This window comes from Macaca fascicularis, chromosome 4 (assembly GCF_037993035.2).
Source record: "Macaca fascicularis isolate 582-1 chromosome 4, T2T-MFA8v1.1".
Lineage (NCBI taxonomy): Eukaryota > Metazoa > Chordata > Mammalia > Primates > Cercopithecidae > Macaca > Macaca fascicularis.
In genome coordinates, this window is record NC_088378.1 from 21,423,454 (window position 1) to 21,567,632 (window position 144,179).

Below are 144,179 nucleotides of genomic sequence, written 5' to 3' on the forward strand. Positions count from 1 at the left end.
TGACTTCTGTTCCTGTCTTTATTCTTTTCTTCTTTCTATTTGCATTAGTTTTAGTTTGCTCCTCTTTTTCTAAGTTCTTGAGATATTTCTGCTATTGATTTTTAGTTTGATTTCATGGTAACCAGAAAACACATTCTGTATGACTTCAATTATTTAAAGCTATTGAAGTTTGTTTTATGGCCCAGGATATTGTCTATGTTGGTATATGTATTGTGAGCACTTGAAAACAATATGTGTTCTGCTGTTAGTTGGTAAAGCATTCTCTAAATATTAAATAGATGCTGTTGATTGATGGTGTCATTCAGTTCTTGTATGTAATTTCTGACTTTTTGTACAGTTGTTCTATCAATTGCTGAAAGAGGGGTGTTGAAATCTCTAATTATAATTATGTATTTGTCTATTTCTTCTTTCATTTCTATCAGTTTTTGCCTCACTCTTCTTATGACTCTGTTGTTGATGTACACATATTTTGGATTGCTACATCTTCCTGTTGGACTCACTTTTTTATCATTATATATGTACAATGTCTTTTTCTCTGATAATTTTCTTTGCTCTAAAGTCACCTTATTAGATAAATGGCCACTCTTGCTTCTCATTGATTAATGTTTGCATGATATATTTTTCCATCCTTTTACCTTCAGCCTGCCCATATCATTATATTTGAGGGGAGTTTCTGGTAAACAGCATATAGTTGGGTGATGGGGTGACTTAAGTTTACCATTATATTTTTTCTTTTCTATTTGTTCTTTCTGTTTTACATTTCTCTATTTTCTTTTCCCTGACTTTCCATGCATTACTTAAGCATTTTCTAGAATTTCATTTGGATTTATCTATAATGTTTTTGAGTGTATCTCTCTACACCTTTTATTCAAGATATGGAGAGAGAGCGATCTTAATCATAATCTTCTGGTGCCATTATTTTTCCTGTTCAAGTGAAGTATAAAAGTGTTACCTCCTTTTACATCCTTTTACTTATTTCATTTATAATAAGATAGTCTTATACAGTATATTTCTTCCACATACATTTTTAAACACATCAGACTGTCTGAAATAATAATATTCTAACACTGTATTTTTGCTTTACCTTTTTAATGTTCAGATATGTTTAGATACACAAATACTTACCATTGTGTTACAATTGCTTACAGAATTCAGTGCAGTAACATTTTGTACAAGCTTGTAGCCCAGGAGCCATAAGCTGTACCATGTAGCCTAGGTGTGTAGTAGGCTATACCATCTAGGTTTGTGTAAGTACACTCTATAATTGTATTCGTTCATTTTCACACTGCTATAAAAAGCTACCTAAGATTTGTGTAAGTACACTATACAATTGTATTAGTTCATTTTCACCCTGCTATAAAGAACTACCTAAGACTGGATAATTTATGAAGGAAAGAGGTTTAATTGACTCACAGTTCCACATGACTGGGGAGGCCTCAGGAAACTTACTATCATGGCAGAAGGCAAAGGGGAAGCAGGCATCTTCTTCACAAGGTGTCAGGAGAGAGAGCAGTGGGTGGGGAACTGCCAAACATTATTACACCATCAGATCTGAGAACTTACTCACTATCATGAAAATAGCATAGAGGAAAAGAGGAAAACACCCCCATGAGCCCAGTGACCTCCCACCAGGTCCCTCCCTTGCCGTGTGGGGATTATAATTTAAGATGAGATTTGGGTGGGGACACAGAGCCAAACCATATCAAAAATGTTCAAACAATGATGAAATCACCTAACAATGCATTCCCCCAACATTAAGTAACACATGAATGAATTATGTTATGAGACCCAGGAGTTTATTTATACTTTCTCTTTTAGCTGGCTTTCTCTCTGATGCATCTCCAGCAAAAGAGTGATGTACTGACTCATGGAGCTCTCAGGTGGAGGCAGAAGTCCAGGTTCCCCACTTGACCTCCTTGACATTTGAGGTGGAGGGACATTTGTGGAGTCAGTGGAGACAAAGTGGAGGGGATGTTAGGATGCTTTGTTACGGCCTCAAGAGGGTGAAAGTCTAGGTGCCCCACTTTGCTGGTGTGAGTGACAGTAGGGCCACCTTTTGACTGTGGTGTTTGAATGGATTAGAGCGGTTACTATCTAAAAGTTTTATCTCACGCTGTGCTGACCCTTTTCTGATCCTTTGACTGGAGAGGACTGGCTTTTGTTGCTTTTTATTTTGTTGTTTTTGTTTTGTCTGTGCCTGCTGGTGTTTGCCGGTTGCAGGCTTTTCAGCTCTAAGTCTGGTGTATGTAAAGCAAAAAGAAAACCCAGGTGACTCACCACTGTGTCACTTCTCAGGTCCCAATGTCTCTAGGCAGTCTGCCTTCTCTCTTCCTTCTGAAATCTTATGTTTGTATTATATATAATATTCTGCATTTTTAGTTATACTTAGTGGAAGGAATAAGGAAAAGTGTGTCTACTCCATCTTCCCAGAAGCTGAAATCTAATAGCTTCTTTTTATATAACACATTTTTAGAACACAGCACATTGTACATTTCTAGAGCAGATTTCCCACAGAGCGAATTAAGAGGGTTATGGGATTTCTGTGATATGTGAACATACAGAAGAACAAGGGAGAAATAGGCTTCGCCATCATGAAAGACAGGAAGGCAGAAAGGAAACAGTTGTCTCTAAAATAATAATCGAGTCACTCTTGTGCACTAGCAGAAGAGAGCCAGTGACCTAGTATAGTGTGCAGAAGTATCTGGCTGAGACTCCAACAAAAGCTTCAATTCCTCAGCCTGTCATTCCCAGTGTTGTGCTTTTATTCTTTGAGCATAGAAGCTTTCTTTTAATACCTTAGTCAGACATGCATGAGAAGCATAACAGGGGCCTTACCATCCCACATGAGTAGATTTTTTTGTCCCCAAACCAGACTGTTTAGTTTGCTTGGCTCTGGAAAACCCAACCCTGATTCTACTTGCGGCCTAGTCTTGACATTTTTCTTGGTCTCAACAGTTTCCAACGTTGTGCCATTTTGTCTTTGGCAGTTCCCTGTTATGTCTCTAACTGGAGATCAGGCAGACTAGCTCCTTCCAAGGAAAAGCAAGACCCTCTTAGTCTCCCAGGGAGGGTCTGGTGACTCCAGAAACCCTAAGCTTATGCTCTGAATCCCAGTTATACTCGATAACTAGAGAAAAAAACTTAAGAATATAGGTACGAAGACGTCGTGGCTCCCAGGCCCCGAATCTGATGAACAGTACTTAATTTCAAGTCCCCTTGTTAGTGAGGAAGAATATCAAATGTGTCCCAGCACTCAGGGGAAGTCTTAGGAATAAAGCCAATTGGGTTCACCTTCAAGGAGGGACAGAAAACCTTGGCTGAGGAAATGAGACAGGATTGATATTGTTAGTTTTCAATAGCTCCTCTTAAAATATAAATCTTTGGTAAGATGCGATCAGTTACCATCTCAAAGAGATCTCTGAGCTGCAACAAGAGCGCAAAACTGTATAAAAAATGGATCATAGAATAAGCATGGAGCACCCTTTAAAACTGCAAAGAGGAGGCCGGGCGCGGGGGCTCACGCCTGTAATCCCAGCACTTTGGAAGGCCGAGGCGGGCGGATCACGAGGTCAGGAGATCCAGACCGTCTGGCTAACACGGTGAAACCCCGTCTCTACTAAAAATACAAAAAAAAAAAAAAAAAAAAAAATTAGCCGGGCGCGGTGGCGGGCGCCTGTAGTCCCAGCTACACCGGAGGCTGAGGCAGGAGAATGGCGTGAACCCGGGAGGCGGAGCTTGCAGTGAGCCGAGATCTCGCGCCACTGCACTCCAGCCTGGGCGGCAGAGCGAGACTCCGTCTCAAAAAACAAAAAAAAAAAACAAAAAACCGCATAGAGGAACAGTGTGGAAAGTAGGTGGAGGAAAAACTGTTTAGCTCATATTTTAAACACAGTCTGCTAAATTGGTCTCCTTAAGGATCTCATTTGGTGACTTTGAGAAGGCAGTAAAGAGCAGGGTGCCAAGACCCAGCAAGTGGTGGCACACACTTGTGGTCCTAGCTACTCAGGAGGCTGAGATGGGAGGATTACTTGAGCCCAGATTGAGGCTGCAGTGAGCCAGGATCGCACCACTGCCCTCCAGCCTGAGAGACAGAGCAAGAGCCTGTCTCAAAAAATAAAGAAAGACATAAAGACAGGGGGCAAGGAGAGGGGAAAAGGAAAGTGCCTGGGATCAGACTGCTTGGCTTCCAACAGGAGTTCTGCCAACCAAGTGTCAGGGCTTCTGGATCCCTTATAACCTGCCTCTCAATCTCCTAATTCTATACTCTCTATCCAAACAGAAGTTCCATTAACTAAGAGAATAGTTGTCTGACTAAAGATTTTGGAATTAAACTTCATAAAGGATTCCCTATTTACTTAGAAATCTCTGCTAAGAAAGATTATTCAACTTCTTGATTTCAAGATTTTTATCTCTCTTGTTTTTCTCTGAACTTTGATCATCTTCATTTGGTCTGGAATCAGGAAAATGTGTAAATCACATGACACAACATTAACATTTTCAGAGAAAATGGAAAAAAAAAAATCTCTTTGAAAGGCAAAGCCTCTCTGCTCTCAAACATGCTGAAATTCAATGTATTTAACTAAATGAGGACCTTTTCTCAGGATACAACTTGTAAATGTAGGAGATAAAATGCTTTAGAAAAGCGGATGATAGGTTTTTTTTAATTATTAAAATTTACTTTTAGAGCAATTTTAGATTCACAGCAAAACTGGGTGGAAAGTACAGAGTTCCCATACACTCCCTTTCCCCACACACTAACAACCCCCACATTAGCAACATCAGCACCAGAGTGACTTCTGAATGGATACTCTCATTTGTCCCATGCTTCATACCTTTCCTCTCTGTGGGCACTGCAGTGTTCGTGGATGTTCTATTCTTGCCCCATCCATGTCAGATACCTGTATTTGGGAACTCTCAGATCTCAGGTCTGAACATCTGAGAGTCACAGTGGGAGGCCAGAGGATGGGAACCACATTTTTATTGTTTCTGTTATTTTTTAAGCTTCCAGTAATACTTTCCAGAGATCCCAAGAGATTGCTTCCACTTCCTTGGAGTCTCACAGCATCCTGACAGCCAAGCAGGAGGTGATCCAGGTCATCCATGCCTCCTTCTTGTATAGATGAATGAACTGAGGCTGAAAGATGGGGACGGGTTTGCACCAGGTCATGGAGTTGTGGAACCAGGGCTAGAACCCAGTTTTCTTTGACTGCCTGTCCAGCACCTTCTCACTGTGTCATATATCACATGAGCATAGCAGTTGAGGGCAGGAGCAAGGCTGTGCTCAGGGCTCTTCAGTTCTCCTACTCCCTCCTCTCAGCCTCCCCTGCTCTGACCATATTGGTTTTAATTTCTCAGAGGTTTTAATCTCTCAGTTCAGCCTAAAGGCTGAAAGTCAGTATCGGGTTCAGTATGGGAAGACCCTCCAGCCCTCTACCAAACCAATGGTATCCTCTGCCTCCCGCTGCCCTCTCCCTGTTAACCACTTGCTCTCCAGGGTTCCTCTCCAGCTCTTCCTACTTTGGTTCCTGGCTCAGATGGAGGGGCCCAGAGCAAAAAGGGTGAGGCACTGGAGCCTATTAGCTGAGCCTCCTGAGACTCAGCTTCTGGGTCTGATTCCAATGCTCAGGTCAATAGTTTGTGGCTATTATGAGTGAAACGGAGAGTTTTCCATCTTTATCTTTGTGGGCTTTGAATGATGGTTGTACTGTTATAGATGTGCATGACTCCAGGAGAATTTTCCCAGAGTACAAGGACCCTAGCTCTGCCTGACACGTGGATGTTGAGCCTCCACGTTCCCCTCCTCTCCACATTACCCAGGTGAATGCCTCAAGGCACAGTGGAATCCTAGCCTCTGAGTAAGAAATAGAAACTCTGAAGACAGTAAAGCCTGGAACTCTCCTCCGGCTTGCTTTATCAAGCACTGCACACTTGTCTGTCCTTCAGTTTCAATTTCTTTTTCTTTTTTCCACTTATCGATTTATTATGAAGGACATTGCAGAGGATGCAGATGAAGAGACACATAGGGTGAGTTATAGGGGAAGAGATGCAGAATTTCCATGTCCTCCCTGGCATGCCACCGTCCAGGAACCTCCACATGTTCAGCTATCCAGAAGCTCACTGAACTTTCTCTTCTTGGGTTTTTATGGAAGCTTCGTGATATCAGCATTCCTTCCTCCAGAGTATAGGGGGGACCCTCTCATGGAAGGGCCTTAAGACCCACAATCAGAAAAGTGGGGGGACATTAGAGTAAAAGGAGGGCAGAAAAAGGTCAGAGGCCTGCCCCTGAAGCCTGACAAACCCAATATTATAACAAAAGATTGCAACAAGGACGATGGGAGTTGTGAGCCAGGAACCATGGATATAAACCAATACATATCATAACACCACAGCCTTCCCACACTGATTTTTTTTCAATAGTTTTTGGGGAACAGGTGGTGTTTGGTTGCATGGGAAAGTTCTTTGGTAGTGATTTCTGAGATTTTGGTGCATCCATCACCAGAGTAGTGTACACTGTACCCAATGTGTAGTCTTTTATTCTTCATCCCCCTCCCACCCTTCCCCCGACTGCCCAAAGTCCAATTTATCATTCTTATGCCTTTGCGTCCTCATGGCTTAGTTCCCACTTATACGGGAGAACATACAATGTTTGGTTTTCCATTCCTGAGTTACTTCACTTAAAATAATGGTCTCCAACTCCATCCAGGTTGCTGTGAATGCCATTATTTAGTTCCTTTTTATGGTTGAGTAGTATTCCATGGTATGTATATATACCACATTTTCTTTATCCATTCATTAGTTGATGGTCATTTGGGCCGGTTCCATATTTTTGCAACTGAAAATTGTGCTGCTGTAAACATACATGTGAAATATATATTACACACAATCATTAATAATTAATCCAGTTCATCAGATTGTATGAATGTCTCCCAGGATGAGGCCACTCAGGTTTGCAGGCTTCCTCTCAATCTTGTCAGCTTCCAAAAGCAAAAGTGATCATGCGCCCTTTCAGGCATCTGGGATAATTGAACTAAGAGACAATATCGTCTCTTGCTCTGAGACTATTTTGCCTTGTTAATATAAAATTAAATTTCTCTCAGCAACTCATTTATCCATTTCTTTACTCTCAGCTACGATTTCTCCTTCTCTCCATTATTACCCAGACTTTTGCCTTTGGAGGGGACACTAGAATCACCACTGTGCTGGTCTAGATTGTAGGGAGCAATACAAATCAATCAACTAGCTCCTCCTCAGTTCATTCCCATTCAGACAGGGTAAGGTCACATAGGTGCAGAACTAGTGAACTATTTTTACCACCAGGCAATATAGCTGCATTCACTCCTAGCCCCAATATTGCTAGAGGGAGTAAAGGCACAACCTACTCCCATTATGCCCTTAGGAATTTTGACATAAGGTTTAAAAACATAGTTACAGTTTTTTGCTTAGAAATCATCCCTGCTGTTGCAACTTGTAGTTGCAGCCCTGGTCTTAGGACCTCAGCATCAGGTAGAGGGGAAAAACTAATCTTTTTTCAAGGTGACCAGGAAGAAAGAAAAAATTAGAGTCGTTATACCAATGTACTCCTCTCTTGGCAAGAATTGCAACATCATACCAGCATCTTCCCCACCTCCTCTTCCCCAGGTCAATCAGAAAAACAGAGAAAAAAATCTTGCAGCACACTCTAGTCCCATTCATGTTGCGTGTGAGCACCCACTTGTGAAGATGTGGAAGCCAGCCCTTCATGCTTTTATTTCCCCTTGTTTTAGACAATCAATGTTTCAATTGCCCGTTCTACTTTTCTATCAAACTATTACTCCAACATGGATAACTCTCGGTTCGTTGTTAGACTTTATGGGTTGTACAGTGAGTTCATCAGTCTGAAGAAATGATGGTCAGCCATCCAAACAGCCTAGCAATATCTTCTCTTCCGGTTTTTTTTAATGGCACTCTGAGCATTTTCATTTTTCATTGAATAAGCAAAACTTACTCCAGAGGCACTGTCTATTCCTGTAAAGACCCATCTGTAGCCCCACAAGGTTACCAGGTCCAGTCTTACCTGCCTACTGTGTTCAGGGCCTTCCCACCAGAGAATGTGCCTCATAGCCATCAGCAGTCTCTGTCACTCTTGCTGAGAAACAGAATAGTTCTTCCTGGCATTTTGTGCCTGAGAGGGTGCAAAAGGAACATGACTAGACTCAGCCCATATCTGCGCTGCTGCAGTAACCACTCATTTCACGGACCCAGGTAGCTACCTCAAGGGAAAACATGGGAATATCTGCTTGTCGATTCTAGTCACCTTCTGAACCTGGAAGTTCATTATTCTTATGGACATTGATTTGTTCTACATTAGTACACCCCTCACATTTCCACAGGGCTTGTTCCATATGGGCATCCTTTTAATAGGCCAGGTTTCCATTGCCCTCTTCCATGAGTATGGCCAAGCTATCGGTAACTGCCAATGAGTCAGTAAAAACTCAAATTCGGGGGCTTTTACCACTGCTCAATTCGTCCATCACTGTTAGAAAAACAACGTGCAATTTAGCCCACCAAGCAGATCTGTTTCCACCTTTTTTGTCAAAGTGGTGACCTCTCAGACAGGATGGTGTCCATTTGCCTTTGAATTACCATCCACAAACCAAGCAGCTCTTGGTCGGTCAACTGAGAGCTGTTTATCGGGCACTGTAGAATCTAGCAGTTTCTTACACAGTTTCAGAGTCAGTCCTAGGAGAAAAGAAACTCCCTGCTGGAGAGTATCTACTCCTTGCATTCCCTAAGTAGCAAGATCCTCTACAAACCATCTCCATTTTATTATGGAACTCCTCTGGGGACTGCCATCCCCATCAGAATGTTTCTCTGACATCACTCAAGATGGCACGGATATTTCAGGTGTCATAGGGTAGCTTCAGTTAACGTTTCATAGCAAAGCAGTAAATGCTTCTCATGTGGAAATTCTCTAGTCCAGTCTCTCCATAGGTGTCGTTGGGAGGAGCTCAGAGGCTTTTGCCAAAGGCTGCAGGAAATGCTCCACAGAGGGTTATCAAGTGGAGAATTTGTCCCTACCAGCACTCTACGTTCTGCTATGCATTGTGTGTGCTTGGGCAATCTCACTGGTTCCCATTAAACAGATTATGGTGGTTTTTACCCAGTCCACCAGGCCAGCTGTTCTCTCAGGAATAACCTCCTGTGTGTCTGCATCATATATTCATCTGCAGTTGTTCAGTGGTGATCTGATCCCAGCCCAGCCACATGGGCTGCTTAAAGGGCAGATTTACATGCCTTCTGTTTCATGGTACCTGGTATGGGAAATATTCCCCAATCAGATACAGTGTTCATTCCCACAACACAATCAGGTAAAAGAGATGCAACCACTTCTCTTGAAGTGTATTAAAATATACCAACTTTTTTTTTTTTTTTAAGACGGAGTCTTGCTCTGTCACCCAGGCTGGAGTGCAGTGGTGTGATCTTGGCTCACTGCAAGTTCTGCCTTCCAGGTTCATGCCATTCTCCTGCCTCAGCCTCCCGAGTAGCTGGGACTACAGGCACCCACCATCACGCCCGGCTAATTTTTTGTATTTTTAGTAGAGACAGGGTTTCACCGTGTTAGCCAGGATGGTCTCGATCTGACCTCATGATCTGTCCGCCTTGGCTCCCCAAAGTGCTGGGATTACAGGCTTGAGCCACCGTGCCTGGCCGACTCAAATATACTAACTTTCATAATCCTGTCAACCCTTACATTTTTATATCCTAGTTTCAGGGACATCTCTTCTCCACCCCCAGACCAATTTACCCTCTCTTGTGCAAAAGGCTTTGAGTCCTCAGCTAAGGGGGACTCAAAGGGCTGAACCAAAGGACCCCGGCCCTTTTGTCCATCTTTCTTGATTAGTGGGCCTGACTATTGCTCTAGGCAGTTTCAGATGAGATTTTTCATTATAATCTCTGTCTTCCAGGTTTTAAAGTTTCTCCAAACTGGGAGAAATACACCAAGGTGGTCTGGGGCCCTTTAAAGATGGTGGACAAGACGGGGCTCCCTAGGCCGGGCGTGGTGGCTCACGCCTGTAATCCCAGCACTTTGGGAGGCCGAGGTGGGCGGATCACAAGGTCAGGAGATCGAGACCATGGTGAAACCCCGTCTCTACTAAAGATAGAAAAAATTAGCCGGGCGCAGGGGCGGGCGCCTGTAGTCCCAGCTACTCGGGAGGCTGAGGCAGGAGAATGGCGTGAACCCGGGAGGCGGAGCTTGCAGTGAGCCGTGATTGCGCCACTGCACTCCAGCCTGGGCGACAGAGCGAGACTCCGTCTCAAAAAAAAAAAAAAAAAAAAAAAAGACGGGGCTCCCTTTGGTCCACCAAACTTTCAGTGTGTTGTAAGTCCTTTGTTCTAACCCATCAATTTCCATTTTATTCATTTCATTTCTTAATAACCATCTAGAGATCTCCATCCTGCTAAGGTGAGACCCATGATTCTCCCTTTCTTTTTCTTCTTAGTTTTATCCCATCACTGCTTTCTTTATTCAGCTTATTTCTTAATAACCGTTTAAAAATTTCCACCTTCCTGAATGAGTTTTTGACTCTCCTTTTTGCCTTTCCCAATTCTCTTGTTAATTAACTTAATGTTTTTCTTAGCATTTGTAAGACTTGGCAAGCTGAGACAGTAAATTTGACAAGGCTTCTTGAACTTCTTGAACTTCTAGTCCTTCAATTCTGCAGGACTAACAACACATGCGGTACCCATAGAAGGGGCCCCCTGAACCACAGCGTTAACCATGACTTGGGTAATAGACATATTCAGCAGGTGAACATTCCCATCGTCATAAAGCCAGTCCCACATGGCTTGCATACAAAGCATATCAGCTACCTCATCTGGGGTGTTCTACTTGGCATTTTTAGGTGGTCTTGGATAATCCCTCCCTCAGGGTAAACAGACCTTAAGGTGGCTTTTACCCTGTCCACCAGGCTGGCTGTTCCCTTAGGAATAACCTCCTGTGTGTCTGCATCATATATTCTTCCGCAGTTGTTCAATGGTGAGCCATGGGTCCGGCATCAACCCAAACACAGTCTTCCACTCTGCAGCATTTAAAACCGAAAATACTGCCCCTACATTAGTCACTCTCATAATCCATTTTATTATAGCATAGGTTCCACAGGAAATTAATGATACCAATCTGCAAAACAATTCCTTCATACTGTGTCCTCTGGTTTCAATAGTTACCTGGTTTTGCCCTTCTCTCACATTGACTGCCCTCTTGGTAACCACACGTCTTAGAGGTACTTTCTGTTGTTCCTGCCTAATTCTGCCCTTGGGGGGCATCTTTGAGGCGGGTGGACTAAGCCCAGATTGAAATCCAACACAGCATTCTCTTTTAATTTCATTTTAGCTGTTATAGATAACAATAACCAAGAGATTGAAGATTTCATTTTTTCATTGTTAGTTTGTATTTCCTTATACATCTAGTGAACCAACTCCTGGGAAGTTGGACCCTCTCTAAATTCCTCTGGTAACTTACCTTTATCAACTGATCTCAACACATTGCAGCTTCATGCCACTGTTACTGGAAAGGGTCCTGGATCCAGACCCCAAGAGAGGGTTCTTGGATCTCACACAAGAAAGAAATCAAGGCGAATCCATTCCATAAAGTGAAAGCAAGTTTATTACAGAAGCAAAGAAATAAAAGAATGGCTACTCGATTGGCAGAGCAGTGGCATGGGCTTCTCAGCTAAAGATACTTATAGTTATTTCTTGATTATATGCTAAAAAAGAGGTAGATTATTGATGAGTTTTCTGGGAAAGGAATGGGCAATCCCTGGAACTGAGGGCTTCTCCTCCTTTTAAACTATATAGGGTAACTTCCTGATGTTGCCATGGCATTTGTAAGCTGCCATGGCACTGGCGGGAGTGTCTTTGGCATGCTGTCGTGTTATAACTAGTGCAAAATGGTGTAATAAGCAGTGAGGACAACCAGAGATCACTTTCATTGCTATCTTGGTTTTGGTGGGTTTTGGTGGGTTTTGGCTGGCTTCTTTACCACGACCTATTTTATCAGCAAGGTCTTTGTGACCTGTATCTTGTGCTGACCTCCTGTGTCATTCTGTGACTAAGAATGCCTAACCTCCTGGGAATACAGCCCAGTAGGTCTCAGTCTTATTTTACCAGCCTCTATACAATATGGAGTTGCTGTGGTTCAAACGCCTCTGACATATTTCTCCCTTCCCTTTTACAAGGGAACCCTTCATTCTAAGAGTTCTGGAGAGATGAAGATTCATTTTCCGTAACTTCTTCAGACTGAATGGGGCAATTATATTCCTGTCTAACTATTAGGGTCTCTTGTATTCAGGGTAGAGAGGAGATCAGTCAGAAAGCATTGGTATGTCAAGGGCCACTCATAACTCTTGAGCTCTGACAGAAAGTAATATCAGGAAGATTAATAAGTGTTTAATTTAAGAGAACATTGATTAAGCTTATCCTGCATTCCTACATATAGAGTACAATAACAATATATTCCGCAAGAGTAAGGCTAAATAAGTAATACTATCCCAAGTAAACTAAATAAGAAGGCTTTCCATGAACTGGGCAATTGCTGAAACCAAGCTAATACGGAGTCACCAGATGATTCCAGTACGTGCCCAGAATTACAATACTAATCCAGATTTTTACATTACCCATCTCTTTTGTTTCTTCTGGGCAGCCAGAGATCACTTGTTGGTTCATAAGAATAAGCAGGGTTAATCTGAATTGCAGGAAAAAAAAAAAAACTCAAAAACAACTGATGACACTAGAATCTAATAACAGGTGTACCACAGTTTTTGAAACATAATTTTTCTCTCTCCAGACTCCCATTTTTACTAAAGACAAATCATGGTAAGATCAATATACTTTGTTCTCACTAATAGGTGGGAATTGATCAATGAGAACACTTGGACACAGGGTGGGGAACATCACACACCAGGGCCTGTCGTGGGGTGGGGAGAGAAGGAGGGATAGCATTAGGAGATATACCTAATGTAAATGACGAGTTAACGGGTGCAGCACACCAACATGGCACATGTATACATATGTAACAAACCTGCACGTTGTACACATGAACCCTAGAACTTAAAGTACATATATATATTTATATATATATAAAATATATAAAATACAGTACATATTTATATATATATAAAAAAGACCAGTATGCTTTTTTACACTTGGCCTGATTATTTGTATACAGTACAGCAAGAATAATTATTTTTCACATAGGCTTTTTCAATTGACTTTGGTGGAACTCATTTCATAAGGAATCTCAGAAAATACTTTTTTTTAAAGCCAAGCCCAGCCATGGGTTTGTACCGTCAAATACCTATGAGTTGGGTAACTTCCTCTCCTCTTGAGGTCCCAAGATAACCTGAAGTTCCTGGGCCTGTCACAAAGTGATATTCTTTACCTACCACACATCAGGAATCCTGAATAGGGACTGTGTAGACAAGGTAGGGGGCCAGTCTTCCCAAGGGAGTTTTATTGACTCTGGAAGTCAAGTTAGATTCCTTAAAGGAAAACACACAATTCCAGTCAAAGCCTTGGAAAAATAATCAGTTTCTCCAATTGTGTCCTGTTGCAAAATAAAACATTCTTATTGCACTTATGCAAACAATTATATTTCCATAAGTTAAAGCTATTCACAAATAGTCTTCAAATTCTGGAAAAATCAGGTACAAAGAAATAAATATGCTCCAAATTTTGTTCATGGGAGTATACTTCATTCAATTGTTAAAAGCTGCCAATAGTTCAAAAGTTCTCTCGACTCTGAAAAACAAAACCAAGGATCTACAATATTTTAAGAAAAAGTAAAAAAAAAAACAAAAAAAACAAACTTCAGCCTTCTAATTGGTTCAGTCCATGCAGTTAACTCCTGTTCTGATGGATATTTATGAACATTCCAGCTCTCCATGAAAGTCCTGAATGATTTTCCTCTATTCTAATGTCACAATCTCCAAAATTATTAGAAACCTGCATTCAAGAGCACCTGTCAAAGTCCTACAGCTGACTATAAACTATCGTTTGAAGAGAATCTAAACAAGTTAATAACTGTCTGTGGATGACAAAAAGTCCTAGGACAGCCATTATTAAAACCACAACTGACTAGAAATTTTGGTTACTTCTGTGGCATAAGACAATTTTACATAACAATGATAATTATTAATAACATAGACTAAGTCATATCAGAATTATAGGAGTTTCCCATAATTTTGGAACACATAGTGATAACATATTTATACAATACAACCCAAAGAAAGTCAAACACCATTTCATATTTAACAATGCTTCCTGTATGATTTTTATACCAAATAAGCCAAATGTCATTTTTGGACAGGGACCCCCTAATATCTAAATGATTAATTTAGGTCAGAAAAACTCACAATTTATAATTTGATTTTGGAAAGTTTGTCAAATATCAAATCCTAGGTTACCATAAGTCATTAATTAGCCAACATGAGAGCTCAAAAATTTTTTTTCTTTTTTGAGATGGAGTTTCACTCTTGTTGCCCAGGCTGGAGTACAGTGGCAAGATCTCAGCTCACTGCAACCTCCGCCTCCCAGGTTCAAGCAATTCTGCTGCCTCAGCCTCCCGAGTAGCTGAGATTACAGGTGTCTGCCACCATGCCTGGCTAATTTTTGTATTTGTAGTAGAGATGGGTTTCACCATGTTGGCCAGAACTCCTGATGTCAGGTGATCTGCCTGCCTCTGCCTCCCAAAGTGCTGGGATTACAGGCCTGAGCCACTGCGCCAGGCCACAAAAATTTTTTAAAGACAAAACGTTTACTCATCGATAGAGGGAAGACTTAGCTTTCCAAACAATCTGTCATTTTCCTTTCTTTTTTTCTACAGTTTATTCAAAAGGGTAGGCAAAAAACTTTCATTTTTTAAAACATTACATGAAAATCTTGTTCAAGAGAGAAAGCCAAATTTTCCCTTGCCTTAGTGCATTATTGATGTCAAACCTAATTCTTGAGATCACTCGGACTCAGGAAGGGGAACATCACACACCGGGGCCTATCATGGGGAGGGGGGAGGGGGGAGGGATTGCATTGGGAGTTATACCTGATGTAAATGACGAGTTGATGGGTGCAGCACAGCAACATGGCACAAGTATACATATGTAACAAACCTGCACGTTATGCACATGTACCCTACAACTTAAAGTATAATAATAATAAATAAATTTAAAAAAATAAATAAATAAATAAAATAAATATGAAAAAAAAAAAAAAAAAAAAAAAAAAAACCTTATAGACAAATCTGTCCAATCTTAATCATTATGACCATACGCTAAGATTCTTATAAATCTTTGGTAACCCTTTACAATTTTTGTGACAGAGCAGACCAGTGTTGTAAGAAAAAGCCTGTTGTGCTTTTATTCCAATGTTCAATTTATGAAAAATACTAAATAATACTCCTTTAACTTTAGCTAATATGTTCATATACAAAATTTCTTTTACAAGATTAATTTTTCACAAACATTCCACAACTTGCCCAAACCTTCAGCTTTTTCGTATCTTACTTAAAACAATCCTTTAACCTTTTTATCTAGTCAAAAATCCACATTCCCATGATTTCTTATATAATCTTTAACAAAAACACATTTCACTTTCCTTACACAACTTGCATGTAAAACCGTTTTAATTTCCCAAAGATTACTTAAGTTATGTGAACTAAAAGGCATTACACTTCTTACTTTTCTGACAAAATGTTTGATTTAAGCACTTATTATTTTTAAGCTAATTAATTAGAACTCTTGTATATATAAACATCACATGCACAACACATATAAATAGAAGAAAATCCAGTAGTTGTAAGATTTTTAATTTGCCAGTGTTTCATAATTGAATTACTGGCTTCAGGGTTGAACAGGGACAGGAAAACAGGCAGTTTGTACAGCCTAATAAGCAGGCACAGCTGTAAGGCAAAACAAATCTCCCAAAATTATAATCCCCCAGTTATAAAAAGGGTCCCATTTTATACCAGATCCTGAATCTTTAAAAAAAGAAATGCTACGGAAAAAAGACAGTACAATGATTTTACTATGCATTTCATTGCAAAGCAATCTAAAGCCAATCATCCAATTCTGTCATTAGCCCATCCCTCATAGAAGCCTTATCGCTGGGCGTGTGGGGGCTGGGCAGACACATCTGCATACCTTCCAGGTGGCCAAGCACATACTTCTCTAATCCAAACACCAAAGAGCCAAGTATTCGCCCATAACTGCCATTAGCCTTTCCTAAAAGTATATTTCCTACCTAGTTATTATGCACAAAGTAGTTTTTGATACCCTCAAGAGTTAAAACATCAGATAACACAACGCAATGCAAAACAGAACAGAGCCTAAGATTTTGAGAGGGATCTATCCACTTTCAATTCCTAGGTTCTCTGAGGAAAACAGAGGTTTTTCTCAGCACTGGGTCTGTGGCATCTCCTCTGTTTTTCCCAAGGAGTCCCAGGCTGTCAGAACTTGAATATCCATTTTAAATTAAGCTGACTTTTCACCTTAGCGCTCTTTTTCTTTTTTTTAAGTCCTTTTAAATCTCTTACTACCACCTTTAGCCACGCCAAACTGCCAATATTTCTGGCTTTTGAACTTTACCAGAAATAACCTCACAGGTGAAACCCATAAGCCTTAACTATTAACCTACAGCATTGGGAAGTTTCCATTGCACTTTCCAGAAGGAGCCTAGAGCAGCCAATTTTGAGCTTGCAAAGGCATAAACTTTGGGAATAACTATGACATGAACCCCCAAATTCCTGTTCCCTGGATGGCAGAGACCAAGAGAAAGTACCGCCACATGGTTACAAGGTCAAGCTCCCAAGGACATTTTTCAACATGTGGTCTCTGGGCAAGATGAAAGAGTGGACAGTTAACCTAACAGAAAAGTCAGAAAACAGAAAGAAGAGAAAGAGAAACACAATTAGGAAACAGCTGTCCGGGGGTTGTCATAAGAACCAACTCAGATCAAGTATATGAAACTTCTTTAAAACCTATTTCTTGAAAGGACACAAATGTATCGCAGGTAGTACAGAGGCAACTAGAATTTTAAAATAGGGCTGGCCCTGGAAAGCTATACCATAAATCAATGAATACTGAATCAAACACAATGACGGAATAAGGGAGAAAGCCTGGATAGGAGACAGCCTGCTTGCCTCAATAGAATGCCTAAAGAAGGAATCGCAGGACAATGGTAAGTTTTATCAGAAATGGAAGTTAGAGAAAGGCTGCTTTGGGAGGGAAGTGTGGACCGTGCCCTGCTGAGCTCTGCCACAGGGAGGGAGGGGTCTGACCTTTGTAGCCTAGCTGTTTAGTGCTTGTGGCAAAAATATCCACATGGGGGTGACAAAGACTCTCTGTGACCAAACAGTCAAGCTCCCCTGAGCCTTCTTTTTATCTAGGCCTTGTCCTTGAACCCTGTCTTTGGCCTGCCTAGTCCAGCTTTAGCAAGAATTCTGCTAAGTTAGTTCAGAGAGAATCCCCCACCCTCTATATTGGATCAAGTTTCTCCTCCCTTGTCTTTGACATATAAGTCCTTGAACCGGAATTCAGCAAGAATCCCATTAAGCCACTTTATAAGAATCCCCTCTATCCCTGATGTCTCCTCCTAGTGATTTTTTGTGACGGACCCCCTCACCCTGCTTACTGGTTAGAAATCCCTGAATTCAAAGTTGAGCCTGATTGCTCCTCTATTGCCGTAATCTTGACACCTATTGCAATGCAAATCTGAACAAGTTTCTACACTTTCCCTGCTTCCCATTACCCCCAGGAACCCTCAGATTCTGCTCCTGCCTCCCACTCTGTATTCAGGCTCAAGTTCACTGATGAAGTAGGCTCAAGTTCACAGATGAACTGTTTTGTTTTGTTGTTTTTGAGGCAGAGTCTCGCTCCCGCTCTGTCGCCCAGGCTGGAGTATGATGGCATGATCTCGGCTCACTGCAACCTCTGCCTCCTGGGTTCAAGTGATTCTCCTGCCTGTCTCCTGAGTGGCTGGGATTACATGTGCCCACCACCATGTCTGGTTAATTTTTGTATTTTTAGTAGAGATGGGGTTTTGCCATGCTGGCCAGGCTGGTCTCGAACTCCTGACCTCAGGTGATCAGCCCGTCTTGGCCTCCCAAAATGCTGGGATTACAGGCATGAGCCACTGCACCTGGCCAGGTTCAATCTTTATAAGCATCCTGCGATCTCTGTTTCTGAGCTTTTAAAATAATATCTTTTCCTTGTCTAACAAACATTGTTTTCTTTCTAATTAATATCTTCACCTCTCTCAGGCCCTGCCAGACTTTTAAAATCTGGGTTATGTGCCCTTCTTCTGTGATTCCATGGTACCCTGCACCTCTTCTATCATTGTGCTTGTCAATCTATATAATTCATTTTGTCTGTGTAATTAACTTTCTCAAATTTTTATTATCAGATCATAAATGAGGAAGAGAAGGTAACTGTATTTTTATTGTACCGTCGTCATGTTGTTTCACATATGGAAAATGTCTAAAACATTGAGAATTACAATTGAACTTGAGATTTGGGTGGGGACACAGATTGAAACCATATCAGACATCTATAAGGGCTTCAGTTTTATAGCTGAGATAGTTTCCCTCATAGAGTCTCAGGCAGGGTTACTAAATGTTAAGGATAGATTGAAGTAGGTCATTGAACTGGACTACAATCTATTTTGAAGCTATCTAACTGTTTAGAATCATACTAGGTTTGCAGTTCTGTTTAAATTCTGTCTTACCTAAGCAAGACAGAGCACATAATTTATAATATAAAATAAGGCAGCTCCTGACCAGCTGTTATGTATTTTTACAGAAGAGCTGGCAAATGTAAGCATAAATTGCAGTAAGATATGCAAAATAAAGACTGGATGGCAAGGGGGGGATGGGTTAGAAGTGAAATAGCCTATGAGAGACACTTCCCTAGAGATAGTTCCCATCTCAGTATGTGAAATGTTTATAGATAGATCCTAACAAGTATAATTTTTCTTAATGGAACTTGGTTCTGGGATTCCATCATGCATCATTTAAAAAAATCAAAATGGAATCTTCTCAAGATTAAAACAAGTATGTTAATTCAACAAGGCTTATTTCATTGTATACAAAAATATACAGTAGTTCCAGCTATTCAGAAGGCTGGATTGAGCTCAGGAGTTGGAGGCTGTAGTGCACTATGATCAGGCCTGTGAATAGACACTGCACTCCAGCTGGGCAACATGGTAAGGCCCTTTCTCTAAAAACGATACATACATATATATATGTGTGTGTATACACACACACACCTCTCAGGTATATATATTTGATAATCTGTTGTATTTTTACATTTTTCCTTTATTATGATTTTCTTAACTAGAGATTTTATATTTCAAGGAAGGAATGGCATGATGAAACCAATAAGATCTGGCTGGTCTTTCTGTTTCTTGTTACCAGATTCTAAATCTTTCCCCTTATCTGGCTCAGGATTCAGGTGTACAGCAGATAATTCCATTCCCATCAGGGTATTGACTGAGATTTAAAAAAAGGGGGGGGTGACCCCTGAAACCCCACCTGCCTCACATTATGAATTCCTCACTGGCAAACAATACTCCCCATTGTCTTTGCTTCATTCATAGCTCACAGTGTCAAACCTGTTAGAGCCTGGAAGCAGCTGCCCAAACTCACTTAGATTGCAGTGAGCTGAGATCCGGCCACTGCACTCCAGCCTGGGCGACACAGCGAGACTCGTCTCGGAAAAAAAAAAAAAGAAAAAAGAAAGAAGAGAAACAAGAAAAAAGGGTAAACTGAAGTTAGGAGGAGATTCAATGTATCAAAGTATCATTTTATGTTTTTGAGTGTAAGAATACTCAATATTCTTATGGGCGTGAATTTACTTTATATTAAAAAATGATAAAACCTACCATGTATTAGGTACTTTACATACTATAACTTATTATACACATTCAGTTAGGTACTTTCTCTACATGATAGAACTTAATATATACATTCAGTATACACTTAATATATACAAATATACCCAGTTTGATTCCCTCCATTTTTAAAGCCCAAGTTCTTTCCTCTAACATATGCTGCCTCAGAGAAAGCAAAGCCCCAAAGACAATCTCATTTGAGATTTTATCAGCTTGTTTATTTAGTTAAAAAAAGAAAAGAAAGAGGAAAAAAGGAACGCATGTATGAAATGAGTCTGTCTAGGGTATCCAAAGATCACGAGGGGCCAGTATTTGCCATTGGAGGGGCTGTTTCTTCCTCTCCGCCTCCTTGCTTCCCTGCGCTGCACCTCTAGGTGAACCTTCAGCGTGCTGCGCGGTGATGCGAAGGTGAGGGCAGTGCGCAGAGGAAGTAAATGGGGACTGCAGGGGACCAGAGACGTGAGATAGTCCTTAAAATGCATATTTAATCTGTCCTTGTCACTTTCCACAGCCACCACCCTATTCAACTACTCAGTAATAACCTTGTAATTCTCCACTCTCCAGTCTGCCCTCCCCAAACCCTTCTCGGTAGGCAGCTCCTCAGAGGATCACCGGGTGGAGTCCTTGTCCCTTCTGAACCTTCCGTGGCTGCTCACTGCTCCGAGGACCAAGTTAAACATCCTTGAGGTTGTTAACTGCATGTCCTGGCCCCTGCTCTGTACAGTAGCTTCTACATCTGACCGTGTATCCACCTGTTCACCGTGCTTCAGCCACCTGGCCCTTTCCTCCAGCTTCTTTGCACAACTGGTCTGTTTTGGCTCCTGCTTTAATCTCAGCTTTGATGCCACATAGGCCTTTCCTAGCTGATTCCCGCCCTCACCCCCGTTACCCGCCATCTAATTAGAGCTCTCTAAATGTGCTTCAACAGCACCCTTCATGTCACTGATTGCAATTTGCATTGAATACTTGCCTGATTATTTTTAACGTCTGCAAGTGCCACATGGGTTTAGCCCTACTCCTGACAAGCACACTGCTGAACTGAGTAACTTTTGAATGAATGAATGAGTGAAGGTCCTACTTGGCACTGTCATCATCCTATCATCAAAATATTTCGAGTCCCTCGGTGTTGCTATCCTTGGCATGCCCATCCCCGCGGGCTGGCAAAACCCTGGAGGGGGCAGCCTTCCAAGGCACCGCCGCGGACTCAGCCCCTCCAGGAAGGACTCCCTCCGCACCATGCGGCGAGGGGCGGGTCCGGCGGCGAGGTGTCCTGCTGCCTAGCAGGTTCACGTGTACTGGTGCAGGTGGGGAGGAGGGGAAGGAAGGAGCGCAGCAGGGAGCGCCAGATACGTGGAGGGGAGCGCGGGCGGCGCCTGGCTCGCCTCCGGCCTCGCCGTCGGTTACTGCCTGGGAGCGCGACTTCCTCCTCTGGGGGCCGACGTGCGGGGCGGGGAGGGGCGGGGCGGGAGACGCCCCCGCAGGGCTGGGCTCAAAGCCGCCCCAATGGGATTCGGTGCGGGGCAGCGGCTGCGCCCGGTCCCGGCGCCGCGCTCTGCCGCGGAGGAGGCGGCGCGGCCCCGGCAGCTGAGGCGCGGGGTCCGTCGAGGGGAGGCCGAGCCTGCCAAGCTGGCGCCCAGCGGGGTCATGGTGCCCGGCGCCCGCGGCGGCGGCGCGCTGGCGCGGGCTGCCGGGCCGGGCCTCCTGGCCCTGCTGCTCACGGTCTGCGCCCCGCTCCGGCTGCAGGCGGAGGAGCTGGGTGAGTGGAGAGCGTCCGGCTGGCGGCGGGACCCGGGGCCTCGGGGGCGGGCTGCGGGCTGCGGGGCGGGCCGGGCCGGGCCTCGGGGGACGGAGCGCGGGAGGAAGTCGGGCTCGCTGCCTGCCATCCGCGGAGTCCGGCTCTGCCCGCGGGGCTGGGGGCGAAGTAGGTTACTGCATTACGTATCGCTCCCCCACCAAACTCCTTCCTTCCCCCCAAACCAGAGAATCAACCTGGCGTCTCTGCACTCTCTCTCTTCGCCGCCCCCCAGCCCATTTCACTTAGTTTCCAGACTTCCTGACTCTGCTGGCCCCGTGAGAAGTGACCTGACCCCGAGGGTCGCCTTAGGGGACAGCCGTGTTTAGGGCGGGTTCTCTCCAGCCGCCTTTTGACAAAGCCGCCCCTCTGCCGGCGCTGGGCCCGGCCCTCCCTGCCGCTGCTCCTCCCGCGCGGAGTTGGAATCCTGGCGTGTGCGTTCTGGGCTCGTGCGGAATGGCCGGGGCACGTTTGCCGAGGTTGGCCTTGGACGCGGGCGAGCAGGCGGTGCTGCCACCTCCTCCCGAGTGTCCTGCTGGCGCCGCAAGTTGGAATCCTGTGGCTTCCTGTGTATCTGAGCGGGTAGACTCTCAGCCAGGCTGCTTTTTCTCTGGAGCTGGTCTTTGACTTGGAGTTAGACCTAATTAACCCACAACCGAGTTTACACTCTGTCTGTCCAGCAGATTAAAGCAGCAACCCCGTTAACCAGCCCTGGGTGTCCCTGTTTCATTCATCCTCATTAATTAGTGTTTTTTGGTTTTTTTTTTTTCATAGCAAGGGCCAGCTTTCTGCCGAGTTGTTTCAGTGTTTCCTCTCCTCCCTTGCTCCTGGCCCTATATGCCTTTAATGGCTCTGAGTCTATCCGGAGTACTTTGACAGCTCCCCCAGCCACCGTGCTTTCTGGCGAAACAACAATCAAGACTAAAACCGGTGCTGGCATTTTTTTTTTTTCACTGAACTATGCCTCCATTCTGAAACATTGATACTCGAGATGGTGGTGGTGGTTCCTAAGTTTATGTGACATACCAGTTTGTTTAAAAAACAAAATCCCTAAAACCCTGAAGTTATTTTGTCTGGTACTGTAGCACAGTACTAGGCAGACTGTAAAATTACAACAAATACGTAAGATTTTGTTAAATGCGTAGGACTTTTATAATGGATGTTTTAAATATTTTTATTTTTTTCGCAACTCACTGTTTGAAGGTGCACCTTTAATACTATATGTCTGTGAGAATCATCCCAACAGTATGTTCCTGTACTAATCTGGCCAAAGCTGTCACTTAATCTTTCCCAATAAAGTTTTAAATTTTGTATGGTCATCCAGGCTGTTAACTGGGCACTTTGTGAGAGCAGTTCTCTAGGAACAAGTGTGATTGCTTAGATTCTTTTTAAAAAATTATTATCATTATTATTATTTTTGAGACAGGGTCTCACTCTGTCGCCCAGGCTGCAATGCAGTGGCACGAGCTCAGCTCACTGCAGCCTGAACCTCCTGGGCTCAAGCCATCCTCCGGCCTCAGCCTCCTGAGTAGCTGGGACTACAGGGGCATCACACCACACCTGGCTAATTTTTGTATATTTTATAGAGACAGGGTTTAGCTATATTACGCAGGCTGGTTTTGAACTCCTAAGCTCAAATGATCCGCCCACCCGGGCCTCCCAAAGTGCTGGGACAACAGGCATGTAGTTGCTTAGATTCTTACTGGGCTTCAAATCTGAAACTTTATTGCAGTTGACTGATGGAAGAAGATAGTATCATTGGAGTTTCCATGAAACATCCTATATATTCAGGATGTTAAAAGAACCAGTGAAGGAGCAGATATTCAATCACACACAAAGAGTAAAGCTTAGATTTGAGACATTTACTGAAACACATCTAGGAATTCCAGTGCTGATACTTCTTGAGTGAAATATCAGTTACTTTTGAATATTATTTTTGAATATTTCTCACATCTGTGATTTTCCCAACTAGCACTTGGTCACTTATTTTTTGAGTTTTCACGGAGTTAAGCATGCACACCTATTTTTAGATCTTGAGATATACTTTTGGCTATATAATTGGATGGTGGTCATAAATGATAGTAGTGCTTTCAGTGTTTAGGAGAGAGCAGCTTTGTTTTTGGCGAGAAGAAAATAGCAATTTTTGCATTTCAGTTTCATTGTTTTTGTAGTCAGCTTAGCCTGGTGCTTCTTGGTTCTCCCAAGCTTCCCAACCTATCTGATCATGCATCTCCCTAGAGATGTATAAAGTTCCCACCCCTTATTTTATTTATTTATTTTTTTTTTATTTTTTTAATTTTATTTTTTTTTTTGAGATGGAGCCTCGCTCTGCCGCCCAGGCTGGAGTGCAGTGGCCGGATCTCAGCTCACTGCAAGCTCCGCCTCCCGGGTTCATGCCATTCTCCTGCCTCAGCCTCCCGAGTAGTTGGGACTACAGGCGCCCGCCACCGCGCCCGGCTAGTTTTTTGTATTTTTTAGTAGAGACGGGGTTTCACCGTGTTAGCCAGGATGGTCTCGATCTCCTGACCTCGTGATCCGCCCGTCTCGGCCTCCCAAAGTGCTGGGATTACAGGCTTGAGCCACCGCGCCCGGCCCCCCACCCCTTATTTTGAATCAAATTGTAGTGGGTGAAGCTTGGGAATATACACTTGGAAAAAGTTACCTCAGGTAATTCTGATTCTAATCAGCTATGAGACCGTGAAAACATTTTATAATGTTAGGGTTGTGATAAAATGCTACCATCTGTGTTATAAGCAATTTCGTGTTAGACTTTTATTTATTGTGTGGTTTTAGGAAACAAATGCCATAATTTAACCTCAATGTTTATAAGCCTAATCAGTACAATTAATTAAATTTTTGTGTGTCAGAGTCTGATGACCCCGTAAAGCTATACTGGGTCCTTTGTAGGGCAACTGTTTGCCTATCTGGTGTTTCTCTTGAATTACATTTTTAAAAAAGTGTCCACCCCTCCCGTTGTTTGCAGCCAGCCAGGTCCCAGGCATTTGGGTTTAGTGGCCAGAGCTTGGGATTATTTCGGCTCCTTATGGCCCTGTTCCTCTGGATCCACTTAACTAAAGGTACATATTTACATAGACTGTTTCACATAATTTTGACCTTTGATAATAAGACATTAAGTTGATCATTAGTTTTTATTCAACTTGTATAAATTAATAGATTTGGATGTAGTCCAAATTTACCTTGACATAAATTTTTGTAGCATAAAATACCCTTCATTTGTGTAATGAATTTCTGCAACCTAAAACTCTCTGCTTCTCTGTCCACCACAAGATTTGCAAATGGTTATTAGCTAAAGTTTTCCCCCTTGTGATATAAATGAAGAATCAAAATGAGCGCTTGACCTCTGAGGAAACTTCTAAGTATAGATTCAAATCTTGCATACTTAAAAATTCTTCAAAACCCTCTGCCCAACTCTTAATTTGTTATTTAGAAGGTCTGCTGTTAAATCATCTGTCATTTACTTTGGGTTAGACATAGGATCAACTGATAGATGATGTTTTAGGTGAGTGGCTTTTTCAGAAGTCAGCACAAGTTTATTCAGTCACCTTCTGTACCAGTGTGTGCACTTACCCTTCTCTTGTCTCACCTGGACAGCCAGCCTTGTAGACTATAAGATCCTGAGGGCAGAGACTGCGACTATATAGTCTTTGTCTTCCTGGTATCTGACAAACGTGCTCAGTGTTCCTTGAGTTGAACTGAACAATCTCTTTGTGTTTAGGATATATTTTCAAATTACTTCCTAACTAGTGGAAACCAAGTAATAAAGAGCCTACTGACATTCTTTATAAAGGTGTACATCTGCTGCTTCTACTAATTAATTTTGTTTATCAAGCCCAGCTCTCTTGGCATGCTTATTTCTATATGTAAGGATGCCTTTTAAATGAAAATACAGCAGAAAAAAGGGAACAAGCCAGCAGAACAATATGTACAATATCTTTTGGCTCTGGTAGATATAATTTGTACACTCAGAAACAGTAAGTTATATATTAATATTTCAGAGAGGAAAGAGGTTATGTTAAAGAATTCGTTAAACAAATCAAATGATATGTTTAAAGCAGAATTCGAACTCTGAATAATGTCCCAAACGGCTTTTATTAACTTCTCATGTTACAATTTGAACCCTTTAGCCTTGTGGAACTGCCACAGACTTGAAAATCATATTTTAAAAAACCACAACTTGGAAACAAGTAAGGCATCTGACATTTATGAGGAATTATGTCTTATTTTTAAGACACATGGGGGCATTAATTTAATTGCAGCATTTAGCAAAGGTTTTAGTTGTGTTAAAGCAGAAAAAAAAGTTCGTTCTGGGAAATATATCCCATGGCGTTTTAGACCTATTTCTATGTGTGTCTTAAAGCATGAAGTCAACTCTGCACATATTAGAGCAATTAGTTATTTTTCTTTATTAAAATAAACAAATCAATAAATGTTAGCTATCCTAGTATTCATTACTGTTTATTACTATTGATTTGACAAATATTGAGGCCTCTTTGTTCTGTCCCCTCCACTGCCCCTCTGACCTCATTCCCTGAAATGCTCCCCCATACTCAGGCCTCTAGCCGTATTTTTTTTGTTTTTTCTTGTTTTTGTTTTTGTTTTTGTTTTTGTTTTTTTGCTATTTCTCCAAAATGACAGGCACCATTCTACATCAGAACCTTTGCTGTTCTCTCTGCCTGGAATAGTCTTATTCCACAAATATCCACAAAGCTTGCTCCTCCTCCAGTGTTTGTTTAGATGTTGCCGTCTCAGGGAGAACTTTCCTAACCACTTGAAACCCTCTCTTCATTCCCAGAACTCCATGTTCCCCTTCTTAGCTTTCAGTTTTATCTAGAGCAGGGATCCCTAAGCCCTGGGCCGCAGACTGGTACCTGTCAGTGGCCCGTTAGGAGCCGGGCCACACAGCAGGACGTGAGCAACAGGTGATGGAGCATTACCACCTGAGCTCGCCTCCTGTCAGATCAGCCAGGCATTAGATTCTCATTGGAGCTTGAACCCTGTTGTGAACTGCATGTTTGAGGCATCTAGGTTGCCATGCTCCTTATGAGAATCTAATGCCTGATGATCTGAGGTGGAGCAGTTTCATCCCCCTCCAACCCAGTCCCATAAATGGAAAAATTGTCCTTCACGAAACTGGTCTCTGTTGCCAACAAGGTTGGGGACCACTGCTCTGGAGCACTTACCCTCTTCCAACAAAGTGTATAATTTACACTTTAAATTGTCTGCCTTCCTCCTACTAGAGTATAAGGTCCATGAGGAGTTTTGTGCCTTGAACAGTGACCATACTGGGAGCTCAATAGGGGATGGGAGCTTAGTGAGGATGGGGTGAGAAGGCAGTGAAAACACAATTCCTGCCCTGTAAGACTCAAACCTCGCTCTAGTTAAGAAAGCAAAACCAGCCGGAGGCGGCTCACACCTATAATCCCAGCACTTTGGAAGGTTGAGGCAGACTTGAGCTCAGGAGTTTGAGACCAGCATGAGCAACTAGCCAGGTGTGGTGGTGTCCTGTGGTCCCAGCTACTCGGGATGCTGAGGTGGGAGGATCTCTTGAGCCCGGGAGACAGTGGTTGCAGTGAGCTGTGATTGGGCCACTGTATTCCTGCCTGGCAACAGAGCAAGACCCAGTCTCAAATGAAAAAGGAAAAGAAATTAAAACCTGGACACAGCAAAGTAATGAAATTGTATGTCTCATCTAACGTTGAATGTAAAAGTCTGAAAGTATGTATGTAAAATAGAGAAATTCATTCTGGCATATTAGAAATTTGGCATTGAGGGTGAAGGGAAAAATATAGCCAGGATTTCAGATTGTTTTTTTTCATTAGACCGAGGAGTAGTTTTGCTTTTTTGCAAACTGAGGAGTCATGTGGATGTCATCTTCCAGATGTTCATTGTCTGCTTTGTATATTAAAAAAAAATAGTTGTTTGCTTTACTGGGTGAGGGAGACTTAATTTATGGGAAAAATAAAACAAACCCATGTGATGACTTCTTACCCGATGTGGAAATAGAGTCGTGACTGTGAGCCCTGGTATGCTGAATCTAGAACCAACTGCCACACTTGCCTTTCAGTGGGAGTTGAAGAGGAGGGGTTTTCAGGGGTTGGGGGATAAACATTGCAGGATTCCCTAAGATCCATGAAAGCAGAGATGAATCTCAGCCTCTTCTTTCACCACTAGCACCCAGTACGGTGCCTGGCACATAGCTGGCTCCAGATAACTAGTTCCTGAGTCAGAGCATAAATGCTGTGGTTGAGATTTGAAAGAATTGAAAGGAGGATAATATTCACTATGTTATTTTAAACAGAAATTGTATATATGGCTATTGTGGAGCGTTAGGAAACACTGTGCATGTATTTAAGAAAATAACTAGGCCGGGCGGGGCGGCTAACTCCTGTAATCCCAGCACTTTAGGAGGCTGAGGTGGACAAATCACTTGAGTCCAGGAGTTCCAGACCAGCCTGGGAAACATGGCAAAACCGCTGTCTCTACAAAAAATACAAAAAATTGCCGGGCGTGGTGGCACACGCCTGTAGTCCCAGCTACTCCGGAAGCTGAGGTGGGAGGATCCCTTGAGCCCGGGAGGCAGCTGTTGCAGTGAGCTGTGATGGTGCCACCATACTCCAGCCTGGGCAACAGAGTGAGACCTTGTCTCAAAAAGAAAAAGGAAAAAGAAAATAACTAAATTCAATTCTGAAAAGAACCGGGAATCTCCAAGAAAGACCCTTTTACAGGCAACAGCAGGAAAACTGCCATGAGTGAGGGACTGGCAGTCTTGAGATTAGAGGGAGGAGCAAATGATCCCCTGATTTAGACCAGGGGTCCCCTATGGTCTGCTAATGCTGACACATTTAGGGCATCAGGTGCCTACTTCACCTCAAAGATCATTTGGGGACAGTGTCTAGGCATTTGTGACATCAGCACTGTGTTAAGCCATATTGTCGTGTATGACTTTACTGTTTACTGCCATTTCTACTTGATTTATTAATCTCATTCTTATTAGCTGTTTCCTTAGGAGCTACATGCTGTGTAGTAATACACCTAATATTTGCAGAAATGTCTTGTGTCTTGTATATAATTATATATGATTGCATTAGTCTGTTCTGTGTTGCTATGAGGGAATATCTGAGGCTGGGAAATTTATAAAGAAAATAGGTGTATTTGGCTCAAGTTTCTGCAGGCTGTACAGGCATAGCATAAGCATGTGGTTGGCCTCTGGTGAGGGCCTCAGGAAGCTTGCAATCATGACAGAAGGAGAAGGAGAAGCGCGTGCATCACATAGTGAGAAACAAAGCAAGAGAGATGCTCTTAACCATCTAGCTCTTGTGTGAAGTAATAGCAAGAACTCACTCATCACCAAGGGGATGGTGCCAAGCCGTTTATGAGGGATCTGTCCCTATGATCCAATACCTCTCACCAGGCTCCACCTCCAGCATTGGGGATCATATTCCAACATGAGATCTGGAGGGGACAGAACATCCAAACCGTATCAACAATAATTTTAGGCTAGGTAGATTTTTTTTGTAGGAAAAGCTGCAAAGGATAATACTGAAATAAGGTAACAGCTTAAGTAGCTCTGTGTTACCCCCATACCGCCTCCCTTTTAAAAATAGAGCTGTGCTTGAGCTTCTTTTTTAAAAAACAAAAAAGAATAAATTTCTCTTAGATTGGAGCTTTCTTCCCTACTTTCCCAATGATCTTCCCTAATGCTTACAACAGAAGCAGAGTAGTTGTGAAACAAAGTAGGGTGTCAATAAATAACATTGTACTGATATATCATAATCTTGGAAAATGTTACACATAGAACCATTGAGGACATGTTTTGGTTCTATATATTCTTGTAAATACACACACACACACACATCTATAGCAAATACATGTGTGTACATACACATTTACTAATGTTTTTATTAAATATTATGTAGACACAAAATTATAGACTATAAATAAAGGTATAAAGAACAACAATAAAACTAATACCTAGGTTCCCCCCTCTGCTACCTAGTCAGTGTATGCTTTTATATTCTGCTTTTTTAAACCTATGTTTTATTGAAAGTTTTTGTTACTTGGAAAAATTGCATCTTTATATTTATTTTAGAATTTGCCTTGAAGTAAACCAAAAACTTATTTCTAAGTCGTTTATTGCTACTGAGAAATATATAATGGGAAGGTAGAATTTTTGTCTGGGCAAACTTATAATCGATGTGTCTTGTCAATGTTTTTGTTTTATGTTATTCAAATAACTCTTTCTTACTAAGGGAGTCAGAAATAATTTGCCTATCATACTTTATTTGAGAAAAGCACATAAGTTTAAATATACTAAGTGTCAGAAAGTTAAGGTGTATTTTTTTTATCTTTCTTTGGTGAGATTCTTCATTTGTATTGAATGGATCAGGCTTGTTCATTGTTAGACTATTTGGAGTTTATCTTTGTTGAGACCCACATTACTTTTTATAGTCAGCATCTTCAAACTCAAATTATAACTGCTATTGTGGCCTTTTTATTCAGTGTTCAACATGTTTACATTTACTGAAAAAGAATAGTCTTTATTTTCTTTCATCACAAAATTAAAATCATTGAAAACTAATAATATATATAGCTCCATTTTTACATTTGAGCACATTTAGTGGCTGTGCTTAAAGGTGGTGTGTAAATGATTTTTATGAAGCACAGTATTCTTGAAAAACAAAGGAAAGAAAATCTTTATTTCACTATTTCTGACAGAAAACAAGACAAAAGGATATTAAAAGTGTGATGTCCAGTTAAATTTGAATTACCAAGGGGTAAACTTTCCTACAGGGAAAATAGATAAACATCTCTGCGTTTGTTGCCTAACTTTTAAATGGCTGAGTGGATTTAATTCGGCCTTTTTATTGCTTTTCACAAAAGAAAGTTTACCTCATATGAAAATGTGGTTGATTTCAGCCCAAAAGAGAAAACTGTAGAGACTTAATGACCCATGGGACCACTGGAACATGAGGTTCATGTATTGAATGCTCCCATTCTGAGGATTTTAGAATGGAGGCTGCTCATTTTGAGAATAAAATGAACCAAAGTTTGCCCCCACCCCGCCCACCATTTTTCTGGGATCCCTGGAAAGCTCCGGGGCTTTGCCAAGAGACTAAAATAAGAGATGGCCTATTGCAGACAGAGAAATGGCCCTGTACCTACTGTTGCTGCCAGCTCAGAACGGTCTACAAGTCTTTTGAGACTCCAAAATCTGTTAATAAACTAAAAATTTATTAAGGATTTCTTGACTTTTTTCCTATCTCATTTGAATCTCTAAATATTTTCTTGCATAGCCACAATGTTATGAGCACACCTAAGAACACTAATAGTTGTTCTTTAATATCATCTAATACTCAAGTCATATTCACATTTCCCAAGCTGTCCTAGACATGTCTTTTAACCTCTGGTTTGTACAAACAAGAATCCAAACAAGGTCTACATATTAGTTATTATGTCTCTTTAGTCACTTTTAATCTGTCACTGAGCCCCACCCACATACTTTTTCTTTTCCTGCAAGGAAACCAGGTTCAGTTGTTCTGTGACACAGCTCACATCCTACAGTGTACTCACCACTTCAGAGTAGTTTATCTTTTACTTGGTGCATTATCTGTGTATTTCTGTATAAGCCCGAAATCTGACCTAACGGCTTGATTAGATTCAGACTAAGTGTTTTTGGTAAAAGTACTCAAAGGTGCTATGTACTTCTAATTGTATCACAATAGGACACGTATATTATTATTATTGTGATTATTGCTCCACTTTTAGTGATGCTCAGAATCACCAGTGACTTTAAGAAGTGACACATTGATCTCTCCATTATAAAACTGCCATTTCTCTATGACTTACAAGTAATTTTTGGAATGTTAGTTTCTTACTCAATAAAAGTACTTCCCCATCAACAATTCACTCTATGGTTTAAGCATCCAATCACTGTTGTTGCTTGTCCAGTCTGGTTTTTCATATAGACAAATTTTAAACCTCTATCTTCATATGTATTTTGAATCATTGTATGTTTTTTACATCGAATTTAATCCAAACAATTCTGAGAGCTGTTGAGGGAACTGAGATTCAGAGAAACAATTATTTACCAAGACACATTTACTTTGTGTGTCCGAAGTGGAACCCAGGCACGTACCTTACAATTCTAAATGCCTTGAAATGGTTTCCTGCCCTTTGTCTCCAAGGATACCCATCATATGTTCCTATCCAGGGGAGAAAAAGTTAGGAAAGAAGTCATGGGGGAACACAGTTTGAGGGGGTTACTTATGCAATTAAGCCTGAAATTCACAGTCTTTGGTTTCTCTTAGAGGTGATCACATTTGCCATAGAAATACTAAGATTTTTTTAAAGTCCCAGCTGGCAGCTAACCATTGCTTTTAGAGTATTGCAATACATCCAGCAGTGCAGAATATGGAATGCGCAAAAGTAGTACAATTTTCAGGACTGGACTGTGATGTGAGTTTTATGAGATTTATTTTTTCTCTCTCATGTTTCATACCTTATTAGATGTATGATAAGATACCATCTGTCTCCCAACTGAGATTTGCTATTTTCTTGTCAGTAAACCTTGATTGCTTGTTCCCTGAATATGGTGCATAAACCTACGCTTGCACAAACCTTCTCATCCTATTTCTTTGTTTATTTTCCACAGTATGCTCAAGTAATTTCTGAATTGACACTTTTATCCAGGTTTCAGAAATGTCATTTTGGCTTAACTATAGATCCTGGAACTTGTTGTCTGTCCTAGACATATAAATGAAATCTGGAGTGAAAATAAGTATCAGATACAGATGTGTTCCAATTGTAGGAATAGATATTAAAATTAAACCATAAAAACTTTTATCTTGAGGATTTTCTTTCACTTTAAAAAATATTCATGGCAATAGAATATATCTTACAGGATCCAATAGAATAGTCACTAATAAGAGCTTTTTGGAAATGAAAAATTTTCCAGACCCTGCATTTTGACAAGATCCCCAGGTGATTCGTTTGCATACTGAAGTGTGAGAAGCAGCACTTCAATACACTGACACCTTCTTTTACAAAGCATCTTTCAGGAGCTAAGCAAAGTGAACAACCTTCGTTGGAAGTAAAATAGGCGCACCTCTCATTAGACCTTTCCCTTAACAGTCTAATAAAGAGTACTTCGATGATTAAAGAAAGGGTATGGTAGAACTTCTCATATCATCATTTTTACAAAAAAAAAAAACCCTCCTAATTAAACATGACTATTTTTCTCATGTTAATTTTGAGACAAAAAGAGTATGACTACAAAAAACTAAATGTCAGTTATGCTGCTCAGAAGTAATGTGAGGTTGGACAATGTCTTAAATATCGCTACCTCAGTTTTGTCACCACTTAGGGAATAGTGGCCTTAGAGCGTGTGATTCCATTCCATCGTCTTTGAAGTCAGACTAGTTTCAGGTTAGGATCTGATCCTAGCCCAGCCACATGGGCTGAGTTACTCTGCATCTCAGAGCCTTGACTCCTTCACACACAGAATAGAGATAATAAGAGGGATGTGTGGTGAAGAAAGGGTATTGTGGGCTTCAGTTTTGTTGTATAGGAGATGTCCTATCTTATAAGCTACTGGGTATACACTTTGATGTTTGTGAAATTACTCTTTGTATATGTATATCTGTGTATATATATGTATGTGTATATATATATGTGATAATTTGTAATCAATTTTTTAAAACTATCATCAGATATGGTTGTCATGAAGGCTAAATAAGGTAATATAAAGTCCTTAGAACACTGTATCTGCTACTTTTTACAACGAATTTCTGGTAAATGCTAGTTTTTAGTAAGGGCCCTTTCATCATTTTATTTTTTTCCTTTCCCAATAACTTTTTGGCTCTCAATTTTTAAAAAACTATTATCTGTGAAAGTGAAGACTCACGTCTATGTGCAAAGGAGAAATGTTTACAGTTTTAATTTATAAAACTCAGTTTAACTTTGTCTTTACTTGGTAATATTGGATTTTCTGGACTCCATAGAGAAAAGTCAATATCAGTATTATACTTTATCTGAATACTGGCAGTATGCATATTTAACATGAAACCAAGGTTAGAAAGATAGCGTGTTCTAGTGGCAGGAAAGATTTCTTGACTTACCTTCAGCTGAAGCAGTGGCAGCTTGGATATTACATCAACATCCTGACATTAGTAACAAAGGTCAGCAGCCTCTTTTCTCTGACTTCCTTATTCTAAGCATCTATTGAACAGAGATAAAACAGTTCTCTTAGAATTGTTTTGCTGAACAAACAAGTTTTTTTTTTCTTAAAAGTCTTCTTTGAAATTAAGAAACTTCTCTTAACCAGTGTGTCCAATTCATTGTAGATGCCCACAAAGCACTTATAACTTAACAGCAACAGTGGGAAAAGTCTTGCTTTTGAATCGAGTCACATAATATAATTTCAGTACCATTTTTAGAACTCCAGAGGCCAGAGTCCACTTCTCCACATAAGATCTTTAATCCCAGAAGCTCTATCATAGGACGTCTCTGTATGTCCCACTGGCGAGAGTCTAACCCAGGAGTTCACCAGTATGTCTCACAGAACGCTACTCCCAGGAGATGCCCCAAGAGGAAAGAGTTTTCTGGGAAATGCTGTAAACTGCAACATGCATCAGAGCTTCACTGTGCACTCTAAGGGCTTTGAGATGTTCTGTGGTAAAGAAAAAGGTGGGATTCTGCAAGCTTACTGACCTTGCAGCTCTTTTGAGGAGGGCGAGGGCATAACCTCCTGGTAAACCGCCCAGACTAGTACCACAGTGTCTACTTCAGGACATGCTGACATAGCAGTAAGTGGGCATTAGATAAATACTGGGAAATGCGTTCTAATTAGACTTTCTCAGCTGATTAAAGCACACGCACACAGCCTCATTCATCTTCCCCACACCCAGTTATGGTTGGTAATTTTACAGATGAGGAAAATTGATACACACTAGATGGGGGATTTCTTAGGATCATACAGCCAATGGGCAATGGCATTTGGACAAAGTCAGCTAATTCAAAGCAATATTTTTGATACTTTAATAATGTGTAGAATTTTAAGATAAAAGTAGTAGCAGTTAATGTATTGAACTTTTACTATATGGTTGCCTCTTTGCTTGATACTTTGCTTTTATTAGCATTCTCCCTTTTAATGCTCATGAAATTGGGCACTATTGTTGTCTTTATATTGCAGATGATGGAATTCAGTTTTACCTTAGAGAGGTAAAAAGACTCACCCAAGGCCACAAAACCAGTGTTAGGCAGGGCTGTGCCAGAATCCAGGTTGTAACCATTATGCTCTGTCACCTCCCAAGTATATGGAAATAATTTATGAATTAGGAAATGATAGGTGTGTCAACTCTCCTCCCCCACATCCACAAGCCTTCTACTAATCTTCTGCTTTTCAGCAGAAGTCTCAAGACTGGAGAGTGACCAAGAACTGCAGTGTTCACTGATTTTACATATAGCACATTAAAGAATAGCATTGGCTAGATTTGGGGATTTTTTTCCATTGGCAGCAAATTAGGAATCTTTTAAATATTTTAACATGGTAATCATCGATGTCTTTGGACACTGATGGAAGTAATCCCACATTATTTAGGGAATCAGAGAGGAATCATAGATAGGACCTCTTGAAATGATTTGGTTCATTTTCATACATTCAGATTGATTTATTTTAAGTGATACTTTTAGCTGATAGGAATGTTGAAAGTTTCCACGGAGAGACTTTTGACAGATTCCTTGTGTTTCCTTTTATTTTACTTTCAAATGTTTCATCTGCTGAGTCAACAGCATTATCAACCTCATTAGATCACTAGTCATATCATTAGCATCTATTTTATATGTGGTGAGAATAAAGTTGAAAGAGATTGTCAGTTTTATAAAACATGACCATGTGTTTCTAGTCTATAGCTGTAGCTTCTTTCAGCATAGTATTATTATCTTTATTCCTTTCAGAAAAACTAAATATTTTGAATAATTATTTGGTTTTTTCATTACAAGTTCTGTTTTGCCTTTGTTCATTCTCACATAGCAACTGAGGCCCTTTTGCCCCTGTTTTTCTTTTGCTTCTGGCAGCATGCAAGGTAAAAAGCTAAGCACAATTGAAGAAGAGCAAAATTTCTAAGGCTAAGAATGGAATTAATGATACCTTGGAAAATCTGTTTGCCCTACCATCAGACAAAACTCTGTAATAACTGCAAGCTCTCCTTTGTGGTTGAAAAGATTGTAGTCATCAAGAGCTCACTTGATCTTAGACATGGGAAGAAATTTTCTCACACCCACACATGGATGATTGTATATGTATTGAGACTTGTTGTAACTTGAATATTAGAAGAGCAAGGATACAACTAATGAAATCATGTTTCTAGAAATGGTTTTACTCTTGCGATATTTTAGAGCACTCTTGCCTAAGTTGCAGGTTGAGACCCATTAATAGGTGATGAAATCACTTCAGTGGGCACAACCAGTGTGCTTTGACGAAAACAAAAATGAAACCTAATAGAATAGGAAATAATCACAGTGCATTACATATAGTAAAATAATTGTATCACTTAATTTTTGTTCATTGTTTATGCATGTGTATGCATATGTGATTACTTGGGGTGTGATAAAAAAAATCTGTTCTAACTATAGGCCATAATAATAATTTTTTAAAAAAGCTTGAGTTTTCTGTCTTACTCTAGGGACTAGTTAATAATCAATCTAAAAAGTATATTTGCACTATTCATTTTACTCCACCCAAATCATTCTCCAAGAAGTACAATTCAGTTACAAGTTTTCTTTTAAAGTCTAATCATGCTTTCTAGTATTGCAGAACTTAGTCCATACCAGGTATATCTTACTTTTTGCTTTTCTTTTAGTGGAACATGATTTCTTATCAAAGGGAAGTCGTCTTTTAGGGAAGTTATTGTGTTCCTTTCGTAGTGGGTGGAATTAAAGTAGACTAAATAAAGGATTGGCTTGTGTATACAGGCATCTAGGATTTGTTCTAAGCTTATTTAGAAAGTAGCATGTATATCCACAATTCCTGAATAGCAGATGTTAAAGGCTAAAAGGTAGAGACCTATCCATTAATTTCAGGCATTTGGAGAATAGATATTGTCCATATCTCTGTATTTGTACATGTCAAGTTAGTCTCAATAATTTACTTGTTAATATATGTTTCTCCTCTTGACTGTGGACTTCTTGAAGTGAGAACTACAGTATACTAAGTTCCTAGTTGTTTGTTTCCTGAAATTTTAATGACAGTCTGAGACTTCTTCCTATCTGTATTATGAGGCTAATGTTGAAAGTAGCCTTTAGTGTTACAAAGAATGTTAGGTGAATTTGGTAGGTTTAATTTTATTATTTTTCTGCTTTATATGTATTCATATTATAGAAAATTTAGAAGATAAATGTATAAATAAAATGAAAATCACTTGTAAACTTATACCATAGAAGTAGACACTTTAAATATTACATATCTATGCGTGTACAATATATTCTGTTTTAAAGTATTTTTATGTTAAATATTCTTCTAAAACATGAGTAACTTCCTTAACATCACATTGCTTGGAGATATCAGTTTGGCTATTCTTTTCTAATTTAGATTGTTTCCAAATGTTCAGAATTAAAATCTGTATACTTAAATTCTATACATAGATCACTTTGGGAATTCTAAAATATTCATGAATACTTGCACCTTTTTCCAGAATCTAAGCTTCATACATCAGTTTTATTCTTGTACATTGTTTTGAGGAAGTGGTGGTCAGTGTCACAAACCAGCTGTGGCTCCAAACAGACACCAGGATTTAGGCCCATTACAGAGAGACCACCCTGGAAGTATTCTATAGTTGAGAGGAGCTTTCAGTCTAGAAGAGGAGGAAATGATACTTAGTTTAGTCATCATGTGCTTTGGCAAGAAATTACAGTCGAAAGGAAGGAACAGATAAACATTGTGTAGTAGCCACTTTGAAGAGTGGTCAGATTCCTTATGGCAAAACTTCCTCCTCCCCTTTTCATTGCCCGTTCCCCCTATTTTGATGTTAGATAGGTGGCACTTTACTGTGTCACTGCCCACAACCCTACTTGGAGTTTAGTCATAAGACTGTGGTTTTATTTTTTTCCCTTAAAGATGGATCTTTATTTCTTTTAATTTTTAATATTTTAATTTAATATTTCTTTTAATTTTTAATTTTAATATTCTTAGAACCGTGAGCCCTCATCATTCAGCTATAGCAACCGTCAACATTTCTCCATATTTTTTCATTTATTCTGCTTCTCCCCTTTTTTTCCAGGTGTTTTAAGGCAAATCCCAGACCTTATGTCATTTCAGCCCTACATATGTCAGTAGGCATCGCTCAAAAAAAATGGCATTTTCTTATGTAGCCTCAATACTACTATCTCACCTAATAAAATTAATAATTATCTGAAATTATTTAATATCCCAATTATCTATTTAAAAGATTTTATAAGGTTGGTTTTTCAAATCAGGATTCAAGCAAGTCTCACTTAATTGTTATGGCACATAAGTGTCTTTTAAATCTAAAATAAACACACTTCTTTATGTGTGCCTCTTCATTTAATTCAATCCTGAAGAAACTAGGTCAACTGTATTTCATAGAGATCTTTTTATTGCAGATCTGTTTAAATGCTTTAATTTAAAAAAATTTAGGCCAGGTGCAGTGGCACACACCTGTAATCCCAGCATTTTGGGAGGCCAAGGCGAGAGGATCGCTTGAGCCTAGGAGTTCCAGACCAGCCTGGGCAGCATAGTGTAGCCCCTGTCTCTACCAAAAAAAAAACAATCAGCTGGGTGTGGTGTGCGCCTGTAGTTCCAGCTACTTGGAAGGCTGAAGTGGGAAGATTGCTTGAGCCCCAGAGGTCGAGGGTGCAGGGAGCAGTGATTGTGCCACTGCATTCCAGCCTGGGTAACAGAATGAGACCCTGTCTCAAAAAAAAAAAAAAAAAGAAAAAAGAAAAAGCATACAGGATAACAAAATACAAAGAGTATAAAATAGGAAAAGTAAAAGCCTCCTCACTTCCATCCCCAGCCAGACAAACTTGATTTACATTCTTTTTTCAATTCTTTAATTAGCCTTTTTATTTTCAGATCATTGTAGATCCCATGCAATTGGAAGAACTAACACAGAGAGATATTGTATACCTTTTACCCAGTTTCCCTCAATTATAACATCTTTGCAAACTACAATACCATATCGCAACCAGGATACTGACATTGATACATAAGACAAAGAAGATAAACAAATAGATTTTTAAGTAACTTTTGTCATCTTTGTCAGTTATTATCAATTAGAGAGTCAGGCTATGAGAGGTAGGCTACCTAAGTGTCAGAATGAGGTCATAAGAATAATGCTTCTCCTCATCTCTACTAAAAATATAATCAGCTGGGCACGGTGCTGCGTGCCTGTAATCCCAGCTACTCAGGAGGCTGAGGCAGGAGAATCACTTGAACCCAGGAGGTGGAGGTTGCGGTGAGATGAGATTGCACCATTGCACTCCAGCCTGGGCAACAAGAGCGAAAATCCATCTCAAAAGTAAATAAATAATGCTTCTCTATTGGTTTTCATGTGTATGCATCTCCCTTCTTCAACACATGACATTGTAGGCATTTTGTCTCCCTAGCAGTTTTTCATTTTCCCCTTTGGCGTCTTTCTACCTAATCGTTTGAAATCACCCAAACTGGGAAATTCCTGATGTGGTTGATACCCATGGAATAAACTTATTATATTAGTCTTGCCACAGAAAACTCCATAGTCTACTTCATAGGTTAGAGTGATATTAGAACTTCTGATGACAGTTTGCTTTTTAATAAATTAGGACTCAGCACTTATTTTGCGATTCAGGTCTTTGGCAGAACAAAGACTCATGGGGTTTTGTTCTGATAGTTAATGGGAGAGAGACATTTTCCCAAAGAAGTACAGATCCCCAGGCAAAGTAACGATGGAAATGTTGGCGATTTGAACTTGCCTGCATTGTGCCAGCATTGCTGGGTAAAGAAGTTTCCTCTTGGGCCTTAGAGTGGAAGTGGTGGAAGAGAAATATAATTACAGGGCTGAATAAAAGTGATACCCTGGCTGGGTGCAGTGGCTCACACCTGTAATCCCAGCACTTTGGGAGGCCGAGGTGGGCGGATCACAAGGTCAGGAGATCGAGACCATCCTGGCTAACACAGTGAAACCCCGTCTCTACTAAAAATACAAAAAATTAGTCCGGCGTGGTGGCGGGCGCCTGTAATCCCAGCTACTCAGGAGGCTGAGGCAGGAGAATGGCTTGAACCCAGGAGGCAGAGGTTGCAGTGAGCTGAGATCCTGCCACTGTGCTCCAGCCTGGGCGACAGAGCGAGACTCCATCTCAAAGAAAAAAGTGACACCCTAAGATTTTCCTTTGCTGACACGTTACTTTAAAAAAATAAAATTTAGAATATGATAGTCACATGTAGGTTGATTCATATAATTGCTCCTTATTTTATTTAACTGTGTTTTCTGGGAAAAAAAGTTTTTCTCTTCTTTTATGAGCGGAGAATCTCATAGTCCTAAGAAAAGTGACATTTAAATATTTGACCAAGAGATTTCTTGGTGGCCTGGAGAGGTTGTGTTGTGTTTATATTTAGATGCATATTTGTTTGTACTAATTACCCTAGGATTGCTTTATGGGGGTGCCCAAAATACATGCTTACAAAGGTAGGGCAGGTAATAGAAGTAACAAGGACCTGGTGAAGAACTAAGGTGTTTGGCTTCTTTTAAGGGACAGCCACTGTATCACTAGCCCTGTGAGAATGCCCGATCATGTGGTTGCCACGTCTTTCAGTTTTTGTTGTTGTTGTTGAGATGGAATCCCACTCTGTCACCCAGGCTGGAGTGCAGTGGCATGATCTCAGCTCACTGCAACCTCTGCCTCCTGGGTTCAAGCGATTCTCCAGCCTCAGCTTCCCAAGTAGCTGGGAAGGCTCGCACTACCACGCCTGGCTAATTTTTGTATTTTTAGTAGACACAGGGTTTCACCACGTTGGCCAGGCTGGTTTCGAACTCCTGACTTCCGGTGATTCGCCCACCTTGGCCTCCCAAAATGCTGGGATTACAGGCATGAGCCACCACTCACAGTTTGTCCTTCAGTTTTAAAGAGAAACTATAAATTGTATTTTTTATTAAATTCCTTTAAAGCCAACAAATAATTCAAATTTTAAATCAAAGCCCTGTGCACTGTGTGCTCCTGCACAGTATGCTTCTCTCTAGTATCATTTTCATTTAATTCTTGGCAATTTTATGTTTACCAACTGCCAGGGAGCCCAAGGAATTTAGCTGTCACCTCAAACTTAACCAGACTTACAACCTTTATCCCTAAACCTGCTCCCTCTCTGGACTCTTTTTGCTGTTTATATTGGCCTCAGTGTTCCAATCATTTCTGAACTGAACAAGGCCTTGGTGTTTTTTCTTCTCTTGTCCTTCCCACTATAATTCCCCAAAACCTGAGTCTGTTGATTTTGTCTCAAGAATTTCCCTGTCTTCTGTTCCCTTCCTTCCTGTTCCAGCCACCCCCGTTGCTAGCCCGCCTACTGCTCATCCAGATTCTGTCCCCATTGTAGTTCCTGTAGCATTGTCCAGCCAGGTTGATCATCTTTTTCTAATACCTCTTTTGTTATCTTCCTACTCCAAAAATTCTATGTGTCCTTGTTGCCTACTATGTAAATTTCACTAATTCTTCCTAGATCTCAGGGCTTCATAGTAGTTTTATCTTGGCTGTCTAAATTTCCCCCCCGGCACTCCTTAACCCATTGGTCCATTAAAGCCAACTCTACTTCCCCAATTCAGCCCCCTTTCAGGGGCTGCCAGGAATCTTGTGGGAGTTTCTGGATAATGGGTAGATCCTTTCCCTAGGCCTTGGCTGTTGAGATGACGTAGATTCTGGAGTTGTTAATTTTTTTTTTTTTTTTTGATAAACCTCTATTACCATTTGGCCCCGACACCTCAAGGCAAGAAGGAAGTGGAATAAAGGAAGACTCCAGGTGAATCCAACTCTAACTGGGGAAGATGCTGAGAGGGAAGAAGGCTGCTTTGAAGTCCTCAGATTCCCAGTATACCCAAGTTGAGGCTTCTCCTTCAGAGACTTTGGGACGGAGAGGTCTTATTTTACTACCTTTGAGAGTTCCTACTTCAGCAGCTTTCTGCCTCTCTCCCTCCAGCTGAGACCAGAAATTTTTGCTTTGAAACATGAAGCTATACTAACCACAGGCATTTTGCAACCTAAATGCAGCGTATGCTCATTCTCCTTGCAGCCCATCTAGTTGTGCGTGTCCTTAGATAGTTGTGTGATCGACTTGATCACTTTAATCAACTAGAACAACTTGTAGGTTAATAGGTGAACTTCCCTATTCAGAAAAGTCTTCAGATAATTTCTTGTTTTGATGAAATGCTGGTAATTTGCTGAAACATTCTTTCTTGCCTCTCTCCTTTGCATTTTGTTTAGACCCCTGATGTATATAACACATAGCACCTAGAATTATAGTTATCTGAATGTGTGACTATTTGCCATTTTACTCTGAGTTCTATGAGGTAACAAGTGCTGCTTTTGTGTTCCCAGCTTTTAACACCATGTCTGGTTATGAAAAGCACTCAACAGAGTAGATCCTTGACATTTTCTGATTGTACATCCCAAGTCTATGAGGAACCTTAGAATCTGTGACTGTCATTAACTACGACATACATTTAAAATGATTATTAGGCCCAGCCCCCAGCTAAATAACTTGCAGCTAAACCGAATTATGTCAGCTTAAGCCTCAGATTCTGACAGGAGCATTTTCTGTACTTTATCTCATTTAATCAGCACAACCACCTTCTACAGTGAATAATATTTTTTCTCCATTGTGAATTATTATATGACATCGACTTTGGGAGTGGCTTGGCAAATGCATGCAAGGCCTGCTGAGCAAGTTTGGATGGGTGAATAGATTATTAGAAAAAAATAATGATTAAATGATTTGTTTCCTAAGGGCTTTCCATTCTAATATGTGAAACATTTTGATCAACAAGAAGATAAAACTGGAAAACAAGAGATGAAATAACAATAGATATTGTTTAATAATTCAATCTTCTTTTTTGTTTTTTGGTTTTCCTTCTCCCCCAAAACAATAAAATACGTAGCTTGGAGATTGTATTGGACTCTCAGTCCTCAGTAAGAATTAATTACCTTTTCTTCTTTTATTCCCCCCCGCCTTTTTTTCTTTACCAGGTGATGGCTGTGGACACCTAGTGACTTATCAGGATAGTGGTACAATGACATCTAAGAATTATCCCGGGACCTACCCCAATCACACTGTTTGCGAAAAGACAATTACAGTACCAAAGGGGAAAAGACTGATTCTGAGGTTGGGAGATTTGGATATCGAATCCCAGACCTGTGCTTCTGACTATCTTCTCTTCACCAGCTCTTCAGATCAATATGGTAAGAAAAGAGACCGGGGTTTCTCTGAGCATCAAAATTTTCGATATTTGCAGAGAAGGGCAAGTGGTTTGTTAATGAACAGTATATCCCGAGAAGATTAGAAGAGAAACTTGCTTGTGTAAGCTCTTGGGGGGAACTTAGAAGAATACATTTACTTCCTAAGCTGAAACAGCAAAAGACATCTAAGGAGATGTGAACCTTGTGTGTGTCTCAGAACCTTTGAGTGAGTGTCAGTGCTGCTGGGGAGAGAATTGGAGATACGTGACATTTGGTAAACCATCTACAGTTCGTTATTCATTTGACAAATATTTATTGAATAGAAGAGTGACTATGTTTCGGGTACTCTGTCAGGAACTGGAATGTAACAGTGAAAAAACAAAGTTCCTTTATGAAACTTGCATCTGCGGGGAGAGGAAGGTAGAAAATAAGCAAATATATCTGTAGTATGAAAGATGGTGAGAAAGAAAAGGAATAACGAAAACTAAGGCATCCAAAGGTGATGTAGAGCCTGCCTTTGTTTTTGTGCCACTTCCAATGGGATGGTAGGGAGGCATCATCAGTAAGTGGACATTTGAGCAGAGACCCAAAACGAGGTAAGGGAATGGACTGTTTAGGTATGACTGGGTTCAGAGTTTCTGGGGAAGAAAACGGCAAGTGCAAAGCTCAGTTTCCTGAGTAGCCTTTGAAATTTAGTGCTTTGTGCTGTGAGATGTGCTGTTAGCCCTCTGGAACCTGAAATCGCAGTCACAATGACCCTTTGATCCTAAGCCCAAGGAAATTGGGCAGTTTGAAAACGATAACAAAATCTTACATACATTCTTTTGAGTATAGAGATTTTGTGAAATTCTCTGTGCACACAACTTTAAAAATGATACACGTTTTAGGTAAAATCCTGTCTGCCTGCTAGCTCTACTGATAATTTCTCAAACACTCACAGCTTTCTCACCTGTCTTGACCTTTGCACTCAGAGTTGCTTCCTCACTCCTGCTGCCTCTTCCTACAGTTCAGAAGCCCAGACAAGCCTTGTGACGATTCAGAGATCTAAACCAGCTCCCATGGGATAAAAAGATCTAAGATCGTTTTTTAATCCCTAGGAACATTGTCTGTTTAATGATGGTTGAGTTACTCCGACAGAGTCAAGATGGTAATTTCCATATAATTGTTGGTAACTTTTTAACTGTAGTTTGACTCAAATGGGCAGGATGACACTTCCAGGGATGCTGAAGGCCCCTGGGAACACTTATTGTTCCATTACCTCTGGTAATCTAATGTGTGTTAACTTATGGAGGCATTTGTCAGGGAGTCCCTCAATAGCCAGGAGGTTTCTTTCAGATTTTGAGGAGGGGGTGAGTGTCAGAGATGCAGTGTGAAAAGTGATGCAAAGTGCTGCAGGGCCGGAAGCAGCTTTTCCACACGGGTCTCTTTGGGGAAGCATCTGCCTTGCCCGGAAGATGAGCATTTCATTCCACCTGCTGACATAACAGTGGAGGAATCATTCTGTTGCATAAGACTGTCACGTCAGAGGCTGAAGTGAGAGCAACTAAGGGAAGCAAATCCTCCCAAAGCAGGATGTGGAGAATGGATGTGGCTTTCCCACACCAGGGAGTTTCCTCCATCATCTTTGAGGTATATTCATAAATATACACAAAGGCAGAAAAGGTCAGGGGCGGTGGCTTATGCCTGTAATCCTAACACTGGGAGGCCTAGGAGGAATGATCGCTTGAGCTCAGGAGTTCAAGCAATCTAGCCTGGGCAACATGGTGAGACCCCCATCTCTCTATTATAAGAGAAAAAAGACAGAAAATAATGGAATTAACTACATATCTCAAGCTAGCTTGCAAGGTGATCATGATCTGCCTCCTCATTTCTAGATTCTTGAGCTTTCAAGCTTAGATGCGTCACTAGAAAATGAATAGTGAATTGCAATTCATTCATAGCAATAAAGCCAAGTAATTTTTCTCCTTGAATTTTTTTCTGTATAAATTGAATGTTTGTCTTTTGGAAATAAAATGTATACTCATTATAGAAATAAATATATTCAGTGCCTATTGTATGCCAGGCACCTGCTTGGCTCTTACATATATTGTCTAGAATCCCCTAATCCACCTTCCAAGGTAAATAATCAATGCCTTCCACAGATAGGGAAACTGAGGCACAGTGTGATTAGGTTAACATGCCCAAGATCCCAAGAGTGTACAACTGGGGTGAAAGAGAGATTTATATCTGTGTCTCTGTGGCTGCAAGACACCTACTCCCACTGCTGTTGTCTCCTGGTTTCACCATCACCAAAAAACCACATTGCACTATCATCCTTCCCGGGTGGACTAGCCCATTATTACACTATGCGGCAATTTCGTCTAAAACACAAGAAGTCAGTAGTATTTTTGATTGAGGATGTGCTTAAGATAAACTATGTAATGATGCTCAGAATTGCTCTCTTTTGTGGCTACTTTAAAGATTTCCGGTGACCAAAAACACTAACCCGACCTGTATTTTAACTTAGTTAAATAAACCCCTGGTCTGTTTGAACATCCTCCAGGAATGCAGAAGGAGGAGGAGACAGAAGTGCTTTGTCTTTCAGTGGCTGGCGCTCAGAGAGTGGACATTCCTGTGCAGCTGTTGCCCAGCTTCCTGGAAGCGTGGAAGGGTGGGAGGCACCTCTGCAAGCTGATGTGGCCACAGGATCTGGCATGGCTGCGGAAGCAGGGCCCTAGTGCCCTTGCAGACTCCCAAGGATCTAGAGCTATATTGCCTGAACCAGTGAGAGAGGGGAATGCCTGCTGAAATTCGGCAGGGAGAGAAGGCGTGTTATGGAATACCACCTTTAATTCCAAAATATGATGGCTTCTAATGATTATATGTGTGGCAGAAACAGCAGCATCGTTTGAGTTTATCCTGCCCGATATTTTTTATTAACCAACTAATTGTTAAAACCCACTGCCAAAGGATTTTAAAACTTAAAACTATCAGAATTTGAATGTGGAGTGTTTTGAAAAAGAATAATGTTTCCTGGCATTAATGTTTGCAAGCTCTGCCAAGAGTGGACATACTTGTGATGACACTAACCATTGTGAATATGCTAAAGTTGTATAGTGTTCATCATTATGCAGTTAATGTTTAATGGTTCCCCACCATGTCAATTTTGTTTTAAATATTTGGTTTATATACTTTGGGTATTTTGATAATTCACATTCTTGCTAGCAAAAATGCGTTGTAAACAAGTGTAAACACCCACAACAACTTTCGCAGTAATCTAGCAAAATATGCACTTGATCTCACTGTTTCCTAATACAGACAAAATGGGATTATTCTTCTTCTGTTTGTCATATGATTACGGCTGATCTTTCAGATTCAAGAATCCATTAGAAGAATGTACTTGTATGCCTATGACTGAATTAAGACACTAAGATATGTGTGCTATTAATATTATGCTGGCCAAAACAAAACAAAAAAAATCTTTAAGAAGTATCATGCTTTTCTTAGTAGACATCATTTTCACTATAGCTAGGGGAATTCTAGGTTTTTGTTTAACAGACCAAAGTAACTGAGACTCCCTTTGAAAAAATGCTAATATCCGTTTTCCAGTCTGTGGTCCAATTCAGGATCATAAAGCAGTTACTTGTCCTGACTTCTCAGTCTTCCTTTATCTTTTGAGAATACTGACCAGTTATTTTACAGAATGTCTGTCAGTTCAGTTGGTTTGATGTTTCCTCGTGATTGAATTCAGATTATGTATTCTGGGCAGACATAATACTACTACTTTTTAAAGAAATCTTTAAAAGGCTTGCTTATGACAGTTTCTAACATTAGAAATTATGAGGTCATGTGTCCCTTCAAGAATGAGAACTAAATCTGCATTAAATTTCTTTGCTTCCCTCTTGACTATTTGATTAAATGACTCTTCTTTTTTCAATCAAAACTGCATTGATTTTTAGGTTATTTCAACCTGAAGTGTCTTCCTGGAGGAGTTCTTTGTTCTTCAAAGAGGCCCATGTAATATGAAACTTTGAAAGGACTCAAATATAAGGTGTTGCCTTTTCGTAGAAGACAATTTTGGAGAAATCTGGGCACATAAGATAATAGAAAGTTGATTAAGGTAGCCTACCCAGGCTGTTCTAGGATTGAACACACTTTGAAACCTGGAATTTGAAGATTCAGACAAGTAGTTTATTAAAGAACATCTCTTTAAATTTAAACATATTGTATAAGACATTTAAGATGACTGCCTTGGTCCTGTTCTCAGTTCCCCCCTCCCTCATTTTACATATATGTGGTAAAATAACAGAAGGTTAGTTATATAAAACACTGAAATATCTTAAACTTTGAGGAAAAATAGCTGCTGATTCAGTGTCACACTAATATACACAGATTTAAAATATTAAATATATAATGTTGTATTTATTTAGAAGACTGAAGAGGGAAGGCTTTGCATTCATACTGAAGATACTACTCTTAATTTTACAGCCCTTTAGTGAGCTTGTAACCTTGACTTCCCCTCTGGGTAAATTCCATTTCTAGTCTTACTGACTAGAATGGACTTAGACTGGAATATTCGCTCAGAGGTTTGTTTTTGCCCCCACTGCCGGTAGGGACCTCAGAGGAGGTCATTTCTGTTTTCCTGATCTTTCAAGAAGGTTGAGTCTGAGTTTCCCCCTGAAAGGTGACCTCCACACTGGATGGAGTTTGGGGTGGTTCGGGGACTGCCTGAAGAGCTGTTGGAGCAGTCTTGGCAGGAACCAGACACTGGCCAGTCTTCATAGGCATCTCAGGGTCTCAAAGGAGCTTGTTCTGATGGAGACTCTAGACTTTCCCACCTGGATCAGTGTGGATCAATAAAACCAGGCTGGCCTTGAAAATGGATTGAAATTTTTGTTGCTGCCTCGATATTACACTTGTGTTTAAGAGCACAAACTCTGTAATTGGACTCCCTTGCCTCAAATTCCTGCCTACTCACAGGTGTGAGCCACCACGCCTGGCCTTTACTGCTTGTTTCTAAATTGCTTGACCTTGAGCAAATTATTTAACCTTTCTGTGTCTCTATTCCCACATATTTAAAATGAGCAGGCCAGGTGCGACGTCTCATGCCTGTAATCTCAGCACTTTGAGAGGCTGAGGCGGACGAATCACTTGAGCTTAGGAGTTTGAGGCTAGGCTGGACAACATGGCAATCCCCTGTCTCTACGAAAAATACAAAGATTAGCTAGGCATGGTGGTGCATGCCCGTAGTCCCAGCTACTTGGGAGGTTGAGGCAAGAGGATCACTTGAATTCAGGCGATCCAGGCTACAGTGAGCCATGATCGTGCCACTACACTCCAACCTGAGTGACAGACGGAGATACTGTCTCAAAATAAAATGGGCAAAATAATAGTATCTACCACACATAGTTGACTGGCATACTTATATATGACTTTAAAGAACGATACCTGGTACATAGTAAGCACTTAGTAAATGTTAGGCATTATTATTCCTCCTCCTCCTCCCCTATCCTCTGCCCCTCTACTTTACTCTTCCTCTCCCTCTTCCCAGCCCCCTCTTCTTCTTCCTCCTCCTTAGTTGTCTTGCATACTGTTTATTGTTTGTCTAAGATGCCCCTTGCTCCCCTCATAATACCCTGAGCACTCTGTTCACAAAATAGAGGCTGAGCTCCAGCAGCACACCCTACCCTACTCCTCCTGGTGGATTCCTGGTAATCCCAGAGTTTGCCCAAATCATGCCAAGCTGGTGGCAAGGGTTCACTGAGCCAGAACTAGCTCCATAAACAGATTTTCTACAGTCTCATGAGATGAACAGAGAACACATATTCTCCAAGCAACAGTATATTCAGTTTGGCTATTTTATTTACTTCACTGCCACTGCCAGTGTATGTCTTTGCATCTTTTTCTCATTGAAGGACCTCTTGATTTTTCTCCTCTCTGCTTTCACCAGTCTCAATTCCTTCTGGGCCATTTAATGTTGTGTAATTAAATACAGTTGCAATAATTTCTTTCCTTATTTCAAAAATTGTTAATTGTGCCCCACCGTCTGTAGAAACTTGCTAGCTTAGCGTTGACGCATTGTCTTGCTTTCTTCTTCACTCTCATTTCTAGCCTCATTTCTGAGTCCTTCATCTCCATGCCGTTTCCCAAATGCATCATACAGTTTCATGGCCTAGTACATTTTTACAGTCGTTGATGTTATTCCTTCCATGTCCCCCTCTTTCTTCTTTTCCTGCTTTTTCTGTCCCTTCTAATACACACACCCCCCCGCACACACACCCACACACACATGTAAAAGTAAACCCTTCAAGTTTCAAATTCAGAGCTGTCTGCCTTAGAACCTTTTCTGATGTTCATCAGTTTGTCCCTTTTCTGTGCTTATGTTCTCTTTCTAAAGTTTCAGTAGAGCATCAGTTTCGGGTTGGGATAATTATTGTAGCTTCTCTGTCAGATATAGGGTGCCCTGAGCCAGGAATTACATTTTATTCATCCTGTTTTATTCACCTATTATTTATCATAGTCTTACAATTGCAGTTGCTCAGTCAGTGTTCAAGGACTGAGATTATAAGTAGCTTGATTTTGGCAAACATATTTAAAAATCTGGGTTTTTACAAAAGATAAATTGGAGTGTCAGTATTCACACTGTAGGGAAATTTACACTAAAATTCCTCTATAAACATTCCCTCTGCATTTAAAGAAAGCTTTGGTTTACATAAAATTTTAAAACTATGCTTATTATGAGGAAAAGACCAGGTAATGATATGGAAGGTGCCTGTGAGTGAGCATTCAACTATGTGCAATGCACTGGGCTTAGTACCTTAGTGTTACTAACTCATTTAACCCTTATAACAGCCCTGTGCGACAGGTCCTGTTGCCAACCTTTACACATAAGGAAACTGAAGCTCAAAAAAGGCCAACTAACATGCTTATAAGATCACTTAGTGGGACCTGGGATTCAAGTCTGCTCAAATGCCCAGAGGCCCTGCTCTTAAGCACTGCACCATCCGATTCAGTGTTTGTGTTTTTTGGTTTTTTTTTTTTTTTTTTATTGAGACGGAGTCTCGCTCTGTCGCCCAGGCTGGAGTGTGGTGGCCGGATCTCAGCTCACTGCAAGCTCCGCCTCCTGGGTTTATGCCATTCTCCTGCCTCAGCCTCCCGAGTAGCTGGGACTACAGGCGCCCGCCACCTCGCCCGGCTGGTTTTTTGTATTTCTTTTAGTAGAGAGAGGGTTTCACCGTGTTAGCCAGGATGGTCTCGATCCCCTGACCTCATGATCCACCTGTCTCGGCCTCCCAAAGTGCTGGGATTACAGGCTTGAGCCACCGCGCCCAGCCCAGTGTTTGTGTTGAAAGCCATCCGATCTGCGGCTTGTGCCTAAGAAGACCTGAGTTGTAGTTCTTGTTCGTCACTTGCTGGAAGAAATGGAAACTTCTCCAGGCCTCCCCACAGGAGTATCCAGAGAATAAAGTGGGAGTCTGAGAAATCACTTACATAGAGTTCCAGTATAAGTTTAAAGTTCAAAAAATGTTTCTTAGTCAAAATGCTAAGAGGAGGCATGGTGGCAGTGACAGAAAGAAACTCTTTACTATAGGATCCTAATTGTAGTCAGTTAAATTGGTTGTGTTCTGCATCATGATTTGTACCAGGAAGTTCAAAAACTGTTCTCCTCCATTTTCTGTACTTCCACTTCCAATCACTATTTTTTTAAGCTTTGTCAGTGACTTACAAGTACAATGATGTGAAGTCAGCTGTTAATGTTTGTGGTACACTAGCAATGAGAGAAATAGGAATAGTTGGAAATAATACTAAGTGTTTAGACTCCTAATCACAACAGGTTTCTGCATGCCATTTTTTAGAATGATACCTATCTGACATATTGCAGTAAGATCGACTCATTACATCTTATCTGTTGAAGTTTTTTAAATCCCAAGGAGGGAAAAGCCCAAGATTGACAGTCTCGGTTTTACAAATGGTTTATATGTCTCTGAGACATATTATGAAGTAGAATGAAAAATGTTTATGGCTTTTAAAGATAAAACAAATAGACTTCAAAGAAATTTCCAGCTCACAGAGAGTTGTTTTGGGCTGCAAACACCCTAGAAGTGCGTCCTCCTCTATGGTTGAGGCTACTTTGGTGGAAATTATTGAGAGGGACTGCTTTTTCTTTGTTTTGTTTTGCCTTTTATGCCAAGATAGAATTCAGAAAGAATCTTGAACATATAAAACGTTATATCAACCAGAATGCTTTACTCTAGGTATTTTTTAACACAACCATAAGCCTCAAGGAGAAAAAACTATTGGGTTCCTCATCCTCTTTCCCCATAAATACTTCCCTGGAGACTCACTGTGATTCAGTTTCAGTAATTGCCATCTTTCATTGGGAGAGAAGTAATGGCTTAAGTGGGTAGTGAACTCCCTGCGTTGACACACTTCTTGACCTGGGTCCTGTAGCCCCAAGGAAAGCCGCACCTTTGTCTCAGAAGCCGCCTGGTTCATTTATCATCTGTCACTGATTTTTGTGTGGGAATGAGAGACCAAAATTCTCCAGGGATACCACTTACTGTTACGTGACTATGGTTTTAATGGCACAGTCCAGGAATATCCCTTTTTTATGCTAATTTCTCTCCTTTTCAAAGAAAATGGCCTTGACAATTCTGTAATTTTGTACAATGACCCTACTGCAATTAGCAAGCAAGGACAAATCTGCGATTTGACGGCATCAGAGAAACACATCGAAAATGGACACAAATCTAGTGGTGTTTGCAGCTTCAGCATTTCTGGAGACTCTTTTATCAGCACGCCTCTGAGCACAGATCTGGGCCACTAGGAATACCACTTTCCTGGCTGCCAAATATTCCATGTGGCTGGCTCCACCCACATGTACTACCAGGGAGGGTCACTTAGGTCAATCAAGCATGTTCTTATCTGTCGTAAGAAAGAATTGTGTGCGTCAGATGATGCTCCAGAATGTTAACGAGGGTTTTCTGGAGGTTTTGTGGTGGTGGTGGTGTTGATTTATGACAGATCTTTCAGGAGTAGGTTTTTATTTGCTCTCTCGGTGGTTTTTACCACTGACAGTATGTTGGTTAAAAAAAAAAAATCAGAAATAATACTACTAAGAGAAAGAGGTTTCTTTATTTCTCTAATGGCATACATACTGTTCTTTAAACATGTCTCTTCTATAGATAAAACAGTAATTTAGTTTTATCAGTTTTAAGATAAAAGCCTTATACTCATCTGAAGTGACTTGGAACAGTTTTTAACCAAACCATCATTGCCTTGTAATGTCCAGAGTTTTAGGCACACAGTCCAGGAGAATAGAGAAGTACTATACATTGTTGTACAGACTGTCCGATTGCCAGAGAATCAAGAGGATTTCAGACTTGGCTTGTAGCAGACAGTTTATTCTTCCTTGTAGGACAGCTTTCTTTTATTCACACATGGAAAGATAAAGGGTTTCCCTTGCAGCTGCTAATGAAATAGTAGCCCCAAACAGGGAATGTGCTGAGAGGAACTGGCCTACTGTGCTCAAAGAAGGCAATTCCTATAGTTCCTGGCCCTTTATTCCCTTTGTCCAAGGAATCAGCCCATTGTCTGCTGAAGTCTCATGTCCGGTGCCAAATGCCACAGGGCTGTTCCATTTGGTATCTCTGATAGTTCTTCCCACAATACAGCGCCGCCAGTTACATTCCACAAAAGATAAAAGTTTTTCTTTTTTCCTGATTTTTCTGCCTACTTGATTAACTGCTGTGCCCCAGTGTGATGGGAATTTGTGACTGCAAAGTAAGATGGAACCTGCCATGCAGACAGATAGATAGAAGTGAGAGAATGTAGGAAGTTAGATGGCAAGTCCAAGTGCTATAAAACACATAGCACTGCTGGTTCTGAAGCAAACATCCATGCAAAATTGTGCGTCCTATTTTTAGGGAGGGGTTGGATTTCAGTCTGACTGAACTGAAGTACGTTTGCCAATCTAAACACTGCCTGAGCCCAAGAATATAACCACAATCAAAGTTAGAAGTCACCGAGCTCTCATGTGGATTTCCAATGAAACTGTCTTTGTAAATATTTAAATATAGGTGTAGATCCTTTTTAAAAGTCAGGAGACCTTTGGAGAGGACCAACAGTGAAGTATATCGCGTGGGCAGGGGTGAGTGGAGAAAGATTTTCTTTTCAGAAGACGAGAGAGAATCCTTAAAGGAGTCTGGCGGAACACTGAGGACATTGCTTAGGACAGACTCCCAGGATCTTTCCGTGGTTTCCCATTAATTATTTTTCCCCTCACTGCTACCATATTTTTCCATTTTTCTCTCTTGCCTTTTAACTCTAGGAATGTAATTGTTAACTTCTAGTCTATGAAAAGGAATTTTCATCTGTCAGACCTTGAGGCAGGCAATAATTTGGATGTTTTGCCCTAGGCAATACTACAGCCAGTATTCAACTCCTGTCCCCCACCCTGAATTAAAACTCACTATTTTGATGTTTGTAATCATGATGAAATGGTCAAAATAACTCTTCAGGCCAGGCACTGTGTCCCATGTCTATACTCCCAGCACTTTGAGGAGGCTGAGACGGGAGGATTGCTTAAGGCCAGGAACTTGAGACCAGCCCGGGCAACATAGTGAGACCTCATCTCTACAAAAAATCAAAAAATTAGCTGGACGTGGTGGCACACACCTGTAATCCAACTTCTTGGAAGGCTGAGGTGGAAGGATTGTTTGAGCCCAGGAGGAGCCGTGATCACGCCACTGCACTCCAACCTGGGTGACAGGAGAAAGACCCTGTCTCAAAAAAAAAAAAAGAAAAAAGAAAAACAAATATCCTCTCGATGATATTTATACAGAGAGGGTATCTCCTACCCCCTCTAGAATGTAGTTACAATTTTGCAGCACAGTAATAAAAATATGAAAGGGATTGATGTCTGTGTGGTAAGGGTAATTAAAGGGGTATGTGTTTACATTTTCCTTCTTTGATCGGCTTCCAGAAATATTTACATGCTTATCATAACTGGGAGGATGAAACCAAATTAGAGTTCTACTATATTTATATGTTTTTGGTCTAGGAAATCATATATATTGCACAACTTAGTATGGTGGTATACACTCTTATTTGTGTAAAATATGTATACTTTTTGCAACTTTTCCTTTCAACTGTTTCCTGAAATCTAAAAAAAAAAAAAAAAAATCTAAACAAGTTCTCGCTGATAATCAATTTAGACTTGCTTACCTTACAGTTTGTGTTTTGTGGGGGTTTTTTTTTTTTTTTTGAGATGCAGTCTTGCTCTGTCACCCAAACTAGACTGCAGTGGTGGGATTGTGGCTCACTGCAACCTCCACCCCCCAGTTTCAAGCAATTCTCCTGCTTCAGCCTCCAGAGTAGCTGGGATTACAGGCACCCACCACCATGCCTGGCTAATATTTTTTTGTATTTTTAGTAAAGATGGGGTTTCACCATGTTAACCAGGCTGGTCTTGAACTCCTGACCTCCTGACTCCGCCCACCTTGGCCTCCCAGAGTGCTGGGATTACAGGCATGAGCCACCGTACCTGGCCACCTACAATTTTCATTAGAACTCATTGGAATGCTATAGAAATGTAAGGAGAGATTACTATCATCATCACCATTTGGGGAGGGGTGTATTAGTGGGTTAATATAAAAAATGTGATTTGAAAATATTGTAACTTATTAAAAGCAACAAGTTACAGTTACTTCATAATATTCATCCTTAGGTTTACAAAGCAAGTATCTTCACCCCTCATATCTGTGCAAAGAACAGAGGAATTTCAAACATATCTAAAACAAACAGAGTAAGTTGGAAAAGTCAAGTATAGCTGTCTGACTCACCTTAACTTTGCAAAAATGCTTATCATTCTACTTATTTAGTCTGAATTGCCTATCTGCTGTGCTTGTGAGCAAGACTAAAGTTTATAAAAATCCATATTATTCATTACACGAATTTTTTTTCTTGCTTCTTTACACTTCTCTTCCTGACTTCTGCATAGTATTTCAAAGTGACAAGATTAAAAATATTTTACGAATCTCTTAGTTGAATTTGGCTTTTAGAAACTGTTGTAAAAAGAGCATTTCTATTCAATTCAAACAGTTTTTGGGAGGCTGTCACCTGCCAGGTACTGTACAGTCTGTTGGAGATAAAGGGATGGATATAAAAGTTCCTTGCACTATGGAACATAGTCTAAAGAGAAAATAGGTATTACTTATTTTTTAATATATTCATTTATTTAATAAGCACTTATATAACTCTTACTATGTGCTAGGTACTATTCTGAGTAATTGGAAAGTATTAACTCATGTAAGTAATTAGATATGATGAGTGCTTCTAAAGGGAAGTGAACGTTTTTATTTAGATTTCACTATAATTTAGTAATAGGAAATGCTAGAAATTTGGCATGTGAGGTCAAGGATATAGCGTTTCTTTCTTATTCTATCACATCTTCAGAATGTGAAACTTGGAACAGAGAGAAATTGGATCCTTTATACCAGGAGGGCAATGCTTAGTTGTGTAATGATCTTCTGACTCTTTGGCAAGTGTATTAGTCCATTTTCATGCTGCTGATAAAGACATACTTGAGACTGGGCAATTTACAAAAGAAAGGTTTAATTGAACTTACAGTTCCACGTGGCTGGGGAAGCCTCAAATCATGGTGGAAGGCAAAAGGCACATCTCACCTGGTGGCAGACAAGAGAAAAGAGCTTGTGCAGAGGAACTCCTTTTTTAAAAACCATCAGATCTCATGAGACTTATTCACTATTGTGAGAACAGCACGGGAAAGACCTTCCTCCATGATTCAGTTACCTCCCGCCAAGTCCCTCCCACAACACGTGGGAATTCAAGTTGAGATTTGGGTGGGGACACCCAAACCATATCATTTTGACCCTGGCCCCTCCCAAGACTCATGTCCTCATATTTCAGAACCAATTATGCCTTCCCAACAGTCCCCCAAAGTCTTAACTCATTTCAGCATTAACTCAAAAGTCCGCAGTCCAAATCTCATCTGAGACAAGGCAAGTCCCTTCTGTCTATGAGCCTGTAAAATCAAAAGCAAGTTAGTTACTTCCTAGATACATTGGGGGAACTGGCATTAGGTAAATACAGCCATTCCAAATGGGATAAATTAGCCAAAACAAAGGGGCTGCAGGCCCCATGCAAGTCTGAAATTCAGTGGGGCAGTCAAATCTTAAAGCTCCAAAATGATCTCTTTTGACTCCATGTCTCACATGCAGGTCACGCTGAGGCAAGAGGTGTTCCCATGCTTGGGCAGCTCTGCCCTTGTGGCTTTGCAGGGTGCAGCCTCCCTCCCCAGTGCTTTCACAGGCTGGTGTTGAGTGTCTGCAGCTTTTTCCGGTGCAATAGATCTACCATTCTGGGGTCTGGTGGCCCTCTTCTCACAGCTCCACTGGATGGTGCCCCAGTAGGTACTCTGTATGGGGGCTCTGACCCCACATTTCCCTTCTGCACTACCCAAGCAGAGGTTCTCTATGAGGGCCCCTGCAGCAAACATCTGCCTGGGCATCCAGGCATTTCCATATGTCTTCTGAAATCTAGGTGGAGGTTCCCAAACCCCAAATCTTGATTTCCATGCACCCGCAGGCTCAACACCACACGGAAGCTGCCAAAGCTTGGGGCTTGCACGTGAGAGCAGCACGTGAAACACCTTCCCCCATGATTCAATTACCTCCCACCAGGTCCTTCCCACAACACATGGGAATTCAAGATGAGATTTGGGTGGGGACACAGCAAAACCATATCAAGCAGTTTTGTCCCTATTGGTTCTGGTCAATATAACCCAGGTTTTATTCATATTGACTTGGAGCTGTCTTTATCTTTTATACTTCTTCCTTGATCATGATTGTTGTTGCCGCTATTTCCATACTGTTTTGAGAGAAGTTAATAAATAATACCTCTCTTCAAAGTTTGTTTGCTAATCCCTGTTTCATAGAGATTGTCCTACATATGTTACTTTCAAAATGACAATTTAAAAGCTGAACTTTAGTTTGCGTAGTCTTAGGAAGAGTTTTTGTTATTTTAAGCTCCAAGTGTAATTTTGCCCTTTGAAAGTTCATTGAGTTCCTATTGCTTTTCAAGAAACTTATTTTAGAAACGTTATACCCTTAATTGTATAATTTGTACTATAATATTTCAAAACGCTTTAGAAGTTATTCTGCTTTTGTATACGTTTTATAAATCACAATGAATTGGGGGGGTTAACCAGAAGTTACTGTAAAGGAAATATCAATGTGTATGCTGCATGTTGATAAAATTCTTACCATGCTTTGCCAAGTCTTTTAACTTTAAAACTTCCCTGAAAAAAAATGATTTTTTTTTAGTTTATTTGAGCAAATTTAGGAGGCCCCTAAAATAACATTTTTGTAATAAAATTTTCTTTACTACCTAATGTGTTTAACCTTTGTCTTTTTACAAAAACCAAAACCTATCTCTTGGGTTGCTCACAGTTAACTAGTTCCAGCCTATTGCTTGTCTAGAGTAAGTCACTTTCCCCTTGGCTTAGTTCACAATCAGTCAGAAATTATGAGTCCGGGCGTCAAGCTAAATTTCAGTTGGTAAAGATTATAATCATACATATGTATTGTCTAGTAAATTTGGCCTTTAAAGGAAAAAAAAATGCCATATACTAATCATTTGTGCTGGTATAAATTTTGAAATGTGCCACAAGTGTGCTTTGTTTTTAGGTCCATACTGTGGAAGTATGACTGTTCCCAGAGAACTCCTGTTGAACACAAGTGAAGTCACCGTCCGCTTTGAGAGTGGATCCCACATTTCTGGCCGGGGTTTTTTGCTCACCTATGCGAGCAGCGACCATCCAGGTATAACGGAAGAATCAACACATATGTCTAAACCTTATCTGTGTAAGAATTCCTCTTGCTGCTTGTCACCATCCCTGGACATAATTGTGGTCTGGGATGCAGAATTAAGATATGAGGGAGAAGAGGAACATTGTATCTTTGTAAATGGTTAGGTCTGAACTGAATCATGTTGTAGCACAGGGGTGTCCAATCTTTTGGCTTCCCTGGGCCACATTAGAAGAAGAAGAATTGTCTTGGGACCACACATAAAATACACTAACAATAGCTGATGAGCTAAAAAAAAAATTGCAAAAAATTTTATAATTATGTTTTAAGAAACTTTAGGAATTTGTGTTGGGCTGCATCCAAGGCCATCCTGGGCTGCATGTGACCCAAGGGGCATGGATTGGACAAGCTTATTAGCATGTTTGATTGATCAGTTGACTTATATGGGATAGAATTCATCTCATTTTTCCTAAAAACCTTACGTAGCACACCTTTGTGTTCCCCTCCTGATCTTCTGTCCTCACTATTCTCTGGAGCCCTCCCCCAACCTCCTTCCTAGCTCAGAGGCAAGCCTTTTCACCAGTGAGCCCCTCCCCAACATACACCAGTACACCTGCACAGGAGGCATGCACAGTGTGTGCAGGATGAGGAAGTCAGTGTCACACAGTGTAATAACTGTAAAGCTGAAACTTGTATGGGAGAGAAGGGAAGGGAAACACGAACACTGGTGAGAGAGAGAAGCATGGGCTCCTGTCCTGGGCTCTTGTACTTCAGAGTAATTACTGTGCAGCCCATACCATGTCTGCCTGTAGTCATAGAGGTTTCTGCTGTCAGTCCTCTCTGGCAGAAGAGCTCTGGGAATGAGGTGTGCCATTCATTTTCCTCTTAGCCAATCAGCTCTGACTAATCACAGCAGATGCCTGCATGGCCAGTATTTACCATATACTGCTCCCAAAGAACTATTACAGTAAGTGTGGAATATTTTGGAAACCATACTATGTTGATCTAAATGCATCGAGATCCACTGTATCTTAGCCTCTATTGCTGAATATTTGTTTCGTTCTGTAAATTACTCCAGAGAGCACCTTCTTTTTTAAAATGCTTGGTCCTGGTTGATGAAAGCTTATATGCTATAGGTTTTCTTGGTAAAGGTCTGCTTCTCTGTCACCAGATGCCACTGGCTAAATTATTGAATTAAAATGTTTGTGGGAACCTTCTCTATGAACTATGTTGGGCTTTTGAAATTGTTTTCTTCCTGCCAGGGGACATTTTACATACGGTCTTTGTAGGCATATAGTGGGTAGCAACTAAAGAGCGTTGTTGTTTTTTTTCCTGTTGACTATAGATTCTGCTATCATTTACTAGATGATTGTGTTGGAAAACTATCATTGGTGGCAGAAAAAAGAAATGAAAGGAACTCATTAAATACTGGAGATGGTGATTCTCAGTATTTATTTTTAAAAGGAAAATTCTGATAACTATGTAGTGAATAAATGCTTTTTCAAAACTCTCTTTTATTTTAAAAGAAAGCTTTGCAGCATGAGTGTCCTAGTTTTTATTCATTCTATTGCAATTATCTTTATGACAGATTTAATAACGTGTTTGGAACGAGCTAGCCATTATTTGAAGACAGAATACAGGTAAATATAGGTATCCTAACTGTGTTGCCGTAGTTGTGTATTGCTGAACATTTTGTTTTCCTTCACATTAAACCAGATACATTTGTACTTAAAGCTCTTTTTAACCATTCATGTTGTAACTAATGAGGAATATTTGAAATAGTTTCTTATATAGCAGGAAGTCAGCAAACATTTTCTGTCAAGGGGTAGATAATAAATATTTCAGGTTTTCCAGGCCATACAATCTCTGTTGCATTTATTCATATAATCTCTGTTGCTGTTATAGCAAAAAAAAAGCAGCCATAGACAATGTATTCACTAACAGACATGCTGTGTTTCAGTAAAACTGTATTTACAAAAACATCAGTAGGGTGGATTTGGTCCACAGGCCATAGTTTGCTGACCCCTGAGTTCCACTATAGGGCCAGGGAATCATTACTGAGTCTAGACTGTATTTTTTTTTCCTGGCTGGTATTTGGGAGTGACTTTTACAATTCTTTCATTTGGGAGGAGGCGCATTTTGTCTTTACCACTAGAGAAAAACCTACTGCAAATAAGAAGATGAAAATTCTCAACCCAGCTTTAACCTGAAAAACTACTTAGCCACTTTGATGCACATTTCCTTATCTATCAAGTAAAACAGTCTAAAGCGGAATTTCTTAGCCTTGGCACTGTTGATATTTTGCGTCAGATAATTCTTTATATTGCAGGGCTGTCCTGCGCATTGTTAGATATTTAGCAGCATCCCTGGCCTCTATGTCCTAGATATTAGTTGTGATAACCAAGAATGTCTCCAGACATTGCCAAATGTCTCATGGTGGGCAGAATCGCCCCCAGTGGAGAACTACTGTCTAGAGATCATTGTCAACAACACTAACAAAAACTTTGACTTTTTTTTTTTTTTTTCCAAGACAGGGTCTTGCTCTCTTGCCCAGGCTGGAGTGCAGTGATACAATTATAGCTCCCTACAGCCTCAAACTCCAGGGCTCAAAGTATGCTTCTGCCTCAGCCTCCCAAGTGGCTGGGACAACAGGTGTGCACCATCATAGCTGGCTGATTTTTAAATTTTTTAAGAAATGGGTGTCTTTCAATATTGTCCAAGCTGATCTCTGACTTCTGGACTCAGCTTCCCAAAGTGCTGGAATTACAGGTGTGAAGCATGGCCCCCACCTGTGACTCTCTAGAGTGCTTTCCTAGTGCCCAGTATAGCTCTCTGCACTTAGCACAGAGTAAGTAGCTCTTGTGAACATTTCAACATGTCTGCAAGGAAGGTTCTGTTACATCCTAAAAAACAAAGTACAAACCAATTAAGACTTGCTGAGGGCTACATACCTCGTAAGTGTAGCCAGGAAGTCAGGCTTAAGAGCCCATAGTCCTATCTCAGACATTTGGACATTCTAATGAATGAGATTATTTTATGTGCAGAAACAACTCTAGTGTTAACTAATATTAAGTCTAATAGGGGGAATAATGAAAATGAGCAATAATTAAATGTTGCTTTTAAAGTTACTGTTCATCCAGTATACACATATGCCAATATTATCTATTCTAGCTCTACCTCTGCAGTCCCAGCTGGTGATAGGGCCTCTGGGTATCAAATGGTCATTTCCTGTTCTCCTAAAGAAAGGGAATATATCCAAGCTTACAAGGTGGCATTATGGTGCCAGACATCTCAGCTTTAGCCCAGCCATTTTGTAGTATTTAGATTAAAGAAAAGGCCTGGTGACTAATACAGGTCTACAAGCGCTCATGTGTAATTATGAAGTATAGAAAGTTTTGAAAGCCTTTTGTGACTCATTTGGTGGTGATTGTTGATTACTGTGACCTTAAATTAGTTTGACAGCCAAATTGGACTAGGTTAACATGAGACCATTTAATCTTTACATATGTTATTTAATATGACTATTAAGGCATTTGACACAGGTATTTTAATGTTTTTTATTAATGTCTGCAGACCCCACCAGCGTATTACATCATATACATCATTAGAACTGTTTCACTTTTCTAGAAGCCAAGAAATTCTGAATTCTGAAATACAGCTGATTCTAAGGGAATTGGCTCTAGGGAATTGTTACCCTATAATGGGAATTCTCACTATTTTTATTTCTTAATTCCATGAGTACTGCTGCAATGCAGGGACTCCAAGGGTCAATGGGAAAAAATTATGGGATATTTATTTGGATAGTTTTGATAATTACTTGTTACATATATAATTTGCCAAGTCAGCAAGAGGACACTGAGAGGAAATGAAATAAAAACAACTTCTGTTCTGGAATCTGTTTGGGCTGGTATACTCTTTTTAAACAAACCAAGTAAACATTATGTAAAGTGGTATATATATAGAAGTAAGGGCACATGGCATGCATCTTCAAAGCTGACAACATTCTTATAATACTTTGGCTTCCTTTTTGTGTGTTTTTTATAGATGTTTATAACTTTCTTCATATCTTGTTGATATGTTGACACTTGAAGGGACTAGAGATGAAGAAACAATCTAAGAGAGATTATATGCAGTATCAGGGTCCCACTGCTAGCTAGGTAGTGCCGGAGACTGGGCCTCTCTGCTCCTAGCACTGACACCCTTCGGCTGCACCACATGCTATGACATATTTCTGGAAAGTTTCTTGAAAAATGACTGTTAAGTAAATTGAATCCTTTTTTTTTTTTTTTTTTTTTTTTTTTTTTTTTTTTTTGAGACAGAGTTTTGCTCTTGGTCCCCAGGCTAGAGTACAGTGGTGTGATCTGGTCTCACTGCAAACTCCGCCTCCCAGGTTCAAGTGATTCTTCTGCCTCAGCCTCCCAAGCAGCTGGGATTACAAGCATCTGCCACCACACCGGCTAGTTTTTCTGTATTTTTAGTAGAAACGGGGTTTCACCATGTTGGCCAGTCTGGTCTTGAACTCCTGACCTCAGGTTATCCACCCGCCTTGGCCTCCCAAAGTGCTGAGATTACAGGCGTGGGCCAGTGCGCCAGCCTCGGAATCCTAATTTTAAAATATATACTTTTTTTCTGATTGCAAAAGTATTTCATAACTAATGTGGACCAGACCATCTAATATGGTAGCCACTAGCCACGGGTAGCTAATGAACTCTTGAACTGTGGTGAGTGCAAATTGAGGTGTGTTGTATAAAATGCACCCCAGATTTTGGAAGTTAAATCAAAAAAAGAGAAAATATCTTACTGGTGTTTATTGCTGTTTATTACATGTAGAAATGATAAAATTTGAACATGCTGGATTAAATAGAATATATTATTAATTTTGCATGTTTCTTTTTACTTTTTAAAAATATGACTACTTGAATATTTAAATTTGTATATGTGGCTCCCATTATATTTCTATCAGACTGTACTAATATAATGGCAATATTACAGTATATATAACATGGAAAGTGAAAGTTCCTCACAATCTTACTGCCAGACAGAATCTAGGGATATTCTTGTCTTTTTTATCCATAGAAAACAAAATTGTTACATATTTTAAACATTTCTTATAGAAACAAGATTATACTATATATAATGTTTAGAAATGTTTCTGTTTCTGAAAAATATTTATTGGACGTCTTAGAATCAAGTAAAATGCATTAGGGAAGCTCATTGTTTAATAGACTTTATGATGAATCCTTATATAAAACAAGAAATTATTGTGTAAAAGTTGCCTTCAGATGAACATTGTAGATCAATCTGTATTTTCACAAATCAGGTTTCTAATTTGCCATTAATGCAAGATATTATATGGAGGGCAGAAAGTACTTTAAAACTTTAAGTACAGTTTAATATTTTTTGGTTGTGTAATTTAATAAAATATAAATTATTTATTTTTCTTTTTCCAGCAAATTCTGCCCAGCTGGTTGTAGAGACGTAGCAGGAGACATTTCTGGGAATATGGTAGATGGATATAGAGATGTAAGTAATTGAGGGTAATGGCAGAGAATGAATTAAAAGGAGTAAGTGCTTTACTCTGTGTAAATTAATTACTGAGTAAAGTCAAAAACAAACTCTAGATAGATGCATGAGTCTCTCTTCTCTGAGAATAAATGAAATAAGTATAAAAACCAAGGTTACCCATGCATTCATTCCTATTTCCAGCATTTCCAGCTAAGCTTATTATAAATGAAATGAAAAACAAACCTTTACCATCTGAGAGTATTATCCCATCCACTTTTTGTAAGAGGTTATGGATTTGCATCTTTTTTGTTATGGTTTATTTCTTTAACATTCCAACTGGTTCCTGTAATAGAGCAAAGGACATGAATATTCACATCATAGAATAGTGACATTGTGTCTGAGGCCAATGAAGCCATCCACCCTGCTCTTATTCCCCTCTCTCTTTGCAAACCAAGTTCTTATGTCCAGGAAGACTGCCTGGGTTATGTAGTAATACATTGTTCCTGCATGTCCTATCTCAGATACATAATCCTCCAGTTGTTTCTATTTACAGATTTCTGTTCTGGAAATCTAGTATCTGATTTGTTTAAAAATTTACATTGCTATTTGAAGTAGTTGGGTTTATAGCCTAGCTTTTGAGAAGTGCCTTAAGTTATGAGAAATCTATAGCAAAAACCTATTGTTGTGAAGCTGTTCTTAAAGTTATTAACGTGTATTTTTATGCCTGTGGGAAAATAACCTTTATCTACTTGTTCCAGGTGATTGATAAATCCTCTGTGGCGTGGGGGAAAAGTTTGACTGTAATTTTCTCTTTTAGCATATTCTGATCCTGGGAACAGCAGATTTTGTTGTTACTTTGCCTTTAGTTCCACTTTTCCATATTTTTATTTACAAGATTGACACAGAATACTTACTTGACCTACAAACTGACTCTTAAAATGTTTTACATTATTTCAGTTTGAAGGTTTACTTGGCTCAAACGATTCTTAAATGACTACAGGGAATTAAGAGAAATAAAAAGTTGACATTTTTTCCCAGCAAAAGAAAGTTTTATTTATTATTTTCCTGTTCTATGCAAGAAATGTAAGAATTATGTACAGTAAGAGAAATAGCATAGTTTTTTCTTACTGTGGATGTTTATCTTACCTCCTGACAGAGCTATATTTTTTAGCATAACAGGTAAATGATTTCCTGCATGGTAGATGGGAGTACATGATCCTTAAGTGCTGGCAAACAGGTTTCCTATTTGACTCACTAACTGATTTTGCACTGTTTGCTTTTAGAATGATTTTATCTGGAAGGAAATTTTGTGTTTCGAAAGCTACTCTCTTCGAAGAACTCGGATTAGTGCCTTTTTGTATATGTCAATGTCATGGATGTATTAGATACTTATTGCTGCATAATAATATTACCATAAACTTAGAGGCTTAAAGTGGCACATATTTATTATCTCATTTTCTGTGGGTTAGGAGACTGGACATGGTTTAGCTGGGTTCTCTGCTTCAGGGTCTTATAAGGGTGCAACAAACGTGTCAGCTGGGGCTGCAATCTCATTGGAGGCTCAACTGGGGAAGGATCTGCTTCTAAGCTCATGCGGTGTTGACAGCATTCAGTTACTTGTGGATTATTGGAATGAGGGCCTCGGTTTCTTCCTGGATTTTGCCTGGAGGCCATCCTCAGTTCTTGCCATGTAGACCTTCCCAACGTGGCCACTTGCATCCTCAAAGCAAACAAGGGAGAGTCTTTGAGCAAAGGCATCTCCTAGCAAGATAGATTACACTCTTATATGATGTTATCATGGGAGTGGTATCCGCTCACTTTTGCCATATTCTTGTAGACTTAGAAGAAAATCTCAGCTCCCATCCACACTCAGGGGGATCCAGAGGAATCCCACAAGATGGGATACAGGGAGTAGGGATCAATGGGGGTTATCTTGGAGTCTGCCTCCACAGTGCCTTCATCTTGGGAAATGTATTCAGTTGTAGCAAGTCTTTTCAGAAGAATTTTGCAACATCAAAGCATATCCTGTAGGTCAGGATAACAGAATATGTAAAATAAATAACTAGAGGAGCTGTTGAAGAAGTAGGTACCCTGTGTCAGGGAAGAATATATTGTCTTACAGAGCTATTGTAGAAAAGGTATTGGCTTATTCTGTGTTACTCCAAAAGACAGAACTGGGATCAATGGATAAAAGTTATAGGGATGCCAATTTCAGCTGCATATAAGGAATAATTGAACAATGCAAAATGGGATAGGCTGTCTCGAGAAACAGTGATTTCCTAGTCACTGGAAATGTCAGGTGTAGATGTTAAAACCATTTGTCAGGGATAGACTGTCTTTGTGTGGGAAGGCTGCTGTGGAGTAGAGACAGGGGTGGTCTGTCAGGAGGTGTGAGGGGGAAACTTTAAAGGCCTTTTTGAATTTTTGAGATTAGGTAGTTCTGTCTCCTACTGACAAGTTTAGGCATCCAAATTGGTGTATGTTTCCAATGCCAGTGAAGGAATATGGGCTTCTCTTAAGATCTGCCTCACCTGCCCCCAGAACAGTTTTTCTTTTGGCACCTTCTCCCCAGCCTGCTAACTAAACCATCTGTTTTTAAGCAGAACACATCACTTAATTAATTTGTTTCAGCAATTCTCCTCTCCCCAGAATGTTCAAGAAGTACTGTAAAGTAGAGACAGTAAACATGTAGTGCGCTGCAGTTTAGGAGGAGAAGGGGAGAAACTGGGCCTCTTGTACACATCCAGAAAAAGCCAGAAGGAAATACATTATAATGGCAAGTGATTATCTCTGGGTAGTGACAATATGAGTGAATTTTTTTTTTTATTGTTTCCATCATCTCTATAAAGAATGCACGTTTTATGAAGAAAACATTGTTGATATGGTAATTAGGACTGTAACAGCACAGAAATAATTCATATTATGGAAAGAGGCATATATTTGATAATTTAACATTTTGCTACCATTCCACCAACATTTTTACACATGTGCTTTATTCTACCTTACTGGTTTTGGTTCATGTTTTATTAAATGCAATCTAAAATGTTTACTTTTTTGTTACCCTTCCTTTTAAAACATTGTCAACACTATTTTAATACAAGTTGATTTTTCCTAAAGGAATAGTTAAGAAAATGCTGGGATGATTTGATAGTTGCTTGAAAGTTGTTTAGCCTTAGTTCACACTGATCTATTTGGCCATCATTTATGGCTTAGTGAGCCTCAGAGATGTTTATTGTAGATGATGCCATCCACCTCCAATTGCCTGAGCCATGCAGGTATTCTCTTCAGCTGGCCATTGCATTCCCTTCCCTAAAGAATTATTACATTTACATTATTCTGTTTAAGTATATTTTGTTTAAGATAATTTACTAATTAAAACCATTTGTCAGAGATAGCTGAACGTCTTAGTATCAAGTAAAATTCATTAGGGAAGCTCGTTGTATTTTTTGTTTGTTTGTTTGTTTGTTTTTTGAGACGGAGTCTAGCTCTGTCACCCAGGCTGGAGTGCAGTGGTGTGATCTTGGCTCACTGCAAGTTCTACCTCCTGGGTTCACGCCATTCTCCTGCCTCAGCCTCCTGAGTAGCTGGGACTATAGGCGCCTGCCACCATGCCTGGCTAATTTTTTGTATTTTTAGTAGAGACAGGGTTTCACCGTGTTACCCAGGATGGTCTCGATCTCCTGACCTCATATCCACCTGCCTTGGCTTCCCAAAGTGCTGGGATTACAGGCGTGAGCTACCATGCCCAGCCAGGAAGCTTATTGTTTAATAGACTTTATGGTGAATCCTTATATAAAACAAAGAATTATTGTGTAAAAGTTGCCTTCAGATGAACATTGTAGATCAATCTGTATTTTCACAAATCAGGTTTCTAATTTGCCATTAAAGCAAGATATATGGAGGGCAGAAAGTACTTTAAAACTTTAAGTACAGTTTAATATTTTTTGGTTGTGTAATTTAATAAAATATAAATTATTTTTCTTTTTCCAGCAAATTCTGCCAAGCTGGTTGTAGAGACGGTCTGCTCTACAGAGCAGAATGTACATAGGCTAAGTACATATGCCAGGTAATATGTACCCGTGTACATAGGCTAGGTAATACGGCTTTCCAATATTTACATTTCAGTGAGACTTAGACTTCAAAATAGCTAAAAAATAAAGACATAAATTGTACCATCTCTTCAAAAGGGAATTTTCAAAAGTCAGGTTCAATAAATGTGAATTTTAAAAATCAATACCAGCCAGGCACGGTGGCTCATGCCTGTAATCCCAGCACTTTGGGAGGCCGAGGCAGGCAGATCACAAGGTCAGGAGATCGAGACCATCCTGGCTAACATGGTGAAACCCCGTCTCTACTAAAAATACAAAAAATTAACTGGGCATGGTGGCGGACGCCTGTAGTCCCAGCTACTGGGGAGACTAAGGCAGGAGAATGACGTGAACCCAGGAGGTGGAGTGCGCAGTGAGCCAAGATCGCGCCACTGCACTCTAGCCTGGTGACAGAGCGAGACTCCGTCTCAAAAAAAAAAAAAAAAAAAAAAAAATTCAATTCCAAAAAAGTGGCAACATAAATAAACGTCAATTTTCTTTAAGTTGCATTGATGAGGGAGTGACTGTTTTGAAGAAAATAATCCTGGAAAATGCTGGTAATTTTATCATAATAATATGATAGTGAAACTTGATGGCTAGTCTTTTGGAGATGTATCCTATAGCCTACAATTAATATTAAAAGAAATGGCAAAAAATCACAATTACTTTTGCAGCAACCTGTTATGGAAAGCCATAGCTGCAATTAAATAAAATTTTTATAAAAAGGGCATACACCATTGAATTCCTTCAATACTGGGTACTGGGAGAAAGGATAATATTTGTTGGCCAATGATGCTGTTAGATCCTGTTGCTCGTTGGCCTGCGAACCTGTCCTCTTATAGCCAAGGAGGCTCTGGAACATTCTAAGTACATTGAGAGCTCTCTATAGGCAGGGTTCCTAGGATGAAGACCAGTGATCCCAAGGACAGTGGGAATAGCTGCCCAGCAGACCACTGAACCAATTTGGTTTTCATTCTGGGGTTTAGCAAGGAAGACAGGCCTGCATGGGTCCTATAAAAGGTGCACTGGGTACCCTTTAGAATCACAAAGTGACAGACCTTCAGAAAAGACACTAGACCAGCAGTCCCCAACCTTTTTGGCAACAGGGACTACTTTTGTGAAAGACAATTTTTCCACAGACTGGGTGGGGGATGGTTTCAGGATGAAAGTGTTCCACCTCAGATTACCAGGAATTAGATTCTCATAAGAAGCGCAGAACCTAGATTTCCTCACATGCACAGTTCTCAGTAGGATTTGCACCCCTGTGAGAATCTAATGCATTTGCTGATCTGACAGGAGGTAGAGCTCAGGCTCTAATGTGTGTTCGCCCACCACTCACCTCCTGCTGTGTGGCCCGGTTTTCTAACAGGCCACTGACCAGTACCAGTCCACAGCCCGGGGGGTTGGGGACCCATGCACTAGAGAGCATCCAGTCTAGGCTTGTCGTTGTCCAGAGGAATGAGAAGCCAGGTCAGGAGCAGTGGAATGACTTGCATATACCTCGTGGAGTTAGAGGCAAAGCCAGGATGACAAGATAAATTGCTAAATTTAAATTCTGGACTTTTCAGTTGGCTCCTCCATTTTGTTTGGACCCAGGAGTCCAAACTGATGATAAGAAAGCTTTTTAATGAAAGAAAATTCAGGAAAAATATACAGAAAATTCAGGAAAGATAACAATGCAAGCTGCATTCTTATTAAAGAGTACATCTTTTTCTCTTCTAATTTTAATTATTTTTTTTCCTCCAAAATTAGGGAGGGTAGTATTTGCATCTCTATTTCAGCATTCTCATGTTTTTTCTTTTTTTTTCTATCGTGAAATCTTTCCTCTCTTTTGTTATGATAGCAGTTATTGCAAAACTGACTCACTTTGCCAAACCTAATGTAGTTTGGGAACTAGGAACTCTCTAAATTGACGATCACAAAGTTCTCAACTTTATTGCAAATATATTAATTGCAAAATATGATTTGTCTCATTGGTCCTCATAGTATTGTAACTTAAGTCTAAGGGAACTTTTCCATTGTAAATAAGGTAAGCAGCATTGTCATTAACAAAAAGAGAAATTCTTGAGTCCAGTTATTGAGACACAATTTCATGAGCTGCCTTTCTATGTTGGCATTAATACTCATGAAGAAGTGGAGCATAGCTAAGGTTTATTTAGGAAATTATGTTTCTTATCCCCTCACTCCTGGGTCTGAGTGCCTTTCACCCTTCCACAGAGGTCTTTGCTTGGGGACCGACAGGCCTGGGCACCCCATAGAAAGTTCTAGTCATTTCTGTAGCCCCAGTTCCTGACGGAGCCGATTCCAATCCCACAACCGCCTGTAAAGCAGAGCCGGTCTGCTGCCCCTGCTGCATCTGTCAGAACAGCCAGCAGCCTGCTGACACCTCATACTGAACATCTCAGGGCTGAGCTGGCACTGACTTTTTGATGCCTCCTGAGGGGATTCAGGAAGGGAGATGGAGGCTGTCAGCCCTGAGTTGCTCATCATCCCTCTAGGAACTTCGTTAAGCTTTCTGTTCCATTTAATGTTCTGTGGCTGTCATTACCATTGTCGTTTTGGTACCTTGATAAATCTCTAAATTAATTTAAAAATGAATATGTGGAATTGAAAGTTCAGCCTCATAAATGATAACTTGGCATGTGTGTCTAATAGCCTAAGTATAAGAAACTGGATCTGTTATCGATTTCTGCTTAACAGGCCACTCCAAAACGTAGTGGCTTGAAGTAGCAGCCATTTTATTTGCTGATGAGTTTGAGGGTGAGTAATTTGGGCTCCACCCACACTGAATTGGATTAGTAAGCTCCCTTAGCCTGGAATCGCTCTTGTGGCTACCATCATATGGCAGATTAACTGGGGCTCGAGAGTCTAAGGTGGCTTCAGTCACATGTGTAGCGGTTGGCTAGGCCCTGTTATCTGCAGCAGAACAAAGTAAGCCACATGGCCCAGAGTCAGTGAGGGAGGTGACCACTCCACATGGCCATTGGCAGGCTTTATTCATTGGGGCCACTGCTATAAATTACCACAGAAACAAAATAGAAAACGCCAACTATATTTTAACTGTGTTCTTTTAAGTTCTGCATAATAATGTTGCTGTGTTTCAGACCTCTTTATTGTGCAAAGCTGCCATCCATGCAGGAATAATTGCTGATGAACTGGGTGGCCAGATCAGTGTGCTTCAGCGCAAAGGGATCAGTCGATATGAAGGGATTCTGGCCAATGGTGTGCTTTCGAGGGAGTAAGTACTTTTTTTCAGTACCGTTTGTTCTGAGTAGAAGGTAACCCTGAAGGATGATTAATCAGCTCACAACTTTGAAAAGACAGCAGGGATGTGATAGCAAGGGTTTGTCAACTGGAAAAATATGCATGAGTGCTTAGAGCAGCATTTCTGGTCTCTGCATGGATGATAAATGTAGCAATCAGAAAGCTCACTGGTTATGCTGACATGTAAATTAAAATGGCGCACTCTGAAGCCCTGGGGCAGAGGAGTATTTTTACTCTCGGGTGCTTTTGTGGGAGAAAATAAAGGCTTAATCCTTTTTGGGTTTTTACAACTTCAGTAAATTACTGGTTGTCTCCAATATTATCATCAGCTGAAACCCTTACAGAACACTGAGCTCCCTGGAAGACTCCTAGAGACAGTCGTTCAGTGATGAGTTTGGGAAGTGAAAAAAGGTGGCCTTTGTTAACACTGTTTAAAAAGATGGCCTTTGTTAACGTTATATTCTTCATTTGTTTTTATCCTATGCTCTTTTAGCTTCATGAGAAAAAAAAATGTGTTAAGTGCTTTAAATGGTTCAACTTAAGCTTTTCATATTTTCGGATTTCCTCAGCCACTAGAAAGTGTACAACTAGAGCTGTCTAAAGCTCAGTGTCAGCCTGCCTTGTGGTCCAGACGTCCACACATATAAACAGGCAGCTCAGAATGGCCAAGTGGGAGACACTCCCAGAGTGGAAACCTAGTGAGGGAAAAGTGCTCCTTGAACCACTGTATTTCTCTCTCTCATTCTCTCCTTCTGCCTTCTGCAGTTCTGTTTCTTGGACAGGTTTTCACATGGCCTGGGTTCCAAGAATAAGGCACAAGACAGAGGTTTTAGGCATTTTGGGATTCATCAGTCGGGGAAAAAATGTCAGGACCTATATATTCTATCACTCATTAATCTGTATGATGTTCTCCCCCTGCCCCTGCTATTTTGTCCTAGCCCCCTCATGCATCAGAAAGAACATGGTCATATTTTACTGTTGCATTTTCACAATGGATGGTGGGCCATCTTATCTTGGATAGGTTCTCAAGTTAGTCAGCATAGACACGGTGACTCTGATGTTATTTTGATAATTGTACAGTAGTGTTTTCCTTCCCCCTCCTACTTTTTATTTAAATGTATTATAGTTAGCAATGTCATAGATCAAATAGGTATCCTGACCACAAGTTGTGACATTGCTTTTATTGGAAAATGTGTCTTAAGTTCTGCAGAACCAACTTATGAACTCACATATAAACTTTGGGCCTAACACCCATTTTATGATTGGGATTTTTGGCTCATGCTCATAGGCAGTGGCATTTGGAAGCAGTAACTGAAGTTAGGGGAGAGGTGTTAGGTCATCTTCACGAAGAAGGTGAGTCTTGTGTTTGATGGAAGGCAGGAACAATGCTTAGGGGGATTATAGGGGTAGGGTCAAGACTGAGGAGCAGTGTTAGAGAGGGGTGGTGGTTAGCATGGTGCCATTGGCACACCATGCTCGCGGCCAGGAGGCTGGCTAGTGGGTGTCTATGGAGAAAAGGCAGAGCCTCTCACTGGCAATTCTGAGTTTAGGGTCAGGGTGGGGGTAACTACAGAAGATGTTCCAACATAACTGTTTCACAAGCAGTGCAAGTAGTACTGTACGTAATCCACAAAAGACTTCCATCCACCAAGGACAGCGGTGCATGCCGGGCACTTGGACATGCAGGCTTACCTCACAGTATTTGTGTTCTCTGCCTACCATGACCCTCCCATTTACTTTCCCCTTCTGGATAGATTTTTAGCTATGAGAGGACACAAAGTGTTCTTTTCATATTACCTGAACATTCAAAGACAAATAAGTCTCTAAATTTGTGCCAAGGTTTAAGATCCAAAAGTTTAGTAACAGTATGCTCTTAGAAACTAAAATCTTTACTCAAATGAATAAAATGATACATATATACTCACATATATGTAACATTTTTCACAAATATTTGCCACATACTTTTCAGAACATTAAGATTTATTTTAAAATGTACACCCTGATTTATAGTAAAAGTGATCACTTATGCACAGTAAATCTTTAAATGCCAACTTGACCTTGACTTTTGAGGATGTATTCTTTTTTATGTTTTTTGATGGTTTCTTCTGTTGATACAAGGGTGCCACTTCAGGAAGATAACAGGCTCTAGCCTGAATTTGTTAGGTGCTACCACCTCCAGACAGGAACGAAGAACTACCCTTTGGCTTTCAATCTGTTTTTTGGAATCATTTGTCTGTATTTGTATACATTTGAATGCTCTTTTTGTAGGAAAACAGGATAACAAAAAGTTTAACTTGGATTTTATCTTACTTTTGAACAAGCATTATTAAAACTATTGAATAAATTAGACTTTATGTTCTCAGTTAACTTCTGCTACGTCGACTAGACTTAATACATACATATGTAACATTTTATATAATTTGAAAAGTGTATATTATATATTTTATAATATATAATTATATAATTTTACATATATAATTTATATAATTTTATATATTTTATATAATTTGAAGTTAAACTTCCATGCAAAAAGCAGAGTACAGAAATCTAAACCATTAATGAATTAGAAAAGGTTTTGCTTCATATTCTTTATAGTTATTTGTACTAATTGTCTGATTTTTATTTTGGGAGGAGTATAGAAAGTTCAGCATCATATCAAGCTCTCTTCTTATTTCCAGATCTGTGATTTTGCACTGACTTTTTGCACTGAGCAAATAGTTAACTGTATGTTCACACAGCCTCCTCCACTCATTTAGAGTTGAAATCTTCAGGGAGCAGTTGTTTTTATCTGTGGTGTTTTGCTCTTGGGGAAACACTGTACATGCGGTCATTGAACTTATGTTCCCACACATGATTGTTTGGCATTCAGGAAAAACCAGAGAAGGAAGTATTGCAGCTGAGGAAGGAGTCCCTAAAGTAAATATCCAGGGCTCTTCTGGGATTCATCTCCGGTCAGGTCATTTCCTTGATTTGAAGAGACCAGAATGGTATCAGGAAGAGGGACTGACCTCATACAGAGGACGATGGTGCTAACCATCAGAAGCAAAAACCTTCTTTCTCTTTCCATCAGATGATTCTTGATTGCTTCTGTAGCCCTCTGGGAAGGCTCCTTACTCCTGTAATCTGATTGAATTCATTCACTCTAATGTGTGAATGCTTCAGAACCCTAACCTCCCTAGGGTGTTTTTATTTTAAAAAGAATAGGCCTATTAACCTATAGAGTTCTTTAAGTGGTCTGTATTTAATTCATTCAGTGGAATTAAATGGAAAAGCATTTTCCAGTTGATAATGAAGGAAAGCCAGGCAGAGAGCTGTTAGAAGCAGAGCTTCTCCTGGTTTCTTCTCAGGATTAACTCCAGAGTTATCCTTTTCATACTTTTTGGTCAACAACAAAACTAATATTTCATGGCAATGTGAGTGAGCTTAGTTTCTTAGGGTTGTCGCAGCATTATTTAGGCTTATTTGAGCCACATTTCAAATTTAACAGTGCAGGAACATTAGAGAAAATGGAAAAAGAGACAAAAAAGAGGTTCTACATAAATCTTAATACAATTTTAATATGATTAGCGCCTTTCTCTACGTGTCAGGAGAGTTGAGTTCTCATCCAAGCTTTTTTGCTAACCGTGAACTTAGGCGAGTCCCAGGACCCGTGTGGGTCTGAGTTTTCTCATGTAAGTAATGATTGGTGCCTGCATTATATTCAGTGCAGAGATTATAGAAGAACCTATATGTACAATACCAGGGTTTATGAAGTCTGCCAAGCATTGACAATGTGAAAGAGAAAATCTATTCTAGAGAGTTTCACTACCCATTATTTCTAAAAAGAGCTTTTGATGGGAAGGTACTTATACTCTTGGCCAGAGTACTTTTGGATTCTTTGTGGATTTCATGTTTTAGTACTCTCTGTGTCCATTATTCCCATCTCTAATTCAGAATTAAACATTTAAAATAATAAGCAGCACTCTGAGATTGTAAAATAGTTGTAAAAAGTTGGACACAACCGGGGCATCTACCTTTTGGTGTTTACCTCTAGTATCTAATACTGTGCGCATAAAGCTAATGTTGAGGCCTCCAGATTCTCCATTCGTTCTATGTATTTTTCATACCACTGACTTTGTGAGGGATTATTTTAAAGGTTGATCTGGTCTTAAAGGTAGATAAGGACATTCCTGTGGCCTTAGGAATCTCTTCTGCACTGAAGGAGACAACTGCAGAATGAGGCTGATGCGATCATCTCTCATGTGATAGTGACAGAAGTGGCAGTGAGGCCAGCTCACTGACATGCTGTGTGTTTTCTCCAGCTGCTCCTTGTCATCCAGGAGCAGGAGCTGGTTCAAGGCTTGGTGCTGGTTGCTACAGTAGGTAGGAGTGTGGCTGTGGAGAGAGAGAGACAGGGCAGAGACTGTCCCAGAGTAACACTGTGAAACAAGATCCTCAATGAGAGTCAAGAGATCTGTGGGGAAGGCAAATGGAAATGAGTGGGACACTCTAAGGTGACTGCTGGAACTAAGGGAGATTTCAGGGCAGTAATCCTTTCTGTCTTCATCATCTTGCATTAATTAATTGAGATGTAAGGTTATTCCTGAGACTATCTACACATTCCTTTCCAATAAATTCAGCATGGTGGAAATAGCACAGGATTCTGATGCAAAAGCAGCATCTCAGAATCCTAGCCCCTTGTCACCTGTATGAATTTAGGAAAGTTGCTTACCTTCTGTGGGTCTGAGTTTCCTGTTCTATAAAATACTGATGATGAAGATAATACCAGTAAGTTTGCAGGGATGTTGTGAGGATCATGTGAGGAAGCATAGGTGGGAAAGCTCTGGGATGTAGCTATATTAGTCAATAAGATCTAGGTAAGCAACTCACCTTCTCATGTTTGTCTTTATTGTTTCAGTGGTTCCCTGTCAGACAAGCGATTTCTGTTTACCTCCAATGGTAAGGATCATGTTTTCCTTAAGAATTTGATATTTTCGGTGGCTCACACCTGTAATCCCAGGACTTTGGGAGGCCGAGGCAGGCGGATCACGAGATCAGGAGATCGAGACCATCCTGGCTAACACGGTGAAACCCCATCTCTGCTAAAAATTCAAAAAATTAGTGGGCGTGGTGGCGGGCATCTGTAGTCCCAGCTACTCAGGAGGCTGAGGCAGGAGAATGGCATGAACCCAGGAGACGGAGCTTGCAGTGAGCCGAGATTGAGCCACTGCACTCCAGCCTGGGTGACAGAGCGAGACTCCGTCTCAAAAAAAAAAAAAAAAGAATCTGATATTTTAAAAGTCTTCAGTAGTAGTTTATTCCTCCATACCCTTCAGATTATATAGTTTAAAAGGTGTTTTTTTTTTCTTTTTTCTCAGGTTACATAGCACCTTTTTTTTTTTTTTTTTTTTTTTTTTGAAGCAGAGTCTCATTATGTTGCCCAGGCTGGTCTCAAACTCCTGGGCTTAAGCAATCCTCTTCCTTCAGCCACCTACACCAAATCTTCTTGACTTAACCATCCACAGGACAATAAGCCTAATTAATATTAAGCAGAAAATATGTTTCTTTGTAATCTAAACTCTCTCTCAAACTTTTGCCAAAAATAGTAAAAAGTGAAGTATTTATTTTAAGATAAATCCCTTTATCTTAGATTTTAAGAGAAAAAGCTTTCAAATATTGCAATTTGGTTTGTTACTATTTTGAATAAAGTTACTGAAAATTAGTATACAGAATAAAGGCTTTTTAGCTTCTCCATCATGGAATGTATTCTACATAAATATTCTCTCTCAGCATAAACCATTTCAAGGAAGACACTACGAATATTTCTTCTTTGCCTTTATTTGCTGACTTCACATTGGCATATTGGGCATGGTATAGTTAAGGTCCTTTGGATGAATATTGGGTACAGCTTACTGATCTTCAGAGGACTTAGACACATCTGCTTTTCAAGTACGTAGAAAAAATGGGGTTCCCCTCTGATTCTAAATATTTTAAAGTGAGAAGGAACACAGCATTTTAAACCTTTAATACAGATTGCACTTTGTTGAAATCAGGATGAATTTAGAAGGTTAGAAAATAAAATCTACAGTGGGGAGGAAGAGGTGTCACTTACAAAGGATGTGACTCGGAGGTCTATTAAAAAGAAAAGCAGTAACAGCTTCAAGGCATGGTAGTACAAATGAGTGAAATGCAAGTCTGGAACATTTAAAAGCTGGTAATTAAACACTTGATTCCATGTCAGATTAAAAGTCAACCAGTTGAATATTTCTAGGTGAGATGGGGTACTACTTTTTTTTTGCTGTTATTTTATGTCTGTATCTCAAATATCTTACTGTACTCTTTTTTCCAGGTTGCAGCAGATCCTTGAGTTTGGATCCTGACGGGCAAATCAGAGCTTCTTCCTCATGGCAGTCGGTCAATGAGAGTGGAGACCAAGTTCACTGGTCTCCTGGCCAAGCCCGACTTCAGGACCAGGGCCCATCATGGGCTTCGGGCGACAGTAGCAGCAACCACAAACCACGAGAGTGGCTGGAGATCGATTTGGGGGAGAAAAAGAAAATAACAGGTGCAGAAAGTAACACAAGTGCAAAGTGCAGGGGTAGTTTCCTGACTGTAAATGACTTGCAGTTGAAAATACGCTTATCGTGTACATAGGTGCCTCTCTGCCTACCTCCAAGTTCTTGAAATATTTGAAAATGTAACAAATCTTTACATTCTTTCTGTGAAAAGAGTCTGTATGCAAGTTGTAAATATGGATATATGGATTAGAGAGATATTTTTTTTTCAATGGTGAAACCTTTATATGGTATATTGTCAGTGTGAAAACATTAATCTGTGAACAGATTTTTAAATGCAACTAATATAAGTTGGCCTGTGAGATGATTTGAGGTTTCAAATGAGGGAGAAAAAAATGAAACTTGAAATTATAATACATGTTATATTTAACAAATTTTTAAAAATAGCCTGTAAATATTATTTTCTTACAAGGAATTAGGACCACAGGATCTACACAGTCGAATTTCAACTTTTATGTTAAGAGTTTTGTGATGAACTTCAAAAACAATAATTCTAAGTGGAAGACCTATAAAGGAATTGTGAATAATGAAGAAAAGGTAAGAAGTAACCCTGGAGGCAAGAGAACTGAGTAGGAGAACAGGCCTCTATATATTTTCATCAGTGTGTTTACATTAAATATCTCATTAATAAAAGACAGTGAGACCAGGCGTGGTGGTTCATGCCTGTAATCCCCAAGCTTTGGGAGACCAAGGCAGGAGGATCATTTGAGACCATCCTGGGCAACATAGCAAGATCCCACCACTACAAAAAAATTTTTTTTAATTACTCAAATGTGGTGGTGCACACTTGTAGTCCTAGATACTTGGAAGGTTGAGGCAGGAAGAACACTTGAGCCCAGGAGTTCAAGATTACAGTGAATAATGATTGTGCTATTGCACTACAGCCTGGGCAACAGAGTAAGATCCTGTCTCTAAAATAAAATAAAATTTTTAAAATGATGATGGGCTGGTCGCACTGGCTCACACTTATAATCTCAGCACTTTAGGAGGTCAAGGCAAGGGGATCACCTGAGGTCAGGAATTCGAGACCAGCCTGGCCAAGGTGGTGAAACCCTGTCTCTACTAAGAATACAAAAATTAGCCAGATGTGGTGGCTGGCGCCTGTAATCCCAGCTACTTGGGAGGCTGAGGTAGGAGAATCATTTGAACCTGGGAGGCGGAGGTTGCAGTGAGCCGATATTGCACCATTGCACTCCAGCCTGGGAGACAAGAGCGAGATTCCATCTCAAAAAAAAAAAAAAAGATGGTGCTTTCTTGGCATCCAAGAATAAGAAATGTGTCAATAAAAACCTTGAGAGATCTTTGTGATTTAATTCTTTTCCACTTCAGGAATGAAATACTTGTGATTTTCTTGGGAAATGATAATTGGCAATGTGAAATGGCTGCTTCAGTATAAGCATGGTGGATATTTGAGTTGGACATTTGTCTTGGGATCCTGTTAGTGGCAATGAGAATTTGGAAGGAAACAGCAAAAGTGAGAGAGCTGAAGCCTTGCACTCTTGAGTTTGTTTGTCTGTAGCACCAGCTAAATGTAGAAATATTAAGGTCAAATAATACAACAAGGCAATTTTAGCTTCTTTATCCAAAATGAAATTTAAATCAGTAAACAGATGAGCAGCATGATCTTAGTTAGATAAATTGGCCCTTGTTTACAAAGCCTTGTATCTTCAATATCGACAGTGTCTAGAAAAATGCAACAGACATAGAATCCTTGCCTTGGTTTCATATAACCAGGTATAAGTGGGATGATAAACATTTAAAAACTAACTAATAGAATCTTAAGGTAAAAATAACTTCCTTCTATAGGTGTTTCAGGGTAACTCTAACTTTCGGGACCCAGTGCAGAACAATTTCATCCCTCCTATCGTGGCCAGATATGTGCGTGTTGTCCCCCAGACATGGCACCAGAGGATAGCCTTGAAGGTGGAGCTCATTGGTTGCCAGATAACACAAGGTAGGGCTCAGGGCAAGCCAGTGAGTTACTCAAGTTTGGTCATATTTTGTTTTTTTTTTTTTGCCTATCATTGTTACTAATGTGGTTTTCCCAACATCCCTCCTCTCTCAGGTAATGATTCATTGGTGTGGCGCAAGACAAGTCAAAGCACCAGTGTTTCAAGTAAGAAAGAAGATGAGACAATCACAAGGCCCATCCCCTCAGAAGAAACATCCCCAGGTAAAGCAGTGATTGTTTTGTGGTTTCATAAGGAGCATAACTAGTACCCCACCCAATATCAGTAACTTCAACAAAATTTATTTTTCTCTGTCATATAAATGCTGGAGGTGGATGATCCAGTGGTATTGGCACATATTGTAAAATGATGTATGTTTACAGCTTTTCGTTGCAGTATTATGAATAGAAAAAGATTAGGAATGAACTTATGTGCCCTTCAAACACTAGGTACGTATTTTGTGGAAAAATAAAATGTTAGCACATTCATGCAATGGGACACTCTGCAGCCACAAAAGAAAGAATGTATTGGTAATATAAAAAGCTCACTGAGATGTAGAGGCAACTTAAAAAAAAATAAGCAAAATACAGAACTATCTTAAGTAGCACGCCACCCTTTCTGCAAAAAGGAGAAATAAAGAATAAATATTCATTCCATTGTCTCTGGAAAAATGTCAAGAAACATAATGCAGCTTTCTGTGAAGGAGGAAGAGAGGTAGGAGGGACACATTCCATTCCATACTTTTGTATACTTTTTGCATTTTGAACATGTAAGTGTATAATCTGTTCAAATAATGAACATTAAAAGTACATTTTTTCAGAATATAAAATAATTTGCATATCAATTTTACGAGATTTGGAAAGATTAGAAAAACACAAATAAGAAAACAAAACTTAGTCATAAATCAGTATCCATAGATAATCACCAAATCTCACTGTTTCCAGTCAACTATATTTATATTTCTAACTTTAAGACAAAAATGGTAGCATATTATTCTGTTCTGCAGCATATATTTTTCATTTAACATTGTGTCATGAGCATTTTCCAATGTTATTGGACGGTTGAAAACCCCAGTTATTAATGTCTTTATAGTATTTTTCACATGGGTAAACCGTTATTGACTTGACCATTTCCCTGCTGTTGGATGCTGAAGTTGTTTGATTTTCCCCAAATTTTCACTCTTAAAAATAACACCACTGCTGGGCGCAGTGGCTCACGCCTGTAATCCTCGCACTTTGGGAGGCCGAGGCGGGCGGATTGCCTGAGCTCAGGAGTTCGAGACCAGCCTGGGCAACACAGTGAAACCCCGTCTCTAATAAAATACAAAAAATTAGCTGGGCTTGGCAGCATGCACCTGTAGTCCCCGCTGCTCAGGAGGCTGAGGCAGGAGAATTGCTTGAACCCAGAAGGCGGAGGTTGCCCAAGCCGAGATCACACCACTGCACTCCAGCCTGGGTGACAGAGTGAGACGCCATCTCTAAAAAAATAAAAAAATAATAAAAAAATAATAACACTGCTGTTACTTATACACAAATTTTGTTTTCATCTAAGTCCCTTTTCCCCTTCTTCATGAATTGCATTTTTCCATTCCTAAGCATCCCTTTATCCTCTTCCCAGAGATCACAGAAGAGAAAGATGAAGAGCAAATATTTTTCCTTTCCTTTGTGTATTTTCTACAAACTTGGGGACTGCCTTGGTGGCTGTCAAAGTGTCCTTTTTTTAGAGTAGAAAGAGCTGTAGGAAAACATGACGTGGTGTTTCATGCAACGTAGTGGAAATGCTGTTTGAGGTCATCAGGCTGCACTTCCTGTCAGTCCGCAGCCCCAGAGCTGTGTTACGAGGATCCCAGTTTTCCAGGCTACTGTTATGGTACAGGTCCAAACCCACCTGCCATCTGGGGAAATGGGTTGCTTGAGCCAAAGTAGGAGCTCCACACTGTGCTGAAATCATTTACCTGTCTTAAATAGTTCTCACCTGAGGGGTTGGGGGGGGGGTTGGTTAAACTCCCCCCTCATTTCAGATTTTTGGAGTTTAATATGGGCCAAGCAACAAGCCCAGTGTACCTGTTAGTCCCTGAGGAACATTGGAAACTGTCTCTGGGGGGCTGGGGGAGAAATTTTATTTTCCCAAACTTTAGCCAAGATTTTGAATCCTTTGTTTTTGCTTTCCAATATCAGTAAATGCCTAGCATGTATTCATTTTCCACCTGCATTAAATACTTAAAGACTTTCAATTCCATGTTCAGTTTTAGATCATGAAATGTGGTTGTCGGTCATTTATGTTGTAACGTGATGGCTTTCCCTCTTCTTTAGGAATAAACATTACAACGGTGGCTATTCCACTGGTGCTCCTTGTTGTCCTGGTGTTTGCTGGAATGGGGATCTTTGCAGCCTTTCGAAAGTATGGTGACTTTACATGTTTAAATTTCTTCTCTAATTATGCAAACAAAAAACCAAAATGTTTATTCTTCAGAAATGCATACTTACAAAAGCAGCATGACTTGTTTCAAAATAAAATGTTAACTTGTATTTTAAAAACAAGTTAGATAAAAGAAATGATCAAGTATTACTTTATTAATCTTTTTTTATAGACAGGGTCTCCCTGTCTTCCAGGCTGGAGTGCAGTGGTGAGATCACTCAAACTCCTGGGCTCAAGCAATCCCCCTGCCTCAACCTCCTGAGTAGCTAGGATTACCACCATGCCCAGCTAATTTTTTATGTTTTCTAGAGATGGGATCTTGCTTTGTCACCCAGGCTGGTCTCAAACTTCTGGCCTCATTTGATCCTCCCACCTCGGCCTCCCAAAGCACTGGGATTTGAGGCATGAACCACCGCATCCCACCATGTATTACTTTATAAGCAGTTCTTGTCATTTAGAGACCTTTGGTAAAGACCTAACCTTTGAGTATTGTTGAAGTATCCTGAAATTGACATATTGCTTTAGAAGTGTCTGTGCTTTTCCTCCCCGAAGAGTAAAAGGAATATTAAATAGGCTGCTTGGGGTATCACCAAGCTGCCCAATAACTCAGCCTCCCCAAGCCTCAGTTTCCTTATGTATGAAATACAGTTTACCCAGATGAGTTCTGAATCTCTTCCAGAACCCTAAAATACATGTTTATTTTCACAAATGTTAGCTGTTGGATCTAAAAAGAAATGGAAAGTATTCTGAAGTTTTCTCTTTTTATATTTTAAGCAACTTCAGAATCTATAATGTGTATATTAGTACAAATAGAATGAAGAATAGTTTCTGCCGTCATGAGAGAAGGTACAGAAGTCTCTGGTTCAGGTAGATACTCATAAGCTAAAGCATGCCTTAGTGTAATGTGCTTGTATGAAATGCTTTTAAAGACACCCACAGTTTTGGACTGGAGTATAGTAGAGATGAAGTGAGACCATGTGGTCATGAGGAATTGCTTCAGGATCACTGCATGAGCTAGTCATAAACTAAAGGCATCGATTTCTAATATGCAAAATAAGATTAGTATATATTCTTGTGAAATCTTGTGACCTTTCTTATAAATGAGATAAATTTATAGATAATTCTACATATTTGTATGATTTTCTAAAGCACATGGCAGCTGCCATCTCATTTAATTCTCACATCAACCCTGTGAGGTAAGTACTATTATGATCCTCATGTTACATAGGGAGAAAGAGGCAGATACAGTGGCTTATAAATATTCAGTAGGACTTTCTGTTTTGATAGGAAGAAGAAGAAAGGAAGTCCATATGGATCAGCAGAGGCTCAGAAAACAGGTTGGTTGAAAACTCTATCTAAAAATTTTATCTGTCTTTGAGGAAGGGACAGGATCTGCTGATTGAAAGCATAAGGAGGCCAGTGGCCTGCATTTATTTGGTTAAAAGACATAAGCCCTGTAGCCTTTAAAGTAGCATATCTATAAGGAAGGAATTTATTGTGTCCTGTTTCTTTATTTTAATGGCCACTTTACTTTTGTTCAATGTCATCCCCATCACTTGTCAACATCCTTTTTTCTTGGCCACTAGAGTTTAGGCCACGACACTGTCTGCCACCAAGGAGGTACGGCAAAAGCCTTATCAGTGAACTGAAGTAGGCCCGTGTTGTTAGCATCTGCAGGCCTGTGCTGTACTTTCCACCCTGAGAAAGTGAGAAAAAGACCAGGCAGGGCTGGTGTGCAGGTTTCAGATAATCCTGCACACCAGCCCTCCCTGGTCTTTTTCTCACTTTCTCAGACACAGGCACCCAAGCAATGAGTTAGCCATGGTCCAGAGAGAGAAGGCAGTGGGGGCAGGACCCCTGAGAAAGCTCGGGGACCATTTGAGACTCCACCTCCCCAGGGTCTGAACACCAGCTGCAGTGTCTCCTCTGTGTCACAGATGCCATGCCAGTGCAGATTGTGGGAGACCACAGCCAGATGATCTCACGAAGGGAGAATCTGGGATCTGAAGAGGGCAAAATACCTTTTAAAGGCACAGCGGAAAGCATGATTAGAATAGTGTTTGCTGTTGTGGTTAACGACCTTGACATGCTGTTCTTAGCACACACACCTGAGGAGGACATTTATCACTGTCAGCTGTCAGGAGGCAGCCTGACCTCTGACTCATCAAGGAACATGTTCTGGAGGATGCGCATTACATTTCTGACATATTCATTTGTTTCGTGTTACCTTTATTCCAGACTGTTGGAAGCAGATTAAATATCCCTTTGCCAGACATCAGTCAGCCGAGTTTACCATCAGCTATGATAATGAGAAGGAAATGACACAAAAGTTAGATCTCATCACAAGTGATATGGCAGGTAAGTGTCATATTTCCAGAACAGTGCTGTTAGATTGCAGGTGCCGCTTGTGGGGGAGGGAGATAGGAGAGAAATAAAGCAAAATCCTTTTCTATTTAGATAGGGTCCAATAAATCTGAAATGTATCTTTTCTGCATTCTGTACAGAATTACAAACTGACTCTGAGATATTACTTAAAAGCCCTATTCCGCCAGTCTCTTCACCTGCAGGGGATATAGTGACATCCAGAGTGATAGCCCTGATGTACTACTGGTATCTGGAAGCCCTGAATCTATTTTCGTTACCAAAGCTTTGATTAAGGCACTGGTAAAGAGGGACTAGAAGGAGGAATGAAATACAGTTCCTGCCCTGAGGAAGGTGAGATAGGAAATAAAGGAACCCTCTCAGTATGAGAAGGGCCTCAGTGTCCCTGACAAGCCATCATCAAGAGTCAAGCTTCCCAAACTATCTATGGGGAAATGCTTTTTGTGTCTTTTTTAAAAATTTCTACTCCATCATGAATGCATACACTGTAAAATGCAATATAAAATACTAGTAAAAAGGAAATTTTAAAGACATACAAAATACAAAACTGTAATTTTTTATTAGATTAAACAGACATAAAATTAAAAAGAGTGACAAAGAGTAACTTAAGAGTAGTTTCTTGACACTTAATCTCAATTTCTGCATCTGTCTCTGTGGCACTGCTAAAAACAGTTCTCAGATACATAGGACTCTGTGGGGCATGCTCTGAGTAGCACTGTGCTCTCTCGCTTCTCCCTCCTCACATGCAGCCTGAGGACTTGCAGTACAGGCATCACTTGGGGGCTTGTTAGAACGGGAGGCCATAGAACCGGAAGCTCCCAGGTGATGCATGTGCACATCAATGACTGGGAGTTGTCAGCGTGTTGGTTGAGCCACTTTGTGGGCAAGGAGAGCATCCTCTGCAACCAAAATCTATCCTCTTGTTCCTTGGAAGTGACATGAAGTGAGAACCTATTTTCTGTACTCTTACTCCTTTCATTCTCCTTCAGGTTCTAATTCAGCCTCTCCTCCTTCCTCGCTGAATGGTCCTTCTCAGGCTCCTTAAATGTGGAATGACACGGGTTCTGTCTAACCCCCACTCACCACAGTCTCTCCCCTAAACAGTCCCACACCCTCCCCAACTTCCAGCAGTGCCCTTCCATGTATGTCTGTCCATGCTGCTTCTCACACCCAGACTTCCCTCTCAGTCCCCAGTCCATCATTCTCAGCAGCCTGCTGGATGCCTCCACCTGCAGATGTCACCCGTTCCTCAGCACCCACAATCGAATCCATTGTTCCTAACCCTCAGCACACATGCTCTGTGCATTCCTTGTCTAATGGCCTCTCGACTGCACATCCCAGCCTCATCCAGGCTTACGCTCTGGAAAGGGTCCTTGCCTCCCCTCTTTCCTCACACCCCACCTCTCATTGGTAACAAATTCCTGATTCCTGTCCCAAAGAGTCACCTGTCCTCTTTCTAGTTTGTGACCTCTATGTGCATTTCTCTTTGCTTTTTTACCTCTCACTTTTCGATCTTTTCTTCTTCAGTCAACCTCCACAGTTACCTCTGAAAGTGCCAGTCTGTCGTTTCCCACAGAATTAAACCAGACTTCTAGCAAGACAATCAACGCTTTTCCATGCCCTAACGTGTGGCTAACACAATGTGTGTTCGAATCCTACTCCATCACCCCATTGTGCGACCTAGGAAAAGTTAATTAGTCTCTCCCTGCCTTGGTTTCCCATTTGTAAAATGGAGTAACAGTCCCTACCTCAGGGAATGTTTTTGAAGATTATTAACATTTTGCTCTTGGAATAGCGCCTGGCACAGAGTAGGAGCTCTATAAATGTGAGCTCCTAGCTTCATCCTCACTGTCACCACTAGGCCCTGACCTATTGCTTTGGTCCTCATATCCTGTTAAACAAACTACTCTGTGTCCCTCATACTCTGGCCATATCAAACTCTATTCTTGGGGCTGTTCTTTTCTCCATTTCCACACTGTGTGACTTCCACCTCCAGAGCATCTCCAGAGCCAGTTTCAGAGCCACTTCCTCCCTGAAGTATCTCCCCATGCCCCAGGACGTGGTCATCGCCCCCATCTCTGAGAAGACCCTGTGAGGCTCCCTGAGCAAGCGGTGCGGTTGTGTACTGCCTGTGGGTGACTTCTATGGCGTTCACATCAGGGTTTTCCCGCAGTGCCTGGGACACCTGAGGGCCCCCGGCGGGAGAGTCAGTCACCACAACCTGAAGCAGAGTATCCCCGTCTGCCACCGAAGGGCCGGCCCGTGTGCGGTGCCTGCTAACTGCCATCTGTCCTGTGGTTTCAGATTACCAGCAGCCTCTCATGATTGGCACCGGGACAGTCACGAGGAAGGGCTCCACCTTCCGGCCCATGGACACGGACACCGAGGAGTCGGGGGCGGGCACAGACGCCGGCGGCCACTATGACTGCCCGCAGCGCGCCGGCCGCCATGAGTACGCGCTGCCCCTGGCGCCCCCGGAGCCCGAGTACGCCACGCCCATCGTGGAGCGGCACCTGCTGCGCGCCCACACCTTCTCCGCGCAGAGCGGCTACCGCGTCCCCGGGCCCCAGCCGGGCCACAAACACTCCCTCTCCTCGGGCGGCTTCTCCCCCGTAGCAGGTGTGGGCGCCCACGACGGAGACTATCAAAGGCCACAGAGCGTGCAACCTGCGGACAGGGGCTACGACCGGCCCAAAGCCGCCAGCGCCTTCGCCACCGAAAGCGGTCACCCTGACTCTCAGAAGCCCCCAACTCATCCCGGGACGAGTGACAGCTATTCTGCCCCCAGAGACTGCCTCACACCCCTCAACCAGACGGCCATGACTGCCCTTTTGTGAACACAATGTGAAAGAAGCCTGCTGTGGTACTGAGCGTCGGGCTGTCGCAAGGCACTGGAAAAAGGGAGCCTGCTGGCCCAGAGTGTGTGTGCGTGTGTATGTGTGTGTGAGATTCGGTAGGATCCTAGAGACAACCTGTCATACTGTTTACAAAATTGTACAGCTGGTTGCGTGCTGACCGTTAGGGTGCGTCTGTTGGGTTTTGTTGGACTAGAAAAATGAAAATTTTCTGATGGCTTTTTCATTCCTCTGACTGTGATACTGAGCTGCTTTGGTGTTAAAGGTGTAATCTGTACAGAGTTGTATTTAACAAGAATAAAAGTAACTTAAGTTTGCTCTATCAGATTTTAGTTCTGCACAGAGGTTAAGTGGGAAAATGCAGCTGTTGCAAAACGAATATAAATAGTGTGTTCATGTTTTTCAGTGTATTATCTGATACTGTGTTAGCAGCAGGTCTGCTGAAACCTAATCTTGTTACTGTGAGTCATTTCCTCTCCTTTGATAACTAGAACTAAAAGCATTTTTAACATTCTTCTCCTGGAAGAAGTGAATTACTTGAAGCATGAAAAGCACACCAGGGTGGCTATTTAGCAATTATGACTGTAGATTTAAAAACAAGCAAAGAAGGAACACCTCAGCAGCTGCCCGTTTCCTTAGTCTCCACTTCAGAGGGGGATGCGAAGAGGTGGACCCAGCTCGCGTGACCATGAAGGTGGCACAGGAATTAGTGTGAATGGCTGTGTCAGATGTTTTCGTACCTCAGATTAAAAATATTGCTGAGGTCAGATGCCACACTTTTCATGACTTTCTTCAGAAGTAGCACATTTTCGTGACTTGCATTGTCCTCTGAAAAACAAAGTTATTTGGAACATGTTCATACAAAAGTGACTCTGACCAAGTCTAAATCGAGCTTTTCTACTGACATGAAACTGTTGGAAACTGATCTGACTTTATAAGAGATAATTTTCCCCTCAAGGAGGCGTCTGTAATTCCAGAACAGCCCAGACCTCAGCTGTACCTCATGTTCAGTAGTTTTTATTTGGGTTTGTTTTGTGAGTTAAGTATGGGGGATTTGACCTCTTTTGCCAAAGAGGAAAATGTGTGTGCGTGTTTTTTAATAGAAAATATGGACCAAAAAATTTTTTCCCTAAAGAATGTATTATAACTCTATTTGTATGGTTATTACATCCTGTGAAATGTATATATGTTAAAATAATGGGGGTGCTGGAAGGTCGTGGCAGACTAACTGCTGGTTAGTGTGGAGGGTAAATAGTTTACTTTGTGGAGTTTACATGGTTTTATGTGCACACTAATTATAATAAACTATGCCAAACCAAACTGCCCCTGACTCTCACTGGTGAGCCCTGCTTGCTGGGGTGTTAGAGGCACTCAAGGCTCAGCCTCCATAAAAAGGCAAGTGCCATAGTGGAAAGAGCAAGGGCTTGGTGCCAGATTAGGCCAGACCCCAATCTACCACAGAAGAGTTGAGAAGTCTTTGGCTGCTTATATAATGATGAGACTCAGTTCCTCATGTTTGAAAATGGTGGTGTCGTGCTTTCTTCCTCCAAAACTTACTGATAAAAATTAGTTGAAACATTTATCAAAGTGTTTATTCTATACTGGGTCCTTTTTTCTAATGTAAAGCCTTCAGTGGGCTGTTTACAGAATTTTAATATTGGAATATTAGACCATGAGTATAGGCTTAGATCTACAGCCCTTCTTTACAATACAGCTGTCTTCGTCTATCACGGTTCTTCTGCCACATTAGTGATCTAATCATGGCCAGTGGGAGAACAGGACTTTGTTTTGGATCAGCACTTGCTCAGGGTAGACTCATTGTGTAGAACAGGTTGGGGGAGTGGAAAGGTCTGATAAACCCTACACAGCTAAACCTAAACTAGAGGATAAAGGCAGAAAAATATTACATCTTTCTTTTTTGGTGTTTTGCAACATCAGCACATGATAAGGCGTGAATGAGACAATTCTAATTGATTTCTTGTATGTTATCAAATCCTACTGGGAGGTAAAGATTGTATTCTGCCACTTACGTCTGTGGTTGAAACACATTTGCTATGACAAGCAGGACTACACGTATACAGGCTCCGGAAACTTTGCTCTGGGTTTTATCATTGTTATTTAAATTTTCATATAATCAGCTTAGAAAATAGAAAGGATGTGAGAGATTGTTTTGTGTTCATTTTATACTGCTTTGGATTCTTAACATGAAATCACATTTATAGGCACAACTGTATATACCATGAATAGCTATGAGGCCTTTCCCCACTCTGACCAGTCACAGCAGTCCAAGTGTGGCCACCAGGTTGGCCTCACTATTCCTAAAATGCTTATCTTGCATTCATTCACGTACCAAATAGTTATTGAGGTTCTGAGAGCAGTGTTTACCCTGTACTTACTTGAGTTGAAAGAGAGGATGCCTGGTCTCTCCCCCAGATCTGAGAGCAGTTGAATCCCTCCAGTGAGAAACTACGGTGAATACAAACACTCACCCCAACCTGCAAGTATTTCCTGCCCAAAACACAGCCCATGCAGTCACCCCATGCCACATTGCACACCCACCAACACTGCTGTGTTCACATCCCACTACAGATCCCCCGTCTCCCACTGATCTCGCTCCCAGCTTCTCCCTGTTCTGGAATAAATTCCCCTAGAGGCTTTAAAGGTTTTTATTTTGTCTTTGGTATTCTGCAATTTTACTACTATGTGTGTTGAGCAATGAATTTGTTTCTGTTCACATTGCTTGGGACTTGTGCCTCTTGAATCTTAGGATTTATCAACTATGAAAATGATCAGCCCTCTTTTTTGATTATTTTCTTTAGTTTCTCCTGGAAATCCTATTGGATGCTCATTGGAGCTTCTCATTCTCTTTGATTCTGATACCTGAGTATTTCCCTTTATTTCTTATGAGATTAGCTAGGCCTTGTAAAGAATTCTGATTTATTTCATCTGACATTCCTAAGAATTCATAGTAGACAGGTTTTCTTATTTGGTCTGCCATCTTGCTGGAATGATGCCTCCCCAACAGAAACAAGAAAGCATATTTATTAAAATAGCAGGCCAGGCACGGTCTCTCACACATCCCAGCACAAGAGCCTGAGGCAGATTGATGGCATGAGCCCAGGAATTTGAGGCCAACCTGGGCAATGTAGTGAGACCTCCTCTCTACAAAAAAAAAATTAAATCAACCAGTTGTAGTGGTGCAAACCTGCAGTCCCAGTTACTGGGGAGGCGGGAGGATCACTTTAGCCCAGAAGGTGGAGGTTGCAGTAAGCCAAGATCACGCCACTGCACTCCAGCCTGGGCAACAGAGCAAGACCATGTTTTTTGTTGTTGTTTTGTTTTGTTTTTTAAAAGAAGAAAATAGCACAGGTTTAGAACCATATAGAACTTGGGTCTAACTGGAGATTCAATTTTTGTAACTATGTGATTGCAAGCACATTACTGGTGCTTTCTAAATCTACTTCTTTATTCCAGAGTGGAAATTATGATGAAAGGGCTGTTGTGCAGACTATGTTATAGAGTTTTGCAAACATTAGATGATCAATAAAATTAGCTCCTTTTCTCTCTGCCCAATCTGAAGTCATCCAACACCATTTCCCTTAGAGTCCTTTTTATTTTTCAAGTGGAGACTGCCTGTCCTCCCAACCAATGCACTTAACTGTGGCACACACCCTTCTCCCGATAGACCACTTCCACATCCTTTCTCACTCTTTCACCGCCGTTCAAAGCTCTCCCTTTTTTCTCACCTAGCTCTACCACCTTTTTCTTTTTGCTGTGACACCTAATATCTTCCAGGCCACTTTTTTCTATTCATTGAGGACATTCACCTAAGTCTAGTTCTTCTTCATTCCTCCTTTGTAATCATACCAGAGAATGAAGTGCCCAACATGGTCATTTTTGTGGTTTCTTAACTTCCACTCTAGTAACCTCCACTCTATTTAAACCACTCCCACACATGTCCACATTCTTGTCGTCAGCAAGATCCCCAGCACTGTAAACCTAATCTCCAGCAATTCTCTCTTAGCTCAAAACCCCGAGTTCTTCGCCTTTCCACCTACTTAGTCACTGATCTCATTTAGATACCTAACCCCCAGATCCCATCATTTTCCTCTAGTTGTTAATCTTTTTAGGTTGCATTTCCTTCCCTATCCATCATTGAACTGTTCTGCCTCAGCATTTCCGCTCCATTTTCTTTCCAGTAACCCCAAACCATGAGACCCCAACAACATAATTCGCCTTGAGAATATCATCTCTCCATCTTCATCACAGCAGCAGGGGAACATTGCAAAACTATTCACACTGTGGCTGTTACAAAAGCTCAGCTTCCAATTTACTGGGGGCCCATCACTCCTCAATGCTTTTATTTATCTTTGATCCCTTTTTCCCTACCCCTCAGCAATTATTCCAAAGCAGTGCCACTTTTCACACTCTCCCTTACTCTGATCTTGCCACTTCCTTCACCTAAAAATAAGTCATTAAAATCAGAACAACTTCCTGTGGATTCCTCTTCCCACAGAACCTGTATCCACTTCATTCCTTTCCTCATTCCTTCCTGTGTCAGTGGAAAAAGTGTTCTAAACCTTCACCTGTGATCTTAAATCCCACTGCCTTCCCCTTATCTCTTTGCTCCTATTCTCCCTTTTTCCTTTATCTTCTCCCTTTCATTGGAGGTCTCCCCCTCAGCCTTTAAACTTCCTCAAATCTCTCCCAAGTATAAAGAATTCTCCCTTAATATCCTAAGCCCTTCTAATTACCTGTTGTCTTTCTTCCAAGAGTGATCTCCTCTTGGAATTTTCGTATGCCTTATTTCCCATCCATTCTTTTTCTAATGTGGTTTTTAGTCAGTTATATAGGTACACAAAACATAGTATCCCTTTCCATTTGTTCAAGCCCCTTTTGCATCCTTTCAGGGGATTTTAAAGGGTGCTCACATAAGTACTGCATATTTTTCGTTTAATTTATACTTAGGTGTTTTTTGTTGTTGCCGCCATTGTAAATTGTCCTCACCTCCTCTTTTAAGTATCAAGAACCAGTATGGCCTAGTGGTAAAAAGCATGGATTCTGGGGCTTAGGCTGCCTGGGCTCAAATTCTGCCCAGTTGTGACCAAGAAGGACTTACTTTCTATGACTCCATTTCCTTATTTCTAAATGGAGATACTAATGGTATATACCTTATAGGGTTGTGATTAAGATTACAAGGCTTAATATACATAAAACCCTGACAACAGTGGCCCATGAGAAGTGCCATGTGGTGGTAGCTATTATATGCAGTCTTCCTGTTTGATTTCTGTGACTAATTTGTATGCAAAAAGTCTTTATAAATGTCCTTATTATTCCTAGTAGCTTTTAGTTGATTCTGTTAGGTTTTTCTGGAATTTGATTACATTTGCAAATAGTGCTAGTGCTATCTCCTTTCCAATATTTATGTGTACATTTAATTCCATTGGCAATACCTCCAGTACCATATTAAATACTTCTGGTAGCTCCCACCTTAGCATGATGCTGGCTTTTAGGCAGAGACAGATTTATTACGTTGAGGTAAATCTTATTATGTTAAGAAAGCATCTATTTATTCCTTTTCTTTTCCCCTCACAAGGAATATGCTTAATTTTGACCAAAGCCTTTTCAGCATCTATGGAAAATATGATTTTCCTCCATAGGACTCCTCCCTAGAGCCAGTCAGATGATTAATCACATAATTAGATGTCCCAGTGTTAAACATCTGGTTATAGTATATGAATCCATTACTGTATTAAATTTGCATGGATAGGATTTTACTTAGGATTTTTACATTAATATTCTTTTGTGGGTCAGGCGCGGTGGCTCACGCCTGTAATTCCAGCACTTTGAGAAGCCAGGAGGGCGGATCACGAGGTCAAGTGATCGAGACTATCCTGGCCAACATGGTGAAATCCTGTCTCTACTAAAAATACAAAACTTAGCTGGGCGTGGTGGCCTGTGCCTGGAGTCCCAGCTACTCGGCAGGCTGAGGCAGGAGAATCGCTTGAACCTGGGAGGCGGAGGTTGCAGTGAGCCGAGATCGAGTCACTGCACTCCAGCCTGGCAACAGAGCAAGACTCAGTTGCCAAAAAAAAAAAAAAATTGTGAATCAGGGCTTTTGTTTTCTTTCTTTGTGGCAATCTCGATCAGATATTATTAGCTTGACAGAAACGATTCTGAATTTTTCTTCCCGTTTTTGGTTCTCTTGCTAAGCATTAGAGTTAGCTGTTGTTTAAAAGTTTAGTAGCAATGCCCTGTGAAATCACATATTTTGGTAATTTGTGGGGAGAGCACTTTGCCAATTTCTTCTATTTTTCCTATGGAAATTGGTTTGTTTAGATTTTAAAACTTCCTCGGGAACAGTTTTGGTAAATTACATTTTCCTAGAAAAGTTTTCAAATTTATTCCTATAGAATTGAACAAAGTAGTCCATTATTATCCTTTTAGTTTTCTCTTTTATGGGTATTTCTCTCTTATTTCTTATTTTGTATATTTGCATTTACTCCCTTTTTTCATGACTAATCAGCAGTTCGCCTTTTTAAATTTTTGTAGTTACTTCTACTGTTTCAGAAGCCAAAAACCCGTTTGTTACTGCCTTAGGCAGAGATTAAAAATGCCCTCAACCATGGTGAACATGACAGTAGAGGGCACCTAGTGAGTATGACACATCCTCAAATGTCACAAAAGGACACAAATATCCTTGTTGCAGTATTGCTTCCTAAAGAATATGGGGACAGTATGCACACAAGCAGGAAATAACTTATTCCGTAAGTATTTGGTGGGGCAGGGGAATGCTATAGTCTTGACAATCTAGAAATCTACTATATAACTCTAGGAGTTCTCTCATTCTACATTACTCCACTACAGCCAAACAGTTTCTTGTGAAATTCAAACCCAGCACAGTCATCATTTTTAGAAATCAAAACTGTATCAAACCTAGGCTCCATCAAACCTTGCACCCTTTAAGAAAATTTTTTAAAAATTCTACTGCAGTTGGCAAGCATGGAAAAAATAAAAATAATTGTTGGAACAGGAAGACTGAAAGCTGACAATTTTATCTATATTTCCCTTTTCCTTCTTTGTGACCTATTAAAGTAGAATGAAGAGAGGAATTTGAGTCTTGGCTCAGACACTTAACCAGCTGTGTGGCCCTGGAAAAATTAGCCTTCAATTTATTGATCTTCATAGGAGTATTTTATTTGATTTTCAAAAAGCCTTACACTGCTAATAAAAGTAAAATTAATAATGCACCTGGAATCTGCTACCCCCTGCTGGCAATTTACCAAATTGCAAATTCTACCTTTCCAATGCATAGACTCCAAGTTTTAGTGTTGGCCTATATTTTATCTAATTTTCTTTGTTATAGTCCATTACCTACCTTCCTTTTTAAAAATATATTTCCATTTTTATAGATTTAGGGGGTAGAAGTGCAGGTTTCTTATGTGCATATATTGCGTAGTGTTGGAGTTTGGGCTTTTAGTGTAACCACCATCTGAATAGTGAACATTATACCCAATAGGTAATTTTTCAACCCTCACCCCTCTCCCACCCTCCTATCTTCTGTAGTCTCCAATGTCTGTTATTCCACTCTATATCTGTCCATGTGTACCCTTTATTTAGCCCCACAAGTGAGAACATGTGGTATTCAACTTTGTTTCTGAGTTAGTTCACTTAGGATAATGGTCTTCAGTTCCATCCATGTTGCTGCAAAAGACATAATTTCATTCTTTTTTTCATGGCTGAATAGTATTCAATGGCATACATTTACCACATTTTCTTTATCCAGTCATCCATTGATGGACACTTAGGTTGATTCCATACATATCTTTGCTATTGTGAATAGTGCTGTGATAAACATACGAGTGCCACTATCTTTTCAATATAATGATTTCTTTCTTTTGGTATATGCCCAGTAGTGGGATTGCTGGATCAAATGGTAGTTCTATTTTTAGTTCTTTGAGAAATCTCTCTACTGTTTTCCATAAAGGTTGTACTAATTTACATTCCCACCAATAGTGTAAGTGCTCCCTTTACTCTGTAGCCTCCCCAAAATCTGTTTCTTGATTTTTTAATAATGGCCATTCTGATTGGTGTAAGATGGTATCTCATTGTGGTTTTAATTTGCATTTCTCTGATTAGTGATGTTGAACTTTTTTTTTCATGTTTATCATCCATTTTTATGTTTTCTTTTGAAAAATGTCTGTTCTTTTGCTCACTTTTTATCCTCCTACTTAGACGCCAGAGGTGTTTCTTTTACAACCAAATGCCCTCTTAACTTAAAACTTTAAATCAAGCTTGTTGTTCAAATCTTCCTTCTTTCCTAATTTCCCTGAAAGTTTTGTTGCAATCTCCCACTATGATGATAGATTTAACATTGTAGTAAATTGATTCTTTAAGAAATTAAGTAACCTTTATCCCTAATGATTTTTTTCTTCAAGTCTGTTTTTAAAAAATATTAATGTAACTGTATCCATGTTCTTTTGGAGAAAATATGCCCAGTGTATATCCTTTCTTCTATCACTTTCAAATTTTTTTTTTTTTTTTTGAGACGGAGTCTCGCTCTGTCGCCCAGGCTGGAGTGCAGTGGCCGGATCTCAGCTCACTGCAAGCTCCGCCTCCCGGGTTTGCGCCATTCTCCTGCCTCAGCCTCCCGAGTAGCTGGGACTACAGGCGCCTGCCACCTCGCCCGGCTAGTTTTTTGTATTTTTTTTTTTAGTAGAGACGGGGTTTCACCACATTAGCCAGGATGGTCTCGATCTCCTGACCTCGTGATCCGCCCGTCTCGGCCTCCCAAAGTGCTGGGATTACAGGCTTGAGCCACCGCGCCCGGCCACTTTCAAATTTTTTATGTCCTTATGTTTTAGTATGCTCCTTTTAAAAAACATATTGCTGGATTTTTTCCAATTTAAATTAAATGTTTTCCAATTTCAGTTCTTTCTTTTAATGAGTTTAGAACCTGATCAAGCATTCTCAAAATTCAATTCTAGACTGGACATGGTGGCTCCTGCCTGTCATCCCAGCACTTTGGGAGGCAGGTGGATCACCTGAGGTCAGGAAGTTCAAGACCAGCCTAGGCAACATGGTGATACCCCGTCTCTACTAAAAATACAAAAATTAGCCAGGCGTGGTGGCAGGCATCTGTAATCCCAGTTACTTGTGAGGCTGAGGCAGAAGAATCACTTGAACCCAGGAGGCAGAAGTTGCAGTGAGCCAAGATTGCGCCATTGCACTCCAGTCTGGGCGACAAGAGTGAAACTCCGTCTCAAAAACAACATATATATATATATAAAATAAAAAATTCAATTCTAGGAGTACTCCTTTGACTTTTGCCAGAATATGCTAGATGATTCTTACACTTTTTGTGTAGTTTCTTTTCTCCTTTATCAGGCCCAGCGCATCTCCCATTCAGGCTTTATTAGGATTTAGCCCTAGTTACAGTACTGGCGGCAGACTAGGTAGGGGCAGGTATTGCCTTAGGGAAGTGGTAGTAGCAGCCTCTGTAACATCTTGGAGCATAGACAAGGTACAAGGCCTTACTGGAGAAGCGTGGGCTACTTCTTAAGACCAGACAGTCCAGTAGAGACTGCAAAGTCTCTCAGGTGCATCCATCCAGATCTCCCCATGGTTCTAGGTTTTCCACACCAGGGCCTTGACTTTCACAAAATAAAAGGGGGTTGGCTGAACATTCAAGTATGTCAAACTCAGCAACTCTAACACTTAGGCATTCAGCCTGAAGCTCAGCTGTTTCAATCCCTCCATTGTAGGAGGTAAGGCCTCTTTGGGAGCCGCCCCACCCCATTTCTGTAGGTCATCAATACAATCCTGCTGTAACCGGCCAACTCTGCTATTCTTGTAGATGTTGTTCTTCCCATATTTTTTAAATGTCTGCATCATCGACCCTCCTGGAGAGTTCCCCTCTCCATAAGCTACTATCTGGGTCCAGAATCTCTAAAACTCCCCCCAAGTTGAGTGATTTGCTTGGACTCATCCGATTAAGCATAGTTTTATTCACAATTATGATTTATTACAGAGAACACAAAGCAAAATGAGGAAAGGGAAAAGGCATATGAGCAAAGTCCCAAGAAAATCAGGTACAAGCTCCAAAATTCATCTCCCAATGGAGTCACACAGGACATGCTTAATTCCTCTAGCAGTAACGTGTAACAATACATCAAGTGTTGTCCACCTAGGAAGCTTGCCTGACTGAACCTAGGAGTCAAGGTTTTAGGGGAGTCAGTCATGTAGGTACCCTCTACCTAGCATGTACTAAAATTCTAGATTCCCAGAGGAAAGTAGGTGTTCAACAAAAATCCTATTGTTTGTACAAACATTTCAGGCACAGTAAACCACTCTTACCAGCAAGAGGATGATGGGAATACTCCTGATATCCAAGTTGCTGGACTCTGGCTAAGGTCCAACCTTGCAAGCAGACCTAAAGACAACAGGTTCAGGCCTATTCTGTTAACTCGTTTCTGCACACCATTTGTGAAATAGCCACTGAGCCATGATTTTGTGTCAAGGACTAGATAAACCGTACTTACCAACTAGATATCATTGTCTTTGCCCTTTGTGTGGATTCCTAATGCCCATCTTATTACCTGTTTCCTCAAATCTCACTCATGGTCACTTGTGTTAGTCTAGGCTAAGAAGCAGACGCCAACACCAAAAAGGGATCTGCTGTGCAACAGATTTATTAAGGGCAATGGCAGTGAGGAAAAATAGGTAGGGAGCTGGGGTTGATGGGAGGCTGGAAAGCAATGAGACCACAATGGAGGTAAGACCCAAGGTGAACGAAAGGAGGAAGGAAGGTTGGGTGACAGCAACTTGGACTACAATGTAATCCTAAGGGAGTTTGGCAAGACCATCATGGAGTGCTCAGCTAAAGTTGAGGAGTCATCATATAATATCCCTGTCATAATCAGTCATTGACTGGCAGCAGCGTGGAGAAGCATAGCCTCACCATGTACACAGGGATGAATTTCAGACCACAGTAGCTGGGCTTTCAGTAAGCTACGCTCCCTCCTGCACGAGAACTGACAGATGCATTCTCATGGCTGCCGCCATGGTGGTTATAACTCTCAAAACACACCTGAAAAAGGTTCACTATTAAACAAATATTCAGCACCAACAGCGCACGGTAATTTGCAATACTTTTAAAGTTGTTTTTTTTTTTTAACATTACAGTTATAAAACCACCTAAAATAAAACACTGATTAACAATGAAAATGCAAGTTCTCTTTAAAATTTCATAAACTGACCAAAAAATTCATAAATTGACCAATATCCTATGGGGTTATATTCTGGGGAAAAGGCATCTTTTCAAATCACTTGGTGAACTGGGAGCTTAAATCAACACACAGAAAGCATATATGTATTAGCACTGAATCAAGATTAGTCAGTGACAAAAATGTATTTCTAATATTCATAACATTTCTAAATGTTTATAACTCAAGTAATTCATTTACAAGTATTTTCCAAAAATTATTTTACATATAACTTAGGAACTTCTAAATTATATATACTTAGATGTCAAAATGGAAGAATATCCTTTTAAATAGTATCTTAAAAACAGGATTTTCTAACTTTTATCAATGTTTTCCTCAATATTTATAACACAATATTATAACACAAAATTAAGCCAAGTCCTTTGCACAGACTTTATGACATGTTGGTACAAATAATAGAAGCTACTATAAATAAATAATAAGCCAAAATATTTAATGTCGAGGAAACAAAATGTTTATTTTAAAAAATGAGATCAATATCATTTTAATGTAGAAGATGCCATCTTTATTTACAAGCTAATAAAAAAATATTAAACTCAACTAGATATAATACATTATCATAAATGCAATAGATTTGAGGCCAACTGTAAGTGTAAGACTGGATAGATGGAATAGGGATTACATAATTAGGATGTCAAATACTGTGCATCTTACACATGAATCACATGAAACCTTTTTGTTTCTAAACATGAAAACAGAATAAGTCCACTGTGGTGGGGAAAAAAAAACAGCACCACAGACAAGTTGTGCTAACTTTCGAAAGCTGTTGACTTGTAATTATCAAGACTCACAAAATTTTCATCTTTCTCAAATTTATTTTAACAATAGTCTCACTGCCAAAATGCTGCTTTTCCATTATATTCATAACTGAGGTACTGTAGAAGAGAATTTTAGAGGTTAAGTGTAAATATATACACACATACATACAACCCTCACATTCTATTAAAACGTTTTCTCAACCATTCTGTTTGTGTATACATGTGTGTATTTCTCCTTCTGTCCCTTTCTCGATGAAATGGCTTTGCAACAGTTCCCTCCTTGTTTGGTTTTGTCTTAGAAGTTTCAGGGACATATGAATTTCTTTCCTATAAATGTGAAAATATTAAAATTGGTTCTCAGTCCTTTGGAACTAATAACTAATTCTTAGTTCATCCCCAAAAACCATATATTCTAAAATGATCTTTTAACTAGTTACTTTCTAACACCTGACAGGAAGCTCACAGCAGCATCTGAGCAATGGTGCTCTCCCGTAGGCTTACAAACCACAGTGAAGCAGGAATGAAAAGGAAACTGACCTGTGGAGTTTTAAACTACCTGGAAACTTTTCATTCTATTTATCAGTCCTTAAAAGGAATTTATATCATAACCATCTCATACAATCCTTCAAATTACACAGTGACCTCATAAAAATTCCAACTTGAGGTTTTAAAAACAAACAACCTCTTCATACACTTATTCGGTAGTTCTTGAAAATCAAAGGGTTATTTCCTAAGGATTCAGTCATAGCAGATAAAGGATGTTCTCTGAAAAAAATGCCATGGTCGTTCCATCCCAGGCTGTGTTTTCAGAAGATAAGAATAACATGGTTCCATGTCACAGCAAAAAGGTTTTCAGGTCTGCTACAATGGACAATTTTTTTGACTAAATAAATACAGTGGCTAAAATTCAGTTTGCAGATCTCATGTCATGCATGGAAGGTATGTGTTTGGCATAGGGGATAAGGAAAAAACAAGTTGTATTTTTTCCTTTTAAGAGGCCTACCCTTTCAAGAGCAAACAATAACATGTAACTTGCTTATTCATTTGTACAATTAAATACTAGCTTTTGCTCAGAGGCAAATGCTATAAAGTATTTTAATATCAGTAACAATATATACTATGAAGTGCACTTCTATTACAAATTAACATGGTGATATACAGATGAACACCACCACCCAAAACAAACCATAAAAGAGCAACAGTTAAAACATTAAATTTATAAATAGCAAAACCACAAAATAAAGTATATATATTTTACAGATTTACCCTTGAACAAATATATAGTGTATCTGGGAAAGACAAAAAAAAATGTGTTTTATCACATAACATCTGAATACCAGAAATGAAGATACTGATAATATTCTAAAAGCCTTATAGGCTTTCTCCCACTTAATATTCCCTTAACTGTATATCCTTTAAAACAGTGATATTAGCAAAACTATCACCTCTTTAATGCAATGTTTTGACTTTGCCTAGCAGGTTACAATGACCTGCAAAATATTAAATCAGAGAGGAAGCACTCCATGTTTAATCATAGCACAAGAGACCTAACAAATTTATAAACCTGCATGTGAAGAGAGTTTTAGTCAAACATAAACTGACATGAAAACCCAACCAAAACAATTACTGTATCAAAATGTCTTTATCTCTTCTTGCACACCTTTTAGATGATTAGAAATCATTTACTTAGAAAGAAAACTGCCATTTGATTTGAATATACTGTGTTTCGTGACACAGTAATAAATCTGAACTTTTACTACCAGAAATTTATCTTTAAGTGCCAGGACTATTACAAGACAAACTTTATGAACAACTCAAAATGTATAAAACTGTCTTTTGTGGATCCCAGAAAACAAGCATTTAAGCCTTAACATGAATGGGTAAACGCTCCAGTACCGTGCACACAGATCAACATAATTGAGAACAGATGTTTTACACTCATCTGCATTTCTTTTAAAAACCAAAAAAAGTAAAATGTTTAGTAACTTTTGAGAATCTATTTCTAGTGCAGCATTGATTGATAAAGGACTGCTTAAAGAAAACTATTTCGTACTGCATTGAATAAAGCTGAAATGCAAACTCATTACAATAAATGATCATTAATAATTGGTTTAGATTTCAGGATGCACAATAAATTTTTTTGAAGTCTAAAGCCTTTCTTTCAGTTTCAAAAATTAAGTCAAGCCTATATTTCTACAATTCATTGAGTCAAGCTCTGTCTTCTGAAACACCACGGTTAACATTCTAGAATATAAAATATGAATTCACTTACTCTCTGTAAGGGTATTTCTTATAAAATTGCAGTTAGCACTGTCCTCCTTCTAAAGGGAAAACAAACCAAATAAAACAGTAGGGTTTCATTTGGTACTTAACAGCCCAGTAATACCCCTTTGGGAACACATGCTTTGGTGCTTACATGTTCAAGAAAATCAAAATTGCTTTACATGCAATAGCTAATCATGGTCTACCACAGAAAACAGTGTGTTTTATGCATTTAGAATTGTTCACATGAAGCCCTGAGGTACCCGCCTTTCATTTAGGCAACAAACAGCCTCCTCTGATTTTGTAGTCTTTGTCACCATCTTCCCCAGTGCCCCAAATTCAGAACAGTCTGATTAACAATCTTGTCTGGAGATATGGTCAATTTAATAAGATTTTTTATGATACAGAGTGTGCAGATCGTCTAATTTTGAAGCACTGTCATCTAGCGGAGTTTCACTTGCAGTGCCCAGGTCTCCATTTTCATGTGTGTCAGTTACTGCCTTCTTATTAAATCCTGAAAGAAAGGAGAAAAAAAAAGCAGATACTTTCTGGTTTAAAAAGTTAGTTTTGGCCAGGTGTGGTGGCTCATGCCTGTAATCCCAGCAATTTGAGAGGCCAAGGTGGGTGGATAACCTGAGGTTAGGGGTTGAGACCAGCCTGGCCAATGTGGTGAAACCCCGTCTCTACTAAAAATACAAAAATTAGCCAGGTATGGTGGCACATGCCTGTAATCCCAGCTATCTGGGAGACTGAGGTGGGAGAATCACTTGAAGCCAGGAAGTGGAGGTTGCAGTGAGCTGAGATCGTACCACTGCACTCCAGCCTGGACGACAGAGTGAAATTTAAAAAATAAAAATAAAAAAATAATTCATTCTATTTACCAATCCTTAAAAGGAATTTATATCATAACCATTTCATACAATCCTTCAAATTACACAGTGACCTCATAAAAATTCCAACTTGAGGTTTTAAAAAACAAACCACCCCTTCATACACTTATTCGGTAGTTCTTGAAAATCAAAGGGTTATTCCTAAGGATTCAGTCTCAATTAAAAAAAAAAAGTTAGTTGTATAATTTCATTGCATGAAAAACAAAGGAATGCCCACTGTAATTAACAGTAGTAATCTGAGGCAAAAATAATGCCTTATATTAATCAAATCAGCAATTCCTAACAGGAATTCTTCCTTCTTCTCCCTTATGGCAGGTATCAGATACTGTACAGATTTAAAAATACTATATTGGGCTTATCTAAAAATTGTATTAAGTTTCCTAATCAAGTTTTCTTTTCCTTTTTTTCTTTTTTGAGACAGGGTCTCACTCTATTGCAGAGCTGCCTTGACCTCCTGGGCTCAAGCAATCCTCCCACCTCAGCTTCCTGAGTAGCTGGGGCTACAAGCATGTGCCACCATGTCCAGCTATATTTTAAAAAATGTTTTGAAGAGACAGGGTTCACTATGTTGCCCAGGTTGGTAACTCCTGGCCTCAAGCAATCCTCCTGCCTTGGCCTCCCAAAGTACGAGGGTTACAGGCATGAGCCACCATTCCTGGCCCCTATCAAGTTGTCTATAAGACTTAGAATAATACATATAATTGTAAAATTCAGTCAATTCTACTTATATAAATATCTACTGAACTGTGAATTATATTTTTATTTTACATTGTTACTTTCATATTACATTAACTTCACTTAATTAAGGCATATACTAGTTAATTGCTTAAAATGTAATTTGTTGGCAAGATGATGTCTAGCTAAGATTTAAAATGAATTCTGGTCATCTATAAAATACATAATAGGCTTATAAATAAATGAGTGTTGACTATATCACCTATTTACTGAGCTATAAAGTATAGACATGTGTGAAACAATAACCAATAGATACAGTTTTTAAGTAAGTCAGTTAAACGTGATACATACACACAAATTTTTAGGTATCTGAGTCACATTTTAAGTTTCTGCAATTTGCATAAGTGACAGAGAAGCCTTTAGCCTCAGTTACAAAAAAAGGAAGAGACAAGCCTTCTAATCCTGACAGAAAACAACAAAAAGGGTGAAACACAATGAAACCATCTGGAGAGCAGCCCAACAGTATAAGTCTTTGACATATTGCCACAATAGTTTTGTTCAAGATGCACAGTGAAAACAATAACTGCTACTGCTATCTTTGTGCAGACAGTTGACAACACACAATTTTATCAGAAGTGTAACAGTTTATCAGTTCACCATAAAACTCCATGCCAGGAGTTCAACATTTTTGTCTCAGGAGGTCTTTATACTAAGCATTGAGGACTCCAAGAAGCTTCTGTTTATGTGGATTATAGTCACTGAGGTTTCCCATATTAGTAAGTAAAACTGAAAAATCTAAAAAAAATTCATTTATTTGTTAAAAATTACAATAATCCAGAATGTTAATATAAATAACCTTTGTCTAATGACAAATAACTCTATGTTCCAAACAAAAAAAAATCTAGTTAGAAGAGTAGCATTATTTTACAATTTTACAAATCTCTTCAGTGGCTTTATAGATGATAGCTGTATTCTCATACATCCACTTCCATTCAATCTGTTACAAATATATGAAGAAAGTTCAACCTCACACAGATATGTAGTTGCGAAATGGAAGAGTATTTTAATAGCCTTTTCAGATAACTGTCAGTATTACTCTCTGATATTATACAAAATTTGACAATGTGGAATTTGAAACCTTATCAGTGAACTTTTCACACTGTTATATTAAAATCCATTTGCCTATCTTGCATTCTGAATTGATCTTTTGCCCATGCAGAATTTTATAATATCATTTACTGGTGATTTGAAAATATTGGACCATGAAGTTATGTAGCAATTCCAAAAGTTGACACACTTCACTTTACTGTACCAAAAAAATCACATTCATTAATATCATCATCAATCTCATCCGAAAAGCTCCTAAGTGTTAGGAAGCTGTCAAGCTCATGGTGATCAGTGCATGTTTCACAAAGTTCTAACTTTTACTTGAGAGCTCACATTTTATCATTGGCAATAAATATTATCAGTTGTCTTTCTTGAAATGATGGACTTTGTTCATTTTTAAGAAAATGGCTTCCAAATAGTCCGAAAAGTCATACTTTTCAAGTGATTCTTTCAAGTAAAAATTGTCTTCCATGAAGAATAATGGCTAGTTCAGTCACTTATGTACTTTCCCTTGAGAACAGCATCTTTGTTCAGTATGCAGAATAAGTATTTATGCATACTTCCCATCTCATCACAAAGAATATTAAAAAGACATGTACTCAAAGGTCAATATTTAAAAATTAACTGTTATTGCCATTTCATCAAAGGTATTTTTAAGCAAAATTGGTATCTTCTTCTCCTTCTTTTACTATGAATGGATGCCAAGGAAGAAAACAAAGATTACTAGTACAGTTACTAGTATTAGCAACACTGCCTTGATTAGTGCTAAGGCAGTTTTACCCCAATTGCTTTTGCACCAACCCAATACCATCAATGCAAATATCAACACAGCAAAAAAAGACAAATGATGTCTTAGTATTATTACTAAATGCTTTGACCTCATGAACTCTGCTAAAATATCTCAGAGACCCTCAGAGATGCACAGATCACAATTTGAGGACCACTACTCTATGTAAAAGGAAGTGCTAGAGTTTTTCCTTATAATATGTGTAAATGATAGCAAAGGAACTAAAGCAAACATCCCCAAGATAATATAAGTTGATTCTAATAGCAATCATAAGATGACAGTATACTTCATACTTATTCATAATTAGCTTAAAATTCATTGTATTATGAGAGAGGAATTTGCATCAAGACAGAGAGACAATGTAGTCTACAAGATAGATCTACTCAAAATAGTATATTGGTATTTGTTTCAGAGTCTAGAAAAAATTTTATTTATTTTTCAAGGATCACTTGCAGTAGAGTAACTGGTAATGTACTTGTCTTAACAGTCCAAGATGAATATAGAAGAACATATGTGGTAAATAAACTGTTCGCATAATGTACAATAAAACAATAAACAAGGGAAAGCGCTTCATTCCTTTGATTTCCTCACAGTTAAAACAGTTTTACTGAAGAAATTCTGAGGCCTTCACATTTTTCAACATTTAAACATTTAATAATAGTTTAATAATAATGAATATGTTAATAATAATTTTTAGAGTGATTTTTACCTTGTAATACTTTGATTTCCCCACTTGTGTCTTTGCAACTAGCACCAGGGTTACCACCTCCTTCTAACTCATCAAGGTACAAACGGTAACGATGTCCACTCTCATCTTCATACTCTACGTTTTCATCATCAGAATCTACTTCAGGAGCCACATAAACTACTTCAAATTCAATCTCTCCTCTCTAAATGAAATGAAAATGAGAAAGTCAAGTTATTGTAATTGTAATTTTAAAAGGATTTCCAAATTCTTTGTGGGAAGGCTTAGTAAGGGTGGAGAGATCTAAGAGATAGCTCCTTTCCAGAAAACAAATAATAAAGTTCTAGAATCTAAACAGGTAGTGAGGCCATCATGTCTAGATCAGCCTCATGAATTCTCTCTATAGTTCCTTTAAACATTATAGTAGCTCTTTCTACTGACCATAATCTTTTTGCTAATAGATCTAAAATTTGAAAGGATGCTTAATTATTAAATTTATAGAATTTTGGAACAAGTATTCAAAATTATTTGCTATTTTGTATTGCACACAGCAATTCAGCAAATACATCTAAATAGTCAGATATTAAATAAGGATATCATACAAACCTTTCCTTAACTAATTCAAGAAACCCCTACAAAATGATTTTGTACACTGCCATAAGGACATCATACAAACCTTTCCTTAACTAATTCAAGAAACTCCTACAAAATGATTTTTTGTTTCTTATTCAATAGGTCTTGAGTAAGAACTTACACTGAGTACCAGACGCAGACATAGTGTTAATCAAAGTATTCTGTCTCATACTAATAGTAATTACTATATATGTTTACTATAAATTATAGCCTTCAATCCGCAGAATAATCCTACTATAGTGTCTTTTAACATGAACGAGAAACCTGAATGAGTCCTGGAGAAAGGAGATAACTTTCCCTACATAATGAACAAGAATAAAGAAAAATAAAAGTTTGACTCTGAAGTCCTTGATCTTTATATTATGCTAGATTAACTGTGTAATAGTTGTAGTGCCATTCTTTAACAATGACACATTCAAGTAAAAAGTTACAGATCATGCCAGGCACGGTGACTTACACCTGTAATCCCAGCACTTTGGGAGGCTGAGGCAGGTGGATTGCTTGAGCTCAGGAATTCGAGACCAGCCTGGGCAACATGGCAAAACTCATCTCTACAAAAAAAAAAAAAAATTAGTTGGCCATGGTGGTGTGCACCTGTAGTCTTAGCTACTTGGGGGGCTGAGGTTGGAGGATCTGTTTGAGCCTGGGAGATTGAGGCTGCAGTGATCTGTGATTGTGCCACTGCACTCCAGCCTGGGTGACAGAGTGAGACCCTGGCTCAAAAAAAAAACAAGAAAAAAAAATTCCAAGTTATAATTGTCATTTAATAAGAGACTCCAACCACTACATATAAGTGTGGTGTTGGCAACTCTGAAAATTATGGTTTGCCTTTGCTCAAAAGAAAACATGCCATTTTTGATTGCTACTCACTAAGTTAGACTCATTGGTGCTCTTCTTTCCAAGCAGTTTAAGGTTATACATCAGAATTTTAATATGTGCTTAGTTAGCATTTTCTTAAAACTTATGACTGCCCATTGGTAGCTCCTTCACCAGTTATCCCACTCTTTTACTACTGGATGACAGTCAAGATGGGTTGATAAAACACTAACTTAAGAGAATAGCATAGCATTCTTAGATCTCTCTTGTCAGATAATGCTTTAAAAATGCCATTTTGCAGAAAGAGACAGATGATGCAGTGGTCTTCAGCAAAGTTTTAAATGACAGAATTAGATCTGTGAGTAGCTGTCATGGAGACACAGATTTCAGGCTTAATATGAGAAAAAGCTTTCTAAAAATCAGTACTGTATAACAATGAAACGGACTGTTTGATATCAGCAAGTCTTCCCTTTAATATAATTATTGAAGTAGTGATGTTGCAAAGATTTATGCATCATATAGAATTGAACCAATGAACTATATTCACTTTTGACTCTGAGATTCAATTCTACGGACGCATACCACACTGATAATCCAAGAAACATCTCAATGTACTACCAATGCCTCTAATTCCCTCAACTCTATTCTTGAAAGAAATAAACAAAATAAAACAACATTTTAAGTACAACTGTATGACAAATATGACTCCTGAATATGAATCTCAATTCTCTAATTTATTTGCTCGGCAACTTTGAGTAAATCCTTTCATCTCTAAGAACTTTAGTTTACTCATTTTAAGAGTTTTGGGCTAGATAGTTTCTATGTGTGATTTCAATTTTAATATTCTATGACTAAAATCAATCTGCTTCTAGCACTGTCTTTTCTATAATACCTTACATATAGTGTTTTAGGCATTAAGGATGTTATTTTTTCAGTCTCAGGTCCTGTTCTGAGTACTTTATATGTATTAACATACTTAATCCTCACAGCTTTCTTTTAATCCCTTCCACACAGATGAGGACACTGAGGGACAGAGGACTTAAGTAACTTGCTCAAAGTTATGAAGTAAACAAAATGGAATGGTCCATTTTCAGTACATTTGACTGAGTGTCATCTACAAAAGCATTAAATCAAAGGAAACAAGATCTATGTATAAACACTTTACTACTTTAGAAACTCTGTAGGGAAGTATGCAGTGTTCAATAGATTCATAACCAATTGAAAGATACAGTTCTAATTATATGAAGGGAATTTACCTGCTGAGAAAGAATGGTTACAGCTTCTTTATGCTTTGTGTCCCTTAGGTTAACTCCATTGACTGCCAAAATAGCATCCCCAACGTGCAGCCCTCCACATCTATCAGCAGGTTGACCCGGATGGATCTCAGAGATGAGGATTGGAACACCATGTTCTTTCCCACCCTAACAACAACAACAAAGGGCAGTAAATTATTCTTTGTAAAGTAGAGTTACCGATTAATCTAGAGATAAAATATTTTCTTAAAAATATCTTTCATTAAGCACCTATGCTGTCTCTATAAATGCTGGGTAAAATTTCATTTGCTACTTAAGTAATGGTAAAAATTATCAAAGAGTATTGAACAGTAAATTGGCTAAATTCTTAAATTAAAAAACAAAAAAACTTATGTGTTAGTACTCCATAGCACCATTCCATTTTATCAAGTCTAAATCACTACAAATGACAAGACCAATTATTTTAGGTGCCACAATTTCAGAGAAGTTAAAATATGAAAATATATGCAATGTAGAATTGAAAAAAGTGCAGTATTTGGTACCTATCACTCTCTAGCTTGTATCGTTGTGTGTGTGTGTGTGTGTGTGTGTGTGTGTGTGTGTGTCTTATTTATACTGCTAAAATGTATACTCTTTGAAGGCAGCACATTAAAAAAGGTAAGTATTCAAGAAATACAGATTAGATGAGCTTTTTATTATAAGAAACATTTCTACATCAAGCAATACTAAAAAAACAAATGAACTTGCTCAGTGCCTAAGTATTACCAAATGAAAATTAAAGTCACCTTGTTCATTAAAGCACTGAGACTACAACAAAATGACTCCTAAAGGCATTGAATTTAAAAAAAGAATATATAATATATGGACCCCAGAGCCAGTGAAATCTGACAGCTAATAAATGAGACAAGAGAAAGATATACATACTTGGAGAGAGAACAACACAATCTGAAGCCATTTAACCTAGACGAAAACAACCATATCTATTCCCAAGGGCTCCTAGAGGCATCACACTATATGGCACAGAACTATTAAGTGAGTCATAATAAAAATGTTAAACTATGCCTACTAAAGGTATACTTAATAGCTGCTAGGAAGATTTATTTCTTAAAAAAATGTTTACACAAAAGCAAACATTTATCCCCATGGGGATACATTTTAGTTATTTAAAAAATATATCCAGAATATTCTGTTCCCCAGTGATGTCCAACAAAGGAATATGATTATACTAGATAACTGTAGAAAAGGAGACCGGAAGCACTACTTCTTACTGTAATTGAAATGCCAAGGCCTTCGTGATCTTCCTTAAGGAGGAGAACTTTTCTAATTGGACCAACACCTTGGCTTTTCTTTAGGGAATCTTGATCCTAATTGGGAGGAAAAAAGAAGAAAAATTAGTATCATTTAAATAGCATACCAAATAGAGTAAACTCATACTATATAACTTGCTTTTACAAATCTGTATTAACTTCCTGGAATGGATAAACAGTATATGGTTAAGAAAGTAACAGATAAAATGGAAAAATGAAAATAGCTATTCTATTGATGCAAAATGTATAGATGACATTCTCACATTTTTGCCAATAATATTTAAAATATTGATACATTTATTTTTAAATTGTAGGACATTATAAAAGAAATTATTTCCAGGAATTAATTGAGGAACAAATATCCTCAAAAAATAAAAGTGACTGTCTATCTTCACTGGATGTCTTTAAGGTATACATTGATTTTAGCTGAGTCGTAGAGTTGAAAAACAAATTTCCAATTGGACCAAATTACTTACACATTCCTTGGTGCTCTGGAGTCTACCTCTTAAATAAAGGGCCTTGATCCACTAATAATTCTTTCTCTGGTACCCTTACTCTTTCTGTCTCTACTAAGCTGTTTTCCTACTCAGCAGATAAATGAATTACAAGCCTTTTCCAGTTTTAAAATACCGATCATGTGCAAACGCAAAACAAAACAAAAAAACCTTTCAAACCTTCACTATCTTCCTTAGCAACTATCATCCTCTCCCTTTCCTTAACCTCCACATGAAGTTCATCCTCATCATATCTACTTCCTTGCCACTCAGATTCAGTCCTCTGAGCTCCATAATTAGAGTTTTGCCCCTACATGCACAACTGGAATTTTCTTTTCTGTGCTCACTAGTAATCAATATTGTTACACACAATGAACACTTTGTCACTACCCTACTTCAAACTTGCAGAAAGTTGATACTGTTCACCAATCCCTCCTTGAAACCCACTCTTTCCACTGGTTTTTATTACACTACTTCCCTAGGTGTCCTGTATCTGACAGCTCTATCCCAGGCTCCTTCCTTCAGTGATCCTTTTCCTTCTCCCACTCCGTAAGTTTCTATCCTTGGCCTCCTATTCTTTTTACTACCCATATACTTTATATATACATATATACTTGGAACTGACTTCATCAGTTCCAAGATTTCAAGTATAATAGATGGACAGTTTCCCTAATATTTCTTCAAATCAGATTTCTCTCCTGAAATCCAGAGTCATATATCCAATTGGATGTATCTTGGACATCCCATTGTCACCTCAAACACTACTTGTCTAAAACTGATCTCATCATCTTTTCCCCAAATCCTACCTTTTCTTCTATTTCCCTTATCATTGAAGGCCAGATCTCACTCAGTTGCTCAAACTAAAAGTCCAGATTCTTCTTTTTCACTATTTAACCAAAAGCAGTTAGTCACCAATCAAGCCCTTCTGATTATAATCCTATCAAATCTGTCCTTCTTCTCAAATGCCACTTCTCCTGTCCTCATCACTTTCTCCTTAGATGACCATAGTATCTTTCTATGTCCTTGACTCCAACTTGGTCCTCTTCAGTATACCAAAATAACTATTAAAAAATGTAAATTTTATGAAGTCTGCCATTTTATTTAAAACTTCCATGATTATCAGGTTAAAGTTAAAATTCCTCTATTTAGTATAAAATAATTTCTATAATCCAGCCACTACCTAAAACCCAACCTCATATTTAGCTAATTTCACAAGCATGCTTTTATCACTCAGACACATCTGATACAAACTACTTTGTCTTCCTCCTAACCGTGTTACTCCATTTGCCAAATCTACTGGACCTAGAAGTTAATGGGGACCACCAGTGTCCTAGAGAAAACAATGGCATAAGTGCTTATTGTTATCCCCACTTCTCTTCCACCAACTCTATGTGCATATCGATTCTTCTTATAAAAATCTTTGCAGAAGCAACAAACTATTTTACTATTTAACGCCATACATTATCTGGTACTAAGCTATGTGAACCCTTGGGAGACACGCTTTCATATATTAAGGTCTATATTATCAAGCAGCTGTTATAATAAAATTCAACAAAGATTTATCCAGATAGAAGCTTTTATACAATGGTGGCTATAGAAGCAGACAACTGGCTACAGATCTCAAATTCCATCTTAATCCAAGACCAAACAGGTGTAAATGTTAGTTCAGCATCTACATTTGGATTCAGTTACGAAAAGTTCCCTTAAAAAACTACCCCAAAATATTTGCTGAATTATCAAAATGACCACACACTCTAAGCTAAGATTAAAACAAATTTAAGCATGCCCAATCATGATCCAGGAAAAACTGGAAATATGATCCAACATACTAGCAATATGCATTTGCTAACAATGGCTCACTGTCTGCAAAAATATCACTCTCAGAGCATTAGTAAGTCTGTGAAGAACTACTAAAATTTCTATGGGTGTTGAAACATTATCTACTTTGAATAAGTTGAATCCCATTTTTACTTTTTAAATAAAGGTTTCAAACAGTACTAGAATAAAGGAAAGAATGGAAAGCAATTGTGATTAAAGAAAGAAAGAAGAGGCTGAGTGGGAAGCAGCAGCAAAGCAAACATACATGCCCTGGTGGTGCTTGCATTGGTCGTTTCAAGTCATTACGTCCTCTGCAGGCTCTGATCACAGTTTTGTGACGATGCAAATGTATTTCAGCTTCTAACTGGTTCCAAAGCTTATCATGAGCAGGTCCCTTCATATCTCGTCCTAGCAATTGTATTTGTTGGACCCTTCATATCGGGAAAAGAGTACATTGAGTTGATTTTTTCATTATGTTCACTATAGTAAGAATTCAGAAAAATTACTGAACATAAGTAGCTTTTGCATGAATCTCAAATTAGTGATAAAACTAATACTCAGGAACTTCTTGATGTCTCTCAGGTATAAAAAACTATGAACACTCTGAAAAGAACAGGTATCTTGAAGGGAAAAACCAGTAAAAAAAATTTTTTTAAAGGAATTAATGTGAACTCTTTTAGTCATATACTTAATTCAAATAAATCTAAAAAACAATTGATGAGATTAATCTCAATCTGTTTTACGTCTTGCAGGCAAAGTCACTGAACTCAGATACCATTAAATGTTAGCTTTTAGATGAGATTAACTGTACAAAAATATTTCTTCTAATTACAGTTTCTTTTCACAAAATGATTATTTTAAATGTGGTTAAAAGTTACTAGAACCAGCCAGGGCAACATGGCAAAACCTTAAAAACAATTAACCAGGCCTGGTGGCATGCCTGTGGTCTCAGCTACTTGGGAAGCTGAGGTGGGAAGATCACTTGAGCCTGAAAGGTAGACGATGCAGTGAGCCAGCGTTGCACCACTGCACTCCAACCTGAGTGACAGAGTGAGACCCCATCTCACAAAATTAAAAAAAAAAAAAAGTTACTAGAAAATGTGTACTTCAAGATGATATAGATTATTTTTTCTTTCATGTTTTTAATGTGACATTAAAAGAATATGCACAAAATGATTCAGTACTAATAAGTCACCAGAGTTAATAATTTAATAAATACAAGTAGAATTCTGTGTATGATTATGATAAAATCACTGTCATTAACTAAATACCAACATGTCTTTTTGAAGGGCAAGAAAGGCTGGGTTTCAGTGATCATAAAAAGAATTCCTTATGGAAGTTCTACTATGCACGTGAATATCGGTTGTACTGGTCTCAAGGCACAAAATAGTTGGAAAGTGCTGCTCTATAGAGCTGTTAGCATTTCACAGTAAGATACTATCAGTGTTTATGTATGTAAACTAAACATATTTAGTATGGATAAATAGATCTGCAATACATAATGCTGTCAGTATTAATTTAACAACAGTAAGTTAAAACCAACTGTAAAACGATTCTGAGGGAAAAGATTAATGCTGCATTTACTGTAAGAAAAAAGAGTCAGCCAGGTGCAGTGGCTCACGCCTGTGATCCCAGCACTTTGGGAGGCCAAGACAGACGGATCATGAGGTCAGGAGTTTGAGACTAGCCTGGCCAACATGGTGAAACCCCATCTCTACTAAAAATACAAAAATTAGCTGGCTGTTGTGGCAGACACCTGTAATCCCAGTTGCTCGGGAGGCTGAGGCAGGAGAATCACTTGAACCTAGGAGGCAGAGGTTGCAGTGAGCCGAGATCATGCCACTGCACTCCAGTCTGGGCAACAGAGCAAGACTCCATCTCAAAAAAATAAAAAAAGAAAAAGAGTCAACCTCATTAAATATCCAATTTGTCACTTAAGAGTACAATAATACCCATTTTTTACACACCTTCCTGCCAGTTCCTTATCCAAGTACTTGGCAGCTAGTCTCGCCCCATATACTTCAGCCTGGAGAACAGCTATATGTCTACGAAGGGCTTCATTCTCTTTTCTCAACAATTTCACTTCAGCTTCAAGTTGCGCTTCTTTCATTTTTTCTTTTTTGTTTGCCTCAAGCTCTCTTTCCTATGTAATTTTTAAAAGTATATAATTTAATGAAAATAAAAACTCTTTAGCACTAGACCATGTTCTTGAAAATGCACAAAAGCCTACAGTTCAACAATGTATCATCTCTATAAAATGGAACACAAAGATCTGGATCTAGTTCTTTTGAACTAGTACCATAACATCTTGGAACTACTTCTAGATAAAATAATTGCATGCCATGGGTTACCCTGATATGGAGGATAGTAAGAAAAGTAGTCTACTCTAAGCTCATGTTATCACATATTAGTAAAAGTGACTTCAATGGGTAGTTAAATCTGCTATCTACTTCTAAAACTGACTTAGAAAACTAGACTAATATAAAAATAATCATTCTGATGGTTGTTCCCAAACATTTAATTAACTTTAATGCAACAAGTCTATAAAGTCGACTTGTCAGAAATTGCATGCAAAGTTATGCATGTCTGTCTTAAAGTCAGAATCATTCAGTTACACAGATATATTTTATAGCTAATTTATCTTAGAGGACCACAAGAAACTTATAAGGAATAAACTAGAGGATATACTAGTTTTCTAATAAACATTTTATAGTCATGAAAAACTGCTAGAAACAACTGCATTAAAACATTTACACATTACAAAGTTTCTATAGATTAATCACATCTATGGAGTGGATTACCACTGAACTTTGTTATCCGGTTCATCTATTTGTCTGCATGTTAAGAGTGAATGCAGAACGTTTTTCTGAGGAAAACACTGGCCTCACTTGCCTCCTACGTTCCTCTTGGTAGATAGTCCATATATGTGAACATAAAGGTGTTAGCCAGAGACTTTAACCGCAAGATCTTCACCATCAAATTTTTATCAGAAGTTCATATATGAGAAATAATGTTCAATTTACCTTAAAAGCATAAAGTATAATCTTTCCTACAGATCAAGGGTTGCAAATGTAAATGCCTTCAGGATCCAAGTGCAGAAACAGGCAGGTACAAGACAAAATAGAGTACAAAACAGAAGGTACAAAAAATTCTGCCCATAGGCAGGCAAATTCAAACTCAAACACACACACAAAACTATATGGCCAAATAAAACCCTTTTGAGAGTTAAATAAGGGCCCCAACAGACATTTTAAGTGTTATTTGTAGGTCAAAAAAATCACCTAAACACTAAAAACTTGCATTTATCCTGAGCAGAACTGCTTTTACAGAATCCACAAATCCTATGAAAACATGGTTACATTTGTTCATGATATGTGGAAGACATTATTCCCTATACCACCATGTCCCTTTTGTGAGGATGTAAATAAAAACCTACCTTAGCACCAGAGAAATTGTTTCTCTTGAGGAAATGATGAATAGTATTGTTTCTATTGTATGCACTGATTATTTTACATAATTATTTCCCTTTTTATTCTGGATATTGAGAAGCTAAGAAACAAATTTAAGCATATTTTCAGCAATTCATGGAATATATTTTGGTACTAATTTAACGTGTCTCCTTTGGTCTACTGTTTTGAACAACATCAAAATAGATATATTTGAATACTAGTCAATAAATACCATAATCCTAAAGAAAAAATTTACATACATACACACAAACACACACACACATACAAGCTAAAACTAACGACAACTACCAAATGCTAGATATATTTGTCACTTCTTTGATTAAAAATATTTGTTATATATATGACAAACATATGAAAGATTAGGAGACTCTTTCAATTTCTGGGAAAAAAAGATTAGAACATAATTTCTAGATACTAGTTTTAAAGGATTTGAAAAACTCAATCTAGAATCCTCCTTTTAACATAATTTTGGAATTATTAAAATCTTTATTTCAGAACCTATGTCCTAAAAGGGCAAGTATCTGTTTCAAAAGAAACCAGTTTGGAGATATGAACAAAAATCTTTCTTATGACATTTTAAAGTTGATGCAACTTTTAAAAAAGCATTCCTAGAAGATCAAGACTTCTTTGGTTTATGGGCTAAATAAACTTTATGTTGACGATTACCTACTTTCAATTACTTTAATGAGTTATTTATACTACATTAATGAAACGTAGGAGACGTACTAAGCTACCACCGACTGGGGTTTTAATGATTTAAATCCCTAATGAATCTGATAAACTCTCAGGCCTCAAATTAACAGAGGTAAGCAAGAATAAGACTAAGAAAACTGAAGTTAACCATTTCTAGATTTCCAGAAAAAAAATTTTTTTGATTCTTAGTTAACCTGTTTGTTACTAGGTAACACCCAAGATGTTCATTTTACATTTAGATACCAAAGATTGGATCTTCAAAAGGGGTAAAGCCATAAGACAAATTGGAACTTGATTAGGTTGGGATAATGTGAAAAATATTAAAAATGTACTGTTATTTTCGAAAATAACTTCTGCTAAAGCATTTCAAAATTCGATTGTTTCAAAGGCCACACGATTATTCTCAAGACTCTTGAAAAGCCATAACACATGCAGCAGATGAAGAAGAAACCAACATGCACATTCTTTTCTGGAAATAATTTCAAATAGAAACTTAAGGGGGTTAAAAACTAGGCCTGCTTGATATATCTTCAATACCCGAAGTGGGAAAACCTATGGCTCTTTGAAGTAGAGGTGTGAGCAAGTTACAAGGCTCAAAAATTGTCAAAAATTGTCAGGCTCTGCAAATAATGGCTATAAATCATTAATAAAAGAAAAATGTTTAACAACATGCAGTGAGAAAAGAGCAATGGGCCATCCACTGAACTTTTCAGGTACTGGAACATTTAAAAAATTGCCATCATTAATGCTATTTTCAAATACAATGAGTGACAACATATAATATGCAAATAAAACACTAAGAACACTTCAGCGTGACATATTAAAGCAAAACAGAAACAATATACTTACCAGCTCCTCCACAGAGGGGCCAGACTTCAGATATAAGAAAAAAGTTTTATAATTAGAAGAAGATCAAACAAATGATTTTATTTAGTGGTATAATCATTATAAGGAAAAACCCCACATGTTGAATATCATTTGGGTAAAGTTCATTAGAACAAATATATTTGCAATCTATAAACAACAGTAACTGTAATAGCATTAGATTAAAATTTTTTGTTTTATCAAAATTAGTCAGCACAACTAGTACAGTGTTCTTTTCACCATACTCTTTCAAATTCTAATGTTAAAACTTCACGTAAATTCTTTTCTAGAGAAAATTTAGATTGTTTTTGAATGTTAAAGTCAAATAGCTCGAAAAAGCAGTTATGAGCTTTTATTTCAGTTAAATAAAACCCTTTTAACAGATTCACAGACTTTGAAAACTTAAGAGTTTAACTTAAAATTATTTTCATGAATTTTAACACATCAGTATTAGGAACTACTTAACCAAATGAAATTAACTGAAAACAAGTAAAGCTTATAAATGTATTACTCTCAGCATATCATCAATATCATCTCATGTCCTGCCTCTGCCAAGCAATAGCTGTCTTATTTATTGCTGTGTTCCATATACGAACAAAATATCTGATATCTCTTACACACTTAAAACATATGTGGTACACAGTGGCAGGAAAAATGCTTACAATATATTAAGAGCAAAAGAAAAGAATGTGCTACTGGCTGGTACCCAATTCCATTTTTTATTTCTTCCTTATTAACAGACTCCAGTTTTACTGTAAGTGGCCATATGACCAATAGAAGACTGACATGCAGCTGGGGATGGTCAATGAAATGCTGGCAAAAATTACTGAGAAAGATTTCATAATAAGTTATTTAAAGAAGGCTAACACAACAGAGAAGCATCTTTTTGCCCTTTCCTTAGATTAACCCTTCTTCCTGCCTGAAATGCAGACATGAAGAAATCCTGAGGATGGAAACCATGAGCTAAAAATGGCAGAGCACAGTGATGGAAGGAATCTGGATCTCTAATATTTGTGGAGCTGCCATATCAACTCTACATTTCAGAGAAAAATAAGCACTGTTCAAGAATAATCCCAATGTTACTTGGGATTTCTGTTATATGCAGCTGAATTTAATCCAACTGATACAGTAGGGCAAAAAAAAAAAAATCTTCTATGTTATAATCACAAATATCTTTTAAACATATTTATACATGTATTTTAAATAGGAAAAATTCTATCAGTTGATTGTTGATATCACGGATTATTTATAGGTGATGAGATTGTAGATTATCATAATGATCATAAACTTTATATTTCTTATATTTTCTAAATTTCCCACAATGAGCACATACATTTGATAATTTAAAAGTCTCATTCAAAACTGTCCTCTCCACCCTGTAAAATACATGCAAGGGCATGTCACTCTCTAAACTACTTACCAATTTTGCCTTAATGGTACCAGAGTCAACACTTTGACCAGTTTTAGCATGAAGCTGAAGCTGAATAGAGTGCAGCTGTAAAAGCTGATCATGTACTTCTTTCTCCAAAACAACTTTCTCTGCTTGGGTTTCTGTCAGTTCAGATTTCAGATCCACCAACTGTGCCTTATAAAGAAAACAGTAAAAGAAATTAAGGATGCTTAATTTTCTTTCTTTTGACTAATAATTGTTATTCAAGAATGACAACAGAGAGACTACCTTTGAAATAAATACATGAACATTAGAATACTATTATCTAAGATACAAGACATCCATCTAAACTGACAGAAAATCAATAGTATAAGTCAAGATATTTCAGTAGCAAGAGAAATCTATAAGCTGTATTTTCTAATAACACAGAATGCTACTTCCATTTTACTTTGCTTACTTTACTTTACTTTTACTGTTTCACCTTTATCTTCAAAGCTTATGAAAACACACAACTATGAGGTGGTTCGCCATGTGGTAGAGACAACGTGTGCTGTGGTGGATCACTAACATTCACAGTATTACAGAAGATGCCAGTAAGTGAGTTGTGTTCTGTCTTCAATCCAACGAGTACTAGCCCAAATCATCCCAATCATTATCTAGTAAAGTTATTTTAGGTGCTAAGGTATCAACTTCTGAGACTACAGTAAGCCTGAAGATCAGAGTTAACTGTTAAGTCTTCAGCTTTATCATAGCAGAGCAACTCATTAGGACCATCTACCAATTCAGTTTGAAGTTTTCATTTTTGCACAATTGATATATTGTTTTACAGTTGTGCACAGGATGTGTCCCTTGTGTTTTTGGTTTTCCCAGCTAGCTAGCAGATTAAAGATCAAGACATGCCTTTGTTTCCTACTCAACTCAACATAATTTTGCTAAGCATCTAAGGGCCCAGAACTATGCCAGCACAATGAGAAAAAAAATTGTAGATAATATTTTTAAAAATCAGAGATCATAATTTATGCCCTTGACAAGCTTTCATATCCACTGGGTTGATAAATATACATATGTAGACCAACTAAAAAATGTGGCAAGTTATATATAGAGAGAGAACTGACCCAGTCCCATGGAATTCAAACTGAAGGAAGGATGAAGGATCCAATTCATGGATGAAGGATGGTCAATGCAGAGAATTTTATTGAGTGAATGGAAGTGGCTCTCAGCATGAATTCACATTACCTCATTCTTCTTGGGCACCAGACAAGAATTTGGGACTCACCAAGTGCAGGTACCCAAAAAGGCTATCACACTGGCCCTCTGTCCTTACTGGCGGAGGGCAGTCGCCCCACAAAAGGCAAAAGGTCCAGTGAGCTGATAATACAGTTCTGTCCAGCAGAGCTAAGAGAACCTTGTAACACGCCCTCTGGGGCCTTGGGTCGCAGGAACCCTGACCCGGATGCTGCCACATGGCCTGCATGGAGTTTGTTCCTGCCAGTGCTAAAGCAGCTGGCCAGTTCCTACATCTGCTTGCCTACACACTCCCTCCCATGAGGGGTGGAGTGAAGCGGACCCAAGTGAACCAAGTTTGCTCCTGCCAGTGCCAAAGCTACCAGCCAGTTCTCACACTCGTTTGTTTGTGTGCTCCCTCCTGCCAGGGGTTGAGCGGGGTGGGCTGAGTAAACAGGGCACCCCTGTCGTGAGTACTGTGAAGGGGTCAAGAAAATATCCTGCATCAATATGAACTCCTTTATTGGGTATGAGTTACAAATACCTTCTCCCATCCTGTGGCTTCTTTTCACTTTATAAATATGTATTTCAATGAACAGAGTGCTCAATTTTAATGCAGCTCATTATGTTAATAGTTTTCTCCCCAACAGTAAATGCTTTTTTGGCACGAGTTCTACCTTATCTGGTATCAAGTTTGCAACTCCTAGTTTCATTTTATTTGCATTTACTCAGTATAATTTTGTCTGATCTCTTATTTTTAACCTTTCATCCTATTTGCCATGTTATGTTTGTATATAACATAACACACATGTAAAGTCTTCATTGCTCTCTTTGGTGGTTTTAGAAATGTACTTTTTAATTAAATCTTCTGGAAGCTCTGTATCTTTGTTCTAATGATTACTGTGACATTATATCCTAATTTCCTCTTTTGACTGCAATTTAAGGTATTGTCTTTAAGGTATTATCCCTTCTACGAGCAGTCATGAAATTAGCTAATTAACATCTCACTTCCCTCACTCTTCTCAAACATTTAACAAAATGTTACCCTTCGATTCCCAGCTAATAACTATGAGCGATCATCAAGCTTATTTCACATTTTCAGAATACTCTTCTCCCATTTTGAGAATTGAAAACAAAATCTATATTGCAGTGCATATAGCATTCAATATTATTCCATCAGGTTTAACTCCAATAGTCTTTGTTCTGCTATCAAATATATTCTATGCTCAGTACCAGACCTTTAACCAAAGCTACTCCAATGATTTCAGCTCACTCCCAGGAATAGATTTATCAGAAAGGTTTCTTTGGATTAGTGGGAAAACAACCACAACCTCAAAGTGTTTTTCCTATTCTCTCATTCCACAACAATCATCACAGAAACTTCTGTGACCGAGTGTGGGGGATTTCACCCCACCAACAAACAAGCAATCAATTTTGCAGCAGACATCAGTTGGGTGTCCTCCAATTCAATTTTGACACTATCTACCTGGAGATACTGTCAGATCCCACAGATTGAGGGCTCTGTCCCACAAGACTGCCCCATTCTTTTCAGACACTAGTTGCAAGTTTATGCTTCCAGAAGTCCTGACTGAATGGCTTCAAGTTGGGGTTCCCACATTTCCCTTTTTCGGTTCAATTAGTTTGCTGCAGCAGCTCACAGAACTCATGGAAGCATATTTACCATTTCATTATGAAGGATATTACAAAGGATACTGATAAAGAGATGCACAGAACAAGGACTGGGGTAAGGGACATGAAGCCTCCATGCCTTCCCTGGGGGCACCACCCTCCACGAACCTCCATGTGTTCATCTATCCAGAAGCTCTCCTAACCCTGTCCTTTCAGGTTTTTATGGAGGCTTCATTACACAGGTGATTTGGTTTGGATATCTGTCCCCTCCAAATCTCATGTTGAAATGTGATCCCCAATGTTAGAGATGGGGCCTGGTGAGAAGTGACTGGATGGATCATGGGGTAAATTCCTCATGAATGGTTTAGCACCATCCCCTTGGTAGTAACTGAATTCTCACTCAGTTCATGCAAGATCTGGTTGTTGGAAAGTCTGCAACCTCCCCCACCTCACTCCTGCTTCTTTTCTTGCATGTGATCCATCTGCTCCCCCTTCGCCTTCCACTATGACTGTAGGCTCACTGAGGACCTCACCAGAAGATGCTGGCATCATGCTGCCTATACAGCCTGCAGAACTGAGCCAATTAAAATTTTTATAAATTATCCCCGTTTGGTATTTCTTTATAGTGACACAAAAACAAATTAACACAAGAGGCATAACTGGTTAAAACACTGGCTACTGGTGATCAACTTAACTCTAAGCCTTCTTCACTCCCTGGAGGTTGGGCACCAAAATCAAAGTAATTTTTTTATTCAGAGTTTCCTATTAATCCACTTGCCTAAACTTTAATCCTCTATCTGTATTCTTTTCTAAGAATACACAACAACTGCACAATTTTCATTTTAAATATAAGCAGGTTTTTTTTTAACTGTCTTATGGATAAATACCCCTATTATTTTACCTTAAGCACCCCTCAAAAGCCTCATGTTTTGAAGGAGGAGCAAACTAAGCCAAGAAATTTGTGAACATCAAGTTGCACAGCAGGCAAATTGGATCCAGCTCACTCATTACTTTTAGCATGCCATAGAGCTCTTTTGATAAAGTTTTAGAAGGTCCAAGTTAACAACCTAAAACGTCTTTATTTTACACATGAAGAAACTGAGACCTAAGAGATTATGTGAGATGCCCCAAATTACAAATTGCATGGTATTAAAACTCAGACCTCCTCCTGATATCCATTGTAATTCTCGCAATAATAAAAAAAAATGGGGAAGATATAGTCCATGAGCTCCAAATCAGAGCACATTCCCCAAATATCAGAACTACACAAAGCTTTAACTAAACAGGGGATTCTGAACCCCATACACACACCCCATACTCCTACACATGCATACAGATAGGCACTGCTACTCGTGAGCATACACAGGCATGAATACACAGACATACCTGCAGGCATGCAAACAGGAACAGATGCAGGTACAGATATGCAAGCAAACAAAGCACACATTCCCCAAGTTGTTTAGGAATTACAAAGAAAATAATTGACTTCACATGGCAATTTAACTATAATGAACTATAGCACAAAAAGCTGCTGATAAAGATGTAAATATTATGTCACATCTACCTATAACTGCTTCTACACCTTTTGTTTTAAAGTATGTGTACAAAAAGTAATCACTTCACCTTTTAAATATCTGTATTCTCTTTATGTTTTAAAATGTAATTTAGGATGAAAGTACAGATTGGAATTTAAATCTCTAGCAATTATACTATTATTTAGTGCCAGTATCCCAAATTTATCATAGACATCTATCTACTTTTCTCATATAGTCAAAAAAACAAAAATGTAAAAAATAAAAATCACATAGAGATGGCAGGATCACACTATAAAAAATACTAATGTATTAGTTATTGAGTACTATATTAAATTTAGTATAGTAAACTGAGCTTCCAATTAATAAGAGAATCTTTACAGATTATATAAATTCCCTTTTCTCATTAAAGGAAGCAAACAATTCCATTTTATCTGGCAAAACTGTCTTTTTTCCTGAAACTAAACTTTTAAAAGAATGCATCACAGAGACTTTTTTTTTGAGACGGAGTCTCACTCTGTCGCCCAGGCTGAAGTGCAGTGGTGTGATCTCGGCTCACTGCAAGCTCCGTCTCCCAGGTTCACGCCATTCTCCTGCCTCAGCCTCTGGACTTAGCTGGGACTACAGGCGCCCGCCACCATGCCCAGCTAATTTTTTGTATTTTTAGTAGAGGCTGGGTTTCACTGTGTTAGCCAGGATGGTCTCGATCTCCTGACCTCGTGATCTGCACGCCTCAGTCTCCCAAAGTGCTAGGAACAGAGATTCTTATATAAAAGATCCTAAGCTACCTGACAGACAACAGAGGCAGAACCATTCTTCATAAGACTTTTCTCTTGTGACAAAACTCAAGAAGAAAATGTAACTAATGAAAGCCATTTTGATCCATTCCTTTTCTTGTATACCTTCAAAATATCATTTAATTTAACTCATTCATTTTATTATAAAAAATCTCCCTCTATTTTTTCTCTCCTCTATGTGCCTGAGGTGGTCAAAATCACAAAAATCTAATGAGTCTTATTCTAAAACACAAGACTATGACCAAACAGGAAATATACTCAAAGGTCAAATTGAAAATCTCTGCCATCCTTCAAGACAGGAAATAATACTCCTCCTTACTTAAAGTCAGCTCTTGAAGCAGTCATCTGGTCTATGAAAGTTCTGTGAGAAAGCTGTATCTGTTTATATTTTCTATCCAACCATAATGACCACTAATTTCATCTGCCATTAGTTCTCCCCCAAAAAATAACATTCTACGGTCTAGACAAGCAAATGTAATCCTCATAACATACTCTGAGAGATGCACTTTTTATCCAGATATGACAACTGAAGTACAGAGAGGTTAGGTAACTTCACCATGGTCATTAAAAAGCCAGTAAACCAGGTGTACATAACTACTAGAGAAGCTAAGGCAGGAGGATCACTTGAACCCAGAGTTTGAGGCCAGTCTGGGCAACACAGCAAAACCCCCATTTCTTAAAATAACCAACCCTCCCCAAACAATATATATATATAACTACAAATTGTAATGAGCTGTATGAAAGAAACTAAAATAATTAGCAGAGTGGGAGTGTATGACTATTCTTCTGGGAAGAGTTTTGGTTATTACTAAAGCAGCAGGTCCCAAGGTCTATGGGACATTTTCAGGGGATCTGAAAGGTCAAAACTATTTTCATTATAATAAAACATTATCTGTCTTTTTCACTATGTTGACATACTGAAAGTACAAAAGTAATGATGAGTAAAATGTTGGGATTTTAGTACAAGTCAATGCAGTGGCACCAAACTCCATCAGTAGTCACTGTAGTCTTTACCGCTATGCACTTGCAGTTTTTGTTGCTGTTGATGTTTTGTTTTATTATTATTATTTTTTTTTTTGAGACAAGGTCTGTGTTTTTCACGCTGGGCTGCAATGGCATGATCACAGCTCACTGGGGCCTTAGAACTCCTGAGTAGAAATAATCCTCCCACCTCAGCCTCCTGGGTAGCTAGGACTATAGGAGTGCATGGTCATTTTTAAATTTTTTTGTAAAGCTAGGTCTCGCTATGTTGCTCAGGCTAGTCTTGAACTCCTAGTCTAAAGCGATGTTCCCACCTTGGCCTCTGTATTAGTCTGCACTGCTATAAAGAAACACCTGGGACTGGGTAATTTATAAATACTATTATTTTAAACAGAAGAGGTTTAAATGGCTCATGGTTCCACAAGCTGTACAGGAAGCATGGCTGGGGAGGCCTCAGCAAACTTTTTTTTTGAGACATTGTCTTGCTCTGTCACCCAGGCCAGGCTGGAGTGCAGTGGCATGATCTTGGCTCACTGCAACCTCCACTTCCTGGATTCAAGTGATTCTCCTGCCTCAGCCTCCTGAGTAGCTGGGATTACCAGTGCCCTCCACCACGCCCAGCTAATTTTTGTATTTTTAGGAGAGATGGGGTTTCACCGTGTTGGCCAGACTGATTTTGAACTCCTGACCTCAAGTGATCTGCCCGCCTCAGCCTCCCAAAGTGCTGGATTACAGGTGTGAGTTATCCTCTATTAAGCCAGGAATTTAAAGGTTTGAAAAAATATAAAACAATGCTGTTCTTCTAAAACATTTTTTGGTTTTAGAAAATATAATTACGTTTTAATTCAAAATCATTTATATTAACATGTAATGAGTTTATTGTAGTTATTTTTAAATGATGTAATAAAGTTTTCTCAGTTTAATTTCTAATACAGTAAATTCTACATTTATACTTTTTTTATATTTTGTGTATTTATATATTTATACATATAACCCACATTTAAAAAAAAAAAAGCTCTTTGGGGTTCTTAAAATTTGTAAGGGCCGGGCGCGGTGGCTCAAGCCTGTAATCCCAGCACTTTGGGAGGCCGAGACGGGCGGATCACGACATCAGGAGTTCGAGACCATCCTGGCTAACACAGTGAAACCCCGTCTCTACTAAAAAATACAAAAAACTAGCCAGGCGAGGTGGTGGGCGCCTGTAGTCCCAGCTACTCGGGAGGCTGAGGCAGGAGAATGGCGTAAAAACCCGGGAGGCGGAGCTTGCAATGAGCTGAGATCCGGCCACTGCACTCCAGCCTGGGCGACACAGCAAGACTCCGTCTCAAAAAAAAAAAAAAAAATTTGTAAGAATGCAAAGGGGTCCAGGAACCAAAAAGTTTGAGAACCTTGACTTAAGACCTTCTGAAAAAAGGCTCATGTGGCTACACCATATAGAGTAGGGGTAGGCAATCTTTGGCTTCCCTGGGCCACACTGGGCGAATTGTCTTGGGCAACACACAAAATACATTAACACTAATGATAGCTGTGAGTTAAAATTAAAAAGAAGAAAACAAATCATGCAAAAAAAAATCTCATAATGTTTTAAGAAAGTTACGAATTTGTGTTGGGCTGCATTCAAAGCTGTCCTGGGCCACATGCAGCCCACAGGCTGTGGGTTGGACAAGCTTGATATAGAGTAAGACGAAAGAATGGTAAGATACATCATAGGGGCCGGGCGCGGTGGCTCACACCTGTAATCCCAGCACTTTGGGAGGCCGAGGTGGGCGGATCACAAAGTCAGAAGATCAAGACTATCATGGCTAACATGGCAAAACCCCATCTCTACTAACAACACAAAAAATTAGCCGGGCGTGGTGGCGGGCGCCTGTAGTCCCACCTACTCGGGAGACTGAGGCAGGAGAATGGCTCAAACCCGGGAGGCAGAGCTTGCAGTGAGCCGAGATTGCACCACTGCACTCCAGCCTGGGAGACAGAGTGAGACTCTGTCTGAAAAAAAAAAAACAGTATATCATAGGAGGGATACCCAAAGGTCAGATCATGCAGAGCCTGTCTGCCAAAATTAAGAGTTTGAATTTTATTCAAAAAGCAATCGATGAATTTATGTTTTTTAATTAATTAATTACTTTTTATTTATTGTTTTGAGATGGAGTTTCGCTCTTGTTGCTCAGGCTGGAGTGCAATGGTGTGATCTCGGCTCACTGCAACCTCCACCTCCCGGGTTCAAGCGATTCTCCTGCCTCGGCCTCCCCAGGAGCTGGGATTACAGGTATGTACCACCATGCCTGGCGAATGTTTTAATTTTAGTAGAGACGGGGTTCCACCATGTTGGTCAGGCTGGTCTCAAACTCTTAACCTCAGGTGATAACGCCCACCTTGGCCTCACAAAGTGCTGGGATTACAGGTGTGAGCCACTGAACCCGGCCCTAATGTTTTTTTTTAAAGGCATTTATGTGTAATATGAGAGACAACATGAATGAACTGAGTTGGGGGATGTGAAATGGAAACCAGTTGATACATGTGACAAGTAATTTGCTGTAAACCTCAAATGAAGATCCAATTAATCAAAAATGTTTCCATTTTCATTTCAAAGCCCTCAGTTGCTCTATGATCAAACTGGAGATGGGGTGGGGAGGAGAATCAACCTACCCAATATTTTAGGAATATCACAAGTACTAAATCCATACTCAATATTCCTATTTAATGTTTAAAGTTATTTTCAATCAGTTTCAATTTTTTCCCAAAATAAGATACCATGAAATATTAACTCACAAATTATATGCTTGTGAATTACATACCAGGGGAATAAATGAACCTGCAGATCAGTCTTTCAGCAATAGGGCAGGCACTGTAGACGTGAATATAGAGTCAACAAGACAGATACCTAGCTTCATCCTAGCTCTCATGAAGCTTATATTACAGAATGATTGTGGGTAATCTTTGAAGATTTATAGCAGAACACCAAATGTGTTTCAAAAAATTCATTCATTCAAATAAACACTGAATACTCACTGTATATCACAATCTGGGGACAAAAAGATGAGTAAGACATGGATTCTAGAAGTTCCCTATCTATTAAGAAAAACTAAGAATATATTTCCAGGCTAGGCATGGTGGCTCACACCTATAATCCCAGCACTTTGGGAGCCCAAGGCTGGTGGATTGCTTGAGCTTAGGAGATCGAGACCAGCCTGGGCAACATAGTGAGACCCTGTCTCTACAAAAATTACAAAGAATTAGCTGGGCATGGTGATATATGGCTGTACTCCCAGCTACTCAGGAGGCTGAGGTCAGAAGATCACTTGAGCCCGGGAGGTCAAGGCTGCAGTAAGCCATGATCGTGTCACTACACTCCAGCCTGGGCAACAGAGTGAGACCCTGTTTCAAAAAAAAAAAAAAAAGATAAAAAGATTACATTTCCAATTGTGATGCAAAGTGTGGTAAGCACTATTCACTATTTGAAAGACATGTGTGATGTACCAATTCAAAAAGAGGTAAAGGGAGGCAGTCAGAAAGAAGTTCTCTGAGCTTGGAATGGAGATCTGCTAATACAGGGAGTGGAAAGGGAAAGGTGAGATATGAAAACACCTGACAGGTGAGATAGGGAGTAACTAGATCAAAATGGCTGGTATTTAACACATCAGTTTCAAATTTCCTTTTTTTTTTTTTTTTTTTTTTTGAGACGGAGTCTTACTCTATTGCCCAGGATGGAGTGCAGTGGCGCAATCCCAGCTCACTGCAACCTCCACCTCCCAGGTCCAAGCGATTCTCCTGCCTCAGCCTCTCGAGTAGCTGGGATTACAGGCATGTGCCACCACACCCAGCAAATTTTGTATATTTAGTAGAGATGGGGTTTCACCACGTTAGCCAGGCTGATCTCAAACTCACAACCTCAGGTGATCTGCCCACCTCAGTCTCCCAAAGTGCTGGGATTACAGGCATGAGTCACGGCACCCGGCCCCAAATTTCTAATTTTAAAAAGGGGCCAAATACCAATTCTGTAATCCATGTATAAACCAATCTGATATCTATACCAAAGGAATTACTCAGCAATGTGTTTTGGGAGCACAGAAGCAAAAAATACAAAAAACAAACAAAAAGCTCCTAGAAACCAAAATAGGTTCACAAAAAGATAATGCTACCTTCTAAATCAGCTTCACAAAGCATTTGATGGTTCAAATTATTTCCCCTAAAACATGGTTCTGACCTTCAAACAGCTTACATTGTAGAGGTAGAAAGATGTGGTAACTACTAATTATAGTACAATGTAACAAATCTAACAGTACAAGTAAGTTTAAGGGCTTAGGGCAGCCTCTGCCTATAAAGAGCAGAGAGGAGTAGAGTAAGGAAAGCCCTCACTGAGATGGTGATGTAAGTGGAGTCTTGAAAGATGAGTGGGTGTTTGATACTGTAGACAAAGGGTACAGAGAATACATTATACACCAAAGCCTATGTGATGTACAGGTGCCATAAAAGAGCAAGACCTATTTAGAGAACTGCAAATAGACCAGTTTTATTGAGGCAAAAGCAGCTTAGAAGGGGTGATAAGAGATAAGGAGACACAGACAGGCACACTAATCACTGGGCCAAAGAATTTGAATTTTAGAGAGATACAGAAAGAAGAATGACAGAATCAGATTCGTCTTTTTAAATACAAACTACTAATATGAATCACTCTAGAATGATCAGGCAACAAAAGGATGGTTTGGAGGGAATAATAATTAGGAGACTAGGTTAGGAATATGCAAAAAGCATAAGGACCTTAATTATGCAGAATATCCTAATCTTATCTCATTATCTTTCCCAGACCTGCTCCTCCTTTTCCTGTATTCCTTACTTCAGTAAATAGTAATGTATTAACTTCCTAGGGCTGTTACAAAAAATTAGCACAAGACTGGGCATGGTGGCTCACGCCTGTAATCCTAGCACTTTGGGAGGTCAAGGCAGGAGGATCACTTGAAGTCAGGAGTTCAAGATGAGCCTGGCCAACACGGTGAAACCCTGTCTCTACTAAAGATATAAAAATTGGCCAGGCATGGTGGCTGGTGCCTGTAATCCCAGCTACTTGGGAGGCTGAGGCAGGAGAACTGCATGAACCCAGGAGGCAGAGGTTGCAGTGAGTCAAGACTGTGCCACTGCACTCCAGCCTGGGCAACAGAGTCAGGCTCTGTCCAAAAAAAGAAAAAAAAAAAATTACCACAAACGTGGTGGCTTAAAACAACAAAAATTTATTCTTTCACATTTCAGGATGCCACAAGTTTGAAAGAAGGTATTGACAGGGCTGGCTCTTTCTGGAGATCCTGTGCCTCTCTCCTAGCTTTTGGTGCTGTTGGCATTCACTGGCATCCCTTGGCTTGTAAATGCATCACTCCAATCTCTGCTTCTACCATCACATAGCCTTCTTTCTCTGTTTCTGTGTGTGGCCTTTTCAGTCTCCTAGCAGCACACTTTCATTGGATTTAGGGCTCCCTCTAATCCACTACAATTTTATCTCCATCTTTACATAATTCCACCTGCAAAGACCCTCTTTCTAAATAAGGTCACGTTCTGAGGTTTTGGGTGGATATGAATTTTGGAGGGATACGATTCAACCCACTACAGATCCTGATCAATACATTTCCCAAACAGAAATCTGGTGTTATCCTTAACCCTTTCTCTTATCTTCTGCATCTACATAATTATCAAATCCTGTCAATTCTCCTTCCTTAGTCTTCAATTTATCTCCTTTTCATAAGCCCTGTTACCACCTTTCACTTCAATAACACACTTGTCTATAACAAACTCCTTTGCTATAACATTGAATGAACCTAGTTATCACTCTCAATACTGTGCCTGTACCTAAACCGATATGCATTGCTAAAGAAAGTCACACAACAGTACAGCCCGGTTGCACCATACTTTATGATAACTAATCCCAAGCCGGTCCTCAACAATGCCTGGCAGTCCTGTTTCTCTGGCCAACTGGCTCTCCCACTCTTCCATAACTATTTATTTTATCTTCTACTAGCCTCATGCTCTTACTCTCACCTACTTTCAGCAACTGACCTGGGCTCCTAGTTTACAGAGAGAGAAAAAAAAAAAAGCCATCAAACAAAAACTTCCACAACCTCCTACTGTCCACTCTCATTCTCTCTGCCTTCTAAGTAGCTATTACAAAATCTTACTAATATTAATTACCCCACTCTTTTTCTATATTTCGCTTTTCTCTCAAGTAGATGCTTCTCACAGACTTATGTTTTGTTTTTATTTAAAAACAAAATGAAAACAAAACCTCCCTTGTACCCTACACTCTCACTTCTTGTATCTATTCAGCCACACTTACTCTTTCTGTCTGCTTTTCTCTCCACTTCCTCCATCCCCCATCAGACATAAATATGTGTTTGTGCAGAGACTGATTTCTCTAGCTCCGTAGCCTCAGGCCTCTTACTTAACTCCTGTAAAGTTGGAATAACCATACTAATAAACCTGTCTCACAGGACTGTCGTGAGAATTGGATGAATCAGTCTATGTAAAAGACTCAGAAGAGAGCTTGGCCCATAGTAATTGATCAATAAAGTTGGCAATATTGTTATTGCTAATAATCTAACACATTCATCTATCTATTCAGGCAACCAGCTGCACAAGATTGTCACTTGGATTTCTCCTGAACTCCCTCATCCCTCTATTGCAATCCATCTCTAGGTTTTTTTTTTTATTTTTACCTCTCCAGTCACTCTTGTTCTGAATACTTTCCCCTACCTCCATTATCTTACTCCACACTATCATAATCTCACATAAACAGAAACCTTCTAAACAATTTTCTGCATTCATTCATGTCATTCTCCCCAACGTTCTCCATACCATAGCCAGAGCAAACTGTTCTAACTTCATATCTAAGGCTACAAACTGGTTTAAAAGCCTTCCCACGATTATGACAAAGCCCCAAATATTTTTGCATGGCCTATAAAGCCATGTAGAAACAGTCCCTCCCTGTCTGCTCAAACTTATCTTGCATCTGGCTTCTTTTGCCCTCTTCTCTTGTAACACATACCAACTGTCTCTCGAATCTTTAAATGAACTATGTGCTTGCCCATCACAGGTGCTTTTCACTTCCCATTCCCTCTACTGCAATGTTGAATGGCATTCCTATTCTTAGCTTAATTCATTCCTATTCACATATAATTCTTTTATGCCTTAGCTCAATAACTTCCTCAGGGAAGCAAGCCTTCACTGACATCCCAAAATAGGGTCTCATTACTCTTATGTACCTTTCACAGTATTCATCAAAGTTGCAATTTCTCATTTACATGATTATTCTCCCAACAAATTCCTCCAACATAATCCAAACTCCATAAAAGCCATGACTGCAATCCTTTTTTGCTCTCCATTGTATCCCAAGTGCCCAATACAGCATCAGGCACATAATTCATGTTCGTAAGTGCATACTGGATCAATACTAAACTTCAGCTTCAATGTTGCAAAACAGCCTGTTTAAAAACAGGACAGATTTAAAGCAGCAAAGGGACCAGCATATCACGAGTTCATTATCATTGTGGCTCTAGATCAAAGTTAAAAGTTTCTCTACTAATGGCTATAAATAGTAAATCACTTCAAAGAGATACTAATGGAGCAATTGCTGAGGGAAAGGAGGATGTGACAGAAGGTGTATTGTGCTGTTACTTAAAAAAAAGGAGTAAAAGGCAGAACACTATTTCAAGGCAGAGGTGGGTTTTTTAAAGCATTGGTTCACCACCTTTGTATTCCAACACGCCTACTACTGCTACTATTACTATTCCTACTGTAAACCTAAAAGGAAAAGGCTGAGGCACAAAACATACTTTAGTTTACCTGAGCCAAAATGAGGACAGCTACCCAACACATATTTCCCAGATGCCTGGGGAGTGCTCTGGCAGCTGAGTTACAAGCAGATTTTAAAGGGAAAAAGGAACAAGGCAGACATAAAGTCGCTTGATAAGAATTCTCACTGGTTTACAATCACTGATTAGTGACTGACTATTCATTGTTGCACTATAAGGTATGACTTATGGTGTCCAGCATATGGTATTTTATGGCTACTTGGCGTCAGTTAGTCTAAATCCTACATAGAAGGTGGTTTCAAGAGATAACTACTTAGGTCAAAAGAGAGTGCCATAACTGTGGTTTCATTCCAATGCCTCTCTGGGCCTGACAATGGAAAGGAACTCAGGTTTTTTTTGTTTGTTTTTGTTTTTTTTTTTTTCCTTTCAATAGGTGTCTGGGGAACAGGTGGTGTTTAGTTACATGAATAAGTTATTTAGTGGTGATTTCTGAGATCCTGGTGCACCCATCACCTGAACAGTGTACACTGTATCCAATGCGTAGTCTTTTATCCCTCATCCCCTTCCCACCCTTTACTCCAGATCCCCAAAGTCCATTGTATCATTCATATGCCTTTGCATCCTCCTAGCTTAGCTCCCATGAGTGAGAACATACATTTAGTTTTCCATTCCTGAGTAACTTCACTTAGAATAATGGTCTCCAATCAATTCCACCCATGTTGCTGCAAGTGCCACTATTTCATTCCTTTTTATGACTGAGTAGTATTACATGGTGTCTGTATATATATATTTTTTAATCCACTCATTGATTGATGGGCATTTGGGCTGGTTCCCTATTTTTGCAATTGTGAGTTGTGCTGGTATAAACGTGTGTGCAAGTATCTTTTTCGTATAATGACTTCTTTTCCTCTGGGTAAATACCCAGGAGTGGGATTGCTGGATCAAATGGTAGATCTACTTTTAGTTCTTTGAGGAATCTCCACACTGTTTTCCACAGTGGCTGTACTAGTTTACATTCCCACCAACAGTGTAAAAGTGTTCCCTTTTCATCACATCCGTGCCAATATCTATTATTATTATTATTACTTTATTATGGCCATTCTTGTAGGAGTAAGGTGGTATTGCATTGCAGTTTTGATTTGCATTCCCCTGATCATTAGTGATGTTGAGCATTTTTTCATGTTTGCTGGCCATTTGTATATCTTCTTTAGAGAATTATCTATTCATGTCCCTAGCCCTCTTTTTTGATGGGATTGTTTGTTTTTCCTTGAGTTCCTTGTAGATTCTGGATATTAGTCCTTTGTCAGATATACAGATTGTGAAGATTTTCCCCTACTCTGTGGGTTGTCTGTTTACTCTGATTATGTCTTTTTCTGTGCACAAAGTTTTTAGTTTAATTAAGTCCCATCTATTTATCTTTTTGTTGTGTTTGCTTTTGGGTTCTTAGTCATGAAGTCTTTGCCTAAGCCAATATCTAAAAGGCTTTTTCCAATGTTATCTTCTAGAATTTTTATGGTTTCAGGTCTTAGATTTAAGTTTTTGATCCATCTTGAGTTTTTTTTTTGTATATGGTGAGAAGAGGATCCAGTTTCATTTTTCTACATGTGGCTTGCCAATTGTTCCAGCACCATTTGTTGAAAAGGGTTCCTTTCCTCACTTTATGTTTTTGTTTGCTTTGTCAAAGATGAGTTGACTGTAAGTATTTGGCTTTATGTCTGGATTCTCTATTCTGTTTCATTTGTCTATGTGTCTGTTTTTATACCAATATCATGCTGTTTTGGTGACTTTGGCCTTATAGTACAGTTTGAAGTCGGGTAACGTAAGGCCTCCAGATTTGTTCTTTTTGCTTAGTCTTGCTTTGGCTATGTGGGCTCTTTTTGGTTCCATATGAATTTTAGGATTGTTTTTTCTAGTTCTGTGAAGAATGATAGTGGTATTTTGATGGGAATTGCATTGAATTTGTAGATTGCTTTTGGCAGTATGGTCATTTTCACAATATTGATTCTACCTATTCATGAACATGGGATGTGTTTCCCTTTGTTTGTGTCACCTATGATTTCTTTCAGCAGTGTTTTATAGTTTTCTTGGGTCTTTCACCTTCTTGGTTAAGTATATTCCAAAGTATTTTAATTTTTTTGCAGGTGTTATAAAAGTGGTTGAGTTCTTGATTTTATTCTCAGTTTGGTCACTGTTGGTATATAGCAGAGCTACTGACTTGTGTATGTTAATTTTGTATCGTGAAACTTTGCTGAACTCATTTACCAGTTCTAGGAGCTCTATGGATGAGTCTTTAGGGTTTTCTAGGTATACTATCATGTCATCAGCAAACAGCAACAGTCTGACTTCCTCTTTATCCACTTGGATATCCTTTATTTCTTTCTCTTGTCTGATTGCTCTGGCTAGGACTTCTAGTACTACACTGAATAGAAGTGGTGAAAGTGGGCACATTCTTCAGATAAAAAGTTTCTTTTCTTTTTTGTTTCTTCCACAGTGCTACTACTATTCCAGTCAATGCCTGTAATTCCAGCATAGCCATTATCAAGTGGCTCACCACAGCAAAAATTCACAAGCAGGTGGAAACTATGAGAGATGTGAGCAATTTGAAATGGCCCCATGTCAAAATACACTGATATTCTCTGCTATTCCATTCTCCTCAGATATGACTCTTCCTAAATATTGCTATGGCAAAAAGCAGTCACATGGGTATCATTTATAATTTTAAGATGTAACCTATGTTCTCAAAAAACTAAAAATAGAACATATACACTAGGTATATAAGCCCCCTAAAAAGGAAATCAGTATGTTGAATAATATGTGCACTCCCATGTTTATTGTAACACTATTCACAATAGCCAAGATACAGAAGCAACCTATATTTCCACAACAGATGAACAGATTCAACAAAAAAAAAGTGGGACCGGGCATGGTGGCTGACGCCTGTAATCCCAGCACTTTGGGAGGCCGAGGTGGGTGGATCACGAGGTCAGGAGATGGAGACCATCCTGACTAACACGGTGAAACCGCATCTCTACTAAAAATACAAAAAATTAGCCAGGTGTGGTGGTGAGCGCCTGTAGTCCCAGTTACTCGGGAGGCTAAGGCAGGAGAATGGTGTGAACCTGGGACGTGAAACTTACAGTGAGTCAAGATAGTGCCACTGCACTCCAGCCTGGGCGACAGAACGAGACTCTGTCTCAAAATAAATAAATAAATAAATAATTTAAAAATAAAAATAAAAATAAAGTGGTATATGTACACAAAGGAATACTACTCAGCCATAAAAAAGAATGAAATCCCGCATTCAAGACCACATGGATGAGCATGGAGGACTTTAAGTAAAATAAGCAAGACACAGAAAGATACATAATGTATGTTCTCACTCAAATGGAGAGGTTAAAAAATTGATCCATCATGCATGGTGGCCCACACCTGTAATACCAGACTTTGAGAGGTTGAGGCAGGAGGATCTCTTGAGCCCAGGAGTTCAAGACCAGCCTAAGCAACATGGTAAACCCCATCTCTACAAAAGAAAAAATGGAAAAATTAGCTGAGTATAGTAGCTCATGCCTGTACTCCTAGCTACTTGGGAAGCTGAAGCAGCAGCATCAACGGAGCTGGGAGTTGGAGGCCACAGTGAGCTATGATCGCACCACTGCACTCCAGACTGGGTAACAGAGTGAGGCCCCGTTTCAAGAAAAGAAAAAAAAAGTTGATCTCATAGAAGTAGAGAATAGAACAGTGGTTATTCTAAGTTGGGAAGGGTGAGGCGGGTAGGAATATGTTGGTTAACACAGTGGTCACCAACCTTTTTGGCACCAGGGACTGGTTTTGTGGAAGACAATTTCTCCACAGTACGGCATGGGGATGGTTTCAACAATAGACATTATACTCTCATAAGAAGCAGGCAACCTAGACACCTCGCATGTGCAGTTCACAACAGGGTTTGTGCTCTTATAAGAATCTATATGAGAATCTAGCGCCACTGCTGATTTCACAGGAGCCAGAGCTCAGGCTGTAATGCTTTCTAGCCCACTGCTCACCTCCTGCTGTGCAGCCAGTTCCTAAGAAGCCAGGGACCAGTACTAGTCCACAGCCCAGGGTTAGGAACTCCAAGGTTAACAAAATTAAAGCTAAATAGGAGGAAAAAGTTCTAGCATTCTATAACACTGTAAGATGATTACAGTTAATAGTAGCTTAATGTATATTTTCAAACAGCTAGAAGAGAAGGTTTTGAATTGTTTCTAACATGAATAATGTTTGAGATGATGGACATGCTAATTACCCTAATTTGACCATTATTCATTATGTGTATCCAAATACTACACTGTGCCTCCTAAACAGGTACGATTATTATGTCAAATAAAAACAAAAAAGAATAGCCCTAATAGCCTATTCAAGTAAAAAAGTAACCTATGATTTTTTTTGCAGCAAAATTTAATGTTTTAATAATAAACATAGTGTTTAATGTTAAATACATTACAAATTACCCAAATTGGAGGTGTTTCTTCATTATATAAAAATATTTTATTATAGCAATATGATTTAAGTAGTATTAACCTCTGAACCACTGAACGTCACCACATTTGTCATATCAAACCATAAGTGGTCTCAAATATGTCTTAACGTCCATATAATTAAAACAATAGAACTAATTCAATCCTTTTACTAAAAAAGTAAAAAAGGGCAAGAAAATACGGAAATTGTTTCAAGATTTCAAACAATATATGGAGCAACCACTGAAATTCTATAGATGGTACAGCAGCAAGTCTGCTTTGAAAGGCACTGCTGACAATGAACCTCTTTCCACAGCAATACACAATTGATTCCATGAAAACGGCAGAAGCTGCTAAATGTGTACACAGTAACACCAAAGACAAATAAGTCGACTATAACTCAAAACACACAAACAAACAAACAAAAATCATTAGGATTTTCCCCCTCCCCGTTTTCCTAAGATCTTTAAATCAAGTGTTTCAAGCATGTTTAAAAAACATGCTCACATTGTGATATGCTAGCATTTCTTATTTTGAGAAATAATGCAACCTCCTAAATCACAACATAAGAGTCAGAATGTGCGATTTTAATTTCTGAAAAAAGAACATGCCTAATTTATTACAATTCTGAATACTCATCTACAATATTTAAAGACAAAAAAATGGAGCACAACCTCCTACTCAGAAAATTATCCTTCCTCCCAATTTCTATTTTTATATCTGACATCAAAAAAAAAAAAAATCCCTGTTTAAAGTTTCCTTAGGTCATTTTAAAAATAAATATTGTTTCATTTAAAAAAAGTTGTTAATGCCCAGTTGATACTGCAGTTGTAAATGATATGAAATTTCTCATGTGATGTTTTAGTCCACTTTCTGTTGACAGAATACCAGAAACTAGGTAATTTATAAATAAAAGGAATTTATTTCTTACAGTTATGGAGACAGAGAAGTCCAAGGTCGAGGGGCCAGATCTCGAGAAGTCGAGAGCCTTCTTGCTGGCAGGGGATCTGTGCAGAGTATGGAGGCAGCATAGGGTGTCACATGGCAAGGGGGCTGAGCATGCTAACATGCTTACTCAGGTCTCTCTTCCTCTTCTTATAAGCCACCACTTTTACACTCCTATGATAACTCATTCATCCATTAATCCAATAACAAATCAATCTATGAGTGGATTAATCCATTCATAAGAACTGAGTACTCATAATCCACTCTCCTGTTAAAGGCCCCATATTGGAGATTCAGTACTGTCACATTGGGGATTAAGTTTCCCATACACGAAATTTGGGGGACACATTCAAATTATATCATGTGGCAAAAGCTACTTTTGATCGTTGTTGTTTAAAGCTAGAGAACTAATGACCGGGCACAGCTGGCTCATGTCTGTAATCAAAGCACTTTGGGAGGCCGAGGCAGGAGGGTGATCACTTGAGGCCAGGAATTCAAGACCAACCTGGGCAACAAAGCACTCCATCTCTTTTTTTTTTAAATACAGTAAGATAAAATAAAATGAAATAAAGTTAAAGTACTATTTCTATAAAACATTAAATGTAATTTCACTATCAGAATGAAATCAGAAAAATAGCTTTCTTGTGAAAATTAATACTAATAAAGAAATCAAGAGATGTTTTCATTTACCTACAGTAAGAAGTGATTACCTTCATATTAGCACTTTTTTTTTTTTTTTTTTTGAGATGGAGTCTTGCTCTGTCACCCAGGCTGGAGTGCAGTGGCCAGATCTCAGCTCACTGCAAGTTCCGCCTCCCGGGTTTACGCCATTCTCCTGCCTCAGCCTCCCGAGTAGCTGGGACTACAGGCGCCCGCCACCGCGCCCGGCTAGTTTTTTGTATTTTTAGTAGAGACGGGGTTTCACCGTGTTAGCCAGGATGGTCTCGATCTCCTGACCTCGTGATCCGCCCGCCTCGGCCTCCCAAAGTGCTGGGATTACAGGCTTGAGCCACCGCGCCCGGCCATATTAGCACTTTCTAATCTTTTCAAAAAGGATAGAAGAAATTAACAGTTCTTGCAGTGGAGAAGAGCCACAATTCTTGGATATGTACATCTATGTTAATCAAGGATTAATTATGCCACATACTTCATGGCTAATAGGAGAAAAAGAATGCTGACCACTAGGCAAGGAGAGGATGTTTATCTGACATTCATATTGATATAGATACAATGGGCACTCTCAATGACAACGAGTAATGATTTCTTAGGAAAGCTAATGTTCGAAGAGTTTTGCACATCACTGATTATCCCATTTTTATCTATTATACTTTTTGAAAAGAAAGACCCATTCTCTTAAATTGCCTAGTTAGAAAATACTCTTTATGCAATAATGTTAATCTATCTTGATTTATAAATATTGTAATAATGCCCTTTTTAAATTTTCTGCACAACGTGATAGTTTTTTGTTTTGAATCACAGCCACTCCACCCTCACCCACACCCAGCATCAGAGATTAAAGCAAATGATGCTTTATACTCTCTCAAAAATAAATCTAGACTTTGGAAAATTACACAGTAATGTACAAGCATATAAAAACTCAATGTCAGAAGTAATTTCAATAATTGCAGGAAGCTCTCTGGAGGTATCTGCCTGTAATTTAAGGACCAACTATGGATGTAAACCGAGACAATGATACTATCGTTATGCACCACGAAATTTTCCTAAGAGCTTTGATCAGATTCCCCTAAATAGTTTATGCATGTCTCTGTATGCAGTAATAGGCGCTGACCTGAAATATTTAAAATGAAAATAATCAGGGCTGTATCTGTCTGAACATATACAAATTCGGTTTATCAATGTGAAAGTAGATCTGCAAAACTCAATTGTCAAAAGGTGGCCTACGGTATTTTCATGACAGAGAATCTTTGTTAGGTTTGTTAATGTAACACGTAAAAGGGGGGCTAGTGTATGTAATTAGTTTCCGCCTCAGAGAGATACTAGGAAGGTGGACGACAGTACCCCGGGGAGACTCACGTGTCGGTCTAGGGCCCTTTTTGTCCCCCACCCTCACCTCACTCCTCTCCTTCGCACACACAGACATGCACTCTCCCATCACATTTGGAAGCCCCGGTGGGCAGTTTTCTAGGGTCGTTTCACTGGAGCGTTAAATGGGATCTGACGCCACCGGGCAGCCCGGGGTTGGATGCCATAGCCGCCAGCGCCCACGGCTCACCTCCAGCTTGTGGTTGATTTGAGACACAGACTGGGCTTTGTGGCAAAGCTGTGCAAAGCAGGAGCTCAGGCTGGTCATCTTCTGTCGCCCCTCATAAGTGATGTCCGCCTGGTCTGGATCGATCTCGCCCAGGAGCAGATCCACATCCACAAAAGCCTTGTCGAACTCCTTCTCCAGCACCTCCAGCCACCGGAACATGGATACCCCGCCGGGGGCCCCGGCGGAGCAGGAGGCGCCCCCTGGGCCCCCTCCGGCTGCTGCTGGGCATGGACCGCCCGCCGACATGGCGCCGTCAAGGGCCTCTCCCGACTGCTGAAGACCCTCTCCGCCCCACCCGCACGAAGGGAACTGCTGGGACTGAGGGGACCCCCCGCGCGCGCGCGCGCACCTTCCGTCACCTCTCTTCACCTCGCGCCGTTAACGCCAGCAACACAGCCACAGAACCGCAGGAGTAACGAGGCTGAGGCTGAGGCGGCAGCGGCGGCGACACACGGAAGATTCTGTCTGTCCCACCTCCCAGCTTGCCCCCGCTGCGCATGCGTAGCGAAGAGCTGGGCGGACGCAGCCTGGAGGGACAAAATGGGCGGGGCCAGGATGCGACCTTGGCCTATGAAAGGCCTCAGCTTGGGACCTGCCTGTTAGCCGCCATATTAACAACTGGCAAACTACGGCTTGAATCCCTGAGAAACGGAGCCGCGTGGTTTCTGCATCCTGGTTGGAAAGGCCCGAGGATGAGAAAGGTGTCCACGTCGCAGAAAGGAAGGATTTCCGCCGGTTTGACTTAACAGTTGGCGGGAGCTATTCCAAAGTCCTCCCAGAAAGTTGCTGCGGTGGCGTCTAGGGTCAGGGAGGGGAGAGCAAGGAAGGGCGGTGTGAGCATGCGCAATAGCCACGTTTTACCTTTTGGATTCCAGTTCCTGGTTAGGATGGAGTGGGCGTACACCCTGGCTGTTCTTGGTAAACCAACCCCAAATTCCAGGTGTGGACTGCCTAACGCTGCGCATTGAAGCGGCTGACCAGATTTTGCGGAATTAATAGAAAACTTTTTGTATTGTGATTAAGGGTCAGGTAGACCTGGTGAACGTTCAGTTCTTACCCTCTGTCACATACTACCTGTGTCACCTTACATGTCTTAGTTAACCTCGAAACCAAGTTTCCAAATTTTACTTAACTCAGTTAGTTGTAAGATAAACTCTTAGCGTCACTTCTTGGCACACGGTATTCCTCTTAATACGCCATAGGTCACACATTTCAAAAGCAACTACAGTAGTGCTTCACTTAAGATGGGGATATGTTCTTAGGAATGTGTCCTTAGGTTAATCATCCCCTAGGGAACATCCTAGAGTGTATTTAAACACAAACCTAGATAGTATAGCCTACTACACACCCAGGCTGTATGATGTAGCCTATTGCTCTTAGGCTGTAAACCTGTACAGCATGTTGCCATTCTGAATACGGTAGGCAATTACAATACAGTGGTAACTATTTGTGTATTTAAACTTACCTAAACATAGAAAAGGTACAGTAAAAACATGGCATATACTCTTATAGGATCACCATAGTTTATGTGATCCATTCATGGCTGAAGCCTTGTTATTTGGCACATTTGAAAACGTACGGCGTTCCCACACGTGACATTTCAGAAAATCAAAATTGTGAATTCATATATTTACAAATATATTGAATGCAGAACTCTGTTGCGACACTGAAGACACAAAAATGAATGAGACATGACCTTTACTCAAGACAGGCTAGTGAGGCTACTAACTCTCAACTATAACTTTAACTTGAATTTTTCAGTGCCTTTAAAAGTATTCAGCAACTCCTCCCTTTACATTCTGCCTACTTCCACTGCAAGGGTAGACAATCCTAGAAAGGGAAAGAGAAACCTATGTGATTAGAGTAGGCTGGTGGAAACTCCTGCATTACCTAGAAACATGTTTAGATGAATGCAGTCTGCTGTAATCTGTTCTTGGGACACACCCTTCCAGTTAATCACCACCCAAAGCCTGCACTGTGTGCCCTTCGCCGATGCAAGGCCACTGAGGAGCAAGAAATCACAATTTTAGTTTTGCAGTCTTTGTCCTATAGGGCAGACTGGTTAGCATGAAGCAATAAAGTCCTTTGGCTTGAGCAAACTTAGCTAATCAAAATGGATCATGAGATCCTGACCTTAGACTCAAGTAGGGACCTTCACACAGGTTTTAGTACACAATAAATAATGTAAAACTAAAATTTGCATCTTTCCCCATTCCGTTCCAAAATTAGATTTATTTTCATCTACAATATTTGCAAAAACATCATTGCTACAGCTATCAAGCTCCCAGGCACTTTATCTACACATAATACAGTTAGCAATGCATTTTCAGGAACTTGAAGTAAATAATTTAAAAATAGCAGGGCAGGGGGAGAATACATTGAACCACAATTGTAATAGCTTTCAATTATTGAATCCTTACTATGTGTTAGGCATGATGCTATTTTCTTTACTTCTCTGATCCTTACAAAATCCTGTGAGGTATGACCACGTCTTTTATTGTTGTTGTTGTTGAGACAGGATCTTGCTCCGTCGCCCATGCTGCAGTGCAGTGGCACGATCACAGCTCACTGCAGCCTCACTTTGTTGACCAGGCTGGTCTGGAACTCCTGGACTCAAGCAATCCTCCTACCTAGGCCTCCAAAAGTGTTGGGATTACAAGTGAGAGCCACCACACCCAGTAATCACTTTTTAACAGATAAAGTCACAGACAGTTTAAGTGTCTTGGTAAGGTCACAGAGCTAGAAAGTGACTGAGGTAGTATATCAATCTAGGTGTCTTTTTCTCCTAAGTTGTTGCTCTTAACCATGGAATACAGAAGAATGAAGGAATCTATTTCTTCTTGCATAAGTTAGTATAATAAACTAACAAGTTAGTTCCAAAAGTTCTTTTTAATTTCTTGCTAGTTAGAAACCGTATACAAATCTATTAACATATAAGAAATATTACCAAAAAATTGTAGTAACTCATTTTCTGTTACTTGTAACTCTAATTTATATGAACCACACTTGAGTATAAATTTCGTTTCTTTAAAAAAATCAACTTCCAAGTACATTGTGTGGGTGCAGCTGAGTGACATTTTAAGTGGTTATATGTTTCCAGTGCTCTAATGATTTGTGGGTACCCCCATTTTCAAGATTGCAGAACCCAGCTTCATATCTATTACAACTTTTACAACTTCAACAAATCATAGACTCAGCTATGTCTCAGACAAGTTTCATGTCATGTTGTCCCTTCTCATTACGGTAGTATGGAGACATAATCTTTTGCCCACCTTGATTGAGGTTATGCAAATCTGCAAGTCACAGCAGAACATGAATGTGAAAAGGAGGGCTTATCATCAGGGCTTAATGTTCAAGTGCTGCCATCTGTTGTCGGTGTACTCTAGCTACACTTACTGCCTTATCCTTACCTACTCTGGAATTTGAGATTGTATGTAATGTTAATACTTGAGCGATTTGTTTTTCCACAGATATTAAAGTCTTGATACTTCTATTTGCAGTTGGATAGGCAGAAGCTTCCAATCACTGTTTTATGAATCATGCTTATGTGATTTTTTAAAAATATAACTTAAATGTGACACTCTTGTTTTAGGAACTTATCCCTACAGAGTTTTGTCACAAGGCATTACTAAGAATAAATTGGGTGGAGACTAAGGGAATTGGGGAAAGAGAGATGATGCTAAGGATTTGATAGGTACTGGTAATTAACTGTGGGGTCAGTGTATAGTTTAAATATTTATGGAGCATCATTGATTGCAAGGGCATTGTAATAAAAGGGTGTATAAGACCCACCTTGGACTAGAGAGGGAGATTATCACTTACTGAACTTTGCTGTGTTCCAGGCCCTGTACTAAACTTCACGTTTCATTTAGTTTCCAGTAACCCTACCAAGAGAAAGGGTTAAGTATGCGCTGTTGGTGGCTATAACAAGTTGTATGTATGGTGAATGAAGAAAGTAAAAATCCACTAGCATTTTACTTAATCAATGTAGGAAAGTCTTGGAGTGTTGTATTCATACATATTATTTCTATTTATTAAATTTGTTATTCATATTTACTAACAGTTTAGAAATTTTCAGATACATATGCTAAAGAAGTAAGTTTAGGAATCCAAAGGGATTTATTAGCCTTATTCCCCTGATTATTTCTCTTGTATAAACAAAGGGATCTGGGTGTGGTGGTGTGTACCTGTAGTCTTAGCTACTTGAGAGGCTGAGGTGGGAGGATTTCTTGAATCTAAGAGTTTGAGACCCTCCTGGGCAACATAATGAGATCATGTCTCACAAACAAACAAAAAACAGGACAACTGTTTGCTCTCTTGTTTTTTAAACTTGAGAATT

At 39.5% G+C, this 144,179-nt stretch overlaps 2 protein-coding genes across 7 annotated transcripts; one reads left to right on the forward strand and one right to left on the reverse strand.

Moving 5' to 3' along the window:
• Positions 1–21,419: 21,419 nt before the first annotated feature.
• On the forward strand, positions 21,420–88,304 carry DCBLD1 (discoidin, CUB and LCCL domain containing 1). 3 transcript variants are annotated; one of them, XM_005551669.4, is made up of 15 exons: positions 21,420–21,670; positions 42,953–43,165; positions 57,850–57,984; positions 59,558–59,609; positions 63,420–63,492; positions 70,667–70,800; positions 75,724–75,764; positions 77,155–77,370; positions 77,793–77,917; positions 79,187–79,334; positions 79,446–79,553; positions 81,642–81,729; positions 83,035–83,084; positions 83,986–84,105; positions 86,434–88,304. In XM_005551669.4, the coding sequence occupies exons 1-15, from the start codon at positions 21,559–21,561 to the stop codon at positions 86,964–86,966; spliced, it is 2,148 nt and encodes a 715-aa protein (XP_005551726.2). In that variant the 5' UTR covers positions 21,420–21,558; the 3' UTR covers positions 86,967–88,304. The 3 variants fall into 3 exon arrangements, with proteins under 3 accessions (XP_005551726.2, XP_065399321.1, XP_065399320.1); XM_065543249.2 differs by having other exon boundaries at positions 83,039–83,084; XM_065543248.1 differs by lacking the exon at positions 81,642–81,729.
• A 10,396-nt stretch (positions 88,305–98,700) lies between these two features.
• Positions 98,701–140,307, reverse strand: GOPC (golgi associated PDZ and coiled-coil motif containing). 4 transcript variants are annotated; one of them, XM_074036932.1, is made up of 10 exons: positions 139,802–140,092; positions 137,555–137,630; positions 118,202–118,366; positions 116,767–116,790; positions 113,722–113,897; positions 112,020–112,185; positions 109,404–109,499; positions 108,139–108,303; positions 105,458–105,638; positions 98,701–101,803 (listed from the first exon to the last, which is right to left on the reverse strand). In XM_074036932.1, exons 5-10 carry the CDS (start codon positions 113,862–113,864, stop codon positions 101,673–101,675), a joined length of 882 nt encoding a protein of 293 aa, XP_073893033.1. In that variant the 5' UTR covers positions 113,865–113,897; positions 116,767–116,790; positions 118,202–118,366; positions 137,555–137,630; positions 139,802–140,092; the 3' UTR covers positions 98,701–101,672. The 4 variants fall into 4 exon arrangements, with proteins under 4 accessions (XP_073893033.1, XP_005551729.1, XP_073893034.1 ...); XM_005551672.4 differs by lacking the exon at positions 137,555–137,630 and having other exon boundaries at positions 139,802–140,307; XM_074036933.1 differs by lacking the exon at positions 116,767–116,790 and having other exon boundaries at positions 139,802–139,941.
• Positions 140,308–144,179: the final 3,872 nt, after the last annotated feature.

What these genes read in the sequence shown, in the direction of transcription:
- DCBLD1 (XM_005551669.4), top strand. Translation starts at nt 21,559, where the DNA reads ATGGTGCCCGGCGCCCGCGGCGGCGGCGCGCTGGCGCGGGCTGCCGGG. An exon ending in GCTGCAGGCGGAGGAGCTGG is followed by an intron (nt 21,671 to 42,952) that starts GTGAGTGGAGAG and finishes TTTCTTTACCAG; the next exon opens with GTGATGGCTGTGGACACCTA. An exon ending in TATTTGAAGACAGAATACAG is followed by an intron (nt 59,610 to 63,419) that starts GTAAATATAGGT and finishes TTCTTTTTCCAG; the next exon opens with CAAATTCTGCCCAGCTGGTT.
- GOPC (XM_005551672.4), bottom strand. Translation starts at nt 140,086, where the DNA reads ATGTCGGCGGGCGGTCCATGCCCAGCAGCAGCCGGAGGGGGCCCAGGG. An exon ending in AAATCAACCACAAGCTGGAG is followed by an intron (nt 118,367 to 139,801) that starts GTGAGCCGTGGG and finishes TTTCTTTATAAG; the next exon opens with GCACAGTTGGTGGATCTGAA. An exon ending in GCCCCTCTGTGGAGGAGCTG is followed by an intron (nt 113,898 to 116,766) that starts GTAAGTATATTG and finishes AAAATTACATAG; the next exon opens with GAAAGAGAGCTTGAGGCAAA.